We start from the raw sequence: 144,179 nt of genomic DNA on the forward strand, positions 1-144,179 counted from the left end.
CCTGCCTCTATGCAGCTGTCATGTCTTTCAGAGGATATTTATTTAGCTCTGCGTACGAAGCGTGTTGCTTGACGGCTGCAAGTGTTCTGGTTGAGTGAGTCGCTCTGCGGCTCTGCTTAATTGAGGATACCGAATACGGTCGCTCGAGTCTCGGCGCCCGAAACGGGAGAAGGGGAGAACGGGAGAACGGGAGAAACGGGAGAACCGCCAAGGCTGCAGCCTTGGCGGTTGGTACGTTCACACTGAGGAATCCGGCGTCTACAGCGAATGGAATTCTCCTGCCGCCGAAAATCGCGTAGTTCACACTGCTTGCGGACCGTGCCGCCGGAAAGACATACAGCGCCATCTGCCCCATAAAGTGCTAACCTCCAATCAAGCGCGGGATATCCCGGATGTTCGCGCGGCTCGAAATTGCGCTGTTGTCTCCGCTCGCGTCGAGTTTGTGTGTTTATGTTGCGCGTCTCCACCATTACTTGGAAAGACAATGATGAACCCCGAGCAAGAAGAGGCAGTACTGCTCGGCCTGTTGGCAAGCACCTTTCTGGCGATGCATGACGCGCAGAAGCATTCGCCGAAGCTCGCGACCGATCTTGTGCCACAAGTCGTCCTTCAGCACGTTGTCTTTGTGCTTCAAGTGGCGCTTATCGTAGAGGACTGGGTGGTTGCGCACCAGTTCGATGAGCATTTCGGATGTGGATGCCGCGGCGGACTTTGATGACTGCGACGACTGCGACATGACGTGAGACTCGGCCGCCATCTTTGTAAGTTCTGTTTCGCGCTCCCCGATTGGTCAGCGCCGCGCGGCGGCGAGGCAATCCGGCGGCAGCTGCCGCAAAAATCGGTACGGGAGCGATCGGCGCGGAAGGGGCTATTCCGGCGGATATCGCCGCCGCCGAACTGGGTTCCGCCGAACTGGGCGCCGCTCCAGACGCCGAATGTCTCAGTGTGAACGGGGCAAAAAGGCGAGACGCGGCTCGCAGTGGCAGGACAGTGCATTCGCTCTCGGTGAACGACATAAATGACGTCACTTATGCGAGCTACCACGGAGCACAACAGGTAGCTCCACTCCGACTTTACATTTTGCATATTTTCTTACTCACGAAACCCCAGCTTTCTTAATGATGACGAATTCGTTAATACAAAAGGCTAATCGTTCGGTATAGCTTGACCTAACATTTTTTAGTATCCCTTTAACAATTGCATGCATTCCCTGAACGTGCATGTGAACAAACTGCCTCTTTGCAGATACTTTTATTAAAAATTGTGATGTTTTACTGTTTTACTATGTTATGTGAGCGTTGATTTAAGAAAATCAAGCGTAACCTTTCAACTAATTCACTTTCCTGACGTGGCGGTGGACACAAGGATATAGGTAGTTATATGCGCTCAATTAATTAAGCTTTCATACCATGTAAATCTCATGTTAAAGATGGTGGTCACTTGAATAATGAATGCGTTCAGTTTATAGTACGTTCTACAAAAAGAAGAGGTCCCACTACAAGCCGCACGTAATAACAACCAAAAAATCGCGCTAAGCCACGCTCACTGCACTTCAGGAAGTATGCACGTAAAATCCATTAGTGAGCATTGGCGTAAAAATGAAGGCAAGTTGTTCTCTTTTAGTTTATATGTACCCCGACTAATTGCACTTGCCGGTTGGTATGGCACCATTTGCAGCTCTGCCGCCCTGGTAGAGGTTTGATATGAATACGCAGAGGAGGACCGTCAGCATTCTTATAGTACTTGAAGGGCCCTGACAAGTGGTTATTGAAAAAAGAAGGTTTGGTTAATGCAAAATTACATTCAATACAGAAAAAAGTGTTTGCCACTTCTTCGAAGTATGGCTCTCTAGCAACGCATAATTCGGCACGGAAACATTAAGCTTCCAGGCGTAATGAGACTTTTCTCAAGATGGTTGGAGAGCCATTGTATCACATGAAATGTCACAAAGCACCATTTTCTGTCAATGCCCTTTGTGACCGCCACCGCCTGTGGCGTAACTACAGGTCAGACCAGCAGCGGGCATTGCCGAGAGTTTAAAAGTTCAGAAAGTGGGCTTAGTCTGGTGCTCCCTACCAGCAGGCGAGAAAGAAACAGCGTAGTCCGCTTTCTATGTCCATCACACAAGACGATGCGAGCGCTGAGTGCCGGTGTTTGAGCCATGTTTATCAGCTACACTGCAGTGGCCATTTCATAAACCTTTTTTCTATGATGTAAACAAAATTACGGTTGTTTTCAAGCGGGATTTGAGTCATAAAAGCCAGAGTGCACAAGTATGTTTGAGGCTGCGCAAGCTTTAAATACATTATTTATGCATACGCGAAAAGCCAGGTAATTTGGTGGGTGCCTGCGGTAGAAAAAACGCGAAAGAAGGTCGCACGAAATAGACCGTCTCAGATCATTAAAAAATGCAATTTAAGACGAAACGGCAACCTTTAGTGACCTCGGTTCATATGTAGGATTGCGTGACACCGGAATATGCCCGATTACCGTCGAAACAATTTTGAACAATCTCTTTCATTTAATACTTCATGACATACGGGTTAGGTTAAAATACATAATGCAATTAGCCACTGCTCGAAGCAGAACGTTTTGCTAGAAACTTTGGGCCCCCTCGCACAAGTCTTGATATGTACTCAAAATCTGCTGGTAAATACAAGGCTGCTCTAGTTAATGTGTTCCTGTACTGTCGAAGAATGCAATACGGAATGATCTTGAATATAGAACAGAAATACATTTCGCAGAACGTTCTGAATCCGTATTCCTTGAAACTGAAGCGAGCCACAAAGATTCCAACAAAAAATTAAGGTCAGTGTACTGCCTGAATTACATTCTTCAAATACAAAATAGCCGTAATGTCAATAATAAAAAGTGCATTTGTAAAAGTTTGTTCAATATTAGTTGTAACGGAGGTTATCGCGCCAATATTGATATCTACCTGTGCCACAAGAAGCTTGCTCAGCGAAAATTAATCATTTTATCTGAAATCGTCTACATTTAGCGATTGTAGCAAAGGAGAGAGATGTTGGGGCTGCTCTATTTCTCCCATTCTTCAGAGATGAGGTGTAGTGATACTAGTGAGCCTTGTGCATGAGTGGGGTAGCAGGTTAACGTAGAACGGATGCCCGCGCAGCCTGTTGCACCCCGTGTTCAAATTCGTCCTCTCCACTACTATTCTTTTGTGGTACCAGATGCCTCACATTGCCTGATCCGCTATGTCTGGCTTCGTACACTACCGCATTTGATAAGCAACGCTCGCAGAGCAATTACCCGTAACATTTGATATGCTGCGTCCACCTGCATGCAGTTAGCAACACTCTTCCTTGCCCTCCTGCTCGTTCTCCTTATCTTCCTCCTCACACTCGTTGAAAAACCACGTGATATTTAGAGCATCGCGGCATCAGAAGTAATGGTCCCCATTGTAAAAACACAACGCAAGGGCAAAGGTCCCACACCACACGCGACCGCTTTAGGCAACTGTCACGTGGTCTCGTACATGCGGTATATGTCGATTAGCTCTTCTGTCCATTCGCGTTTGCGCTAAGACGCGCATGGGTGTGTACACACCGTCTACAGACAGCAAATATTTGTCTTGCGTCGGCGTGTTCGTCAGTATTCGCCAGTGCGGTCTTTTGAAGATTTTTCACCATTCCCGCTTCTTGTGGGTTCACACGTCAGTGAGACGTTGTTGCTTGTCTATGCCACCGCGCGAAGCATTCTTTACCTACTGTTCATTTTTTTTAAAATTTTTTTGCTACCTGCTATCCATCACGTACCATCTGTGCCTACCTCATCGCCTGAGCGGGCGTTGTCTTCCTCTCACATATGGAGGTAAGGGCGTGCGGACGTTCATGCTTTACGGTCGGCGCCGCCGCAACCGATGAACTTCAATTTGAGATTGATCGCAAGTAACATGTTATACGAGCACAACCAGCACAACCGGCATACGACCACCATAATCTACCGTTATTTAAGGTATCTAATGTTCACTGTTCACTTTTCCGCGTCAAGAGAATTCACCGTAAGCTTGCAAAAAAATAAAAACCTGCTGATGCCATCACATAGGATTTCTGTTTCTTCTGCAATCTACGTAGCGTACACTTTCAAAAACTTGCGAGCGATGTGCCGCGTGAACGAAAAAAGCTATAGTAAACCACGTACATATGTAGACATTCATTGTGTTGCGAGAGGCATCTTTGGGTAGACGGCGTGAGGACCAAAAACGTTGCCGTGAACGGAACAGATCTATACGCGTGCAACGTTCACAGATATGTTTTGAAAGAAGTGTCCTTGGTAACAAACCTAACGCAACAACAACAAAAAAAGGTGAGTGGTGCCTGCCGAAGGTGAGTCGCATTTTCAGTTATCTGGGCAACACCACTCACATAAGAAATTATTTGCGCGAGTTTAATAGCACTGGTAGCGCCGACTGCCCTTTACCTTTCTCAGTGACTGAGAGCAACGTCGCTAGGTTGTACTGATTTATAGTATGCAACGCACTCACCAAACTAATCGTTACGGCAACGAAAGAAATAAAGTTCTACAGAAAATTCAGTTGCATAGTCAATTTTTTCAGCACCGCTCTAAGCTTTATTCTGAAAACACTCCCTCTTGTTAAAGCCGCAGCATGGGTCACTGTAAGTGGCATCTTTTCCCGAAGAACATTTGCGTTCGACAGTCCTGCTCGTCTAGTTTTTCATACAACTTGCCACGTCCAAACCGCTTCGTTGATGTTCAACGCCTTGTACGAATATAAGGATCCTGCTCGACAATGCAGATCTTCTAAACACGCCAATGTGAGAAGTTCGTGAACCTTACATGGCTCAGAAGCTTGCCTCTGCTCGCCGCAAGAGCTTCTCCTGAATAACAGGTGTTTTTGCAGCAGCTGCGGTTCCCACTAGCGCCCATGGAGAGCGAAAGTCGCATCTAAAACGTAGCTAAAATAACGTATAAGTGAAGTCGAGCAGTCTTAAAAACTACATTGAGCATCTACATATTCTCTTTAAAGAAAAAAAAAAGGGAAAACGAAGAGAGCAAAACAAGATTGCCAGGGAAAAAAGCTCTGAGAGATCAGTAATATCAAAGTCATTATTAGTTGTCCTTGATAGCGAGAGATGGCATCAGCAGTACCGAAACAGACACTTCTAGTGAGAAGATTTTTCTGAGAAACAAACAAGCTGTTGTAACATCCGCATGGAACAGCGTAAATGGGGCATTCCGTCTTCAGAAGCACCATTCCTGCGGAACCATTTCTTCGATTCTGTCAACACATCCGATCGACATTATATAATGGTGTCGTTAACGCTATTTAAAGACATTGTCACACGTCCTATTTTGTGGGGATGTTTGTACCAGTTTACGCTACCCTCTTACTTCACTCATAAAAAAAGTTTGCACCCTTTGGGGCCTATCTTGTCTCCCAACAATAATTGCCATCTGCCTTGCTTGCGTTTCCTTTTTCGAAAACTCAACGCTCGCTACTTTCCAGAATGCTAAATAATGCTGATAGCCCGCAAGCTGTTCGTGACTTGCAAGTACCAGCTCGCAGCGGTAGAGAAAGGAAATACGGGAAAAACAGATGGCGATTATCGTTGTGGGGCAAGATAAGCACCAAACGGTGTAAATTTTTAAAAGAGTCTTCCTTTACAAAAATATTCAATGGACATCGGCATGAGCACTGTTCTTACTTTACCAAAGCTAAGGAGAAAATAGTTTGCAGTGAGTATTCCTTGACAGATAAGTCGAAATTGCGGAGAAAGATCTTGGCAAACATCAGTATTACTGGAATAGTTCACTCATCGCGAAGGAATAAAAACATTGGTTATATTTTTTTCTATCGGTGTTCATGTTTTACTTCATCTATTTTTTGCCACTTCATTTTGCACCTGCACTGCACTGAACACAATGTTTTGAAGAGGAAGTGAAGAGCGCTCGTACAAACACCATCTATCAGTGTCATTTTACTTAAAATTTTGACAAATTTTTCAGAAGTCATTTTCTGCAGGGTTACATTTTATCTCAGCGCAATGTACAAGACATGTCGCAGAAAACCATCTGGCCATTAGAAGTGTGGGGAGATTTGTCCGAGGAAATATTTTGACGCCATCTACATGGACAGTATTCTACAACTGGCTAAAGTTGTTTTTGTATACATTAAGGAGTCGTCGTTACAACGATAAGGTCGAAACCGGTGCGCTTAAGCCTTCTCTTGCAGCCCCATCTTCGTTCACATACAAGCCGCTCTCATAATGATAGGCTAAAGAAACGAACATGTTGTAATATAACATTAAAAAAGTACAGGTGTTTACGAGGAGGAGGAGGAGACAAAGGAGAGGAAAGACAGGGAGGTTAGCCAGTGTAAGTACCGGCTGGCTACCCTGTGCTGGGGAAAGGGGTAAAGGGAATAAAAGGAGAAAGAAGAAGAGGGAAAAAAATGGAAAAAAAAGAGAAAATTCACACAGTAACGCGAAACTACGCGATACAACGTTCAAAGGCGGTCGCACAATTCGCAGTTCCTTAAAAACTTCAACAGAGCCCTTAAGGCCTTCAGTGCCGAAGCCCGTCTGGACCAATGTCCTAGAGCTTTTTCCTCTGTAAAGGGGCGATTGTCCAGTTTTGCGAGAGCGGTCACGAGCACTTTTCTTCGCACTGCGTAACGGGGACAGTCACATAGGAGGTGTTGAATCGTCTCCTCGCAGCCGCAGGTGTCACAAGTAGGGCTGTCGGCCATGCCAATGCGGAATGAATATGAGTTCGTGAATGCCACGCCGAGCCACAGGCGGCACAGAAGTGTTGCTTCCGCTCGTGGCAACCCTGGTGGTAGGCGGAGTTGCAGACGTGGATCCAATTTGTGGAGACGTGCGTTCGTGAAATCACTGGTGTTCCACAGATTCTGCGTAAGCTCGCGGGCGAGGGAGCGAAGACTTGTGGCTGCGTCTGTTCTTGACAGCGGTATGGGTATAATCTGGGCACCATCATGAGCCGACCGGGCAGCGTCATCCGCACTGTCATTTCCTGAAATTCCACAGTGTCCCGGTATCCACTGGTAGATGATGTTGTGTCCCTTGTTGATTGCGTGATGGTGGAGCAGTCGGATGTCTGCGACTAGGTGCTCATTTGGTCCATGGTTGAAAGGAGACATCAGACACTGAAGAGCTGCCTTTGAGTCACATAAGATGGACCATGAATGTGATGATTTGTGAACTATAAACTCCAGAGCAGCACGGATAGCTGCGAGTTCTGCAGCCGTCGATGACGTAATGTGAGATGTCTTGAACTTGAGGGTGACGCACTCTGCGGGAATCACCACTGCTCCAGCAGAACTATTAGAGGATACAGAACCGTCTGTGTAAACATGGATGCGTCCTCTGTGCTGTTCATGTAGCACTGAAAGCACGGTTTGTTTGAGGGCGAAAGTGGACATCTCCGTTTTCCTTTTGATACCGGGAATAGCAAGAAGAGCCTGGAGTGGATGGAGGCACCACAGCGGTTGAGGTGGTCGTGCTGCAGGCGTGAAGTTTGATGGTAAAATTCCATGGTTGGCGGCAATAATCTTGCTAAACGCTGAACGAGGTCGAGCGGCAGGAAGGGAGGCGAGATGATGCGATGGAAGGCGGGCGAAGTGCCTGATATGCATCCTTAAAGTGTCGACTTGAAGATACGTGTTGATGGGGTGGTCATGCGCGATGGCTATTGTTGCAGCCGTGGACGCACATCTGGGAAGACCAAGGCAAATTCGCAGAGCTTGCGCTTGTACAGATTGGAGGGCACGGAGGTTGGTCTTGCCGGTCCCACCCAGTACAGGTAAGCTATAGCGCAGGAGACCGAGGAACAGTGCGTTATAGAGTTGGAGCATCGCTCTCACAGACGCACCCCATGACTTGCCCGCAAGAAATCTGAGCACGTGGGTTATCATGACTAATTTCCTTTTTAGGTAGGATATTTGAGGACTCCAGGAAAGGTCGCGATCTATTATCACTCCTAGAAACCGGTGCGTCTTCTCGTAGGCAATTGGCTGTCCATTAATTCTTATAACGTACGGTTTCATTGCTTTACGCGTGAAAGCGACTATAGAGCACTTCTCGCAGGACAGCTCCAGACCTCGTGCTCGAAGATAACCTGATGTTAGTGTGGTCGCTTTTTGAAGTCTGGCGCGCACCTGAGGACGCGTCGCTCCTGATGACCAAATGCATATATCGTCTGCATAGATCGACACATGGACGGATTCCGGAAGGGTATGGACCAGGTCGATGAGCACCAGGTTAAATAGAGTGGGGCTCAAAACTCCGCCTTGTGGTACGCCTCGGTACGTGTTGCGTTGTGATGACGCACCGTCCTCTGTTTGCACAAAGAATGACCTGTCCTTCAAGAAGCTGGATATCCACCGAAAAACAAGGCCGCCTAGGCCGACCTCACCCAAGGCGTCCAGGATGGCTTGATGGGTTACGTTGTCATATGCGCCTTTGACATCCAGGAACATCGCCGCTGACAGTCTCCTGAGGCTTTTTTCGTGCTGAACAGACGAGACAAGATCTATAACGTTGTCTATAGAAGAGCGTCCGCGTCGAAAGCCTGCCATAGCGTCAGGATATAACCGGTAGTGTTCTAGATACCACTCTAGACGCGTCAGCACCATCCTCTCCATCACCTTCCCTAGACAACTGGCCAGAGCAATGGGACGATAAGACGCCACATCTAGGGGTGATTTACCTGGCTTGAGCAAAGGCACAAGGCGGCTGGACTTCCATGCAGCCGGAACTTCTCCATCACGCCATGAATTATTGTACACGTCTAGAAGTGCATGCCGGGCTGTGTGACCGAGGTTTCCAAGAGCTGCGTATGTCACCCCGTCAGGCCCAGGCGATGAGGAACGTCTGCACGCTGCCAACGCCGCCTGCAACTCCTCGATGGAAAACAGATTGTCCATACGAGAATCCCGCGAAATTGGAACATCACGGGGATCACGTATAGCAAACGATGGCGGTAAACCAGCAACTTTGAAACAGAAGTCCTCCGCTACGTCGATCTCTCTGCGACCTTGGTAGAGAGCCAGGCATTTGAAGGGGTGGCGTTGTTGCGGTGATGTTCGAAGACCACGCACTGTTCTCCATATATGTGACAGGGGTTTACGTGGATCAAGGGTATCACAGAAGGTCTTCCATCTTAGAGACTGCAGGGAGTTAATCCGACGCTGGATCTTCTTCTGTATGCGTCTCGCCTCCCGTAGGTCGTAGATGGACTTGGTGCGCCTGTACCTTCTTTCCGCGCGACGGCGGATTGCTCGAAGCCGCTCCAATTCAGCTTCGAATTCAGAAAATTTAGGAATAGGCCTGAAAGATCTTGTTGCTTCTTGAGCAGCAGCGTTAATTAGCTTCTCGATGTTGCCAGGCAGACAGTCCTGGATCTCTTGGCAATTCTTCTCCATGAGCAATGTGTATTTAGGCCAGTCGATGTGATGAAGAACTGTAGTAGAGTGTGACTTGCGCATGCCGTCGATTTTGACATATGTTGGAACGTGGTCACTACCATGCGTTTCGTTGTCCGTGAACCATTTCACACTGGCACTGAGGCATCTTGAAACAAATGTCAAGTCCAGGCAGCTGCTGTATGTCAATCCCCGCAGAAAAGTGGGACTGCCATCATTTAGGCAGCAGAGCTCATGGTCCGACGCGAAGGATAGTACACGTCTGCCTCGACAGTCCATCTTTAAGCTTCCCCATAGCGGATGATGCGCATTGAAGTCGCCGGTAATAACCCATGGTCCAGGTGTCGCTGTTAAAATTGCACCCAGTCGTGCGTTGTCAAATCGACTATTAGGTGAAATGTAGGCACCTATGAGCGTGAGTGCGACGTTCTTGCATTTTATAGTCAAACACACATACTGATTGTCGTCATCAGGTGCCACTGGGTGTAAAACATATGTGAAATCGCATCTGATATAAACAATGACTTTGCTGCGGTCGGTACAGGTGGCAGACATGAAAGCTTCATATCCTGATAGGCGGATGGCGCTCTCAACGTTGGGTTCACAAATGACGATGATTGGAAATTTGTTCTTAAAAACAAACGGACGAAAGTCCGAAATACGCGATTTAATGCCTCTGACATTCCATTGGAAGATAGACGCTTCCTTGACCTCTTTAAGGAACGAATGTAGAGGAGCAGCCATGGTGCTTCTCAAGACCGGACAGTACCGGATACAGGGCATCCAGTATTTGAAGTGCGCCTCGAGCCGCCGGAGTGTGTATGGCGGTCAGCAGTGCTCGTAGCGTGTTCATAAGGGCCCTTATCATGGTGACAACTTGTTTGTCGTTGTCTTGGTTGCTGCCAGAAGGTGAAGCATGATTCGGCGAGCGTGCTACATCTTGTCGCTCCGCTGGTGGATCTAGCCGTGGCAATGGCGGCCACTCTTCGCTTGAGGCAATGATATGGGAGACATTCTGCTGAGTAATCTCATTGCTGCTATTGCTAGTTGTATGCAGAAGTTGCTGGACTGTCAGTGGACACGGTGCATCCTTAGCAATAGCAGTGGGTTTCCTAGATCTCCGGCGACGTGAACGTCGACGTCGCACCTTAGCGGCAGCCTCCCTGTGCGAGGAACCATCCCTGACCATTTGCCTCAAGACTTTCGCCTCATTTTTCACATGTGGGCAATTCTTCGATGTTGCATCGTGAGAGCCCTGACAATTTGCGCACTTTTGGTTTTCTGCACGACAGGCGTCGGAGCTGTGCGAGCCAGAGCACCGTGAGCATACGGCAGCGTTTGTGCAAACCGCACTAACGTGCCCTATCCTTTGACACTTCCTGCACTGAAGCGGCTTTGGCACAAAAGGCCGTACAATGTGTCGGAAGTGACCGACCTTGACGTGGGACGGTAGGCTGTCTCCTTTGAAAGTTAACTTGACACACTGCGAGTTTCCCAGGCGGCGGGCTTGCAATATGGCAATTCCCTCTGTCGCCGGCTTGATGAGTATATGCAGGTCAGCATCGCTTATGGAATTATCTACGTCATACACAACGCCGGCCGTAGAGTCATGATGGTCTTGTTTATAGCAGCGTACATTGATGCTATCCAGCACCTTAACGTTGCTCAGAATGTCTAGCGCGCTGCGGTTTGTGACATCTATAGCGAGGATGTTCTTACGGCCGTTGATCCTTATATCTTTGATCTGACCCGGAACAAGTGCCTCGAGCGATACAGATGTGGCTTGGCGGTTGATCCGGTTCAGATTGTCGCTAGCAGCCACAGGCACATATAAAATGGTGAGGTCTGATGGCTTTCGCGTCGGGATCACAGTTGCCTTACTTGTGGAAGGAGACGTCCTGACGAGCCTTCTCTTTGCTTTGTGCTTCGCTACGGGCACGAAGTCGCTGTCATCCGAGGTTTCATCACTGGTCCCTGAGTAGATCACAGTGTCCTCGCTGTAGGTGTCACTCGGGCGACTAGACCGCTTTCTCGGTGCGGTCGCTGTTGACGTAGAGGGACCAGGAACCTCTCCAGGCGACTCCACGTCCATCGCCGTAGTTAAGGGAGTGGCGTCTCCCACAAAGTAGCTTTAAATTCTCAGAGACAAAAAGGCAGCGTTCCACACAGGACACTTCGTCGTCGTCCAGGTAAGCCGATGTACAGCAAAAGGTGTTTACGAGGTGTTTAGAAGGGCATAAGGCTGCTTCGTGGATACTAAATGACGCCTCCTACGAGACGTTATTAGGTATTTCGGAATTTACGTCCTGTTCAATGCTTCCTTTTAAACTGCGCCAAACTTTTCTAAATACGTCAGAAAGATTTCGGCTACGTCGTGGAAACACTTGCCACACCTCCTTGGAATTTAAAATATTCTGCTTCCCGTGCATTTGGCTGTAAAACCTTTACGTAACCAATTTACTAAAGTTTTGCATCGCATAGATTCAAACATGTGCTTTGGATGGGCCGATGTCGTTTGTCAACGGATTATCACTACTATCAAGTTATCAATCTGGCAAGACCTACCTATACGGTATGCATAATTTCTTGAATTTTGCCGTAGTTTCCCGTAATGATAGCGTTTTGTCAAATCATTTTTCGCGTGCGACGCCACTAGTGTCGTGCACTCTCAATTGTACGCGAGTGCCAATGTATGCATTGCAATACGTACGCTCATGCATTGTGGGGTCTCTCACACCCGTACTCTTGGGACAAAGGAACGACAACACAGTAGTGCAAACAATCACAAGGGCATTTATTGCACCTTTCATAGATCAGTGCCTGCTAGCCGAGTTGCTATCCACAAAACATGCCGATGGGCGCGCGACAAATCTACAAGTCTGACTCACCACGACCGGAAGCGAGCGAATATGTTCGCCCCATGCTGGATCCCAACGCCTGGTCCTTCGCGTGTATGGTCACGCGAATCGTGGCGCGTTCGAAGGCGGCCACGCGAGGCGGTCTCGCAGAAGCATCCCTCGGCGGCGCGCGGGATGTCCAAGCCGTTCGCCGACGCGCCGGGGAAGCGCCAGCCCGTCCTCCCCTGCGCCCCCAAGTAACCCTCGCCTGTCGGCGGCGTTAGCAGCGCAACACTCGCGCCATCTCTCGCACTGCGCTTCAACTACATCGACCGCCGCTGACGTCACGCAGGCCACGCGGCGAAGCCGCATTACAGGAGACGCGCCATGCGGGAAAAACATATCAGGGGACGCGCGAGAGTCGCGCATCCCCACAGCATACATAAATAAGCCAGTGGACTTGACGATTTCGACGACAGACGACTGTAGATGCCGCTATTACTGTGTTGGTTTCGGTGTTGCTTCTCTTTCTGGGCACTACTTCAATTAATGTAGAGTTAAATTGTTAAATCACGGTTTTGGCAGCGTTTGCCTCTTGCTGTCATTACCATGTGGCTGTATTGTGAATGACTGATATATATATATACTCCCACTTTTGCCTTGTTCTCCTTTCGCTCGTCATCTTGAATTTCTATCTCCCGTCTGCCCCGTGTTTTCCATAAATGGCCTAGTGACACCACCCCATCCATAGCGCATCACTGGGAAACAACCGAAGGTGTCTATCTCTAATGCACAGAGAGTAGCGAATAATCATAGAGATAATCATGTGTTTGGTCACCTAGACGTCTACAGCTACGAGTAAAAGGAAACAACAACAACAACAACAAAGGCAGGATATGCGCAAGTCACACATATTTTACAGGAGCAAAAGCACTGTGATTTGAGGGATTCATTCATATATGGTCAAGTTAATTTTGACAAATGTGAGGGTTAATTTAAGGTTTATTTCATTTATCAGAAATAGGTGCCCGTAAAGGTGCTCGACCCAACTTCAGTCAACATCCATCGTTCGGTAATTTCTCTTCCGGAACCAAGTTACACGTGTCGTTGAGAGTTCCGTTGCAACTGAAGGTTTCGTTGAACTTGTGGTAGATGGACACAACTTCGTTCAAGCTGTAAAACAAAATAAATATAAGTGCCACACACGCACGTCAAGTCAATGTTATTTTTCATTCCGTATTTTCTGAGAGTGTCTATACCAGCTGTGCTAAAAATAATTTGCCTAACCATCAAAGCCACTCTTATAGTGAGAGGAGGCTTCGTAAGACAGGAAAGTTGCCAAAAACAAAAGACGGAGGGTGGGGGGGGGGGGGGCGACGCCACCGTTACGTTCTCGCACCAGCCCATCGTATTGTCCTGTGTTTTAAAGTCGTGTACTCAGGCGTAGTTAACTTTCTTTATCGGTAAAAATGAACTCCAATTCATTTTTGAAGTGCCAAAGACCTTATATGGCAAGTTTGTAGAAATTTTGCTCAGCCTTAAACGTCAATAAAAGTACACAAAAAAAAAAATCCGTGACGTTCCGCTGACATACCGGCGCTGGGCTGCGACACCAAATTAAAAATAAATGATATATTGACTTTACGGGGCTGTTTTTCTAATAAGCAACCTAATACAGCAAAGTTAACAGCGCTCTGAAGGAATACTTCATGAATATGAACTGATTTAGTGTCCCCTTAATGCAGCGGTAAAAATGAAGGCTACGGCATAACACGAAAGAATACCGGTAATTTTTTTTCCTGAACGCGCTCATGATACCATTGTTTCGACTATCTGCAAGAACCGCTAATAACTACGTCTTGAACGACAGCAAAAAAACACTCAGTGAAGTACCTTTTTGGGAAGGAGATTCCTTCATCATCCGCTCTTGCTTGGACAGGCTTCACCGTTTTCTTGACTTCACTTAAATCGTTTTCATTTACGCTGTACGGACAGTATAGCTGTGAAGTAACGACATTCATAAGTTAAAATAATTTCACTAAACAGCATACGCTTGATCCGCTTGAAGGAACATGCGAAGATAAAGAGCCACGCTGCAAACGTTCGAAGAATAATCGATTCATTGCCAATTGTCTTTGCTATTCGACAGCTAATTCTTGGCATGCAGTTGATTTCGCAGAATAAAGATTTACCAATATATACGGCCCTCAAGTGATTGATTTTATCGTATATTCGTTTGTCGAGCTTCAAGCCTGCCTCAAAGGCGTGACGTCGGTCCGCGCCTTCTTGTGATTTGCAGGTGCCTCGACAGGCATCATTCGTTGCTGTTATGTGTCGTAGTAGCAAAGCAGTGGTTTATACGAAGAAAACAAAAGTCAAAAAGCAAGAATAGTAAAAGTTTATGCAAGGGCATGCATATTTTACTCACACTTCCAAAGAAAGTAAAGAATATCTTGTCCTCGGTGTTCAGCGTCTCGTTATCTAGTAAAAACGGTCCGCTGTAGCTGTTTTTGCTTCGTTCTAGTGCCTGCAACATGAGCGGCGTGAAATAAATTACCTTATTTTATCCACACCCCGTATTTATTGTTGTTGTTACTGAATATAGTCACATACCCAATTCATTTCACTTTACCACAATGAGAATATTATTGATGAATAATAGTGAGCAACCACTGCTGCAGAATTATTAACTGCCTTCACGCTTGTTAGCAACCCTTCTCAATTGAGGGGGAGGTTCTCAAGACAAATTTACCCAACTTCACGTCACTTTTGCGATATGCCACTGTGACTGAATGGTTACGACTTTCTCCTGATAAGCACGAGGTCCGGATTTGCTGATTGGCTGCGACTTGTGCATTCTTCTGGAAATTTCTTTCAAACTATTTCGTTTATTGAGATTTTTCTGCTCGTTAAACAATCCTGGGCTGTCATAAATTATATTGTCTATGACAGCCAAGCTGATCCTTCAAGACGTAATTGACACTATCAGGTAATTACTAACTGATGGGACTACGAACTGCGCGAGTAATCATTCTAAAGGTTTTGAATTCGTGCTTCTTCAAATGTACTTTCTTAATAAATCCATAATTAGCAATTGATCATAAATGATTTCATCGCAGTTTACTTCCAAAATATCGGAATGTACCGGAGAAGCTTGTTTTGACTATCTACCACAGAAATCCAGAAGTGCGATCTTAAATGTTGAATGATACTCATTACGTAACATTGGCTTTCTTCCCTATTTCCCCACATTCCCCATTTCTTGAACTTTTCTTTGAGAGGTATTCATTGACCCAGGACTCAAGCGCTCGGAACGCACATACTAACCGTGTACGATACCCGTACTCCAACGTAATCGTGTAGCTTCTGATGGCTCGCACTGTAACACTCCTGTGAAATGAAGACGAAAGAAGGAAATACATTCGTTATCTGTGCCTGCCGCTACTAAAACAACATGCTGCATGCACGCGTTACGTGACCGTGAACGTGGCTTCATGTTATCAGTGACAGTAATAATCACCATGAAAATGTGTCTTTCCTTTGTTTGATGCTTTTTATTAAGCTTCACGCTTTACATAAACAGTCGCGCAACAGTCACTTCCTTAGCGACGTGTTTCCCATAATATCGTCGAGCAGCGACTTCAATCTATATCAGTTCATGCACACAGGGGTGGTTTATCTCGATGCCATCATGCCTGTATTTTGAGGAAGCAACGACGCCTGACACTGAGAAATAATAATTGTATGGCTCGTTACGCGCTTGTTTCAGAAAAAAAAAAGGTGGGTGGTCCGTGACACTTGGCGTCCACACATCCCCGCAAGAAAATGAAATATCTGCCTTCCTTCAACGAAACGTACCCGGCAGGAGTGGATCTAATTCGTGATCAGATTATCTCTGTCGCAAAGTGCCCGATTGTCGGAAAGTGGCGATTCCCTCCCAAATTTTAAATATTCTTATAATTCGACCAACATAGTCGTCACAATCTAGGAACGGATAATGTTTCCTTCATCGGTATTTTCAAACATAATTTTAAATGAACTGCCAGATTAAGCTACGAAAACCGCCAATACTGCGCCTCTGTTGCGTCGTGATACCGCTCCTAAAATCTCGAGAGAGAAAGGCAGTTCAGTGTTTGTTAAAAGCTAAGTACCTCAGCCCTATTATATGCTGTCCTTGCTGTTTCAGATAGGCTGATCAAAATGATAAAAAGTGGACAAGGATATAACTAAAAAAACCTAGGAATAAGCAAACAAGGCAAGCTTTGGGACAGACGTATATAGGGACAACATCGGAGCCACGAAAGCGTTGCTGTTATGCTTACGTCCTACAGGACTTATAATTCTTTTAATCAACATCACTAACTGTTCTTTTGCCAAGATCCCTAACTGATCTCTAAATAGGGCAATTCTCAAACAAAATGCCCATATTAAATTTTATACCACGACTAAAAGAGACTAATTACTTGACAAGCATGTTTCGCATTATAATGCAATGAACGAAACCCATAATAATGTCTACCCAAGGACCAATAAGTGAGCGTCCTCATAACATCAACCTTATATGAGTAGTTACTCAAACTTTATGTATAATAATGCTATATAAAAGATTAAACATTCACTTACTCCTTTGTCACTGCATTGTTCGGAATTGTTCAAGCATTGAGAGTTCTTGCAGAATTCCGTCGTTGTCTGATCATCCCAGAATTCTGTTTTGACTACGCTCCCGTTTACGCGCTTTTCTGCGTAATATGAAAATATACGTTAATAATTTGCAGAATGCTTCAAGTTCATACATAGAGTTTGAGACGCCTGGATTTGGTATTAAAGCATTAGTGGGACCATCTACAGAATAGTATACCACGGACCACAACCATGTTACTATGAATTCTTTATAGAAACTATAGAAGCGATGAATGCGAAAGAACACATAGAAGCACTAATTTATAAGTTGTTAAGTCAAACAACAACATTAAGTATATACATGATGATGGAACAAGTAGCGCACTGCCAAGCCATTTCTTTTCAATTTCAGCGATGACATTCTGTGATCTCCTCCCTGCTTTAAGTATGCTCATCTCCGTTCTGGCTAGTTTTTGCAGAAGGCATATAATAACTTTACACTGCACAATGCCATTCTGCTGGCCACAATGACTTGGCAAGTGAATTTTTTCTGCGTACTCTGTTTTCACAGGCCTGACTCTCAACTTTGCAGGTAGAGCCATCCCTTAACGAAGTCGGTATTTTAGGCTTACGTATTTCAAGCCACAGTTCATTGGGTTCGGTCCTCTTCGCAAATCATCTAATTACGGAATGACCAATTGACTATTGCAGAATTTGCTTTATTAAACACGCGCGAGGTCGTTACTTTAACTAATAAATGCCTGTAATGGGAGCACAGTAGAAGACAATACGTGACGAGTAATCAAATGTGGTGGCGCCGACGTCACTCGAACACGCTGCAGCATCTTAAGCACTCAGCGGTCTTCTTAAAAGACAGCGGTCTTCTATCAAGGATGCGCAGTTAACAACTTCCCGCGGCGTGCTTTGATATTTCTCTGAGGAGAAGTAAAAGTGTTCTACATTTCTGTGGGATTCTTCACAGTGGCAGATTAGATTACTAGCTGCCCGGAGTGCGAGTCGGTTGGTGGCTTAGAACACATGCTCTGGCGGTGCCCCTCATTACGAACACTCAATCAAGTCACGTAGGAGGAGCGGAGATCTACCATCATGTGTTCCAAGCTTCTCCCACAATTATGGGCTGTCCAGAGAGCTCGCGATGCGGCGGTGCGGCTAGGCCTCCCCGAACCGACGTGGGAGCGGCCCGCAGTGCTGCACTAATGGCGGCGCTTCTCAGGACCTCAACAAAGTTCTTTGTCTGTATGTGTGTTCGGATAGGCAGTGCCACTCTGTGTACTGTTTATGTACCTTGAATAACCTTGATCGGTATGTTTGCCTGATAATGTGATCTATCCCAAATAATGGCTAACACCGAGGCGCGTGTTAAAATATGCGAAATGCAAGGAGGGCATTGTTTACCACAAATTCATTTCCCGTGGTGAAACAAACGCTCACCAAAGCAGGTAATGCGTCCATGTAAGGCTCAGCTAGCACAAGCATTCACTGCTTGACAAAAAACTTGTAGCGACCGTTGATCTCTTCTTTCTCCACGCTTCTCAGATAGCCGGTGTCCCTCGCCTTAGGGGCCATTACTCCCTGCTCTTCCTTCGAACCGAGGCAGCTGCCCGGACTAAGACGCCACCAGTGCCGTTCTACAAACCTGCTTTAATTTTGAATAAAATCCAATTGAGTCACCATTCCCAAGCTGTCAAAACGTCTATTCTTTGGCGCCGCGAAATCGAGCTCCCAACAAATGGTGACCTATGCCATTTGCGTTTTTTTTTTTAACACTAGCCATGAACGACGCTGCTCCTACTCCCGCTGACAGAGACGACGCTACGATTGCGTCCCCTGTCATCGCCGCAGAGCTTCAGCTTCCCAGCTTTTGGTCCAGGAATCCCCGAGTTTAGTTTATGGAGGTAGAGGCACGTTTTTAACTCCGGCGCGTCACTTCTCAGACAGCAAAGTACCTGCACCTTGTCGCCGCGTTACCCTCCGATATCGCCGATACTATAGACGACTTGCTTGGCGATGCGCCTTCGGCCAGAGCGTGCGATGACCTATAACGCACGGTCCTGCAGCACCTCGAGCCATCACAACAGAGTAGGATCCAGTAGCTCCTCTTCGAGGAACTCGGTGATCATGACCGTCACAACTCCTGCACCAGTTGCGTCGTTTACTTGGTGCTCCCAACAATCTCACTCAGTTTGGGGCTCGTTGCCGTCCATTTTGTTATTTCGTTCTTTTTGGAGGCACAATCGGACGTTTCGTGCCAGTCAGCAATTTTAAAGCGTATAGACTTCTTTGAGAACTGACCACTATTTTCTTGTCACTCTTTGTTATCACGCTGTCGACGCGATGATAGGGCAGTCTAACACAGCGACTGAAACCACATGGTGGTACCGGTGGTACTATTGGGCATTTCACGGCCGTTCCGCTCAGTGGAATGGAGGCAAGGGAAGCGTTTTCGCAGTCTGCCCTCATGACAGCTATAGCGTTCTGAGGCGCTGTCGTTGAGACCCCGTGCCTCTGGTCGAAGATGCTGCCTGGTGTTCCGAGCTGGTCCTTGAGGAAGCCATGCTCAAACTACTGATTGGCTCCTACGTATGGGAAACTCATGGCAGTAAGGGGAGTGCCACCGCTAACAGATAGTGCAACAGAGTGCCACAAATAACTACCTCTCATATATGCTAAGCGCTTTCATGGATAGCAAGCGAAATTATCTGTTCATATCTTTTTCTCTCGAGATGATTGATGTATAATCAATGTTTTTCATGTAACAAGAAAATGAAAGGGTAAAATTGTGTGAGACAGCCATCGTTCAACTTAGTGAAAATGAGTAAGTGTTTTGCCAGCACGTGTACGGAATCGGAATGCAAGTGTTGATATGATTGTTTAAACAGTGATCTGGACCGCTTATTACTTCCTAACATTTATGCGCATTCTTCCTATCAAATTTAGAGTTATACGCAGCCGGTTATCCTATGATTGCTTTACTATTTCGTTCTCGTTTCCGGTGAGTGCTGCGCAAATCTCAATTTCTGCGGCAGCAGTACTGATCGATTCACCGCACCGCAGTGAACACACGCACATCCCCGTCACCGTCCACATTGCACTTTTGTTTCACATATCGCTAGATGTATGTTTATGCGTCGCAGTGTTGATGCCGACAGTACATCAAGGGAAAATCGGTAGCTTTGGCCTAGTCCGTCATCAGTGGCGTTAATCGGGGATCTTGTTTCGTCCCCATTACTAAAGATGACTAAACGTTCAATAATTATTGAAAGGAATATTGATACATGCAATATCGGTCGTAAAGAAGTTATAATACATGAAAAAGCGACACATACTGTCGTATCTGTCCATCGCTGTAGCTAATAGTTGCGCAAGAGCTGTTCCTATGGTTCCAAAGTTAACGGACCTGAAATTAGAAATAATTAATGGGCTTTTGCTTTATTTCTGCATCATTTACTTGTTTTATACTGAATCAGTAAAGCTTACCTGGGTATAGGAGGCTTTCTAAAATGTGTCACAAGCGCAGCAGCTGGATAGGCTGTAAGAGAAAACGTTTTATAAAAAAAATCTCTACGTAAAAAGAATGTCCAGTAATAAATGTAATATGCTCGGCGGATGAAGGAACTTGGCAGTTTTATATGCCAAGAGACTTGCTTTTGACTTGCTGCCAAGAGACTTTTTTCAGACTTGCTTAATGCATGGCAACAAAATGACGTGTACTTGGAAGCGTACATGTAGAGTGGCGGTATTAATAGAACAGTGACCTTTTGAGAGACAGTTACGGCGGAAATTATTATAAAAGAACTTACATGTAAAAATAGCCAGAACCACCGATATCAAAATTCACTTTTGTTTACTGCACACAATTTTGCTATCCAGGGCACAAATGCGATTGCCGTACAAGACGACGTCTGTATTTTTCCCAGTTTGTACAGTAGATTCTCTTGTCCCGCGTGTAAAACTAACATCTGGAGTCAGTCACAAAATGCAACGCACAATAGTTTGTAAGCACGTGATGGTCCCTGTGTTTGTCGGAACCTAACTTTATGAAAGAGTGAACCTTAAGTCTATATCGTGGTCATTTACACCAGGTAACTTGGATCGGAAAATTAACTTTAAAGTTCAACTTCACACTCTAACGCGTGTCTTGGATATTTTCGCATTAAGAAAATCATAACGCTATATTATTGTTATTCGTGAACTTGTTCATACCGATAGTCTCTGTAACTCCATCATAAAATCCGTGCGATCTCAGGACAACTTCTTCGTATCTGAAGAAACAAGAGGCAGAAAGAGCAAAGAAGCATTCTTGAGCATTCTAATAAGTTCACTCTGGCACAATCATCAAGCGACGAAGAAAAAAATTAAATGCTGCACTAGTTCAGTATATGAACACATTTAGCTGCATTACACAGATCATCACGAAAGAAGCAGTAAGTAACGCGTGCCTGGTCACTAAATATCAGAACACATGCCCTGCCTCAAGACGTCATATCAATTTATTGAAGCGATTTGTTCTATGGTATGTCTTTATGACATTCAAAATAAGCTGTTGACATAAGCTAGTACTCCTTTTCTATGGAACATAACCACTGAAAAAGAATTTTCCTTTGGAACGAAGTAATAATACTCACGATTTCTTAAAGTATTTTGAGTTAAGCTTAAGAAGCTTTTGGAAGTGGTCATTCTCTTGAAGATAGAAAAAGTGCTTGATGAACGATTCTTCTTTTTGAATTTTTGGAACCTGTTACACAAGCATACAATGGAATCACTGAACATTAGTCGTCAAGTTAGTAATCACTGCATTCATATATTTCGATATTTCAAGGCCTCCATGCAATTACTTTATGTTCATTATCACCGCTCGTGTGCACTTGATTCCCACCGTTTTTTCTGTGCCTTCAATATCCAACATTGTTTTTAGTTTTCTCTTTATATCATGACGGTGATGACACATACGTTACCAGAACGGTTAACGACGTACACTCAAAGTTAAAGCCAAGGAGTGTAACCTAAAAGTAGCTACCACAGCGTTCCACGAAACCTCGTTGTCTTCGCGTAGTCTCGTCGTATCGTTAACGAGCAGGCACACCATAATAATATAAGCGTATCCATGTGTATGGTTTTATTGCGATTAGCATTCCGTGCCTACTTAAGGCGCTTTCTATCTATCTATCTATCTATCTATCTATCTATCTATCTATCTATCTATCTATCTATCTATCTATCTATCTATCTATCTATCTATCTATCTATCTATCTATCTATCTATCTATCTATCTATCTATCTATCTGTCTGTCTGTCTGTCTGTCTGTCTGTCTGTCTGTCTGTCTGTCTGTCTGTCTGTCTGTCTGTCTGTCTATCTATCTATCTATCTATCTATCTATCTATCTATCTATCTATCTATCTATCTATCTATCTATCTATCTACCTGTCTGTCTGTCTGTCTAGACGTCTGTCTGTCTGTCTGTCTGTCTGTCTGTCTGTCTGTCTGTCTGTCTGTCTGTCTGTCTGTCTGTCTGTCTGTCTGTCTGTCTGTCTGTCTGTCTGTCTGTCTGTCTGTCTGTCTTCTGCTAACCCAGTGGCCCAAGTTGCTTACGAACTTGGGCCACTAGGTATGTGCGCGCGGCCGTGATGCCATCGCGGTCGTCCCATCATCTTCATACCAGTTTTCTCATTTGGCTTCTGTCGTACAGTCATCGTCATGCCATTCTCGTCATGCAGTCATAATGCATAGGAGGTCCCGATACAGTCTTTGACTATGGGACCTCCTCCTGCATACTAAATACATGTAATTTGACCCAAATTCTAACAATAAATTCTGATTCTGATTCTGATTCGCTGTAATACTGTCGTCGTGATGCTGCAGTGGCCGTTCTATTGTCGTCACGCCATCGTTGTCCCACAGTCGTCGATACCGTTGTCCTCTTACCGTCGTGAGCCATTGTCGTCACTGAGCCATCATCATGCTATCGTTGTCATCCTGTCGTCGTGCCGTCATCGTGCCCATCCGATCGCTGTCATTCTTAGTTATCCCACTCTCGTCACGCCATCCTCGTCGTTCCATTGGCATCATTTCTCTTCCGTCATTATATCGTAACCACACTGTGATCATACTATCGTAAGCGTGTGCCGTTTTCAGGCCGTCGTCGTCACTGCGTCCTCGTCAGAGAGTAGCTGCCACGTATCCGTTGTCGTACATACCATCCTCAATCCGTCGTAGTCCTGCCATGGTAGTAATTCTAGCTTCGTCGTCATATCATTCTTCCCACGCCGTCGTTGTCACGCTGTCGGGGTTATACCACGATCATAATTTCAGAATCGTCATCTTATTGTCGTGAGGCTGCCTTGATACCGCCGTGATCGTTCCGTCTATGTCACTTCATCGGCGGCACTGCGTCGTCATCATACGTGTGTGGTCACGCCACCATTCTCAAGGGGTGACCTTGGCAAGCGAGTGCCATAACAAGTGGGCCGATACCAAAGACAGTATGTAGCATACAGCCGAAGTAACGGAAGTCTCAGAATGACCACTACAGGCTTTAAAAAATTATTTCGCCGTTTCTCCTGAAAGGGGCATCTATTGCGATACCAAATTAGTAGACAGTTCTACAAAGTAAGGATGGTAGAGTTATCGGCCGCAAAAAGTTGTAAACATTCTCTTACTAACTAAATTAACAAGCACGGTGTCACGCGCGCACAGGTAAACATGAACGTTTCTCCCTAGAAGACCACGGAAAGTCGCTGTCAAAACGCTGGAGCGAGGAAACGCGGCAGCGTCAGCAAGCGAATGGACCGTCTCTCGCCTCAACGCGAACTAATCACCGAAAGCACAGCGCATACGAAGCTATCTGCACTCGTCACATGCACTTTGTCCACATGCGTCAGTAATGCGTCGGCAGTGATGGCCATGGACCCAGCAACCCGTGCACAGAACTCTTCAGCCACTTGAAATTCCGAACGGAGTTGGTAGAGAGCCAGAGCAGCAAAGGGCTTCCTTTCATGTGGAAATGAGCGAAGACCCCTAACCATTCTCCATATGTGCGAGAGTGATTTTCTCTGAGGTCAAGCGACTGACAGAAAGTTTTCCATCGCTTGTCCTCACATGTATCTATAAGACGCTGGACTTGCTTTTGTATGCGTCGTGAAGCCCTCATATCCAAGTCGGACTTCGTGCGCAGATACCTCCTCTCCGTCTGTCGGCGTGCCGCACGCAGCCTCTGCAGTTCCGTGTCCAAGTCTGTTCGCCTTGCTGATTTTGTAAGCGAGCTGATTGATGTTTTCAATGCCTCTGCGATTGCATCTGTGATAGTGTGTGAGAGGCCTTTCCGACAAGCGTCATTCATATCCTTTCTAAACTTTGACGAATCAACTGTACGCAAGACAGTAGAAGAGCGTTGCTCAACTCCTGTAATCTTTATATATGTTGGAATATGGTCGCTTCCATGTCTTTCTATGTCCGTAAACCACTGGACGCTCGAGGCAATGCGCCGTGACACCAAAGTTAAGTCCAAGCAGCTACTGGATGCCTCGCAGAAATGTAGGGCTGCCGTCATTCACACAGCACAAATCATGGTCGGCAGCAAAGGGGGCAAGACTCCTGCCTTTGGAGTCAGTTTTAGTGCTTCCCCATAGCTGGTGTTGCGCGTTGAAGTCACCTCTGATAACCGAGGGGCTTGTTCACCTGTGATAACCGAGGGGCATTGTTCATTAGCAATATTTTCTGAAGTCGTTCGCCGTCGAAGTGACCCCCTGAGGATATTTAGGCTCCAATTACAGTAAATGACACATCCTTCTTTTGGCCATTCAAGCAGACATATTGGTTGTCGTCATGAGGCTCTACCGCGTTAGCGACATATGTAAAGTCCGTGCGGATGTAGATGATTACTTTCGTGCTCGCAGCGCATGTGGACGAGACGAAATATTCGTAACCGGACAGTCTGAGTGGAGTTGATGTATTTGGTTCGCAAATGACCAGTATGAAGAAGCGATTTTCAAAAATGAATTGACGAAAGTCTGCTATACGGGTCCGGAGACCCCTGGTATTCCACTGAAAGATCGACGCACCTTTACCTTAAGTGCCGAAGGGGACCATCGGTCGAGCTATGATGCTTAAAAGATGCTAGCAAGCACTGGATTTAGTGCATCCAGTATTTGCAGAGCACTTCGAGCTGCTGGTGTTTGCAGCTTGTTCAGTATAATGCGCATTGTATTAATTAGCGATTGATGCCCACATATCAAGAAGGAAATGGCCATCTTGAAAGAGATGGCGAGAGATCGTTCATCGCATCGCGAAGCAGCCGATAAAGTCAGGAAGCGACGTTCCCGTCGCCGGCGCTCCTCAAGGAAGGCTGCTGCCTCTGCGAGGCGCATGTCACTTCCTACAACACCACCTCTTCCTCTGTCGCCCAGGCCAGACACTGTGAATAGGACCGCGAAGAACAAGGCCACTGAGAAGACCACATCTGCAGAATCTTGGCCGGCTCTACCGAAACAACAGCATCCACCAACAGACTCACAAGAAACTTTTGCTGGTCAACCCCCGCCGTCTACTGTCGGTGATTTGTGCGACCAAGACAGCCACCTGCCTGTCTTGGTCGCACAAATCACCGACAGTAGACGGCGGGGGTTGACCAGCAAAAGTTTCTTGTGAGTCTGTTGGTGGATGCTGTTGTTTCGGTAGAGCCGGCCAAGATTCTGCAGATGTGGTCTTCTCAGTGGCCTTGTTCTTCGCGGTCCTATTCACAGTGTCTGGCCTGGGCGACAGAGGAAGAGGTGGTGTTGTAGGAAGTGACATGCGCCTCGCAGAGGCAGCAGCCTTCCTTGAGGAGCGCCGGCGACGGGAACGTCGCTTCCTGACTTTATCGGCTGCTTCGCGATGCGATGAACGATCTCTCGCCATCTCTTTCAAGATGGCCATTTCCTTCTTGATATGTGGGCATTTTTTTTGACGAAGCTTCATGTCACCCTCCGCAGTATGAAGATTTCATTACAGTCGCGCCACGTTTATCTGCAGCGTGGGGCTCCGCGCCGCGGGGGCATTTTCGCAGACGCTGCTCACGTGTCCCAATTTCATGCATGTGCGGCACTTAAGCGGCTTCACAATGAAAGGCCGCACTGCATGTCTGAAGTGTCCCACCTTAACATGCGAGGGTATATATTTACCCGTGAATGCAATTTTCATGCAGCGTGGCTTGCTTAGCCGCTTAACATCAACGATGACCTCATCATTAGCTGGCTTGATAAGAATCGGCAAGTCGTTATTAAGGATGGCGTCGTTTACGTCGTAGATAACGCCGGTGACTACGTCAGATCCCAGAGGGATGTAACAGCGCACCTGAATGCCATCGAGGTCCGTTACGCTGCGTAGAGTGGTCGTAGCAGCCGCATGCTGGACATCAACCGCCAGAAGATTTTTTCGGGTGTTCACTCGAATGTCCGATATTTCGTTTGGCACCAGGCCTTCCAGTGACATCGACACAGATTGCATGTTAAGCAGCTTCATGTTGACGGTGGTAAGCACAGGCGCAAATATGATGGTATTGGCGTCCGGCCTCTGCGTGTGTCTTACTGTTTGCGTGCTTGACGATGAGGACGTCCTGGTGTTCCTTCGCTTCGCTCTGCGGCTCTGCACAAGCTGGAAGCCGTCATCGGAAATGTCCTCACTGCTGAGAGAGTGAATATGGGTGTCCTCGCTGTCGCTGTCGCTCTGCTGACCGATCCGCTTCCTGTAGGTGGCCGCCGCTGACGCCGCCGTCGCCGGCAGACGTGCGGGGTCGTCCACTTCCATCACGACCGAGCAGGGAGCGAGGACCAGCGGATGAACTTAGATTTGCACAGAAATAAACCGGAGCTAGAAAGAACAGCGCTATATCAAAAACTCTTCGTCGTGCTTTCCAGATTTCAGACGTGAGCAGGAAAGACGTGAGCACGTCTAATATGAGACGTGCTCCCTAAAGGGTTGCAGAAGAAAGCACCTCTTCTTGTCTAGAATCACTATCTCTCCCTTCTAGTGGCGTTCGACAGGTTCAGACGTGTCTTGTGAAGGTGCTTGTGACGACAGTTCAAAATGGAGGCAGTGCTGTCAACGAGTGGTATGGAAAGTTATGCTGAGGAACGTCGCCGAAGGACAAAATCAAGAAGATGTACGAAACTGAACGTACGCGATTGACGCTGAACACAACGCGAAGCATTAGGCGAAAACGTGACATGCGTATGAGCCGTTAAGGAGCCTCGTGGCGTTCTTCAGGCGCCCTGCTGGCTACATAAAGCTGGCGAATGGTTAATGCTAACGGATTTTCGTCGGATCAACCAATTTATCAATAATTTGTTTGCGATAGCAAATATATAGACATTTAATGCCCATTTTCGCAGTGCCCGGCGACTCCGCCATGCTCTCTCGACTGAATTCCAAGGGCGACGATAGTAAGCTGGCCGGGTACCGCACGTTGGTTGTCATGCGATCTGTTGGTGCGAGGGCAGGCATGCTCAGGGCGAGCCGAGAGAAATGCATAGTTGACAAGTCTCCCCATTTGTCCGGGAGATTTTCGAATTCGGAGCAATCCTCATGTTTGTACGGGCCTCATCATAAATCTCCCTTAAAACTGCTCCAACCACATCACGAGAAAAAACAAAACCAAAAGCGCGTCATGCAGCACATCTGTATATCGTAATTGCCATTGTGCGATAGGTAGCTAGCCGAAGTCACATTTAAATCCAAGCGATTTGTGTGTAGGCAGTGCAGGCCTATAGCTCAGTTCGCTTCAGATCGAGACATGCGTTAAGGAGCACTTTCGGCAAGAGAGAGAGAGAGAGAGAAAGAGAGAGGGGAATATAGGAAGACAGGGATGATAACCAGTCAACAGCCTGGTTGGCTACTCTACGCTGGGGGAAGGGAGAAGAGGAAGAGAGAGAAGGGCGAAAGAAGGTGTAGAGACGTGCACGGACAGCACTTGAGTTAAAGCCGCTCGCGGAAATCAGACGTTCTGAGAAAGCACAAAAATGCCTTCACTGCCTTCTGAGCCGACGATCGGTGGGGACGGTGCTCTAGTACTGTCTGTTCACTCAGAGGACGATCATCTAATTTCATCAATGTGTTGGACAAGTATTCTGTTTGTGCTGGAAATTGAGGACAATGGCACAATAAGTGGTCAATGTTCTCCTCGCATCCGCAAACTTCACATGTAGGGCTATGAGCCATTCAAATAGTGCTGAGTAAGCAAGCTTTCGTGAAGGCAACTCCCAGCCACAACTGACACAGAAGGGACGCTTCGCATGCTTGTCCTCACACCAACAGATCGTGTGTCAACCAACGTGCGGCAAAAAGCCTAATAAATAGGGCTGCTGCTTGGAAGTTGAGCGGAAGCAGCGTAAAAATAACGGGACATGCGAAAAGGACAGACAGCAGCTCTATCCTTTTCTCAGGCTGTTTCCGCTCAAGTCATGAAACGACCAGCCCAAATGCGCTTAGAACGACAGAAAGCTGGGCTAGTTGGTAAGGATTCATTATGCAAAAAAGAGGTGAGGCGTGCAGATAGGACACGAGAGTAGGGAAGTGGACAACACGAACGCCGACTATCAACTGAAGTAAGCACTGAGGCGAAAAAAGAAAGAAGGCACAAAACTCATCTGCGCAAGCTCAGGAATGGTATCACCACGTGTCAGTAGGGTACATATGTCGGTCTACGTGAGAGATAACTGTTAAGCCACTTAATCTCTTCCTTATGTAAGGTAATCGAAGGCTGACTCACGCACGCACTTCCACCGTTATAGATATGCTATGCCTGTACCATAAGACACGTATCTTCATTCTTATGCCTGTACAATATCACGCGTTCATCTAACTCTGGCGTGCAGTTACAATCTTGGCAATGTAGGGAAAGATTAGAAGGCGATCCACCGGTTAACGACTTTTTATGCTCCATTAGCCTTTGATTGATACACCGCCCCGTTTGCCCTACGTAGAACTGGTCACAGCTAAGGGGAATTTTATAAACTACACCCAAACGACAGTCAGTAAACCTTTTCTTCTTATTGTGCTTCACTGGACAAATATCTGTTCTTTTTTTGCCTTTTACCTGCTCCTTTTTCCTCTGCATGGCAGCGCATATCTTACCTAGCTTATTGGGAGCAGTGAATTCAACATTAACATATCTAGTTGCAACTTTTTTAAGCCTGTGCGACACTGAATGAATGCACGGAATAGCCACTCCTCTTTTTTTGCTATTACTGCTTTCTGTAATCACGTCCGTCCCCCTTGAAACCAACTTCTTTAGGCGTTCAGCCACAGTGGCCACTGCTACACTAAGATAACCTGCTTCTAATAGGCGCCGGACCTGCGCATTAAAACTGGTGCTCATTTTGTGCAGGCAGGATCTTGTGAGAGAAGACTTAAGGCACAACATGGCAATTCCGTTTTTTACTATTTTGGAATGTTTGGATTGAAAGTTTAGCCACGGCTTCGAAGATCTTGGTGAGTACTGCCAACAAAAGTGATTTTGTTCGATGGCCAAGAAAATGTCAAGAAACTGAAATACGCGTCGCTGAGGAAATTCCTTGGTAAACCTTAATCCTCTTCCATAAAGTTTATATTGCTCACTTACTGAGGTAGCAGCGGAATCGAATTCTTCCCTATTGCAGAAGATTCCGTACATTCATTCAAAAAGTTGCAAGTAGATATGTTAACGTTGCTTTCACTGCGCGCAATAAGCTAGGTAAGATATGTGCTGCTGTGCAGAAGAAAAAGGAGCAGTTAAACGACAAAAAAAGAACAGATATGAACAGATACATGAAGAACAGCCAACCATTAAGGTAAGAACAGATACATGAACGGGAGGAGGTTGGCAATATGTGTGAGCGGATCAACCTTGCAATGACGTGCCAGTAATTACTCCGCCCAGGCACATCGTGTTAATCTCTTTGGATGAGCGGGCCACAGAGTTAATTAACCCAGCGTGAGCAGGTTTTGCACCAAAACGCAACTAAGACAAATGAAGGCAGGGTGTCCGAGAAGTAACTGCGCAGTGAGAAAAAAAAAGTAAGCGCGATGATAATTCTGATTGAAATCGCAGTTTCACGTGCGATGTGGTAGTGCAAGACCTGCAGTTCGTCTGATAAAGTCTGCGGGGTGCACTCAAAGAACGGGTGTACGGCAACAATCTTAACACACTGCAGTAGTCACAGACAACCATTACTCAGCACGTCACAGAGATAACTTTCAGCAAGTCTCCAACGAGTCTTAATTAAGAAGCAACATCGTGTGCAGCGATGTATTCGAGCTGGTGGCGAACATTTTCAGTATCTCCTGTGGTGATCACTGCTTTGCCGTAAGTAGAGCTTTAAATTTTAAGGCCACCATTCCCACGGCAGAGTTACTTTTTGCACACCCAGTACACAATTACATCAGCTCCCTGGACAACCGATAATGCACCTATGACTTCACCGAAGAGCCGCAAGATGTACAGAGAGGTCCACATGTGAAATTCGGCGCATTTACACTTCTCTACGACGCCATCGCCACTGTATAACAGCGGATGGAGAACAAAGCTGGTAACACGCTGAGTTTACCGCGTAGTTCACTCATGTACCTATATGCACATATCGATATACTGTCGCAACTAACACAATGCCAAACCTAATTCCTGAGAGCTAAAACAATTACTGTGGTAGTTATTAGCAGATTAGGCTGATCCTTACGTTTGTGCCGGTTATGTGTTTAGGAAATATGTAAACTTCACACAACTTACAAATTGGTACAGGTCATTAATGGTGGTCTCATTCAGCAGCCAGTCAGGATATCCAATCACAAGATTGCTTTCATTCAGCTGCAAGCAAAGTATAAATAATTAAGCTGGACATCAACGGACAATGTTGTCGCCGTTTATGGCGGAAGACATTCCTAAGCGAGCCAAAAAATAATGCGAGTCTTATTCATTAGAAAAGCCCAACTGCATACACCGTCCAACCGTCCCGAATTTAGTGGGGCAGTCCCGACTTTTGAGTAAATGGCGCTTGTACCGATTTGATCTAGTCGGGACGGCCAAATGTTCCGACTCTTTTAAAATTATAATTAAGGTTAAGTAGACCAGATTTTCTTATTGTAATGTCTGAAAGCTTATTTGCGCATTCTTTATTATTTTTTTGCGTGCTATTGCTCTCTGATAAACGTAAAGGTGGTTTCGTTTCTGTCATAGTTCCAGTTCTGCTGTAGAACCTGGCCATTCGCAGTACCGTTGTCCGTTGTGGTAGCCATAGTAAGTCAGCAACTTTCTTGATTATTTGTTCGTCTTTGCTGCACGTGCAGACTGGCGGCTCGTGGCACTGACAGGGTGCCCGAATCAGTGCCTACCAAGGCACTGACCCGAGCAAGTTGGTCTCTCATACTGGGAATCTCAATAGCGTTAAAAAGAAGGCGACAGGCATAGAGACGACGATGCGGAGTGTGTTGTCGTTTCTGCCTGCCCCTGGATTTTCGGCGCTGTTGAGGATCCCGGTACAACGCTTCATAACCTTCGTCCCGACTTCGTGCGTTCGCGAGTTGGCCACGCTACTCATCAATGAAGCGTTTTGGAGGTGTCAGTGCGGTATGCGACTACATTTATTCAATGCTATTTACGTCAGCGTTGACACTGATGATAAGATGGGTGCCGCGTGTATGTTGTTGTTGTTCTTGTTGTCCTTAATTAGCGCTGCTGCTTTCTAGCGGTGCACTGATCTACGAGAGGCGTTCATAAAGTTCGTGTTATCGGTGCCATAAATCTCAGCATTTGACTATGAATCAACGCAATGCTGCCGTTATCTATGCCTAGCTGATGGCAATATACGGCGACCATCACCGTACACTTCCAACAGCTCGACTTAAATCTCTTTGTCGCTGTGTCTTTCGTAGTATTAAAAGCCAACAATGAAATCAAGATGACTAGTCGGAATGAAGTGTTCACCACTGAAGATATCAATTTTCTTTGTAATGTTTTCTTTTTTCCGCTTTCCTCTAAAGCCTGTTCGTTTTCTCTATCCCTCCCTTGTTGTGCAGTGTGTGGGTGACAACTTTAACGGCAAAAAAGCCTTTTCTGCCTTTTAGGGCCCTTAAGACACTCCGAGCTCGAAGGCCAACAAGCAATTTGTTTTTCAGGTTCACTACCTAAACGCGGACTCTATATCTCCTCTTTCCCTTATGAAAATTTATGTTTGTCTGATGGCATGTTGGTGGTATCGCCATTAGAGTACCCAGATATCTCTCGAAAAATATTTATTTTCAGTACCTATTGTGTATCAAGGGACTACTTGATGGAAACTTGATGTTCAATTCGCTTTTCAGCTTCTACCGTGTGCTTATCAGGCGTAGGCGTATCAATTGCGTATAAAAGCCTCGCTGAACTGGGTCAACGTATAAACCATAGTTGTTTTAAACAAGAATACAAATTTTGGTGAAGTTACCACGAGCAATTACACCTTACCAGTGTACTCACAAGGTACTACGATAAAATAGTATAGTCTGGCCACCAAGAAAACGTTCTGTATATTCTGAAGTAAAGTGCTGCTGTCAAGCTAATACAGGAAAACGTTACATATTTACTTATAAGGCACCATGCATAAGATCTGTTTAGTCTCCCCAAGAAAAGCCTTATGTGATTTCTCAAATGAGCGCCACTTCTAGACCCAAAGATGAAATACATCAGCACATCCTATCGTATTGGCGACTCACAAATAAAGAACTATTTCACGGGAAACTAAAGAAAAAATGCACCTTCGTAAGGAATCGCCGCGTACTTGTCTAAGGGGCACGTGGACTCGACGTCAGTACGTATTTCACGTTGGCGCTCTTTTCTTCTTAGAAAACACCATCAACTTTCCATAATCGGGACTCTCCACTTTTAGGCAAGACGCTTTTGAGTTCGCGCGTGCAGTGCACTTGCACACAAGACTAGACGCCTAACCAGACTATAGAACTATAGAACGTGCGAGCGCGTGCGCTCCACAGAAAGCCAACTACTACGGACAATGGCCGGCAATTGTATATCAAGCGTTGATATATGGGCGCGCCGTTCATCGTTCAAGATATCATGCGATTTCATTGAAGTTCCTATCGGACGGACTCAGCATATTTTAGTAGGGCAATCAAATTGTCGTAGTGCCACCTGGCCAGCCCTGGTTTCCTATGCGTACTAGTTTCCTACATTGTATCCCACGTACACAACGGCCACTATTGCTTATAACTTGTGCTTGAAAACGTTTACGCAGAAAATTTAAACAGCGCATCTGTAACATTCGCCCTGCACATATATCCTTCTCAGCGCCCGCCATTTAAAGCGTTTTGCCTGAACATTGCCAAAGCACGTTGTTTTTTTTTTCTGTCAAAATTGTTACGGCTGATAAACCTGTTCGAACAAAGTGATCAGCAGAGCTGCGCCAATAAGTTCTTCAGAGTCCGCAAGGTTGGCAAAAGCCATATGTCTTAGAATATAGTACACGGAAAGATTGTGGTGACACGTGATGACGACAAGTTCATCGTACCGTGAAACAGCAGGTGTCACGAAATCTACATGTACGTAAGGCTTTTAAATGACCATACATGGCTCTTACCCGTTTGAGCATGTACGGAATCTACATGTACGTGCGGATTTTAAATGACCATACATGACTCTTACCCGTTTGAGCATTGCCGTTTTGGTTGTTTCCGACATCCAGGTGTTATTTTTAATTATGTACTGAAACGTGATATTCACATAGTTCATTATCTTCATTACCTGTCAAGAATGAGAGGATTATGAGGTTATAATGACAGTGTTTGAAGGCTTCGTCAGCTCTCATACTCACTTCTGCCTTTGAGTCGTTGTCAAACTTATTCTTACTGTAAAAATGTGCTGCTGCCGTGTACATGACATTACGCTGGAGCAGCTGACGCATGCAAAGCGTCTTATTGTCCTCCTTTTCTACAAGCATCGGAGATATAGCTGTCTTGTTTCTGTATTCTAACAAGTATGCGTGAAGACGAGTTGCTTGCGCTTCAGCCATGCCTCTGACTTTTACCCAGCCTATGTAATTTTTCAGTACAGTTCTGTAAAAGCAAAATAAACAGATGTGTTGTATAAGTATAGTTTCATATCACACTTATATACTGTAGGCTATACATCAGAAGAATTCATCAAAGCACGCGTGAGAGGCTATTTCTACACTGTAATGGATTGTTCATGCTTAGTCACCCTACGTAAATAGCAATCCTGTGGGTAACAAGCGTGACACAAGAGCATTTAGGAGGTTTATTGCTCCTCGTGTAGTCCTTCGTAATGCGCCATCTTCGACACGTTTCCCAGCAGTAGCTGCGGTCGAGTCTTTCTTGCCTGGCTTGCAGGCGCCCACAAACGTCATCACCTGCCACATTGGTCTTTGAAATTATGTGCTTCCAACTCCACCATCTCTAAAATGACTTTATCTAACGTCAAGCTCAAACATATAGGTTCTTATGTGATTGGCTGTACAAAAAAAAAATAAAGACATGCACAAGGGTGAGCGAGAGCTGCGCACAAAGGCAGGCGGTGCAGTCGACAGCTGTCTATATATGATTAGATGGGGTGTTTCTTTTATAGTGTATAATTAACAAAAAGTAGACGATACGCGGGCAAAGGTTGTTGAAGTATTGGGCCAGCAGGGCGAATGTACGACTGCATGCGGCAACGTCGCAAGTGCGCAGGCAGCGCGACAGATCACGCATGGTGTGGTTGGATTGAAGGATACAATTTCGTGGAATATTACCTCGAGAAATATCAGGCATCTATGTCAGTTTCCTAATCGGTGCTTTGCCCACCACGCGATTGCAGTTTCGAATTTGGCTTGGCCTAAAGCATAGCCAAAGCCGTGTAATCCTAGGTGGTGTCTAAGGTATGCCGACCATGAAGTATCTCGGGCTTTCGAAATCTGTCGCTTGCAGCACGCAGAAGGCTGGCCTCCGCGATCTGTTTCTGCACTCCTCGGGAAGCTGAGGAGGTGTGCGATGCGGACACCACTTTAGTCTCAAAATTATACACGTTCCAGAAAAAAAGAACTAAACTATTACAATTGGAATTACGGTTTTCAAAAGTGTAATTGAATACCGTAACCAATTGCGGCCCCACGAATATAACTGAGCAATTACTAAAAGTAACGGATTGATTGCCTGATGAACCTTTCCTCTCAAACCTTAACTGACATAAAAAGAAGAAACAACTCCTACTAAAACTTATTTTAAGACCCGACACTTCGGAGCCCCATCGGCTCCTTTTTCAGAGGTGAGATGGCGTGATGCGTAGCAGTACCTATATGCGTTTTTGGCGCTTTGACAGGCGCGCAGACGTCTCATCACTGAAGAAGGAAGCGGTCCGGCAAAGGGACGTCGGGTCTCTAAAATAAATTCTCGTTGGAGTCTTTACTTCTCTTTTATAAAGTTATCTCCTACCAGGCACGAATCTGTCGGATGTTTACTTTTGATTCATTAACTTTTCACAAATGCAGTAAATTGAACAATCTGGCCTGGCCATTTCAGTAGGTTCTCTGCATCTTTTCAACGTTGTTTATCTTGCTTAAAAATTGCTTTTCGGAATTTTTCGCAAGTCATTTTCCCTCGTTTCTTGTGAAGACACCATCAACGACGCTGATAACTCGCTCGATGTGTGCGCAGAAAGAAAGGGTGGTGTTGCAACGTACGATCAGCTTGAGGTGCACGGGATTGCGGTTTCTCAATGCCTCAAAAGCTCGTGTTTGTGTTTCGTGCGGAGTGCAGCACTTCTGTTTTGCTTGCAGACGGAGAAGGCGCTCTGTAGGGCAAATAAAGAAGTGAAAAAGATCGTCTGTAGCTACTTTCCTAGCATTATAACGCCCAAGTGGCCATCTATATCCAGCTATAGCAGTGCCGGTTCTATCTATACGTCATCTGATGCAGCTCTTGCTGGAGCGCTCTTCCCTCTATAGTTATTTACACTTAAACCGACGAATTGTAATTGACGCCAGCAGCGGCCGTTCTACTGTAGCTGCCGCAAAATTAGAGTGTTCAAAGCTGCGTCGCCTATTACAGCTTGCTTCGTCAATAAAGTAACTGGTTACAGACAACTGATTACATAAATATAATTAAATAACCGTGAGCTTTACCGAGTAAAAAGAATTATCCATCAGTTACAAGACTACCAAAAATGTAGGTGATTACAAGTAATGTAATTACGGGCAAGTCTGATCAATCTACATAAAATGATGTCCTTTTTCTCACAGCATACATCTTTCATCACCACTGTTTGGATCGGACTGCTGGTACGATCTGTTGGGAACTCGGCGCTGACGCCCGTGGTTGTACCTGGGTCGCAAGCCCCAAGGGTAGCGTTGGCCTGGCGGCCTGGGGTACAACTGGAAGCATCCGAAGGTCCCGGCAAAGCATGAGTCGGCTGGTAACAACGAAACAACTTGTTTATTTTAACATCGCAAAGAGTTGGCGGTCAGGTTGACCGAAGTAGAGAGACGGGAGAGCACTTCACTCAACAGAAGAAATCGGAGCCCTTCTTTTGGCGTCCGGGGGCAGCTGTTTTTATACTCTCGCAGTTGAGGGCAAGAAGGAACCCCTCAAAAGACGAGCACGTGAATGTACAATGGGCTAATGGTGACGCACACTGTCGTAGCGATGCCGTAGCACCATGTCGAGCACGATCTCGTAGCACCCTGTCGTGGCGCTGCCGGTCGGACACAATGACTGTAATGAGAGGATGGTCCCTGCTTTGGCATCGCCTGTTTCGGGCATAATGACTGGAACGAGATCCCTGCTTTGGCATCGCCTGTTTCGGGCCCAATAACTGGAATGAGATCCCTGCTTTGGCATCGCCTGTTTCGGGCACAATGACTGGAACGAGATCCCTGCTTTGGCATCGCCTGTTTCGGGCCCAATAACTGGAATGAGATCCCTGCTTTGGCATCGCCTGTTTCGGGCACAATGACTGGAATGCGAGGATGATCCCTAGGCGGTCGCATCGCCGCAGTCGCGCCTGGAAACACCTGGCGATGAGTGTTGCGGCGACGACGATCGGGCCAAAATGTCCGCCGCCCCGCCGCAGTTGCGCCGGCAAAACCACGTGTCGCAGGCGAAACGCAACAGACCGCCCCGCCGGGGGAAGGAGATCCCGATGGACAGGGGACTGCATCCGCTGTCCGGAGGGATGTCGCTCGATGATGCTCATAATCGAAGTCGGGCGTCGACGTTTCTTGAGCGCAGCGCACAGAGAAGGCCTCGTTCTCTTGTTCAGGTTCGCACGGGACACTGCAAAGTGACTTCGGGAGAGTTCACATTTTTGTTCTCGTTCCCGGCAAGCGTTAGAACTACGCTGAAACTCAACCGCTCAGTCAGCAAGCACGGCACAACCCTCACTAAGCCCTGCCAGGCTCTTTCCCCTTTTTATACCACTGCCTAGTTCCTTACAGTAGTCTAGCATCACTCAGAACGCGTCCACAAATTGAAAAATTGCACTAGAAAGCATATCATCACTTTGAAACACTAAACAAAAGCAATATGTTAAAAAAAAATCCTGCCTCAGGAAGAAAAACATCAGTAACAAACAATTTTGAGGCTGATTCCTACGTTAGGGGCTTCGACTTAAGCCATCGGCGTTGCCGTTGAGACTCCCCTTTTTGTAACGCACCTCAAAGGAATATTGTTGTAAAGCGAGGCTCCAGCGCAGGAGGCGGCCATTTTTGGGAGAGATGGTCTGCAGCCATTGGAGAGGGCAGTGATCCGTCTCAATGATAAACCTCGAGCCGGCTAGATAGCATGACAATTTCTGAACGGCCCACACGAGACACGCACACTCTTTCTCGGTGGCGCTATACGCCTGCTCACGACTGGACAGCTTACGACTAGCATACAGGACGGGGTGTTCTACTTCTCCATTTTCCCGTTGGCACAGTACAACGCCCATGCCTCGCTCACTAGCATCGCACTGAACAATGAACCCTTTTGTATAGTCTGGCGATCGTAGCACAGGCTGGCTTGTTAGGGCACTCTTTAGGGCGCTAAAAGCTCTTTCCTTGGTCTCGTCCCAGACGACTGTTTGAGGCTCTGTCTTTCTTAGAGCATCCGTCAGGGGAGCCGCGATATCAGAGTACCTAGGGATGTACCTCTGATAGTAGCCGGCGACACCCAAGAACGACCGAATATCGGTCTTGGTGCGCGGTTGCGGAAAGTCTCGCACAGCGGCCACTTTTATTTCAGAGGGGCGGCGACGACCCTGACCAATCACGTGACCGAGGTAGACAACCTCGGCCTGTGCTAACTGGCACTTAGGAGCCTTTACTGTCAAGCCTGCTTCGCGCAGGCGGGTTAGCACTGCCCGCAAGTGTGTCATATGCTCAGACCAGGATGCGGAGAATATCGCTACGTCGTCTAGATACGGTAAAGCGAATTCTTGCTGTCCCCGCAACACTTTATCCATGAGACTTGAAAAACAGTATGGCGCGTTCTTCAAACCAAAACTCAACACTTTAGGACGGAATGTTCCCATTGGTGAAATGAACGCCGCATACCTACTAGCCTCTTCTGTAAGTGGAACCTGCCAATAACCCCTGACAAGATCTAGGGTGGAAATAAACTGAGCGCTACTAACTTTCTCAAGGCGCTCCTCGATGTTAGGGATCGGATAAATTTGATCCTTAGTGATGGAATTAAGCCTGCGGTAGTCGACGCAAGGACGAGGTTCCTTGCCCGGTACCTCAACTAAAATCAAAGGGGAGGTATAATCACTCTCACCTGCCTCAATAACACCGAGCTGTAGCATTTTCTTTACCTCAGCCTCCATAATATCGCTCTGGCGGGGTGACACCCGATACGCCTTGGATCGTACTGGCTCTGTGGAGGTAAGTTCTATATCATGAGTAAGTACAGAAGTCCTACCAGGCCTCTCAGAGAACAGACCTTGAAACTCTTGTAATAGCTGGTGTAGTTCGGTTTTCTGCTCGGGCGACAGCGGTGCTTTACTGATAAGGTCACTAATGACTTGACCGGTGTCTTCCCTGTTCGTCACTGAGCCTAGTCCCGGAAGCTCGACTGGAAGCTCTTCAGGAACGTTTATCATCATGCACACCACTGCTTCCCGTTGTCTATAAGGTTTGAGCAGATTACAGTGGTAAACTTGCTGTGCTTTCCGCTTTCCTGGCAGACTTACCACGTAGTTAACGTCCGACAGTTTCTGAACAATTCGTGCTGGGCCCTCCCACTGCACGTCTAGTTTGTTGTTTAGCGATGTGCGCAATATCATGACCTCATCGCCAACCTCAAAACGACGGGCCCTGGCTGTCCGATCATAATAAACCTTGGCCCTCTGCTGGGCCTTTGTCATTGCTTCACCTGACAACTCCTGTGCCCTTCTTAAGCGTTCGAGGAGCTTAAGTACGTACTCCACCACGACTGGGTCGTCGCCCCTACCTTCCCACGATTCTCGAAGCATGCGAAGCGGAGATCGAAGCGAGCGACCGTACACCAGTTCAGCTGGCGAAAACCCCGTAGCCGCATGCGGCGCGGTCCTTAAAGCAAACATCACCCCAGGCAGACACAGCTCCCAGTCAGTTTGATGTTCAAAACACAAGGCTCTCAACACGCGCTTCATGACGGAGTGGAGCTTCTCAACGGAATTCGACTGTGGGTGGTACACTGAGCTGTGTAACAGCTTTACCCCACACCTTTCGAGAAAAGTTGTCGTCAAAGCGCTAGTAAACACTGTGCCCTGATCTGATTGGATTTCTGCAGGAAAACCAACTCGCGCAAATATGGACAGTAGTGCATTGACTATCTCAACTGAGCTGAGTTCTTTAAGCGGCACTGCTTCAGGGAACTTTGTCGCTGGGCAGATCACAGTCAAAATGTGTCTGTACCCCGTGGCTGTTACCGGCAGAGGTCCCACAGTATCAATAACGAGCCGTCTAAAAGGCTCCGTTATGATAGGTACCAATTTCAACGGCGCCCTCGATTTGTCCCCTGGTTTGCCCACCCGCTGACAAGTGTCACATGTCCTCACGAAATGGTCTGCGTCCCGAAAACACCCTGGCCAATAGTACTCTTGCAAGAGACGGTCCTTAGTTTTCTTAACTCCTAGGTGTCCGGACCACGAACCCCCATGTGACAAGCGCAACAGATCCTGACGATAGCATTGAGGCACGACCAGCTGATCGAACTCCACTCCTCGGCGGTCTAGATACTTCCGGTACAGGACTCCACCCCTTTCCACAAAACGCACAGTTTTCCTGGCGATACCTTCTTTGACATTGCAGCGCACGTTTTCCAGGCTGCCATCCTTTTTTTGCTCGGCTATCAAAGCCGACCGGCTGACTTTTAGCAACCTATCAAGTCCGTCTGACGTAGGCGCGATGAGCAAATCAGTAGATAGCTCTTCTAACTTTCCCGAATCGGGATTTTCCTCTCCAGTATCTGGCGCCTTCAACGCTACAGACTCAATTTTATTCTGTTCGGGCGTGCTCTGAATATCAGCTTGCTGCGCCTCTGACCCTTTTTCGTTGTTTGATAACGTCGGCCCCGCAACTACCGCCTTTGCAGCGAGCTCCCGAACCTTCGACCTGGTTAAGGCCTGAACACTAGCTTCACCAAACAAAAGCCCCTTCTCGCGCAGGAGGTGATCGGACCTGTTTGAAAATAGGTACGGGTACTGGGGTGGCAGCATAGATGACACTGCCGCCTCTGTCTCAAGCGCTCCGAAAGGTCCTTCAATAAGCACCTTTGCTACTGGCAGACACACGCTATGAGCTTCCACGGCTTGCTTGATCCACGCGCACTCGCCCGTGAACATATGGGGTTCTACATAAGACGGGTGAACTACATCCATCGTAGCTGCGGAATCGCGAAGCACTCGGCACTCTTTCCCGTTCACGAGGAGGTCTCGCATGTAAGGCTCGAGAAGCTTCATGTTCACGTCAGTGCTGCCTATTGAAAAAAACACAACTTTTGGTGTTGTTTCCGGACACTGCGCCGAAAAGTGACCCGGCTTCTGGCACGTATAACACAAGCGCGCTCGCCTCATCTCGAACCGCTTTCTGCGTTTGGCTGCCGCCGTCTCTTTACGTTTGGTCGGACTGCTTTCGCTCGCATCCGCACTACGCGTGTCCCCCTTTGCTCTTATGGGTGTGAACTTCGGCCTCTCAAACTTCGAGCCAAATTCACCCTTTTGACCGTCCTTAGCTCCGCGAGCTCGACGCGTCACAAACTCCTCGGCTAGCTCAGCGGCTCTAGCCACCGTACTCACGTCTGGCCTATCCAAGACCCAGTATCGCACGTTCTCCGGTAACCGACTATAAAACTGTTCTAGCCCGAAGCACTGCAGAACTTTATCGTGGTCACCAAACGCTTTCTCTTCTTTGAGCCACTCCTGCATGTTCGACATAAGCCTATACGCAAACTCTGTATATGACTCACTTCTGCCTTTCTCATTTTCCCGAAACTTCCGACGGAACGCCTCCGCAGACAGCCGGTACTTTTTTAGCAGACTCGATTTTACTTTGTCGAAATCCTCTGCCTCCTCTCTATCCAAGCGAGCGACTACGTCGGCCGCCTCGCCGGGTAACAAAGTGAGCAAGCGCTGTGGCCACGTTTCCCGAGAGAACCCCTGCTTCTCGCACGTTCGCTCAAAGTTAACCAGGAACAAACCAATGTCCTCTCCAAGCTTAAACGGCCGCATTAGGTCAGTCATTTTGAACAATACGCGTTCTCCTGCACCGTGTGCCTGACTTCCATTACGAGCGCGTTCCATCTCTATCTCGAGACGCTTCATTTCCAAAGCGTGTTGATGGTCACGCTCTTCTTTTTCTTTCTCTTTTTGTTCTTTAAGTTCGCGCTCCTGTCTTTTTGCAGTCTCCCTCTCTTCAATAGTCTCAAGGCATTCCGACAGCTCGTCATCCTCAGCCTCTAACTCAAGAATAGCCTTTAGCAGTTCAGGTTTTCTTAGTTTGTCTGAGACATCCAGACCCAACTCTCTTGCAAGCTCCAATAATTTCGGTTTGCGCAACGACTTCAAATCCATGGCTGCTCTGAATGCTGCTTTCTCTACTGCTTACTATTGTCTTGCCGCAAACTAACCCGGCAGCAACGACAACCACAATTACCAGCTCTGTTTCTGACACTAACAAAAAGCCTGGCAAAGCTCAGAAGAAGAAAGTCCCGCACTCACCAAACCTCGCAGGCAGGAATTCCGCGCAGTCGTTCCGCTGCAGGCAACCAGTCGTCACACAGGGCTCGTTGCACTGCTCCCGGATCGTCGTTGAGCTGCTCAGCATACCGTCAACTGCATCTCTTCGCTGCTGGCCTCCGTTGTGGCGATCTCACCGCAGGCAGACAGTTGTTTGAAGTCGGAGGCGATCTCACCGCTGGCAACCAGATGTTTGAAGTCGTAGGCGATCTCACCGCTGCCAACCAGATGTTTGGATCGGACTGCTGGTACGATCTGTTGGGAACTCGGCGCTGACGCCCGTGGTTGTACCTGGGTCGCAAGCCCCAAGGGTAGCGTTGGCCTGGCGGCCTGGGGTACAACTGGAAGCATCCGAAGGTCCCGGCAAAGCATGAGTCGGCTGGTAACAACGAAACAACTTGTTTATTTTAACATCGCAAAGAGTTGGCGGTCAGGTTGACCGAAGTAGAGAGACGGGAGAGCACTTCACTCAACAGAAGAAATCGGAGCCCTTCTTTTGGCGTCCGGGGGCAGCTGTTTTTATACTCTCGCAGTTGAGGGCAAGAAGGAACCCCTCAAAAGACGAGCACGTGAATGTACAATGGGCTAATGGTGACGCACACTGTCGTAGCGATGCCGTAGCACCATGTCGAGCACGATCTCGTAGCACCCTGTCGTGGCGCTGCCGGTCGGACACAATGACTGTAATGAGAGGATGGTCCCTGCTTTGGCATCGCCTGTTTCGGGCATAATGACTGGAACGAGATCCCTGCTTTGGCATCGCCTGTGTCGGGCCCATTAACTGGAATGAGATCCCTGCTTTGGCATCGCCTGTTTCGGGCACAATGACTGGAACGAGATCCCTGCTTTGGCATCGCCTGTTTCGGGCCCAATAACTGGAATGAGATCCCTGCTTTGGCATCGCCTGTTTCGGGCACAATGACTGGAATGCGAGGATGATCCCTAGGCGGTCGCATCGCCGCAGTCGCGCCTGGAAACACCTGGCGATGAGTGTTGCGGCGACGACGATCGGGCCAAAATGTCCGCCGCCCCGCCGCAGTTGCGCCGGCAAAACCACGTGTCGCAGGCGAAACGCAACACCACTTACTCGATCACTAAAAGGTATAAGCGAAGAAAACGGAAACATGCGATTGAGAGCTGCAGTGACCGCAGAGCTTGTCGTCTTTCCCGAAACTTAAGCGACCCACTCGTACTGTTTCTGTATTACTATACCCCTACGTATTACCACAGCCTTTTCCTTTTGCACGCTATTTTAGAAGACACTGAACCAACGTGATTAGCTGAATACGGCAAATCGGCGATAATAGGGCTCCAATACGATGCGGCTTTGGTGCGAATCTCCGACACTTTCAAATTACGTCCGCCTCACACCAAACGCACTACAGCAGAAGGTATGCGAATGTCAGGATAATAACACCCATGGTTTATCATGCAATGGCGCCCACACGTCATTGACTGTATGGAGCCCGCACCTCTCAGTTGGCGTGCCTTGACTCGTTAAGGGCTTGGCGATTATCAGACTCTCCTTGACTTGGCTAGCACTGCTTGCAGCAGCTGTATTATCTCCCCGTTTTAGGGGACGCAGTGCAATAAAGGACGCTGAAGACAGCCTTTTCTAAATTTAACGTATTAATTGCGTAGCACGAATGGTACTTAGGGTTTGTAGCATTCAAAGTGGAGACTGGTGAAAGTATTACTTCCTTTTGCCTTCATTTCGTAAATTTGTCTTTGAGCAAATGTTAAGCAATTGGACTGTATACTATCAACTGCCACAGCGACACACTTAAGAAAGTTCCAAGCAGCGCGAAGAGATGCAGAGAAAGGGCAGAGAAAACAGGCCGGGAAAGGTCTGTTTTCTCTGCCCTGTGTCTGCATCTTCTCGCGTTTTTTTTTTAAATTTTCGAAATAATAATGCCTACCAAATCGGCACTTCTGATCGCAGTATCTTCACAGACTTGTCAAAATTAATGCAAGAAAAAGAAGAATTACAAGAAGACCAAGGGACTGTAGGTGAAGAAGCAAGTCTAGGTGGTAGGACCGTTGTTTGGCTGAAGGTCTGTTTTCTCTGCCCTTTGCCTGCGTCTTTTCAAGGTGCTTGTAACTTTTCTCAACATAAATGCGCGCCAACTCGCCCAAATTTTGGCACTTCGGATAAGAGTACCTTCAAGGACATGACGAAAAGAACCCGCCGTGGTTGCTCAATGGCTATTGTGTTGGGCTGCTCAGCACGAGGTCGCGGGATCGAATCCCGGCCACGGCGGCCGCATTTCGATGGGGGCGAAATGCGAAAACACCCGTGTGCTTAGATTTAGGTGCAAGTTAAAGAGCCCCAGGTGGTCGAAATTTCCGGAGTCCTCCACTACGGCGTGCCTCATAATCAGAAAGTGGTTTTGGCACATAACACCCCATAATTTTAATCACGAAAAGGATGCAAAAAAGCAAAAGAACAGGAACACAAAGGGATGTAGAAGAAGAAGCAAGTCTAGGGGGCAGCACCGTCTCTTGGCATAAAGTTCTGTGTTGAACCAAGTACTTGTATACATTTAAGAAGATGGTAAAGACAATTCTTTTGCACTTAGGACTCACTGCGAACCATAGGCAAGCGACATCTTGAAACAGTATGACCGAATGACGCTATCATCATAACACGGTCCCTGTGAATTCTTAGCAATGCGGGGGCGGAAAGGCAAGATATATTTCATCGCTGTTACGTCCCCAACACGCGCCCGACGGAATCAGGGGCTATGACACTCTGCTGCTCAGCACGAGGTCGAGGGGTCGATTCCCAGCCGTAGTGGCCACATTTTCGTGTGGGCGGAATGCAAGTACGCTCGTGCAATAAGCTTGAAGCTTATACGTAAAAGAACTCATGTGGTCAAAATTCATCGGTAGGTCTCCACTGTGGTGTCTATCATAGCGGCTGTGTGGCTTTGGTAAGTAGAAGGCCGCTAATAATCATGAAGATGTCAATGGCAGTGTTTTATATGAAAGGCTTGAGGCACCGAAAACGATTTTTTTTCATACTTACGTATTTGCGGATTCTTTCAAATATGTGGTCACGTTTTTGTAATAATCTTCATACTGCACTTTTACATTTGTGCTCCCATTTATCGTAAAGTTTACTGCGTCGAAATCCTTTTTCAAAATTTGATCCATAGAAATCTATGCAAGAGAGACAGAAAATCCACAGATATGACTTCTCTGTCACCGTTCGCCATTCGCGACTTTATGCGGTAAAATGATCCTTCAAGTCCGTGACCTTCGAAAAAGGTCCAGAACGAATGCTTTCCTTACGAAGCCGAAGACGCGCGTTGAAGCTATTCCAACAGAAGTTGCCAAAAAACAATTCGATCGCATAGGTAAAAGCCAACGATAACCAGCCCCCTAAGCCACATATTTAAAGAAGAATATATATCTCACTGTAAACCTAGGACCTGACGCTTACGGCCGTGAATGCATGCAAGATATTAGGTGAGTGATTACTTCGCGGAAAGCGCCCATATGCGTATTTCATTTATGTATTTCAAATCGCTGACCGCTATCGCAATGCGGACATCTTTTTTTGCAGGTAATGTCTGCGTCAGGAAAATTTCGATATCTGAGGAAAGTCACAGCCAAATGAGAAGGCGGGGGAGCTGTTTGTGTCCGGTCGAGTTGGACTTGCCCGTTCACATATTAAAGGAAGCTTTTTGATTGCTTCTGGCACTTGTGAGCTATCTAACCGCTGTGTACTGCGCAGACACACACTGACGTCAAAACACCGCGCTTCCACTTTTCATAGAAATTCTGCTGCTTTACACACACGCACACGCACACACACACTTCTTTCTAGGTGGCTGGTCTGGAAGCCCGTACCCCCAGCACAGGAGCCCGACGCTCTAACCATCCCTTCACGAACGCATACCTAAATAGGCGGAATAAGGTGCATTTCGCTCGTGCCAGCAAGCGCTTCGACATGCTCGTCGCGTTAGCCGCGTCGCATATGGCAAGACTTATGAAAACTGAACGCGAACATCTCGCTCGCGGTGAAGCGAAACGTTCCAGGACGCGTTCGTCTCCGAAATTCCCTGCACGTCCCTCATCGTACTGTGGCGCTGTGGCGCATTTCCACAACGTCGAGTACGTCGTGTCTTATGATTCAACACGTTTGAATGCTCACTAAAAGTTACGCTTGCTAAATCATGGCCGCGATGGAAGCGTTCCAAAGCGTTCTGCTTGTTTGAGTACTAGCACCACCAGCTGGTGCTAGTACTCAAACGCGGAAAAGGTCCTGTGAACCTGGCATCGCATCGACCGGTGTGGCTAACATCGTGCGTGCCGAAGTTAATGGAAGGATTACAAGCACAACCAGGGACCTAGCCTGGCACGTTGAGCAAGGAAGACAACTCCTCCACGTATGGCCAGATTTCGTCAAAAGTTTAGCGCTCAGGACTAACTGGTCATGTCGAGCACAACGGAGTCGATGGCCTCTCGACATGTGCCGTCTTCAATGACGTTGCCAAAACGCAGCGTGGCATTGCTTTGTTCAAGAGTCATCAACGAACTGAAAGCGACAGGCTTCTCGGGAAACACTTTACTAATCGTGCCTGAATTTCTCGGAGGACGCTGTGTCCGGGTTAAGTTCGGAAAAATGGTGAGACGAGCGACACGATTCTGCCGGCTTTCCACAAGAAAGCGTTCTATATCCCTTCGGTTTTAACTTCGTCGTTGTCAGCGCTGCTCAGGCGAAAAATGTGGTCGAGTGATAGTTCAAGCGCTCATTTACACAGGCGCTATCTGCATTTATATCTCTGGGCACGAGCACAAACATTTGCCTGCTTCATCTCTCGTACAGATCTAAGGCGCAGTTGAGAAAGAGACGGCTTTATTCTGAAGAGTACAGCACAACACGCTACATCGCCACATACGGAAGGTAACGCCACACAGGCGAGCTAACAGCCACGTTCGGGGAACGTCTTTCTCGCTACGAAACGTCAGACAACTTTCTACGTGTTTCCCAGGCTCCACCAAGACTTGCTGGCACACAACGTTAGGAGTGCACCTTCATCGGGAGCTACGGGTTTGCTAATACGTTTCGCACCAGCTCAGGAAGGACCCCGAGGCCGAGGCATGTAAGACTGAACATTACAGGCCATCTGATTAGACGGGCGACTACAGGAGTCTTCTAGACGCGTGATTTCATAACGTAGTGTTTTCTTTAGGCACAGGAACAAAAAGGAAAAGAGTTCAATGCGTGTTAATTGCCTTCCAAAGAGGCACCCAATTGAGGAATGTTTAGGGAAACACCCATGCTAACAGTGTAAGAGATGCTCAGATAGAACAATTGCCAGCCATGTACACCAGGCTAACCACGTCTGCCGCAACATCAACGCCACCAGCAATATGATATTATTACTCGTCAAAATAAATATTGACAGTAAATGTACGAAGGTTTTTGCAGAGAGCCAAGCAGTAAAGTCAACTTACACTGTCGCCTAAAGTCTGGCTGAATACCGAAAGGTTCGTCCGTATTGTTTGACTTTTGGCTTCAGAAGCGTACTGAAAAATAAAGGAAAAAAAGGGGCAACTCAGGTTTGTATATTATTCTGGCACACCTCATTATGGTGTATATTATAATGAACTGGTATCCTTCGTCAAAGAAGCTTTAGTAACTTAAATTTGGATCTTAGCATAAGGAATGCAGTCGTTGGAGGGCTACCAAGTATAGACTTCCTGGAAAACACTGTATTTTTGCTATTCCATTCAGTTTAAATTTTGAAGACGATTGTTATCACTCGGCGAACACATTTATTTATTTATTTATTTATTTATTTATTTATTTATTTATTTATTTATTTATTTTGGCAGAAAATAATCAGATGGCAAAGTTTGGACGTATTAGTCCCAACACGACTGCCGGAAAAGTTTCGGGGGCATAAACGGATAACTGTCACCGCCAAGAGAACGCTTATTCGTAACCATGGTCGTGTCGACAGCGGAGCTCGCAGATGCAACTCGGCCGTTTAGGCGGCGAAGAATATGGTCCAGCAAAAGACCATATGAGAATTATTAGCCCTTGTATATTACGTTCTATACTGTTTTGTATTCTGTGTATTCTCGTCTGTTTACATTCTCATCACAATCTACATCACGGCCACTTGTGTGTGTTTGTGACTTTGTTTACAAACTCATTGTGGCTTGACTTGCATTTGCCTTTTACATGTGCATGTTCGTGGGTGTACAGGATTGCATACTGTGGTTTCCTCGCCCTATGACGGGGTTTCTTTTCATTTACTTACTGTATATATCTCTATATTGTTGTTTCTCTTATGCGAAAAGGGGTAGCCGTCACCATTATTAGGTGAGTACATCTGTTTTTCTTTTATTTTCATTTCAATAAAAAAGACAGTTGAGATAACTCATGCCTGAGTGTGCAACTTCTTGGCTGCTGAAGCGTCCAAAAAAAAAAAAAAAGTTTTGCTCGTTTTCCTTTTTTTTGTTGGGTTACTGGGGCGGGGGGATTGGGGGGGGGGTTGGAAGCGCTCCTGGGAATAGAAGTATGGACGGCAGCCCGCCGGCACCGCCTTGGGAAAGCCACCTCACCAGCCTGTGCCTCCTGCGGTGAACCAGAGACTCTGGAGCACCTTCTGCTGGCCTGCCCTGCTCCCCTGCAGCACCAGGGCCGACTTCTGCAGGAGTTTCACCGCCTGGGGCTCCCATGTTCCCACCCGCCGTGGTTGCTCAGTGGCTATGGTGTTAGGCTGCTGAGCACGAGGTCGCGGGATCGAATCCCGGCCACGGCGGCCGCATTTCGATGGGGGCAAAATGCGAAAACACCTGTGTACTTAGATTTAGGTGCACGTTAAAGAACCCCAGGTGGTCGAAATTTCCGGAGTCCTCCACTACGGCGTGCCTCATAATCAGAAAGTGGTTTTGGCACGTAAAACCCCATAATTTAATTTTAATTTTCCCATGTTCACGACAGGAAGATATCCTCTCCCCCTGTCGTAATCAGCTACCAGCGTTCCTAGGTGTCGTCGAGTACCTCGACTCCTCGGGGCTCTCGGCGAGACTATAGGAAATTTCTACAAAGACGGATAGCCTAACGGCCATCCCACCACCTCGAGCTTCCTGATCCGTCACAACTTCGCTTCTGCTGGGCCACCTCCTATACGGTCTATCACCAGCCTACTCTTCCGGTCGAGCCCACTGGGCCCTCCCGGCAGGGCTGCTCTGATGCTGCTAGTACTACCCTCTTCCTTTCTCCCCCCTGCCCTCTCTCTCCTTTACTCCCATCTCCGCCACCCTGCCGGCGTCGAGCCGTGCTCCCACAAGGGTTGCAGAAGATAGTGCCAGCCCTTCCTCCTTTCCCCACAAAAACCACTTCTCTCTAGAAGTATTGTGGTTGTCAGCTGAACCCATGTCTCTTTGCGCTGTTCACAGGCCCCCATCTGCGGGAATCAATTTCCGCGGATTTTTAAACAGCGTTTGCGGTTTAGGTGTCCCGTTGCTTTTTAGGAGAATGGTGCAATTTTTACGTGCTCGTCTTTGCACGTGCCCCACTTTTGTTGCATCACTAACGGTATTCTGCAGCATGTTTTCTTGTGCGCATGCGCTCGACATCGTTCAGGTATACAGACAAGCGACCCAGAAAATATGAAATTTTATAAAGCCAGAATTGTGGCAGATGCATTTACTTCTTACACATCGCACTAACAGGCATTTTTATTCTACTTGATATTCTTTCCTTTTTTCCTACATCTAAAACGTAGCTTTCTGTCGCTTGTTGAAATAAGTGCTACATAAAGCGCAATATGGTTTCGCTACGCCTATGAAAATGGCTGTTCCTCGTCGAGCCAATTTTGTGCTTAGCACCAATTTCATTGCTTGAGTTTGTAAGCTCCACGCCAACCGGACAATTAATCTGGTTAACCTATCTGCCTTCTTGCACCTCTTCTTTTCTTTCCTCCTTTACGTAAATCTAGATACCCCGATGATCGGCGTCTTGATATGATAACGCGTGTGATTTGAATTGCAGTCTACTTAGGCAATACCTGATCCGTTCTGTTTTTTTTTTTGTATTCTGTCACATCGTCGACTCGATCGAAAGGGAATCGTTCCAAAGCGTCGCTCACATGCGATGTTTTCTTGGCTGTTCATTAATCTTGCATATAACTTGTAACTGAGTTTGCCTCTGAAAACACTTCCGGCGCGTTTAGGTAAAGACACGTGAGCTTTGTTTATCAAGGAGACTGGTGCAAGCAGTAGCTGAAGAAGCTATCAGAACTTAACTAACTTGGAATAGCATTTATGGGATATACCTAACATACAGCGAATGCGTGATACATACGGTCCAAATATATCTGCCTCATACTGACAAACCGATGTCAGACCTTTCGCATTACCGCTCTGCAAATAAAAATCTTGCAAGCGGTGGGCTGTGTGTGTTAGATTTAGTGTTTGATTATAAAATTAGTTATGCGACTAAGACATGTATTAGAGAAGTGCAGAACGCAAGGCAATGACACTTTTCTCTGCAAACCCCATAGCAATGCTATGCTCCAACAAAATTGACATGATTATTTTTTTTATTTCGTACTAACAGACGTTTTAGAAGGCCATTACACGAAGCGGGTACAGGTACGGTACCGTTAGGACCAATCGAGAAAGCAAAACTTGACCGCGCGCTCACACGTAAATTCCTATTTTGCACAACCAACAAAAAGTGAGTTTTTCTACACTGTGTTTCGAAACTTTCGCGGTTGGAATACGTCCTACATAAAGTCCTGCGTAGTTGACCTCCTGAAGTAGACCGCTCTTTCTAGCTGTCTTTCAATGCAGCCCATTTACTGAATATAAAAGCGCGTCGGCATTTCTTTTCGGGCAAAATTGCAGACGTAAGAGCTCGTTTTGGTTACAGCCCGATCAAACAATATTATGTAGCCAAGGGTTCGGTTATACCAGGACTTCAAAACTGCATTGTCGCACTGATTACTATGCTGAATCATAGCTACTGCTGACCAAGGGAATCAACATTAAGTATATTGTTCTTCGGAATTATGTATATAGACGCAATTACATTGAAACCATAGATAAGAAAATTATGAACAGAATTGACAGATTTGACCCATTACGTTCTAATAGATATACGTATTGTCAATTTGAGCGCTGCCCTTCTACGTATTTATCTAAGCTACTGGACTGGCTATCGCTATGGATCACGACGACAAGAAAATGATTAGCAAAATTGTGTAATATAGCGTTTGTCCGAAGTCAGGATTTAATGATGTGGGTATATTACGCATCCTTTCTTAAGGGTTGGTATTCGTGCCTATCACGCCGCATCTCGCCACAATTATGACAGTGGCTCATGAGTCAGCCGGTGTATTCTTTCGACTTGACGATGCAGCCTAGTTCAGTCGAACGTGCGACAAACTTAAGTCACAACAAAAGCAACTCATTCTCGACATGTTCAAAGACATTTGCGCAAACGCATTTTCTGAAGTAATCGATAAGAGCATGGACTTATCGCAGAAATACGTCTCGCATCATAGCAGGGTGTCGTTACTCAAATATAATTTTATATATTCTATGCTCGCCACGCACCGCTTGACGTAGGCACTTACTTTAGAGAGTTCTTTCTCAAATTGGATGATGCTCTTTGCTGTTTCAGATATGTTTGCCTCCGGGAAAGTGTCGTTCAGCAGTTTTATTGCTTTCGATACGAAGGATAGATACGCTTCCTCTTCTTTCTTCTCATAATCCTCGTAGTTATAGTCATACGTTTTAGTCGTGCTTTCATCTTTTCGTGAGGAAAGCAAGGTCGCATAGTTGACGTCGTATACGAAAAAGTCTTTCGGTTTTGTCATCTGTGAAAAATAGAGCGGAGAAAGTTATTTCTCGAAATAGTGAAGAGTGTTACTTTTACTGAGAATAAACTTCGCTCGAAACATTAAAGGAGACGTCTTCTTACGGTTATGATCGGTCCTGAAGCTTCTTGAGATACGATATAGGTAAACAAGGGACGCGGCCCTGTTTCTTCGAGTATCTTTTTGTAGTCTTTGCCTTCCGGGGCGTGGGGCTCGTTCAGGAGTGGCCAACCTTCCAAACCGTATTTACCAAGGACACTCTTCACCGCTTCAGCAAGCTTTTCTTCTCCTAAAAATTATTTCATTGCAATAGAAAAATGCACAACTCATAAGTAGCTCTCTTACCACGTACGTATTACACATTTATCATTTTCAGTTCTGATCACTGCCTTTTATTAACTTCGAGTATTTTTCTTGTAACTCCTTCGGGGGGCAATGGATTGCACAACGCATTAGAATAAAATCGAGAAATTAATTATGCCTGTCATGCTATCTGAAACGAAGTTCGTTTCGACAATTTGGAAACTCCTCTTGCGTGACCTTCAAATCGCTTACACACAATGACATTAACATGCCCCGTTGACATTATTCCACTTTTGCATAATGTACGCCCCATTATGTGTTGGTGTCGAGAGAGACAGTATGGGAAAACCTTTTTCCTAAGCAGATCGCCCTCACCTGGTGTCGTACACGATTTGTAGGCATTAATCAATTTGCCCGTTGCATTCAGTTGCTCTTCGGTTGGTTCAGAGGCGGAATCCAAGAGCACTGTAATGTAGACAAAAAAGTTTCAGCACAAGGTTGTAATAGATAATGATGTCTGCAAAAGGAAGAGTCGTGAAACATCTACCTGCTGAGTAAGATTGCACATTTAATGTAGCGTTTATGTGCGAAACAAACAGCTATTGTTTTCTGTTCAACACATTGATAGAAACATTGCTTTCACATAGCTGAATATGCTTTTTAATTTCATAGAAGGTTAGAGAGATTTGTGAAATTTGCGTGGCCAATGGCGCCGCGATTACTTACGAAAGTCCTACTAATTAAAGGGACACTAAAGGTTACTATTAAGTCAACGTGGACTGTTGAAATACCATCACAGAAACCTCGAAACGCTTGTTTCGTGCCAAGGAGAGACTTATTTTAAGAGAAAATGCGTTCTGAAGCGTCCGCGTACCTCTAGCGCAGTTCAAATCGCCCGCCCTCCGATCGAGGAGTACTGACATCATGGTCTCATAGTGACGTTGCGCCATCGGTGAGTAGAACGGCGTCCGCAGACGGCGCTACGGCTTTTCTGCGCAAAACGCGAACGCGCGGACAGAAACAGAGCCAAGACAGAGCCGACAGCAGAGCCAAAGCGGGAGTATGGTGGCTAGCGGAAGGAGAAACGAATTACGTCCCACGGCACACGGAGAGTCCGTTTTCGTTAAACTATAGGCTGCGGCGAGCTCGCAGCGTGGTCGGCGTGGTCTATGAGAAGCGACGAGCCTTTTCGCACTCGCAACAGGGCATAAAAATGTGCGAATCGACGCAAAACTCGGCCTAGAAACGTGCTTCGCCACAGCCAGGGCTCAATACGACCCAAGCTGGCACGACCCAGATGTCGTTTCCCGCACCGCCACCAGGCGCCGCTACTAGCAAGAACAAGAGCTCGCCATGCAATAGGCTACATAGACATGCAGGGCGGTAGAAGAATGGAAAAGTGGGCAGAGATTGAGGAGCAGTTACATAGAGAACAAATAGGGGTGTATGCGGTTACAGAAACGCACCTTAGAGACTCAGAAGAGCCGCCAGTTATTGAGAATTATGTATGGGAAGGGTGCAACAGAACTAAGTCGGAAAGAAAGGGAGGGGGAGTCGGAATGCTCATCCATCAGGGAGCCAAATGGAAAAGAGTAAATTCACAATGTCAAGAGCATCTTTGGTTATCAGGTACAATGAGTGGGAAAGAAACTTGGCTTGGAGTTACGTATTTGTGGACCGGAATAAATTGCACAGAGAAGAATAAAGAGTTAGTGGAATGCATAAGCGCTGATATTAGGGGTTTCGGGAATGGTGCTGAGATAGTCCTATTAGGTGACATGAATGCCCACATACAGGATTTAGATGGCTATACCGACAATAACGGGAAGTCAATGCTAGATCTTTGCGAGCAACATAACCTCGTGATCGTGAATACAGGGCCTAAGTGTGAAGGACAGATCACGTGGGAAGTGGGAAACCGGCAATCGACCATTGATTACTGTCTGATGACAGAAGGAAATCATGATAAGTTGAGAGAAATGGTCATCGATGAGGAAGGGTTTAGCAGCATATGGAGTGACCATAAACGCATCATTTTGAAAATGGGATATGTAGTTGGGAAAGAGAGCAACGAAAGCAAAATGGCCAGTCCAAATTTGAACGCTGAACAAATAGCAAATATAGTCACTAGAGTGGAGGAAGAAATTGGCAAGTTGCCAAGTAAGGGGTGGGAATATGGTGAGCTTCTAAGTGTAGTAACGACAGAAATACGGAAAGAGAAACAACATGTTCATTGGAAAGGAAAAAAGAAACCGAAAAGCTGGTGGAACAAGGAGATACGAGAAGCGATCGCCGAAAGACAGAAGGCATCTCGAGAGCATAGGCAGGCAAAGAAGGCGCAGTTGCCACAGGATGAAGTAACCAGTAAATGGGAAATATACCGGGAGAAAAAGTCTATGGTTCAAATACTGGTGCAAGCAAAATTAAAAGGTGAAAGTGAAAGTTGGTTGGCAGAAATACGTGAGAAAAAGAAGGCCGCACCTAGAATATTTTGGAATCACATAAAATTATTAGGCAGGAAGTCAACAACAATACAACAACATATCCTAGACGAAGATGAAAACATACTGGAAGGAGAAGCAGCAATAAATTACATCCAAAAAGTAACAGCCGAATCTTTCAAAGACAAGGACGAGGTTGTATTTGAAGAAAAAAAGAGCATGAAAGAGACCCAAGGGGGAAAGGAGCTAGTGCTTACAAATTTAAACTGGAAGAAAGCGGAAGAGAAAATTCCTAAGCGCACAGCCACAGGGCTAGACGAGGTTCCCGTTAGGCTGATAAATGAACTGGGACCAAAAAGTAAGGAAGCTCTCATGAAAGCAGTTGAAAAAACTTTAAAAGATAGACGAATACCAGACAGTTGGCGACAAAGTAGAATGAATTTAATTTATAAAGGTAAGGGGGAGAAAGACAGAATTCACTCGTATAGACCGTTGACCATTACATCGGTAATATACAGGCTAGCAATGCAGGCAATCAAATTAAAGCTTCAAGCATGGGCAGAAAATAATGGCATTTTGGGAGAGCTTCAGAATGGCTTTAGAATAGGTAGGCGTTTGGATGATAACTTGTTTATTCTTACTCAGTGTATTGAAATATCAAAAGCAGAAAGCAGACCGTTGTATGTGGCCTTTTTGGACATTACAGGAGCATACGACAACGTAGACCGCAGCATTTTGTGGGATATTCTGGAAGGGGAAGGCTTAGGTAACGATTGTATACAGCTTTTGAGAGAGATTTACCTAGAAAATACCGTTTGCGTTGAATGGGAAGGGATGAGGAGCGCGGAGAAAGTTCATATCAACAAGGGACTGAGGCAGGGGTGCCCTTTATCCCCGCTGCTGTTTATGATGTACATGGTGAGGATGGAGAGGGCGCTAGAAGGAAGTAATATCGGGTTTAATCTATCATACAAACAGGCAGGTACAGTAATAGAGCAGCAACTCCCAGGTTTATTTTATGCGGACGACATTGTGTTGCTCGCAAACAAGCAAAGTGATTTGCAACGTCTGGCTAATATCTGTGGACAGGAAGGCAACAATTTAGGTTTGAAATTTAGTGTTAGAAAATCAGGTGTTATTGTATTCAATGAAAACAGTGAACAGACAGTGGAGATACAGGGCCAAGAAATACCTCGGGTAACAGAATATAAATACCTTGGTATATGGATAAACGAAGGCAACGGATATATGGAAACACAGGAAAAAACCATAACAGTCAAGGGGAAGAGAAATGCAGCCATAATGAAGCACAGAGCGCTATGGGGATACAATAGGTACGAGGTCCTCCGAGGTATGTGGAAAGGGGTAATGGTTCCAGGACTTACTTTTGGAAATGCGGTTGTTTGCTTTAAATCAGGGGTACAATCAGGACTCGACGGGAACCAAAGGTCAGTGGGTCGCCTCGCATTGGGCGCTCACGGGAAGACTACAAATGAAGCTGTGCAAGGGGATATGGGCTGGACTAGTTTTGAAGTGAGGGAAGCTCGCAGTAAAATTGAGTATGAAGAACGGCTGAGGAATATGGAGGAAAGTAAATGGGCTGGTAGAGTGTTCAGGTATCTGTACAGGCAAAACATTGATTCACAGTGGAGGAAAAGAACTAGGAAGCTTACCAGCAAGTATGCGGCCTGTGGGGTGGGCAACACAGCAACAAAGAAGGTCAAGCGGAAAGTCAGAGAGGCTGAATTAATCTCATGGGTGGCGGCAATGGAAAAGAAACCTGCCATGAGTTACTACTTAAGGGGAAAAAACGAAATTAGGAAAGAAACCATTTATGATAACTCAAAGGGAAGCTCATTACTTTTCGAAGCGAGATCGGGATGCCTTAGAACACGCACCTATAAAGCGAGATATAAGAAGGAAGAAGAAGCATGTGCTTGCTGCGGTAAAGCTAGGGAAACGACGGAGCATATTTTATTAGAATGTGAAGACGTCTATCCAGCGGTCGATTTAGGCACCACTGGCCTCCTTGAAGCCCTTGGGTTCAGCGGGAGCAATGGTAAAGCAAACAGGTCCGCAATAGACATCAGTAAGAGGCGATTGGAGGATTGGTGGAAGAAAAGTAGGGAAACGACAAAAGACGGAGACGTACAAAAGCACAGTTCGCAATAGGGTATCAGAAAATTTGGACGTGGTAGTTCATAGTGTCCTTTTTTTTTGTTTCTCATTGGTTAACCTAGGTAGGATATTAGGCAGCATAGTAGCAAGAGCTTGGTGGCGCAAGCCACCGCCCCGTTCCAAAGGGGACGCTCATAACATCCATCCATCCATCCATCCAGCGCAAGACGCCCATAAGCTGGTACTTCATTCTATGACGCTAACTTCGACGCTCGTCGCAATGGACCCTGACACCGACAGATTGGCTCGCGATGGTGGGCTCAACTTCAGCGATTTGAGCACCGACGAGCGCGACCTGCTGCTGAGGGCTCGCACTGCCGGCGTCGTTGCGTACTACGACGGCGGCCTCGACACCGGCTCTCCGGAGCGGGAAAGCAACGAGGGCTTCCCACGACATCACATGGACGTGGCATTCTCGCTGCTTGTTCCAAATGAAAGTTTCGCGAGCTAGCAGAACCCTCACAGCACGACGCGATAACGAAACTGCTGAAACTCCAAAGCGTGCGCGGCGCAGAGTCGAGCGCGCAGAGTCGAGCGAAAACGAAACCTTTCGAATACCCATATTACTGAAGGGTAACGTCAAAATGTTATTTTTTCTTAGAATCGAATAGGCGTAGACAAGTAGCATTTTTTTCCGTCTTATAATCGAATGAAATGATATTTTTAATACGAGTAGTTGAGTATTAGTAACACAAATTATGAGGAGTCCTTTCGTCATCGGGCTAGTACCGGAATGTCGCTGGGGGGTCTCAAATCGTGTCATGCATTTACCTCAATTTCTCGGTTACTAAAGCTCTGTTCGCGATTATATTGACGCCTTAGACGTTCTAGAACATTGCTCTACCACTTTAACTTGAGTTTCTGGTAACCTTTAGTGTCCCTTTAAATCTTAGTAAGCAGCCAAACGCACTTTTTGCTCATGTAATTCTACAATACCTTTGTTGAAACCTTTGTGCACATGTGTATTGATGTGTACGACATGCTATCCGTCTGCCGTATGCTGGCGCATTTATATAAGAGTTCATTTTTTCTAATCATTTAAATATTAAACTTTAATAGGACAAATATAAACGTTATAAATCTTCAACCAATATTTAAAAAGTCCGCTAAACAACGCACCCGTGAAGAAGAGATCAGCATCTATACGTAGACTATTGTACTCGCTAAAAGACGGATAATAGGATTTAGGTTAGGCATACCATGCCTGTGCAAAATTCAGTTGGATTCGACGAGACCTGATGAGAGAAAGATTTTGGTAAGAGAGGGGTAATTTTTACTTTCACCGGAAACTTTCAGCAGCTTAGAGTAAAGGAAGCTATTAATATGCATCGTCTTGGCAACGCGTTGTAAATTCACACTGGCTGATGTGTTTTATTGTCCTTTTTAATTTTCTATTTGGAATCTGCGCTTTGGAATCCATGTTCAATGCTTAATGAGGTGCTTTTTTTGTCACGTTCTCTAACGCAGTTTACTGCTTGGTTCGTTTGTTAATATCATTTATTGTTATTATTGTTATTCCTTTATTCCTCGACATATACTTAGATTATTACGCATATCATTCATGTATTGTGGGTGGATGTTATATATATGACAAATTGTGTATTAAGTGTCGTGTGACACCCATTTTAATGAGTGTTCGTCATCGAATTTCGTAATCTATTCGAAATAAGTTAGCCAATGAGGTGCTTAAAATTGGGAATCGTGGAAATTAAAACATTACTACAATTCACTAAAGTGTACTTGAAGGTGTGAAATTGAACAGTGTGGTGCTGGCTAACACTCCTAGGGTTAGTTCTGGTAGTAAAGCATAAATGCACAAGAAAGTGAATGGGAAAACAGAGCCGCGATATCTCAATTGGTAGAGCATCGCCCGCGTAATGCGATGACGTGTGATCGTTCCCCGCCTGCGGCAAGTTCTATTTTCCTCCACATTCACTTTCATTCATTTTTCGTTTCTTTAATTCAATTAGTCAGTGCAAGTAATTTCCCCCATGTTGTCCTTAGTCTCATTGTTTGCTGGCTTCTTACGATGTTATCTTGTCATTGCCACTTGAAAACGCTATTAATAATGACCACACGGTGAAGATAATAGAATTCGGGATTATTAATATAAAGCTCCATAGAAATACTTACCTATAAGGTCTGCTACTGCTTTGACCTTTAAGTCCTTTGGTTTCAGTTCTCTACTGCCATTCCATTTGCCGCATACGTACTCGTAAAAGTCATCGCAAGGCGTCGAATTTCCCATTTGTGCTTTTATCTGCAAAACTGTTTGATAATAGCGTATTTTTCATGTGTTTATTTCTTGCTTTAATGCTTAGTATTCTTATTTAATTATGCAGCTGCAAAACGCACAATGTAACATGAATAAATTCAGACAAAAAGTTACATTGTATTTGGGGCATTAAGGGCCAAAACCACAAGCTCATCATGAGCCACGCCTCAGTGGCTCACTCCGGATTAATTTCCACCACCTGGGATTCTTTAACATGTACCCGATGAACGGTACACAAACGATTTCTGAATTTGCCCACATTGGAATTCCTGCCATTTAGATGGGGGTGGAATTGAGTAAGCTGAGGAAGATGAATTGAGTAAGATGAACTCGGAAATTGAGTAGGATGAACTCCTCAACATTCGCTTCTAATTTGCCATGACACACAGAGGTCTTGTTGAGCTGGTGTAGCTTTTGTTGAGCTTCAAACTGTAGAGCAGCTGATTACGCACGAAACGGGGAAGCGGAGGAGAGTCACACTAAGAAGGCTCAAGTGAATCTTGAAACGAAAAAGTAATTCTTCCTGCTCAGTATCAGATTGCCGCAAGGAGCACATACCCAAAAGGGAGCATGTTGCGAGACGAGCACATTTTGGTACTCTGTCGTTGGAGCCTGTAGCGTCTCACAATTTCATTTCTTAGCTCGTTCGCTTCTGCACTGTGGCGCCAATAGTGACGCCTTCTGGATAGCGACGCTATCTTGTTTAACGGAGATGGACAGACGTCAGACAGATGACACAAAATTAACTTCGAGGGGAAGACAATGAGACCTCAACAACATACATGACAAAGCGTTATAGCCTGTCTGTTGAGCGCACTTTCCTTTATCTCCTCCTCTCTTGACCTCTCGGGCTCGTAACTTTGCCTCTATATCAGACAGCCAGCTTAACCCATCACTGTTTCCTCCCATCAATGTCTTATTTACTACTAGCACGTTTTGCCAACGGGCCCGCACGCTGCTCTCTCCACTAATTTGAACAAGCAGGTACAAAACTTCAGTGATTGGACCCCGCCGCGGTTATGATGCCGTTATCACGAAGACTGCTATCGTAAGTGATGGGTTGCCCGGAGCTAGTAAATCAGGAAACGCCTTTACCTAGAAAATTTTTGGGAGCATGATGCCGGATTTATCTCTGTATTTGCGTTTGGGGAACGCGATCGACTACTTGTGGTGTCATTCTGGTTGTCTTGTGGGTTGTTTGCTCGTTTGCTAGCTTGCTCGCTTGCTTAATTTTTTGAAGGCTGAAACTTTCACGTAGTTATTTGGCTGCCGTATGGTCTGCTTTGTTAGACGGTGGACGCCGCCAGAAGGAGCTATTCTTGCGCAAACATTCGTCGCATACTTGTTTTTGTTCGGTATTGTTACAGGATCAAGGCTGTATTTCAGTACGGCAGTTTAGTTAGGTGCGATCATGCTAGATACGATGTGATTGTGGACTTTCTTTTTTCACTTCCACCCCTTTGAGCTCCGATATATGTGCATATGAAAATGAATGAAAGTTTAGACGCCCTCCTAATGTAAATATTGAACGTGTGGTTAATGCAGCTCATTGCCCATGACCGAACGCGGTCTATTTAATCTGTCTGTCTCTATCATCAATTCCTAGGTAGGCGGTTGTTAAAATTTTTACTTATGTTGCCGTGGTTCTTGACGAGAGCCACAACATATGAGTACCCGCCGTGGTTGCTCAGTGGCTATGGTGTTGGGCTGCTGAGCACAAGGTCGCGGGATCGAATCCCGGCCACGGCGGCCGCATTTCGACGGGGGCGAAACGCAAAAACACCCGTGTACTTAGATTTAGGTGCACGTTAAGGATCCCCAGGTGCTCAAAATTTCCAGAGTCCTCCACTACGGCGTGCCTCGTTATCAGAAACTGGTTTTGGCACGTAAAACCCCGTAATTTTATGTAATATATGTGTGAACGTTCACTGTGGATTCAGTAACGGAAAATCGTGGGGCCTTAAGATGATAGAGGTCCTATGTAACAAATTGATCTTAGAAATGGGGATCATCGGTTAATTGCTATTTCATGAGACTCCAGGTGTCATAAAAAAGTTAAAAAGTCTCGCCTATAGATTCCGTGTTAATAGAGCCCTATTTTCTTCCCCGTCGAGCTCGCCGCAATTCTTACTTAGCACAACATTCTCTCCTTTAGGTTGGAAATGAGCTTTATGTTAATATAACCCTGTTTTGCACTTACGCTACCTCAGTGCCTTCTTATTCGTGTAATGGAGAGCCGAGCCACTCTGCACCAGCCTTGTCTCTGACTGGAACATTCGTTATCTTAGCCGCAACCAGTCTTGAAGAACTTTACTGAATAATTAAACTGGACTTTCGAAGAAACGCTGAGGGGAGCACTTGCGAATGACAACATTGTTTAATTAGTATGAAAGAGGTCGTTACATTCATTGTGATCAGCACTAAAGGTAATGATGCGCAGCGTTGCGGCTACCCCTGACTGAAATGTCTGTTATTGTGAGCAATGGGTGTGGACACGTCTACTAATAAAACAAGGAAATGCACTTTACCAAGTTTCTTGCATTCTTCCTCATTGCACACGTCACTCTTGGGTTTCGTTGTTCCTTCGCCTAAAAAAATTATAGCACATTATTCTTTATTACAGTCGACAGCGTACGTGCACACATTAGATCACGGCGACGACATGTTATAATGCCGAGAACAGGAGTATAGATTCTAATGGCAGATCCAATGCGAGCAAGCTTTCCCAAAGAGCGTTAAGCTTCTAATGTACGTTCGAAAAACTCGCTTTCCAGTCGAAGCACGCAGATATGCGTTTTCAGAAACGCATACAGAGGTACCGGTACTCTTTGTCTGTTTTCTGAGACGACAACTGTTTGGGATGTCCGCAATCCTGACTTATTAGCTGGTAGGCTGCGCCAGCTACTGGCCACACCCTCGTGACATTATGAATCATGACTCGCGGGGCATTAGTTGCTTCAGTTATTGAAAACTCGAATGCAAACTCCCAGAAAGCCTGAGCTAATGAATAAACTTCATCTTTTTCGCCTGAGCCAGGCTGGAATACCTTTCCTCGGAGGCTCACTGTATTGAGTATCTTGGTTCGACGAACACAAGATATCGTAAAGGCTCACTCACCCGACACCGATTTCGGTCTGCCGACTGTCGGCGACAGCGTTTGTTCCTTCGTGTCGGCACATGTGTCGCACTCTACCGACGCCGAGCTCTCCGCCGACCATCGGCAGGTTGTCGGCGTCGGAACAGTGCGACAGAGGCGCCGACACGAAGGAACAAACGCTGTCGCCGACAGTCGGCAGACCGAAATCGGTGTCGTGTTGGCCTAGTGTGCATGAGCTTAAAGAGCACGTTTGTAAGCGTAAGAATCGCTGTCGCCCAAGTTAGATTTCTTGCTCTTAGAACTAGAGGGGTTTCTTTTGCAGTCGTCACTTTGTCACTTTCTAGGATAATTGTGCTCAGTTATTATCTATCGCTGCATAGAACAAAGAAGCACAGGCTTCTAGTGTCTGATGCCGTTCTGCTACATGAACGATCCCAGTCAACGACCGCTGGAGGAACTACGTCACACGGACTTCCGGCGGGTTTGGCCGAATCCAGCGGAGTGGTTCTGATTGCTCTGTGGGGTGATGTCGTCTCTTGATCTCTTTTTCTGCCATTGGCATGAATTGCTCCACAATGGGCAGCGGATTTCGCTCCGCATGGGCTCCAAATCGGCCAATGGAATTCTTATTGCACGATGCTGCAGGAGTCACAGCGCTTTTGGAACGAAAGATGAGCATGCGCAAAATCAGTTTTCAGTTTGTTGCACTCGAGACACTTACCTAAGAATGAACGGAGCACACCGAGAGCTGAAAAGTGTGCTGTTTTGTGCGTCACATCGTGTTGCATTTCATCACAATAAATACTTGAGTGTATGTTGTAATCTGAACGCGACACAAGTTCACAGGAAAGGGGAAATGTGAAGTGACCCACAGTGATTGAGCAAGGAATTCTGTTGGTGCCAACGTTTCAACGCAGGAATTTGTCTTCGTCATGGCAGCAGCAACGAGCGGCATTGGTTTTCATGCGGATAGAAAAAGTAGCGGCACAGCTGTTGGTTCTTCCAATAAGAAGGGGTAAAAAAACGGAAAATATGTGTACGTGAAAGAGGCGTTATTAACCCAATGGGCCTCTTTCCCAAAAACCAGGAACTACAAAGATATATGGTTTGGAAGTTTTTGAAACGAGGACTGTAGAAAAATACCCATGTGCAAGAAATTGTGTGAGGACATGTTCGGTTAAAGTAAAAAAAAAATGGGAAGTGAAAAAGAAAATAGAGCAGAAACCACCAATGATAATTGTCAATGCCAGTGAATAGGCGAACGTTTCAAGAAATCTACTCGCTTCGTTAAAGTATTGGTGCGCCAGGCGGCGTTTCTTTGTTGTAGTGAGTATGTATATAGGCAACATTTGTTGTTGCATGGCGTTGTTCCGTGAGAACGCAGCCGCGAACCAACATATCTGTGCCGGTAGCATGAGTGGTCAACAAAAGTATTTCAGAGTGTACTAAAGGTTCGCGTTCGGCAATGAATACTCCTCGCAAGTCTGTCTGTACCTTCTGCTTTGTTTGTATCGAGTGCGTTGCATCGCATGCACGATGCGTTGTAGTCATTACATGTGCTTGTATAGACACATACCGCTGTCGCACGTGTGCCTATGATGAATAATGTTTCTTTCGGGAGGAGGAAGAGGAAGAAACACATTTATTGAAGGACAAGCAGGTGCTTTTCTGCTTGTGTAGGGAGGCGCCCTCAGCCCAGGGTCCCTGTGGCTCTTGCTGTCTCCCGGGCATTCAACTCGGGTGTGCGAGCGCACGCACCCTATGCTTCGTCGCTTTTGAATCGACGGTGAAAGTCTTACCTCGGACGGCGAAAACTTGCGAAAAAGCCAAGAAATCTTGGGCTTTAAAACAAGCACGCATTCACAACTTGCAGAAAGCTTTCCAGAAGACGTATGCATTGTTACTTTATTTGTTTACGTTTTAACTTGAAACACTCTTTTTTAATCCCACCGAAGTTACTCAAATCGCGTCACCAGAGATTGACTATCTGCCCTGGTAGACACCATTTCCAAGAAAAAGCAAACAGAGAAGAGAAGAAGAAAATATACCGCGGCGAGGAGCCCGCAATCCTGCCATATACAGAGCCACTCAGAGCTGTCTAACCGTAGATTAGATGGCTGCATGGATGTGCGCCGTTCTACATAACAAAAGACCACAACTTCTTTCACATTTCCCGCACATGAGACGCATTATATAATATTGCGACGACCATCACGCTTTGTACACAACTGTGTACATGCCAGTAAAAAAACGAGCAATGACAGTTTGGTGTTTCCCACTGACGTAATTAGTTTCGCTGAGGCCTACTTAGGTTGCTTAACGTGAATTTTTTTTTCTCTGCAAATACCAGACGGCGTCTGAAAGGGTTAACCGGAGGAGTAACCTGCTTTTCCATCCCACCAGTGGGGAGGGAGCTGAGGTAGTGAAGACGAAAGAACGGGAGAGTAGTAAAATTATTCACGTTCACTGGAAAAGACGCAGCGCCAAAAGGTTAAAAGAGCACTACCGCAAATGAGCGAAATAGTAGAACGAGACTCAGGAGCGCTAACAGCACAGTGACTTACAGTTTCAGTAGAGCAATCCACCTCGCTGGACCGCAGTGCACGCGTAAAGTCAGCCACAATCACTCTGAGCCTCATGAAAGTACGAGGCGATGAAACACTACACTTAAAGCCTAAAATGGCCTTAAACAGTAAGAAAAAAAGAAGAAAGAATGAAAGGTCACTGGAAATATGCGAGAAAAACAATTTGCGAGAGAGTGCCTGCAAGGCGCACGCCTGAGGAGCCCTCCGTGTGTCTAAGACGAACGTTGTATTTTTTTTTTTGCCAGTAAAACAGATGACACACATACAGACGTACAGCCACAACCCAATTAAGCATGTCCGCCGATTCAAGAACCTCCCTATGCCTCCCTTGCTTATCGAGCTCAAGGATAACTGTGTCATTTAATTAAGAGGTTTTGAATTCAGGCAGTTTTGAACGCGTACAACGAAAAGAAAGGACAAAGGGGAGAAGGAAGAGAAAACGCTTACCAAGTGCCAGGCAGATTACAATCGACAGAATTCCAATGGTGACTGGATTAACCATCGTGCTCTGCGACAGATATACATCACTCGTTAGTACCTTGCACTTTACCGTTTTTACAGAACCACCTTGAGTCGTGAGCGCAAACGACTACCTGAATAGCAGCTTGGGCTTGTTGGTTTTCCATCCTGGTGTTAACAGCGCAAAATGTGGAAGGGACACGAGCAGAGAAGGCGGCACCGCGAGTGCTCCAGTGTCGTCTTCTCGTCTCGTGTCCCTTTTACGTTTAGCGCTGTTAACGCTAGGACCACCTGAATACGGCTAACTTGCACGACTCAGTATTACGCGCATTTTTAACATTTATTTCATTTCATTTCATTTTCATTCCTTAAAGACCCCATAACGGGGTATTACATAAGGGGTGTAACAACTCGCTAACGCTCGCTAACAACATATTACAACTCGCCAACTATAAATACCTCTAAAACAGTAGTGATTTAACTTAGAGCTAAAAACAAGGCAGTCACCCTTTATTTGGCGCTTTTTCTTAGTACATCTAATGTGTAATGTGTTGCTGTCGGCAAATGTTTTGGTATGCCTTTTAATGAAAACACGTTGTGGTATTCGTAGTCTGAATTTTCTTGTTTCAGCTTTTCTCGTTATTGCGTACGCGTATTTGTTTCTTTTTTTTAAATGCATAAGCATTCTTTGGCGAGTACACCAGCTCCATGACGCGAAGAGTGTAATGGCTTGTATCTGCACTAAAAGCCGTAATTTGCAAAGACACTTAATCGTTGTAATAGTTTAAATGTAGACGATCGACATCTTTATAAAGGATAAGGAACAATTTTAACAAAACAAAATAGAGAGTACCTATAGAGATACATAAGGGTCCTTAGAAAATTCATGGGGAAACTTATGGTAGGGGTGGGCCAACTGAAGTTTGAGGGTTGGTGAGCTCGAACTTCGGGGTTAAGTCAACTTGAAACTTAGAGGTAGGCCAAGTAAACTTTGGGGGGGGGGGGGTGCCAACTTAAAATCGGTGATGGGCCAACTTCAAATTACAAGTGGGACAACTTGAACGTTGTGGGTGCGCCAACTGAAATTTGGGGGTAGACTAACTTAAATTAGGGGGTGCAACAACTGTGGTCGGCCAACTGAAATTTACTGGTGGGCCAACCTGAAATTTCGGGTCAACTTAAATTTGGGGATGGGCAAAGTTGAAATCTAGAATGGGACATCTGAAATTTGGACGTGGGGCAACCTAACTTTGGGGATGGGACAATATAAATTTCGGCATTCGCCAACTTGAAATTCTAGAGGTGAGCGAATTGAATTTTAGGGGGATGGACAAATTAAATTTGGTGGTGGGCACACTTGAAATTTGAGGGTGGGCCAAGTTAAATTTGAGGGTAGAATAACTTGAAATTCGGGGGTGGGTCAACTGAAGTTTGAGAGTATGCTTACGCATACTTAGACAACTTCAGTGGAGTTTCTGCATTCTTTGGTTGTTTTTCTTTTGCCCGATATTGTGAAACTGTTCTTGTGTAATTCGTTTCATCTCTTATAACTGTGCTATTGCCACCTTGTCTGCCGAACCTCAAGTAGTTGTAAGATTCCGAGGTTTCCTACATTACATAAATGGGCTCTCCGTTTGATTGTCAACGCACCGTACAACGCACGCACCAGGACCATCTGTAAAAACCTAAACGTGATCCCTGTTGTCGGCCTGTACGGTTCTTTAATCATGACACGGCACAAACAAGGCATTAAAACAAACAACCTGTACTTGAAGAAACTGACTAACTTGAGAGAAAGAGTAAACGTGTATGGACACCGCGCGCAAGCAGTTTTTGGTTTTCGCCACGGGCACACACTAACTAGGGCCGACATATCATCCCATTTACACTGCCTAATCTTTTCAACCATCAGCATTGTTTTCTGTATATAGTACTGTGATTGTGTTTCCTTTGTTTTCAAATTTTGATGTTGTGTAAAAAAGTATGTCTTTTTGCCGTAGTTTCTAGACGGTTAGTATTGTATTTTAGATGTACAGTTTCGTCATTGTATGTCTATCGTATACGAACATTTCATTTTGCCTCTGTCACAGTGCACTTGCCAGGTACCAACCCTGTTAAGCCTTCTGGGGCTTCCAGTTTGGACCACCTGCATTTTGTGGAACAAACGCACCCGAATGCCGAAATAAAAATTAATGTTAATGCGAGTGGAATGTAAATGTTCCTATTTCACTTGGAACACTACTTTGTTTACGTTCACCTGCGACAAATTGTGTTATTGGGCCTCTTTAGGTGGTTTTTTGGAAGGGTAGGACATTTACTACGCAAAAAGTAAGAATATTCACTAAGTAGGTTAACGAAGTATTGCACATTTTTAATTAATCGACGCAGAGTGCATGTTCTGAGCGAATAAGTGACAACCGTTAGCAACAAGGTCATGTTCACTTAGCAGCAATCCGGAGACTACCCCTAGTTTCACGATACCCATTCCCAAAATCCATTGCATTGACAGCTTCATGCTAGTTACAAAGAAAAAGGCAAACAAGCAGAGCCCATGGATTATCCGAGAGGTCATACACCTTAACCGGAGGATCGCTCGCGAAAGGCAGAAAAGGAAAAGCGATAATCACAAAATATCAAGTATTTCAGCGCTACTACGAACATGGCAATAGAAGCCAAAGATAAATATCACGCAGAAACCCTCACAAACTTTATGAAATCATCCCCGCAACGCTTTTGGCGCCACTTATCGGGAAGTCATAGCCTATCATACAACATAGTCGTATACGATGCGCTTGTGACTGACCCCGCTGCGATATCGTCGTGCTTTAATTCATATTTTAGGTCAGCTGTTACTGGCTTCGGATCAAGTTGGTCCATTCCCGCTTCTTCTATATAAGTGCCATTGCGCTCCAATGTCTGACATAACACTAACGTAAGAAGGAATTCTGTCTCCTATTTTAGACATGGATGAAGATATCTGTTGGCCCGGACGAAATACCTAACACATTTTTACAAAGACATGCGGAATGGGTAGCCGTCCAATGGGTAGCGCTTTGTCCTGTCTGTATTTCTTCTTGTGTGCCGTCCCTATTGGCGCTTCACCTATTGAAAGCTATGCACCAACTTGCCCCACAACGTGTTTTACTGCAGAATGGGTAGCCCACTACTTGGAAATAATATTTACTGCATAAATCACCCAAAAGACAATTTCCGGACGATTGGCTAGGGGCAAAGGTAATGCCTATACATAAAACAGGTGACAAGCAGCAAATTGAATATTATCTTCCCATTTCTTTGGCCGGTATTTGCTGCAAGCTGTTCGAACGTATTATATCAAAATGCATATACACTTATTCTGAACATAACAAGAACCTTTTTTTTTTCCAAATCAGCATGGGTTTAGGCAACGCCTTTCTACCACCACGCACCTAATAGAAACCATCAATGACTTTTCTAGCACTTTCAGCAACAACAACAACAACAACAACAAAACTTGACGTGATTTAGTTAAGCTTCTCTAAAGCATTTGACAGAGTCGTTCGCTCTCTGTTAATCAGCAAATTGGCATAAATGAAAATTAATCGTAATTTAGCAGAATGTATATATATCCAGCACATATCTGCCCGGCAGAACGCAGTATGTGTATATAAATGACATAATATCGACCACCTTAACAATCAGCTCAGGCGTACCGCAGAGGGTCTGTTTTTAGGTCGTGTTTTATTTTTGGCATACATTATTGACATCAGTTGGGTATTATTGAAGACATCACCATGCGTCTGTACGCAGATGATCGTTTACATTACCGGGAAATTGATGAAGTCAATGATCAAAAAGTCGCTGAGTGACGTTCTTCGTACCATTGAAATGTGGTGCGAAAACTGGACAATGAAGATAAACTAACAGGAAACAGTTGTCTACAGGGTATCGAACGAGATAAAGAGTGCCCTGGATCACAAATGCTTTGAGAACTCCCGAATACTTGCTACATTTGATACACTCAAATACTAAAACATAACTACCACCAAGAACCTAAGCTGGAGAACGCATATCTAAAATATCACGAGCACTGCAAAAAAACAAGGTTGGTTTCTGCGCAGAAAGTTGAACCTCGCACCTCAATCTGTCAAACTAACTGCGTTTCTAACCTATGTGAGGCCAACGTTAGAATACGCAAGCATTATATGGGTCTCGTTTCAAGTGGGTCTAACAAGCGAACTGGAAAAGATACAAAGAAGGGCTGCACGCTTTATTTTGTCCAAATCTTGCTCCGCCGACTCGGTAACAGAGATGTTAAACCTGCTTCAACTACCACCTCTATCGCAGCGGCCCCCAGTAGCAAGACTAAAATTCCTATTTTTGCGTTCTAAACACCATTTCAACATCGACATTGCAGCATACTTGGCTCCCACAAAAACAAAAAGCGAACTCTAAGGAAAAAGCATGACTCATTGTTCGTTGTGTCACAGCTACGTATCGAGGCATATGCAAATTCCAGCCTACCTCGAACTCTTTGAGACTTTAAATGCCCTGCCATCATCGGTTGTGCAATGCACCGCAGCTGAACGCCTGAAGAAATGCATAATGAAGTCATTACGAACCTGAATGTTCTTGTTTGCTTGCATTCTCGTACTCACTATATATACATGTTTTCTTTTTTTGTATACTATATGCCACGTAAGGTCTGTTTTACGAATTGGCGTGTTTCTTAAGAATTAGAAGTTAGGAAATTGATTGCCGAAGTGTTATACTAATGTACGAAGAATTAGTCTGCCTGTTTTCTATGACTGACACTTTTTTGGTGTAATTTGCTGTAGTGACACCTGGTTTTTATTTTGATAACTACTGTTCAAATTATGAGTTTACCCCTTTTCTATGACGGATACATCATTTACGAAATTTACTGCTGTAACACTCAATTTGCATTTCTCATAACCTATTATTGCTGTAACACCCACTTGGTACTTGTGATGCCTTAAAACCCACTTTGTAGCGGCCTTATGGCCAACAGTATCGTGAAATAAAAAGATTGTACAATCAAGTGCATTAGCCTTCCATTACAAGAGGCTCCTTCGTGTCATTCTCGAAGAAAGTATCATCAACGACAATATGAATCACCAGTAATGCGATGTAGCTCTTGCGCTTTGCCGGAAGCCTCGCTCACATAGTTCGTCTGCAACGACACGCGCCCTTCCATTCTTTGGTGTTTATCTCCTTCATATGTGCTCACAAATTTTGCTTTTGTAAGTATTTTACTCTTGCTGGACATGCTAGGGCGTGTTTAATCATAGGCTGACGTGTTCAGTGCGTCGTTCAGTGACGTGTTCAGTGTTCAGTGCGCCCACGTGATGCGCCCACGTGATGCGCCCACGTGACACTGCTACCAGCGCTGCACACCAAAAACTGCATGTGAGACAGAGCGCATTCGACTAGGCTTTAAACCTTCAGAACGGAGCACAACTTCAGGCACTCATCGAGTGCACTTTGCCATTACCATTGTCTTGTCACAAGCGAACTTGTGTTGAGTTCCAGGGCAATGAGAAATACCGTCGTAAACGCAAGCCCGCCATAAACAAGTGTCGCGAAAACACCAACAAGTACAACGTCATCCCTTTTGATGAGTAAGCATTATTTTGCAAGTACTCTAGCAAAATCTATTTTTAAAACGCGATTAAACGCGAGAAGGATAAGGTCTTGTATCTGCAAATAAATGCGTAATTTGCAAATTCAAGACATTTAGTCGTTAAACTAGTGTAAATGTAGATGATTGCTAGCTTAAGGCATAATTGTCATAAGACATAATAATAATAATAATTGCTCAAGACATAATGAGACATAATTGAAACGAAAGAGAAACAAAATTGATCTGACAGGATATCCATGTTATCAGATTTATGCATACCCATAGGGGTACATGGGGCTCCATAGAAAATCCATGGGGAAGCCTATAGTAGGGGTGGGCCAACTAAAATTTGGGGATGGGCCAGCCTAAATTTAGGGGTGGGCCACCTTACATTTGGGGGTGAGCCAATCTAAATTACGGGTTGGGCAAAGTTAAACTTGGGGGCGGTCCAACTAAAAATTTGAGAGTTGTCTAAATTAAATTTAGGGGTGGGCCAACTTGAAATTTGGGACCAACCCAAATTCGAGGTCGCGGGATCCAATCCTGGCCATGGCGGCCGCACCTCAAAGGGAACAAAATGCGAAAGCACCCATGTACGTAGATTTAGGTGCACGTTAAACAACCCCACGTAGTCCAAATTATTCTGGCGTCCGCCAGTACGGCGTGCCTCATAATCAGATCGTGATATTAGCACTAAAACCCCATTATTCACATTGATATTTGGGGGTGAGCTAACTTAAATTTAGTGGTGGCCCAACTGAAATTTGAGGGTGGAGCAACCTAAATTTGGTGTGGGAGAACTTGAAATATGGGAATGAACCAACTTGAAATTTAGGAAACTCCTTGGTTGCTTAGTGACCATGGCGTTGGACGGCTAAGCGCAAGGACGCGGGATCCAATCCCGGCCACGGTGGCTGCATTTTGATCGGGATGACAAAAGCACCCGTATACTTAGGTTTGGGTGCACGTTAAGGAACCCCAGATAGTCCAAATTACTCCGGAGACCCCCACAACTGTGTGCCTCATAATTAGATCATGGTTTTGACACGTAGAACTCCATATTTAATTTTGAAATTTGGGATGGGCGAAATTGAAATCTGGGGGTGGTCCAACCTAAATGTAGGGGTGGCCCAACTGAAATTGGGGGGTGGTCAATCTTAATTGGCGGGTGGGACAACTTAAATTTGGCGGTGCGCCAACTTGGAGTTGATGGGTGGCCCAAGCGAAATTTGTCGGTGGGCCAGCCTTAAATTGGGGTGTGGGGCAACTTTAAATATGGGGATGCGCCAACTTTAACTTTGAGAGTGGGCCAACTTGAAATTTGGGGGTGGGCCAACATGAAATTGGGGGGTATGCTTACGCATACTTATACATCTGCAATGGAGTTGCTGCATATTTTATTTACTATGTCAGATATGACATCACTTGCACTTAATTTTTTGTTACCCAGGAAGTGATCTCGACGCAACGAGGCCGCTGAGCGATGATGCTCAGCGTGCAATACATACCGCCGCGCCACAGAACAATGCTAAACCTTTGCTCGCAAAGCGGCTAAACGGCCACAGGAGCATTTTATCGCGATAGCAATTATATAGATACTCCAGGCAAATTTCTGCCGTCGCCATCGCCGCGGTGTTCCGTATGAAGTTCAACGGCGTAACACCGCTGCCGCGCGCCGAAGATCGCAGGCAAACTGGCGCGTGCGAGGGAGGAAAGCGGATAGCAAACAAGCTGCCTTCCGTCGCGTTAGAGGCCTTGTTGATGTTGAAGCAGAAGGCCGTGAGACGCCTTCTGCTTCGCCAGCAACTGCGTACATTGCGCGGCGGTGCTAGGTTACGCGCGCGCCATATCTTGCCAGCAATCTGCGCATTGGCTCATGCCTTCGTGCGTGCTATTTTCTCGCCGCTGTTTGCGTTGAAGCGATAGACAGCTAGAAGGTCACTTCGCTCGTTGCTGCTGCCGCGCTTCTGTAACCGCAGCGTTTTGACAGTGAGTGTCCGCGGTCGTTGAGTGTGACCTGTTCATGCTTGCCGGTGCGCACGGGCACCATGCATGTTAATACTGTTAATAAACGAATGTTTCCAAGTTTACGCGGCCAATAAATGTACTATCCTTACTTCGTATAGCTGTCTGCACATTCGCTATCGCAATCGATGTTTCGCCTTTCGGGCGAAACTGCGACTTTCTCCCCAGTGATTTTGCCATTTTGTAGCCGCGACCAGTTCATCCCTGTGATGAACAATTATCACAAATGCACGATCTGCATTGTCATGTGCTATGACTGAACGTTTTGATTGCGAGCGTAGCCGTTCTGTAGCGCCGTGCTGATAAGATCAAGTAAAGTCTCCTGTTTCCCGCCGCTGCCCAAGGCAAAAACTGCCCTCTTCCAGTCAGCTTCCTGGGGGAGTACGGTAGCGCGATTAAAAGACTGGACAAAAGAAGACACATAGGGACACACACAGATCTAACTTCCATTGTTGGAAGTTAGCGCTGTGTGTGTCCCTATGTGTCTTCTTTTGTGCCGTCTTTTAATCGCGCTACCGTACTCCCCTTGAAGATGCATTACCAACAAGCCCAAATTGCAACCCTCGTGAGCTTTCTGGGATGGAGTTCTGTTCCGTGCTGGCCTAAATGGCAAAAATTTGAAGCTAGAGGAACTCCAGTGATCAGTTTGCCGTCGCTTCACTGTTCGATCACAATTCACCACTGCACCACTCGTGTGTAATTTCATGCTGAATTTCACGCTAAAACGCCATGCGTCGGCGATTAGTTCAGATATTGGTTGAATATTTCGTATGTTAAGCGCGATTGGTAAAAACAGGCGCTCCGAATGGTATCTACTTGTGCAAAGTTTTCAATACTGCCGTAGCGCGTAACCTTTCACGTCATGAAACTGATTTCAGTAAACGCAGTTGGGCCTATGTGTAATACCGAAAGCTTCTACATATTCACTTACAAAACCTCGACTCCTTGCTGTGACGTTCATATCAAGGCCCATCGCTAACAACGCAGACCCTTACGAAGACCCTTATTGATGACAAAGTTAAACAATGTACCTGCCATACCCTGCCAGCCTGCTTTCGGTAACGTGCGCGCCAAAGAGGGCCTTATTACCCGTTCTCGCCGTCGACAAGCAACCATTTGCAACAAGTGCCCAGCAATGATCCGGAAGTTGTGCCTTGTAGAAGCGTCGCACTTTGTTTTCGTAGAAGACGATCGGGAGAAACAGAGCTCGATTAGTTGATCATCATCATCACCATCATCCTCATTGCTATCATTATCAGCAGCAGCAGCAGCAGTAGCAGCATCCTATTAAGGCGATAACGTTAAGAGCCGCGCATCGCAGAAAATCCGGAGACGGCGTACCGCGTACGGCGTCCCGCGTCCAGCGCCGACCGCCTCTACGGTAAAAATCATTCCGAACCAATTTTCTATCCCCGAAGTTGCTCGTGCCTTGTCTTTCATACAATGTTGTTACTCGGAACTTTGAGAACGGCAGTCCACAAACAAATGTAATGAGAAAAAAAACACCGACAGCGCATATCTTTTGTGTTAGATCTTCGACTAATATTAAAGGTGCGAAACAATAACAGGAGATGGGCACACGCAAGAGGCCGCGTTTCTACCAGAAAGCTTGCCTTCGCGCATAGCATAGCGTTGGTTGCCAGCGTTTCCCGGTAAACATTGCGGTTACAGAAGCTGCAGTTGCAGGGGAGCAGTCGGGGATCATTGAATGCTATCGTGTTCCACTCTTAAACGCGAAGCTTAAGCGTCCTCCACATTTTTTTCACGCTTGCAAAAACACTTTTTTGAAGCAAGTATCGAGCAATACAAAGCGGTATCGGGAGTTCTTCATGTTGCCCTACAAGGTTGTCATTCACACTTTTCATCTACTTATAATAATTGAGAAGTTGATGAATAAATTATTAAGACTAATTAATTAGGGCGGGATGCAAGAAATAGTCTGAGTATCTCCAAGTGACGGCAAACAACATTACCTTGGTTCGGTCCAGCTACGTAGCCTTTGCATATTTTTGAAGTTTGACTCAATTTGAGTGAAGCACCCTATATGTTTTATGAGTTTCACTGGAATCACAAAAGCATCTGCTGAGGTGGTAGTAGGACTCAAGCCATTGGTATACGGTAAATATACGCCTGCTCTCGATATCACTGGTCCAGTAATAGCAGCGCCAGCTGTTTGATAGACAAGAGCAAATGATCGGTATTCTTTTGTAATTCCATGAATAGCTACAGCTTGAGGCTACTCTTGGCACGACAGGAGAGATGGAGGTTGTGCCATCGGTGCATTGTTTAGGGTATCTACGATTCAATGTGTGACTTACGCGGGGGATTACCCGCCCACTTAGACATGACTCTGGGTGAACGTGTTGGTAACAACGTTTCGGATGATAACTGAAGAAATATACAGCATAGTTTCATATAACGGTGGCTATACTGTAACGAAGTTCGACATACTTATGTGTACTTTAAAAGGTACAAACTGCAGTATTATATACGCCATACTATAAATTTTGCTATTTTATGTGGGCTGTAATTCCATTTGTGATAAGAAAATGTTTCTAAACGTTTCCCGCTTATTTCCGGCAAGCCTACGTACAACGATATTAAGTGTGTAGATTATCGCTCTGCTGCGCGAACCGCAAATGGCGGGACAATATGTGCGTATGCAGGTAGTCTCAGAAAAGCCGATGTATTTCGTTCCCAGTTCATTTCTAGGAGGAAGCGATTTGTAAAAACGAGTTGAGGGAACTCAGATACACCGGCCTTCATACCTCTGGCATTCAAGTGGTAGATCTCTTTCTCTCTGACTTCAGTCGAAAATATGGCCGTAGGCGAGTCCTGGTGCTTACTCGCGACCTGCAGGAAGAGCAGTTACAAGAGCGTCCAGCACTTGCAGGACACTTAGCCTTGATGTAGTCTGCAGTTTACTCACGAGTACGCGAATCAATTATTTCTGAAACACTGAAGCAGAGTAAACACACGCCAGTCCTCAATGGACAATTTGTAGCCACTCCAATTATTGCAATTCCAGTGGAAAGGAGCGACACCACTTGAAAATTTCGCTTGCTTGCAACGACACAAGTTTTCTCGAGCTCTCCGAGCGTATCTAATTGCCGGCTACGTAGCCTGGACCCTTTGTTATGTTTACAATAAATGCCATCTAACCTCGCCCGCGGCGATACAACATTGCTGTTCTAAAGTAGCCGGCAACACGCGCTATCCCTCCTTGAACGGCTGCTATCTGCAGCTGCCGGAAAGCGGCAACGCAAGCTTATGTTTGCGCCTTCACGGCAGCAGTTTGTATCCCCATAAACTAAGGCGACTTCGCCCTTCTTTCTTAAAAACCAGGTCCGTAACTGTGCCAAGTTTTATGCTGAACGGCATAAACTGCAAGATGTGATCTTTCACTGACATTTGAGTAAGAACAGAGCTGCGGTAAGCTCCAAATCTTTTGTCGAACATTTTAAGCGAAGTAAGCACGTCCCTATGCCCCAAACAGCTACTTACTATTTGACTTTCGTATCACAGGACAAAGGAAAATAACAAGATTCCGTTAGTTTAGGCTAATGAAACACTGGAAACCTAGATGCTCGCCTTGAGATATACTTTGAAAAATAATCCTGATTATGGAGTGAATATAAACAAAACATTGCTTAGTTGAGATAATCAATGCTTGGACTAAGTGATGTTACGTTTCTTTTACAGGATCCCACGTGCGCTTTGATAGACTGGAGAAGATGTATGAACACGTATGCTTTACACCCCTTCCAGTTGGGTTTTCTGCATAAATATTAACAATATGCTCCCCTCTCAACGAACGAAAATGTATCTGTACGCTTACTTTTAAACTAAGTATACGTATTAATAATACGGAAAGTGTACCTAGTATTAGGGTTACACCGATCCGGCGCGTTGCCCCCTGAAGAAGTGCAGATGCAATATCCGGGTAGCACTCTGGCGATTTAGAGAGAAATGAATTTACTTTATTAGGGTTGTCAGAGCGGTGAACTCTTTGAGACCTTCAAACATATAAAAAAAACGCAGCATAAACGACGTTGATTGGTTTCTTTTTCATCCATCTAGTGGCAGTCATAGGTTTCGAGGCTACGTGACCTTATTCTTTCGGTTGACATTATTATAAGGCAAACGTGGCCGCACACAGCGCCTTCTTGTTTCTTGGCAAAGCTTGTGACGTTTATTTGGCTTTAAAGGAGGGACCTTTCACTGTGCGTTTAGTATCTTGTGCTTGCGAGGAAGAGCTAAGTACCTAAAGGCATCATTTCCACAGAAACTGAATGCTTCGGAATATTTTCCGTTTAGCGCGCCTTTATCTCAGGGGAGACAGTCCTTTCTTTGTCTCCTAGAAGTTACGTTCGAACAGCAACTATATGCACACTTTGTTGCGCAATGGAAAACAAGACGAATATTATTTTGAAGTACTCTTCATTGTGATTCTCGTTTTTCCGACACTTTCATCTATACATCTAACGCACCCACAGCCTCACTAAAATAACTTCTAGTTCAAGAGAAGATTCGATTGTTCTTCGTACTTTATATACAGTGCAAGAAACGTTTGACATCGGCCTAGCTCGTTCATCCTCCATTGTGATTTTCTACTCTTTATGCAAGTAACCACACCCTTTACCCTCGATCACTCCCGATCGCTCACAGAGCCAGACCTCAGAGCCTAAAGTGGCACTTGCCTGGCTCTTGGGCACACGCTCAAGTATACGCTAAAGAGAAAGATCGGGTGAAATTCATTAGTCAATTAGCCCTTGCAATAGCAACAAAAATGTCACCTTTAGTGTTGGAGGAGACTTGATAAGCCAGAAAACGCGCGAGCACGATACACTGGTGGCGACGCTGTCTTGAAATGCTCCCATAATGTCGCAATGGCGTCATCGAGTTTCACGTCGCCTTTTCAGGCATGTTGAATTTTTTACTGCTAAATACAAACCTACACTGAACTCTAAAGAGGCCTAAGAAGCCTAAGCCTTCGGAAGGTTAAACGACTATTGCTGCGGCCCAACGGCTCAACAACAATCGGTGACGTCACACTGAAGTACGATGGCGAAGATTCTCGCGAAGTTTTTTTCCCCTTTTAACTGTGATATTTCACCGAAAGAACTAACGAAAATGATGTCATGAAATGTACTTTATCAGTCTGGACTTATTTAGGGTGCCACTTTAGTGGTACCTTCAACGAAAGGCACTTCCCTTAGAAAATTCGCTAAAAAGGGTTCAGTTGCGTTTCTGTTGAGCTTTATTGCAATAGAAATTGTACGCTGGTTCAAGGCGCATTCAAGCGTCGTGGCCGTCGTGTTGTTCCACTATCGATGGCGCATGTGCCGGTCGCACGCCGACGGTTAGATGCTCTCTCCGGAGGCGCGAAGTGCGTTTGGCTGCAAAAAACGACAAAGCGAAGTGGACGCACCGCCACCACGTCGCTCAATCGGCTCAGTAGTGGAGCCATGCCAGCATTCTGCTATCCACTGCTGGCATATGGCCCCTGTGCGGAGGCATAGTGTATGGACACTGTAGCGTCACTGTTTATCTGCTGCGCGTAAGCGCTGGTCTGAAGAGAACAGACAGTAAACGTCGAGCCAACGTTAGCTAAATTTTCACTGGTTACTGACACGGCCGCTAAATCGAAACGCTCACCGGCGCGCTTTTTGATCGAGCGGCTGGGGTACTGACTAATGCCGACGGCTTCTTGTCGGTTTCATTTCATTTCATTTCATTTCATTTATTTTCACCTTAAAGGCCCGGAGGCATTACATAAGGGAGGGCTTTAATCCTTGTAACAATGTTAGAAGAAATGTGCAGAACGGTAAAGAACAAACAATAAACAAATACAACTCAGGAACAATTGTGAAAAGAAGGGAACATCGTGTTAGAGTAAGGGTTGGTGGAATCGGCAATTAAGCAGTGCGGTTATTTAACCTTTCTCGGAACGTTTTACGGTCAGTGCATGTCACGATATCTTCTGGAAGATGGTTCCAAAGGGTTATAGCGTCGGGAAAGAATGAAGTGTTCATGGCAGATGATCGGGTGTCAGATGATCGGGTGGCAGATGATCTCGCGCATCGTTGAGATACGATGCGTGCAACGCCACTGTCAGCGCTCCTCGTCCCGCCATGCGCTGTCAGAGACGGCAGACGGCACTCGGCTCGCGTGCAACGTCGCGCCAACGCGTCACGTCTGCGTGTCGTCTGGACGCTGTCCGACGAGTTCGAGCGCAGCGCGATACGTTGCTATCGCTGTCAATGTCTCATCTTTCTGGCGAAGCTGCCAAATGTTTCTGTCGCATTCATGAATCTTTCTGCTGAGGTGCAATGGGACGTCACACGTAAATTTTTCGCAGATGTTCCTCGTCACCCGCCGAGGTGACTCAGTAGCTGTGCGCATGGCGTACTGCTGTTGAGCACGATGCACAGTGTTCAGTTCCAGACAGTAAGGCCTAGGACGATGTAGGGTAGCAAACCGGATGCTCTTCTGGTTGACCTCCCTGCCTTTCCTTTCCTTGTTTTATCTCTCTGATGGCTTGTTCATTACCAGCCTCAAAAAAAGAAAGGAGAAGAAAAGGGCCCGTTACGCGAGAAAGAAAGGCATGCTGATTTTCTCAGTTAACTAAAGAGACGAAGGAGTTAGTGCTGTCCAACACACCACCTATATGGCAACAGGCTCGCTCCAGAAGCACTGCTACGTTTATTCGTCGAATGTCAAGGTTTTGAGTGGCTACAGATCTTTGATTTCTTTCATGCGTCAAACTGTCTCAGGCTCAGTTCCATGTACTCCTTGGTTATATGTGAGAAGTGACGTGCATTAGAAATGTCTGTGCCTTTACATGTCAACATGTGTGCTCCGCTATAGGTCACATTGAACTGCGGAAAGTAAGCAAGCGTTGCTTCTTATTCAAGTTAAGCTGCTATTTCACGATACAGGAGGAGGAGAAAAGAAGGAAGGGAAGGAAGAGAAATCAACCAGATGCACGTCTGCTTTGCTACACTACAAGGGGAAGGGGTTTAAGGCACGAAAGGAAAGAAAGGAGAGGGAGGGAAGAAGGTACTATCAATGCGAATACGCTGTGGTTGGTTGTCTATTCCCTCGCGCCTATGATCGGTCACCGAGGCCAGTCGATTTCATGAATCGCAGCTGTGCCCGCATCTCTTTGCAAGCCTGCGGCGCCTGGGACCATGGTCCGAGAATCTTAGTCTCTGACAATGGTCTGCTGTCTAATCGATTTAACCCTCTCCGAAGAACGTCGCGTTCGATATGATAGAGATTAGAGAAACACAACACGTGCTCGATCGTCTCTTGACAGTTGCGCGACTCACAGATCGGTGCGTCGGGCATTCTAATAAGAAATGAGTCGGTTTTCGTAAAAAAACACCCCTAACCAGCCGCGGCAAAGTAATGTTCCATCACGGCGGGAGAAGTTCGATGGACTCCGCAGCTTCTATGTAGGATCCAGCCAGTGGAGGCGGCAGTTGGTGAAAATTGGGGTGTTTCACAAAGTTTTAGTCTTGGCTTGAGCAAGTAAGTGAAGACCCCTCGCAGCGTCTGTCCTTGAAGAGGGTATAGGAACTGTCAAGGCTTCTTTATCACCTCACCGGGAGGCATCATCAGCGAGGTCATTTCCGACGATGTCACACTGCCCCGGAAGCCACTGGAAGATGATGTCGTGTCCACATATGAGGGCTTGATGGAAAACCTCTCTGGTCTCAAACACCAGTTGTTCATGGGCCTTGGATCGTCAGGCTGACGGCAGCCGAGCCTGGAAGGTTGCTCTGGAGTCACAAAAAACTACCCACGTTCGAGGCTTTGCTGGTGCGATCAAATTAACAGCGGCAGGTAGAGCTACAAATTCTGTTGCCGTAGGGGTCGTTATATGGGACACCTTGAACGTGACTGTGGCTTGTAAGGCCGGGGTGATAACAGCGCCTGTGGATCCGGTGGCCGAAACAGATCCATCGGTGTAAATGTGCGCTCTCTGCTCATACGCCTCGTTCAATAACGACAGTGTCAACTGACGTAGAGCCACTGTTGAACGACGGGGCTTCTTCGTAATTCCCGGAATCGTGAAGCGTACTTGTTGCTGTCGTAGGCACCAGAGGGGTAGCAGTTGTCTTGCTGCTGGTGTAAAGCCCGACGGAAGGTTGCCTTGATGTTTTGTGATGCGGGATCCGGGACCTCTGTGAGGCGCTCACTGCCTTTTTCCAGTTGCCATAAACAAATGCAAATTCGAATAATTTGTAGGGCCTTCAAGGGTCACCACGTGTAATCGGTAATTAGATCTCTGTTAACTATAACTATAACAGGTGGAAGCATTTCCACACTCTTCCACTTATTCTAATAATAATTCGCAACACGCACACACACACACACACACACACACACACACACACACACACACACACACACATATGTGTATATATATATATATATATATATATATATATATATATATATATATATATATATATATATATATATATAGATATATATATATATATATATACACAGGAGAAAGAGAGAGATAGAGAGAGAGATGAGCGTTCGCGGTCCCCACACCCCCTCCCTCCGCTCGAGCAGTAGTCCTTCAACTGACCTGTACTTAGAAATGCCGAACACGCGGCATCCCTCCTTGAGCGGCTGCTTTCTACAGCTGCCGGCAGGCGTCGACAAAAGTTTATGCTTGTACCGTAGAAGCAGCAGTATGCCTCCCCATAAATGAAGGCAATTTTGCATTCATTTCTTAAGAAACAAGCAGTGAACTGTGCCAAGTGTAGCAGTCAACGACGTAGACTCCTAAATGGGACGTTTCTGCGAAATTTGAGCAAGAACAGTGCAGCGGTAAGTTCAAGATCCTTTTTCGAATAGTTTAAACGAAATAGGCACGTCCCTTAATACTAAACAGCCACTTCTTATTTGGTCTTCATATGACAGCACAAACCAATATAACAGGATTCAGTAAGCTTTATGCTAATGAAGCACTGGAAACGTAGGTGCTCATCTTGCGATAAAACTTCGAAAAGTTATCCTAATTCAGGAAAAAATATAATTTAACCGTTGCCTAGTTGAGATAACGGAAGCTTGTCCCGAGTGATGGTACGGTTTTTGACACGATTCCACGTGCGTTTTCAGAAAGAGAGAGAGAGTGAGATACAAGCATTAGAGAACATGCTGTAGGTGCTAGCGTGGCTGTTCACCTGATATGCTACTCCAGGGGCTGGGCGATGATCATGAAGTACAAAGTGATAAATACTAAACACTACGTACTGTGACAAACACACAAGCGCACATATACGCTATATAGATATTTATAAAGTTTCGTTGAGGCTCTCAGCCCGAAAATACGTCAGCAGCGCGTGCGTTTTTGAGAGACTGCAGCAGACGTAGGAACATATACGGGGTGTCCCAGCTAACTTTAGTCAGAGTTTAAAGATATGCAAATGCCGCGTAACTGAACAGAACAGAGGTAATGTTGTTTGCCATCGCTTGGAGACACTCAAACCTTTTTTTTCATTCCGCCTCATTAGATAATTAGTCTTATTTATTCAACTTCTCAAACATTATAAATAGATGTAAATTTTCAATGAGAAAATTGTAGAGCGACATAAAGAACTCCCGATGCAGCTTTCGGTCGCGCAGTACGTGCTACGTAAAAGTGTTTTTCCGAGCGTGAAAGAAGCCCGCGAATACACGCAAAGTACATCGAGTGGCCAGCCGTGCGACAACTTCGCTTACACTTGCGGGTTTCTTTCACGCTCGGTTGATGTTATTATATGCCAACGGTGACTGTTCACAGTGTCGTTTTGTTTTTCAGCAAAGTTTGTGACATTAGTTCATTATCTGCCTCTTCCAGGAGTGACCTTCAATTCCGCGTTTAGCATCCTGTATTTGCGGGAAAGCGTTAAATACCGAAAGGCATCGCTCCCACAGGAACTCAAAGTTTGAGCAAGTCTCGAGTAAGCCCCATGGCTCACCCGCAGCATTCTATTCGCGCAACGAGCACTGGCCCTTTTGGTCGTACCAGATGTCAACTACGCAGATAACCAGCTGTGGAGCTTTTCTGTCCCGGCGCTTCACTGCACACACTGTGGTCACTTCTTTCCCCTTTTCTTCTTTATAATGCCCTTTCTCCTACCCCCAGTGTACGGTAAAAAACCGAAGCCTCGTCTAGCTGACCTCCCTGCCGTTCCTCTCTCTGCTATCTCTCTCTTCCTCTCTTTCAGGTGGCATGTTTGCACTATTTTCAAAAGCGTTCTTTCGGAAAAATTTGCAGTTTCGTACGATTGCGATAGCAAATCATTAAAAAAGCCACACAAAGTAAGAATGGTAGTGTTATCGGCCGCTAAAATTGTAAACATTCGCTTACTAACTAAATCAACAAGCTTAGTGTCGCGCGTGCACAGGCAACCGTAAAGACACCTCACTCGATGAGCGCGGACACTTGCTGACAAAAACGCTGGCATGAGCAAGAGCGCCAGCAGCAGGGAGCGAATTGAGCTTCGGGCTGCTTCTCACTTCAACGCGAAGTAAGCGGCTGGAACACAACACAAACACGAAGTTATCAACCCGCGCCACACGTCAACTACGTCCTCAATGGCGACCCGCTCGGCCGCGCCGTACGCAGCCGCCGCTGACGCACAACAATGACGCACAATGACGCACAACGACGCCTCAAGCAAACAAGTCTTCCGGTGTGCTCGTTGGGCTATGCAGAAGAACAGCACGGCAGCACGCAAGGTAACGTTTAACATCGACGCACCACTCTCGTATGGGACAAAACCCTGAAGAAATTGCACATTCGTTGCCAACGTCATGGCTAATTATCGTCAATCAAAGCAAACTGGATACATAGCTTCGCTGACATCGATTGCCACAGTGCATGGGATCCACATGTTTATCTTTTTTTTATGCTCTTACGCGAACTCCGTGAAATCATTGAATGTTTTTTTATCACTTCAGGTTTGCTTAGCTCACAAAATATGCTTCCTTTATTCTGTCACCCTTTGACATTGCAGCTAGAAGGCGCAACTGCTTCCTTAATCAAACATTGCTGATACCATGATACTGCAATTATTAGTATCCCGGATACCATATCAAGAGTTGCGAATAACGTATTGACGCCAGTGAATAACATTTTTTTAATACAATTATGGCGCACTTCTGTTATTTTGAATCGCATTCGTCTACCCGTGCGTGATGGAATGCCGTGCATATATAATGTCCACTCCAGCGTCATTCCTTGGGAAATAATGATGATTATAACGCGAAGCAATCCCAGTAGGAAACCGAAAGCGGCACACTAACGCGGATGCCCGCGCAGCTTTGTTCATCGCTTCTGCGTCGCAAAGATAAAGTCAAAGAACGACCGCTGACGTCTTTGTCACTGTCGACGAAAACGGCGTAGCCCTCCATAACACCCACCAAGATTATCGTACAGGCAGCGCTTCAGGAATGCCCGCGACCCAATCGAACACGACAAAGTCTTTCACTGATTGTGCGTTGGTCCACCACGCTACTTCGAATACTACTCGTTTAATGTACCCGTGGTCTTCGAAGTAGCGTGGTGGATCAACGCACAATGCGTGAAAGACTTTGTCGTGTTCGATTGGGTCGCGTTTAATGTACCTGGTTCCGTGATTGTAGTTTGCCCCTGTGGGACTCGAATGTTTTCACCATGTGTCGTCTGCGTTCGTTGTCTCCGGACATACGGATGCACCTCCCGCCTGGGTTACCACGACGTGAACAGACCATGCTGTAGCGTCTGTATAGCTAGGCGTTGCCTTTACGAACTCATATGCTTTCCTTATTGGAATGGCCAACAGCCCCACGTGCGACACATGCAACAGCGAAGAGACGCTCACACACATTATATGTGTCTGCCCGCGATATAGTGCCCAGAGACAAAGGATGTGCAGAGAACTGGTCCAGTTGGACAGTCGTCCACTATAAGAACTGAAAGCTTTAGGTCAGTGCTCTGAAAGAACATCCGCGTTGAAGGCCTTACTCGCATTATTAAGGTTCCTGCGGTCTACAGGGCTTAACGATAGGCTTTAATAACGCGGCCCCTTACCGCTCTATAGAGTACGCGTTTTGTTAGTGCTCGTCTCGCTTTCTCTCTATTCCCCCTTCCACTCTCTTTTATCCCTCTTAACCCTTTCCCCCGTGCAGGGTAGCCAACCGGAAATACCTCTGGTTAACCTCCCTGCCTTTCTCTGTACTCTCTCTCTCTCTCTCTAATGTACCTGCTAAGCAGCGCCAAAAATCTTGTTGAAAATGATTATAATCCTGAAAATGGCGAATAATCTTCCGTAACCACTTTGATGATGCAGTGACAGCGTTTTAAATAAAGCGAGAGAGAGAAGGACAACAAGAAGTGCACCATGGCCCCTCCCAGCTCGCAGCTATTGCGCTAAGCGACTCTTAGGAAGGCACGCTGGCGAAAATAAAATAAAAAGACAAAAAAGGGGTTACACTCATGTCATGAAAGCAAAGATAACGCGAGTCGCGTTCTATAAGGTCGGAAGTTTCGAGAAAAAAATGAAGCAAGAACGCCTTGTATTTATTCGAGTACGGTATTTTCATTAACATGTACATTTATCCTAAAGTACCGATTAGCCTGGTACCCACAACCCTACGTCAGCAATGTATTGTGGTACATAGCGTTTAGAAAATAAATATTTGCATACCTGATGGGAAGAACAGAAACAGCTAGCCCTAATAATTTTCATGGTTTCGTACACGCTTGTCGTGGTGCGGCGGCATCTTGAAGGCTTCATGGTTGTGTAATCGACGCAATCAAGGCACACCACAAAACTAAATTAGCTTTTAGTGGTTGATCACTCTATTCCACAAAGTCTGCCACCACGGCTCATAAGGCCCGCGTATCACTAAAATATTTTCGTGGAGCATTTAATTTCCCATATTGACGTTTTTCTTCACCACGTCCAAGTAGCACTGGAAAAAAGAAAATTCGTGTAGCGGTCATGATGTCTGATAACTGGAGAGATAAATGGATACACGATAGGCAGGCAGGTTAGACAGGAGCGAACCCGTTTGGCTACGCTGCATTGGAAAACAAGTCGAAACGGGGAAAGGAGTAAAGTGGTAGAAAAGATCAAGAAGCGAAAGTCAATACCACTTGAGCGCTGCAGTCGCCGAGCTAATGAAAGCCTGCAGTGACGCAGAAGGTCACTCAGTCCGATTCCCAACGGGAATCGCAGCTGCGCTTTTATGCCTGATGACTATCTAGACAATGGGATGTAGCGAATCTCTGGAGACTGCGGCAGCGGACGTCGTGGCACTAGGCGTGTCGGCTCGACCATGCTTCAGAATTGGGTCACGGCACCCCAAACGCCACACCCAAAAAATCTACCTTTTCCAATTTATTATTTTTTATTGTTCTCGTTAACTGAGCCTCAATAAATGCATTCCAAAAATATGTTGTTTCAAAAAGATATTCGTTTCTGTGTAAGCGCAATTCGAATTGTACCATAACATAGGGAAAACAAATCACACACGAAGAAATAATAAAAATGAATCGTGATTAAGTTAATGCGGATATTTCGTCTCAGTACCTCAGAAACCGTGCCCTTTACCATACATCTCCCTTTGTTGGCCCTGACTTTACTTTTCATACATTAATAATGGGGGCAAAAAGCACATTTTGGGTATTTTCGCAGATTTTTTATAATATTTTAAGATTTATCCCCAGTTTTGTATCACGCATCGCAACGTATACAACGTACTGCCACCGTCGAAACGAGCTATGTATGATGCCCGTACTGCAGCGCAGCTCCTGCGCATGGCCTCCGAAATGCGTGGCGCCTCGGTGCGCGCGAACGCTGAAAAACGCGTCATGTGGAAATTGGGCTCCACGGTCGCGCTTCTTCCTGAACACGCTGCGTCATATAGTGGCGCTGCCGGCAACTCCATGCGTGGCCTCCGAGACTAGAAGTGTGGCACGCCGGTGCCTGAGAACGCTGAGAATTGTTCCATCCCTTACCGAACACTCAGTGGCACATACTCAGTGACCCACATTGGGGAAATGTCTATTGAAGAGAGGCGCATACCGAGTGTATTTGTGGCGCCGCTGCTAAAGCACCGGGTAGTGGTCCTCGATGAGCCCTCGTGACTTGGGTTCGGTTGCGCTCAGCATCGATGAAATTTGAGGCACCTTTTTCATCCTCGTAGAGCGGCTAACTTCCAGTGGCACATATCTATAGTTACCCATGTTGGCGCCAAAGACGTTCATTGAACATCGGCACCCACCTACTGGCACACACCTAGCGGCCCATGTTGGCATCAAAGCGGTTCGTTGAATACTAGCACAGATCGAGTGGCACATACCCAATGCTCCAAGTGGGTGCGAAGGAGCTTCTTCGAAATGCTTCGCCTACCCAGTCCCGCATCCACCTTGACCCATAAGGGCGCGAAAGGGGTTCGTTAAACCGCGGCAATATGCACACACTGCGACATACTAAGTGACTCAAGCTGGACAGATGATTGGTGTGGAACCCTGTTGCGCTACCTATTCGACCAAGGACCAGGTAGGCAGGAAGATAGTAGGCCGCCGGAAAATGGCTGAAGTACCCTAACAATGCTAACGAATTCAGAATTTTGGCGATTTTAATGCGATTAGCATTCTTTAGGAAGTTCCATCTATTTACGGTTTGTATGTATGTATGTATGTATGTATGTATGTATGTATGTATGTATGTATGTATGTATGTATGTATGTATGTATGTATGTATGTATGTATGTATGTATGTATGTATGTATGTATGTATGTATGTATGTATGTATGTATGTATGTCCCCGCCTGATCTCTCTCCCGCCAACTTGGACCGCTGGGTCTGCGGATATGTGCCGCTCTTAAATGAACCACTTTCTCGCCAATTTGTGTCGTTTGGTATGCGTCGCTTTTCAGAATGATCTTTATATAAAACTGCCATCAGCAATTATGCATTTCTCATAAGATAGTTTGCTAATCGCATTAAGGTCGCCAATCATTTCTAAAGGATGAAAGCACCAACATGTTCTTTTCTTCTTGTCTCGGCACGATACTCCATTAAAAAGGTAGCGTAGTTTTTAAAGTACGAGGAACAGCTGTTTAAAAATATAGCGAAATTCCTTTTGGAACACTCACACAGATTCCATGACGTGTTCGGTGCCGTCTGTAAAAGATGACATATGAATTAACACAGATGTGACCACTGCTTTCATCCGACCTGAAGTAGACGACTATTGTATGTATTGTGTAGTATTCTATGAAAGGTGGCCACTTTGTTCATACAATTAATGAAACTGGGGAGCATCCCGAACATGGAAGTTTCAGTGTTCAGCATAATCTATAGCGACGGTGGTCTCACCTTGCTAGATAATAACGTTTTGCTCCCTCAGAAATTGGAGGAGGCTAAATAAACGGAGCAACAGCAGATTCAAGCACTTTTGCTCATGAGAGCTTGTTGGGCTAGTTGGTACATGGTTATACATGCTTACATGGTTATGCAATGTGCTTCCCAGGAAAACCCTGTCAGTGCATAATATTTCCTGCCACTCTGAGGTGTGCATTGCAGTAAAGACGCACTGCTTTTCAGCGGCGCCGTATAGAGTATATATAGGGAACAAACTTGAAAAAAAATGTTTGTGCCTAAAAGGAACATTACTTCAATTAAACTTTCAGAAACAACTTCTTAGGTGTCCTTTCATGAAACACGTAACCTTTCATATATTTAGGTGGACCACCACAACGCAGAATTTAGAGCTGAACACATTATAGAAATAAAATTTCCGAAGCTATGTATTCATTCTTCTTCAATGTTAAATGGTTATTGCATGCCAAGACATTTTATATAACTGATCGTTTAGGAATAACTGATTATTTAGGCACAAGACTGCCAGAAGTGGTGAGCAAGGCAACTATGGATATTGATTGTTATAAAAATTTGAAGCCTGCCCCATATCTTGTTGCGGCCACATTCTCAATATGCCTCAACTATAGCCCAAGCTCTGGTTGCCATGGAGTTTCCACTGGGGTGCTGTGATTACAAGATATACTGCGTCGCAGCATCATCTTATGTGATAACGTTTCCTGCTTCGCAGACGGCATTGTGACATGCAGCAGGTTACACGAGAAAGCTGTCGCTGCAGTGTTACAGACGAGCTGTATAGTTTCTGCCAGAATATTTTTTCTTTCTTCTCTTTTCTTTAATTTCCCACTATATATTTGTTTTATACAGGTTATATGGGAAAATGAATTTGAAATTTCTTGCGCTGAACCACCCATACGTGACGTACCTGTTTACGATTCACTGTCGAAAGAGACTGGGGCGACCGAGATCGCTGCTTGATAAGTTCACGCGCTTCATGTTCACTCGACGGTGAGCCGTAAACAACCACTTCACATATGGGCGTCTGCTAAGGGCATGATACTTGTGCTCTTCGGCAGTTCAGGTTTGTTTTTCTGAGTGAAAATGGCCGGGAATTCATTAGGCTATGAAGGCTATGAACACCTTGTTTGAGGGTCTTCAAATCTGCCATCGGGATCAAACATCTGGCTCTCCCGGTTTAAAAGCCAGCATAATTACAAGCATATTTGCTACCTCGAGTTACTTCATTGCGATAGGTTTTACATGGATACTCCAGGCGCATTTTTTGCCATCGTCGTCGCCGTCGTCGTGGGATTCAGCAGAATGCCCAATGGCGATAACACCGCCACCGCGTGCCGTATGCTGCGTGGGCGAGTGAAAAGTGCGAGGTTGAGCCGACGATGGCGGCTCAATCTCGCGCGCGCAAAGGAAGAAAGCGGGGGAAAAGCGCGCCGTCTTCAGTCGCGCGCAAGGCTCTGAGGGTTGGGGGAGAGGAGGGGGGCGTTCTACTTCGTCGGCTGCTGCGGCCGCGCGGTAGAGCAGGGGCCACTCTATGTTGAAAGCGATCTGCGACGGGGACAGGGACCACAGTGCGCTGTGCTTTCGCGACGTATTCCGCGTTCGTGCAAGAGGCCGCACGAAGGTCAATTCGCCCGCTGCAGCTGCCGCGCTTCCTCACTCCAACGTTTTGACAGCGCGTTTCCGCGGTCATCGAGTGAGACATGTCCATGTTTGCTTAGGCGCGTGTGACACCATTCTTGCTAATTTAGTTAGTACTGGAATGTTTACGAGTTTATACGGCCAATAGTACAACTATCCTTAATTGGTATAGCTGTCTACTAATTTTCTATCGCAATCGATGCTTCGCTTTTCGGGAGAAACTGCGACGTTTATTATTGTATGTTTCCATGGAAAAATTAATTCATAAAGAATTGTTTAAGTGTTCCATCTGACCTATATTTAAGGAATTTCGAAAGCAATTTCTGAAACGTCCTGGATGTATGTTCTCGCTAGAAAAGGCTGACATCAAACTGGCGTCAAGGCTGACGTCAAGCTCAGCTTCTCCTGGTGGCGGGCAATAGTGAGCGCTTTCCTTTTTCATCTGCGCTGTATTTTTCTGCTTACATTATTAACATCATTAACACCACAGTAATAATAATAATAATAATAATAATAATAAACAGAAAAAAGAAGAACACTACACGAAGTTTTCAATTCAAAGCTGCAGGTCTCAGATTGTACTGTTGGGCCCAGCGATACCACGCCGAGTTCTGGCGAGCAGAGATCACATGCGCGTTCTGCATGAAGCAGGGCAGATCAAGCGATGGCTTCAAGCTAGCCGAGTAATAATGGCAATATTGCCAGACATAGAAAGACTCCTCCCTTTCTCACCCCGCTTTACCGAGTGCAAAGAAATAAAATTATTAATTAATTATACTCGGAGAATGAACCGTTTATTTGGTCGACATGGCTAATTCCTTTAAGCACAGCAATATTGTAGACGGCCTTTTAAAGCGAGGCTTTCTTTGCAATTTATCGAGGACCTTGCCGATCGCGTATCGCCAAACACCAGCGAATAAATTTATTTAAACCTATAGGGTCTGAAGCATGCATGAGTCCAAATACAAGTGAAGAGTGTGAACAAGGAGAAACGTTACATCACGAACTTTCTTGATAAAAGGACAAAAACGACTATTTCATAATGCCTCACGCGATAACACTGCACTTGAGAACCTGTATATGACTGAATACATAAAACGTAGTTCTTGCTATGGACACGTAACATTGCTTACAGTTAACGAAAACTCAGTGGCTAAATGCAAATGAAGATAACGGACATGCCATCATATATATAGTAAGCAATATATATTAGGTGCATCAATTCAATATTCCATAATTTTGTTGAGCGGCCGCGTAAGAAGCGTTCTTCACTTGCCCTGTGACGCGCGGGTTTGAATTCTAATGCGTTTGAGGATAGTATAGGACTGCACGTTGTCTCCTACCGCTGACTGCAGCGAAGGAAAGGCGCCGTCGCCAAGCAAGCACTGACCGTGGCGGCTGGCTTGCTGGTTGCGCCTGCATGCTGTCTCACCGAACGCAACACCGCATTGCCGTCTTTGCGACCCTTAGGAATTTCCCAAGCCGCTAGCTTCGTGTTCTACGAAATTACTCGGTGATAAAACAAATGACGCGTAAGTATATTCTCAATGCAGCAAATATACGTCCTGAAGAGAACAATGCTTTCAATAAAACAAACCCTTCTAACCTTTCTATGCTTACTTTCTTGACAATTAGGCAAAAGTCGCACGTGTACTTATATCGTGCCAGTTCAAACTACCTCTTTGAGATGGTCGCCGCGAGTTGAAAATGATGATGATCTTTCTACCGTGACACCCACCCACAACACGCGATCGGCTGAGAAGCTTCCTGTGCATTTAAAATTCAACTTTTTTATTTTATGTTTTAAAATTTATGATTCTATAATAGCTTAACAAGCAAAATTGGTAGCAGATTGTTACGTCGCTGCATTTAAGCAAGACTAACACGGCCGATTTGCGGTGAGCAGCCTCTCTAGGATCATTATTTTACGTAGCTCACGCGAACAAGCCTTAATGACGGTTGTTGGCTCGAAAGGGTCATGGGCACCTCTAAGTAATACCCTTTGAGCTGAACGAAGTGTGCTGAGCGGCATTTCGAAGCAAAAAATGTCGACTGGGAACGTTTGTTTTGATTTATGGCAACTGTCGTTAAGTTCATGTTTTGCCATTCTCTGACTCGATATGCTCCGCCTGGCACAGTAATAAAGCCCTCCGAGCAGTTGTCACTACTTTGGACGTAATGGTTCTAGGGAAATGAGATGCGGACGTATCGAAATCCATTTAATAGCTAATAACAATTGCTGCTGAATAAACTCATTTCTTTGACTGAATAGGGGCGGGGTAGATGAAAAATTGAAATAAAATCTTGCCTATCTATCAAAGCGACGCCTTACGTTTCTAGTGTAATAGAAACAATACGTTTCAGTATGCCCTTTTATGGCTGCTTAATTACGGCGCCAGTGCAAGAGCAGCACGTTTGCGGTTTTCGAAATCCTCTGTTAATGTTCATATGATTGGCTATTCGCTTTGGATCTACTCAACGAAATTAACTTGGCGATCGAAATGTTACCTATCCTGGTTTCCCCGCAGCTTAACCTTGGGACAGCCACATTTTTATGACGATCATGCTCGACATTCATTCTTTTTTGTCTTTGAAGAAGTGAAATAAAATACCATGTGATAAAAATGTAAACAAATCTCTCGAAATCTGTTGATTTCTTAGTACAACTTTGACGTAGCATCTGTTGCTGGTTAGAAAAGCCCATGACATTTTATCGGAGTCTGACCCTTCACGTCGACTTTTCATTAAAGATAAGAGCTTTAAACAACGAGAAAAGTGTTGACCTCCCTTGAGTTACAACGTAGCAGATGTTTTCTCGGCGCAAAAAAAAAAAAACACAATCGATAAAGATGAAGTTTGTGTGTATGTTTGTTCTTTTTTCGTTTGTTTCGTCTCTTCATGGGATGCTAAGAGCCGCATAAGTTTGGCCTTTTACCTTAGTAGCGTTTTAAGAAAAGAAATAAAAATAAGTGGCAATACAAATTTAGTTTATTGACATTTTCTTTTTCATTACTTTCATTTCGACTTTGCTTAACCTTGTTGTGCCGTTGCAACCGTCACAACTTCCCCCGCCAATGTAGATCATAATACACGCGAATGATGTTTGCATGTGGGTATCCGGAACAGATCTACGTTGCTTATGGAGCAGCAGCTGCAGTGTGGCATCGACGTGGATTGGTTTCTGCGTTCTCAGGCTATAAATTTGTCGCCAGAAAGTCAGTCTATCTGCCACTTACTTGCAAACGTTTAAGAAATTTTAACTCTCTTTCAGTTGTGAGGCCATTGTGCGAGTGAATCATCAAAAGTTTCTTGGTCTGGTCCTTGACGCGTCCCGGTGCAGGAAAAGACATTTAGACAAGGTCGAGGAAAAAAAGCGAATAAGGTCGTTCAACCTTTGCGATGTCTGTGTGTTCTTCGGTGGGGCGCCCAAAATGATGTTCTCCTTCAGGCTCACCAGTACTCAACCACTTGTGCTCTACTCAAGAAACATGAATTAAGTCAATTTTAGCTCGCAGCCTCAAGGTTTGCTTGGGAATCCCAACTTTGGCATCCAGCAGCCTTGTGCTGCCAGAAGCACACGGATCTCCAGCAGCTGCAATTAAAACAAAGAAAGCATAAAGTAGCTTGCGATTTCTACTTTTATGGATGCGCAGGCTGACACATTTACAAGACACGACAGCTGCTGCTGTCGGTTACTTGGCAGCCTTTCGTTCTCAGTTTCATATCATACGCAGTGGGCCGTTGATTCACGTTGACCACCTTGGCTTCTTCCACCAGTGCGGATAAGTGTCGACATTGCCGCACGGGATAAGAAGAAAAAAATGGTGTCTGCACCCTTTTTGCTAAAATGTTGATTTTGTGGCATGTACAATGTTATCACAATGAAAGTGTGCGCATTTACACTCATAATTCAACAACTTCGTCAGAACGAACATCTGTATTTGTGATTCACTCACTCTGAATACGTCATAGTTGTCGTCTTTCACACAACCTGCTGTCTGGTCTGTTCCTACAAGACTCAAACTTGGCTCTTCAATGCTTCCGGCGCTTTCGCTCGCGAGATCGAAACGCAACGATGACTTATTAAATTTCCCTCAAATAACTACAGCTGTGTCATGAGGCTGTCAAGCGAAGTTGTAATGGATTCCTCGACATGTCGCTAAATCAGAAAGCACCGTCACACTAACTCTATTCACGAGGGCTGATGGTAACATTGCAACAAAACAATTATGCAAGTAAATAACGCAAGTTCACCAATCTGACGCCATACCTATGAAGAGTCTTCTGTTTAGATTTGACCCCAATCTACAGTTTCCGATATCTGCTGGTGCTGACCATGATATAGAATCTCATCCATCGTACAAGGTTAGAAGTGGCGCATACAGGTAGCTTTTTGTATCGTATACGTCGTTCAGTGAGGCCTTGTCGCACGTGTGGTCATTAAAGGAAGAACGAGATAGAACACGTTGTATTAACCTGTCCGAAGCAAAAACAGAAAAATGTGCTTTGAAGAACACATCGATGACCCTTCACAATCGCCTTTTCAGCATAGAAAAGTTGCTTGGGACATGGGAAAACGCATAATTGCAGCGATCTGCACTGAAACCTGTAATAACATTCTTTAGTGAAAGTGACCGCGTGTCTATGTATTAACACTTTGTGCGACCGTATGTGTTGGTCTTCTGTTGCAGTATTCTGTGTGGGTTACAGATTTACTTGCTGTTTTTCTATTCAATATTGACTGTTGTTGTTTAAGCATGTTTACGAACTTTGCTTTATTGCCGGACCGTTTATTTGTTTTTTTTTTCAGATTGTCTCATGTTTGTGTTTTCATATCAGATTTCAAGCCACACTCACAAACTAGAGGTGTATTTCGGAGCACTGTATAATACACCAATTTTGTCCACTTCAGATGTATTACTAGGTGCAATTTACAGCATTGTTATATCGTGTACTTTTTTTTCGATTCTCAATTAACTCTTTGTGTACAAGCAATATACAGCGTGAAAATGAAATTTATTCCCTCCAATCTGTATATTTTCACTTTTAATTGACTGGCGACAAACTTCTTCAAAATGGCTTGGTAGATGTTGAGCAAAAATTTGTCACTTCCAGAGGATTTATAAAGGAGCTTTTGAGGAAAAGCTTCATCTTAGGCAATTCGGGCTGATATCGGCTGCGACCAGAGTATCCCATAAGATTCGTGAGGGGCTCGTTCATTTAAATGAACTCGTACGCTTGTAGTTTGTGGCGTAACTTCACCTCATGATGTCCAGATTCAGATATGAGTGGAACCAGAAGCGCTGTTATTTCACTACAGCTGCAACAATCGGAATTACGCTTAATTCAGATGCAAGATAACCGTGCTCCATGTTCTCGAACATAACCTTTATATACGTATCCAATTGGCAGTAATAATTTATGAAAAATAACACTTAAAAAATCAAGCTTCGATTTGCAGCTCCGTAACACCGTTATAAACGCAGATAGACCATCAGCATTTGCAACGCGCAATGTAAAAATTACCCAAATTCAATTCACAGGTTTTACGTGCCAGACCACAGCCTGATAATGAGGCATCCCGCATTACGAGGGGCTTCGGTTATATTTGACCACCTGGCGTTCCTTAACGAGCGCCTAAATTTAAGTATGCACGAATGTTCTTGTAATTCGCCTCTATCAGAATGCGATGAAGTATGAATAAGATTTTTGTGGATATGAAGCAAAAATTATGGCAAATGAAATTAGCGGTAAGTTGAGGTATATATATATATATATATATATATATATATATATATATATATATATATATATATATATATATATATATATATATATATATATATATATAATAGTTTGCTTTAGACAATTAAAAGATTGCGCATTTTCTATACACTTTAATCAGTCGGGCGTTAGGCAATTGTAGACTTCGTGCTTCAATTTCTTTCCTCGTCATTGGAAATTTTTGCCAACAAGAATTGAGGTCATAAAACAAAGTTCCACTTGAACATTCCATTCAATTCAACTTTCTTGAATTCAGCAACTTCGAATATCGACCAGTACGATTTCTCCGCTTCCGTTTACGTTGGTAGAAACTACCCGTGTAAAGCCTCCTATTATGAACATTCCCTCTGACTACATTCTGTGATATAGTCTAAGCACTTTAGCTTTAGAACTGAGCGTGACACTAGATGCGGAGTGGCCGCACTGCGTCGCGTGAAATGGTGAACACATGAATGTTCCACACATGTCACGGCTCATTCTGTTTCTGCAAGTCACGTGCCGCGTTGATAGAGGCGTCGAAGTTTATTCTAGGCACCGTAATTTCTTTTTCTGCAAGACAAATTGAAATCTTAAAGTGTTGATTATCGAAAGCCATCCTCCACAGTGATACCAGTGTAAATACAGAATACGCAGCAGTCTTACAAATCCCTGTGTCCCACTCGGTTTTGTTTCTTGGAAAACATTGCCCGCTGCCATAACTGACCCGTTCATTGAACAAGCTCACTATTTATTTTATTTTTTATACTGCTGTTACAAACCTTCAGATAGCAGATTCCGGTTATCAAAGGATCTGTCTGTCTGTCTGTCTATCTATCTATCTATCTATCTATCTATCTATCTATCTATCTATCTATCTATCTATCTATCTATCTATCTATCTATCTATCTATCTATCTATCTATCTATCTATCTATCTATCTATCTATCTATCTATATACGTATTCATCATTTACAGCATTAGTGGTTTTCCTCACGACGCTTCTTTCGGAGAATTGAGGTTAAAGTCGACACGTCGCTGGAGAGACCTCGTTCCCGTGAAGTGCCAACAGCAGCTAACATCAACAGCAAGTGTTCGCCTACTCTCGTCACCGAAAGCCCGCTAGCGAAAAAAAAAAAAACTTCCAGCTTCCCGTGCTACATCTGAGCATCGATATTTTGATAGCATTATGGTTTCCTGTTATTCAAACATTATCCACAGGTATCGCTTGAGAACCACCTTTATCTACAGAGCCCTCTGGCGCAGAGCATTGCGCAGTCCATAACGCCCACCGGCGCAGACACCGCCATTCCACTTGTCACGTGCCCCTATACACGTCACACCGCTGAGCTGGTTCCTTCTTACCCGCTCCGTCGTTCTCAGCCCGCCAGCTGCTCCACCAAAAGACGCACTTCCTTACATCATTACTGAAAACAGTTTGTGCAGCGTAACTAGATAAGTCAAAAGGGAACAACCGATGGAGACGGGTACTTTTGTTTCTTTGTGTTTATTTAGTTAACATCCTCTCAGTGCTAAAGGCGAGTAGATGAGAGTAGTTACAGCAAATAAAAAAATAGTGAGTTAGAAAAGACGTTTTCTTGGCGAATACCTTTAAACACTTTGCTGACCGTGGCTGCTTTGTGTGTGCTGCCGTTATACCTAATAGCTTGCACACAGGACAGCACTGTGATAACGAAACGACTTACGTGTAGCCGCATCTGATGCTCGGGTTATGTGAAACTCGAAGAAGTTCTAGAGAAAAAACGGTAAACGAGACTGCTCTTCCGTAGCTCTGCACACAATGCCACTTCGATGAGATAAGTTACTGGACGAGATCACATATTCCCTACGCCTTGCTGCGCAATTCCGCGAGCGCTCTTAGAGAGCGCATTAAAATATAACGAGCTTTGTACACGCTTGAAACCGCCTGAAGCTAGGCCTTCCCGCCTAAGTCCCTGCAATGTTTTTACCGCCTGATTGGGATCGAAGTGGATCCTATTACACTTACTTTCTCGGGATTCATCAAAGCTGAGAAAATTTTTAATGATTATGAAAGTCCGCCCAATATCTAGTATCAGCTTGATTCTTCATTCCCTGAAGAAGCACAGAAGGAAAATTCGAGTATCTTTTTGTTTTTAGCTTTTGGAGACAACTGAGTCATCTGACCGTGTGTCAGCCATATATGAGTGTCCGGAGACCTTTATCCGAAAGGGCCAGAAAGCATCAACAACGTCAATGAAAGACTTCATGACCCATTCGGTGGAAGCCACATTTGACGACTGTTTCTGACCTTATTACTCATGTTAATATTTTTATATGACATCCGCTGCTGTAGGCAATGTGCGTTTGTTTGCTGGCCAGGGCTCTGACGTTATGTTTTCATGAGCGACATTTAAGTTTTTGGTTTAGCAGGTGTAATGAGTGAGTAGGAGTTAAAAAAATATCACAGTTACGCCATAAGGGCGAAGCAATGAATGCGATAGCAACATGTTAGAGTATTACACGAAGTTTAAAACTCGTAACTGTGGTGGCACTATAAAATGAAGCAAAGATAACCGGACTAAGTAAATATTAGACAGAAATTCTGAGAATTGCCTACTAATGCACAAGCATTCTTTGGTACGGTTGTTATAAAGATTTTGCTCTTCTTTCACAAATTGCATTTGGCCCGCCCCCAAATTTATGTTGTAGCCACACGCCAGTTTCAAGTTGGCCCGCCTCCAAATTAAAGTTGGCCCACCTCAAATTTTCAAGTTGAACACCTCAAATTTCAAAGTTGGCCCACCCCCAAATTTCATTTGGCCCACCCCTACTATAAGCTTCCCCGTGCATTTTCTATGGCGCCCTATGTCTTCTTATGGGTAACGTGCCACACGGTATGCGTTACAGACGCGATTTTGCTACCCGAATTGCCGACGTATTCGCAAAGAAATTAGCAGGTTTCATTTTTTTCTCATCGCGAGTAATGTTACCAATCATCTACATTTAGCTATTATAACGATGAAATGTCCTAACATCGCAAATTTAACATTTTTGTACAGATACAAGGCATTACACTCTTTGCCTTGCAGACAGATGTGCTATGGTACTCGCCAAAAAATTATTAAGCATTATAACGAACTCCTGTGCTAAGGGCCCTCTGTTTCAGTCCTGCCATCGGACAATTTCATTTATGTTTATAAATCGAAGCCAACGTGTTTTTTAGCAGCTTTACCAGAACTTCTTCGTATTGGGTATGTTTTAAACCTCTTGGCCGATCACAGAGGTAATGCACAGCCGCGCCAATGAAGTTACATAACTTTCAGGTTCGAGCTCTGTTTTGCTTGGCAGTTTTCATATTTAAGTATGAAAAGATTTAATATAAAAGGCATGCGGGGTCGGTGTTTTCTTTGATGACATTCCTTTGTCTGCTGCCGCCCTCAAGATTCTGAGGAATAATTTCGCAATGAGCAGCTTTAGTGATAGAACAGTAGGGCAACGTAACCGAGAGTTCGAAGGAAGCCCGTCTGGTCGGGATGTAACATGACAAAGGAAGACGTACTCCGACGAAAAAAGAAAAAAAAACTTCAAAAACAAGACGGTTCGGCTTTCATACGGAAACCTTGTTAACGATGGAGCTAGAAGGTACGGTGATATCACCCGCACATACTGCATGTCACATAGCATGGCATGGCATATAGCATGCATATACCTAAATATATGCAGCGCCGCCGACGGCGAAAATTCGTTTGAAACGTCTATACAAATGTTTTCGCAATAAAACAAGATGAAAATTTATTAGTGTCAAAGCATCGAATATGTATGCCGAAGTACGCGAAAATCCGTCGTAGTCGGCGACGTGACGGAACGATGGGACCAAAAATGGCCGACGGCGCACAGAGTAAAAACACGTGAGAAAATGCTCAAATTGACGTCAAATTTCTCAGGGAGGTTCCTGTAAACAAAGTAAGTTAGCGGCTTTGAAAACAAAGATTTGGTCGGTTTAGGTGGGAATAAGCCCGCGCCTCCGGGGTGCGAGGCGAGCACGTTTCCCCAACGCCGCGGCTGCTACACGTTTCTGGTTGAGTAAAGGTGTGCCTAGTGCATGCATCATTGCACGTGTCACGTCGCAGCGATCATGCTGATCAAAGGTGTGGCCTACTGCGTGCGTCATTGTACACGTGACGGAGCAGTCATTGTGGAGGAGTTGGCGGCACGTTATGCGTCTATAAAATGACTGAACAAATTTAAAAATTACAGTGACGTCTCACTTCGTGAACGCGGGTTGTGCGCAAGCGGATGGGTGCTAGCTTCTCTTCTTGCATGGTGCGTAGAATGTTTACATTGTGGCAAACCGCCTAGCACGTTCCACGGGAGTCACCTGGGCGCGCCAAGCCCATGCCTTTTGCCGCACTTGTTCAGCTCGTTCCTGGCTCTTGGCGACGACTTCGGGGTCGGACGAATTGCGCTCGCCCTGTTGCCGCTTGCGTCAACGACTCGACCACGAGACCAAACTGGTACGTTCATAGCGCACACAGAACCCTTAGCAACTGAAGGTCATTCGAGCGCGCCTCCGCCTAGCCTCCTCCTCCATAATGCTTCGTCTCCTTTTTCCTTCCCCGCCTCTCTCAATGCCACCTAGAGGAAAGCGTAGGTGGCGTTGCCTTACCAAGAGTATGCATAAAGGCCGCCCCACATTCAGCGTTTCTACCGGCGTTTTCTGGCGTTGCGTCTCCCGGCGTGGTCGCATGAACGGCGCCAGAGAGGGCGTCCAGCCACACGAGCGGCACGCGGACCAGCGCCAGCGCAGCGTCGCACAATGTGGCCAGATTTGTTTTACCAGATACCTCCTAATCTAATTGTGTAATATCAATGAAAAGAGCTGTCATAAGTATTCTTCAATGCAATACTTATGCCCTTTGCATAGTTTTACGCTAAATAAAATATTCAGGGCTGTGTAGAAAAATTACACAAGGCTAAGCTTCAGAAAACTGGCAGCAATATCGGCGTGAACATCACGAGCGGTCGGCGCGTCGGCGTGCGAAGCTGAGCATCGACGGTTCTTTATTCTATGATAGAGGGGGAAGTAGGTGCTTTTTATTGCTAGACGCCATACGCCACATCATGGAAAGAAGGCAGCAGCTTTTGCTGCTAAAAAAGAAGCTCCTGCTTCTCATTTGGTACACCCGGCAGGACGATGGCGGCGACTTCAAACCACAAAACGTTTTTTTTAACACGATTCTTGTGTTCCTTGTGTTTGGTCTGCCACAATATCGGCCTTGCTTCTACAATGGCTATAAGAAGCTCGTTATCGATGTTCCCCAGTAGCATGATTGAAGCAACCAAACAGCAATGGCGGCGCGAACTGCGAATCTGCGGAAGTTTCTTGCAAGAGTTGCCAGCAGCGCGGCCACGCCCTACCACGCGCTGATTGGTCGGCGCTGTCGAGCCGCTTCCGACGGCGGCGGCGAGATCTGGTGTCCCTTGAGCACGACGTTTTGGCTTGGCGCCAGCCTCAGCGTCGACGCCGAGCGACGCCGGGTGACAAAACGCCAGAAAACGCCGGGAAAACGCTGAATGTGGGGCGGCCTTAATAGAGACGCCGCGAACATTCACAACGCGCCCCGCGGCATCAACGCTCAAATGGAAAAGGGGCGACGCGGTTGCGGACGCTACATTAATCTTGACGGTGCGATGCCTGGCGTGGCACAGAAAAATCGCATATTGCTGCACATGCAAAGAAGACATGGCGCGAACATGCCCAGCGAGCTCCGCGACGTCGAATCTCAAACTAAAAGCCCGCGAACGAGGTCGCGGACGCTGCATCGCATTAATAGGCAGTTTTAGTTGGGCGTCCGCAACCAGCCACGTGCGCAGGGTCCGATGTTGTGCGTGCGTAGCCTACCGCGTGGGCACGATACGGCAATAGTTGGCCGGAAGCAAAAGCTGACAAGGGGAGTGCTGACTTACACGCGTAGGAACCAGTAGTGTGCTACTCAGCGCCGCCATATGCCGCCTTCTGAAACTGTGTAGCCAATATCAGCCGCCACGAAATCAAACCACAAGCCAGCGTTATATATCATCGGCAGGATCGATATCGAAAAATGCTCTCTCGTGGACACGCGAGAACACGCGAGAACGTCCTGCAAAGGCCGCTGAGCCCGCAACGGACGCTACGCAGCTTTTGAAAAGCTGCAGGCGCACGCAAGATACCGTGCGTGCTCCTGCGTACTGCGCATGCGCACTGACGCCTCCGCGGGTTTGCTGCGTACTCAGAGCTGCAGCGGACGTGCAACTAAAAATTGACAGTGGTTTAACTCGGCTATGCCAGGATATACGTAGCGAAAGCTAAGGCATAGTATGGTTAGCCTTGGTTAATCTTGATTGCAAGTCCAGGTTAGTCTGGTTCTCTAGCCATATAGCGGCGTTTAGTCAGTCGTTCGGCGCGCTGTTCGTCTGTTTCCTGGGCGATTCGTTTCCTCTTCATCTCGTTCCGATGCCGATTCCCGGCCTCCTCCTGGTTATCAGAATTTTCGCCGTCCATACCACCGCCTCAACTGTGGCTGCGGCGCAAGTGAGCTGTCCTTTTCTATTCTCCGACATGTTATCAGGCATGCGACGCAGATGGCGAAGTGAGCGAAGGTGAGTGCAACGATAAAGAACACGGTGTGACGTCATACCAAACGACGGCGGCGGAAAGGCACGGCGCTGCACAGCATCGGAACAGCTGTGGCTCGGTGGCGTGCGTCTAAATGTCGTACAAAAATCCCTCCCGTGACCTGATCTTACGTGCGTAGAGACAGGATTATTTAGGTACTTTTGAGACGGCGCGATGGTGGCGCCAAGTGATGCCGTGGCGCCATGTGGCGCGTTGAATCTCCGGCCCATGCCGACCGCTGGTCGTATGATCCGTATGATGCCTCCAGAGTGGGTTCAGTATTTGTTGGCGAAACGTCGTGCTCTAGTAGTGGTGTGGCATGTCGGCTTTTGATCTCGGTGAACTCTGGTGGTCTGAGACCCGTATTTCTGAAAAATTCAGTGATACTGACGATCGAAATATTCAAGAGGCGTACCGCCTCGGCAATGCAATCGGCGAACCGGCGTTGTGCACCCGCCGTGGTTGCTCAGTGGCTATGGTGTTAGGCTGCTGAGCACGAGGTCGCGAGATCGAATCCCGGCCACGGCGGCCGCATTTCGATGGGGGGCGAAATGCGAAAACACCCGTGTACTTAGATTTAGGTGCACGTTAAGGAAGCCCAGGTGGTCGAAATTTCCGGAGTCCTCCACTACGGCGTGCCTCATAATCAGAAAGCGGTTTTGGCACGTAAAACCCCATAATTAATTAATTAGCCGGCGTTGTGCAGCAGAGTCGCCATGTTCGCCCTTTTCGGCAGCGTCATCACATCGCAGATGCACCTTTACTTGACGGGCGTTGTAGGCGGAGGTATTGTACGTGTTCTTCACCACGACTTAAGCAAGTAATATAATGCTTAAGGTAGTGCTCGCTCACAACTGTTCACGCGTCCTTTAAATGGGGCAGCGCATTCTTTCAATCGTGTTCAGCGCTAGTGTGCTATCCGTGACTTCATGTGATTTACTTTTATCGTGGGCTTTACGGCAATTATCTCGTAGTGCTGTGGACATAATGGAGCTTTAGTGACATCAAATGGTCTGCCAGAATTCCACGAAATAAAATGCAGAATAGATGTTTAATATTATTGGTACTAAGGGCGCGATAAACACGGTGAGGCGGAGCTTAATACTGCTCCCTGTGATGTCCAGCTGCATCTCTGTCTGTTTTTCGCGCTCTTAGATTTAGCAATGGCACGCAGGGTTCTGTGCAAAGTTGGGACGAATGAATGTGTATATGCGTCTGCAATAACTTCACCGCAACACACTTGTGTAATGCGATGAAGCAAGCAGTGTATTGTGGTGACGGGAGGTACGGCAGCCCTAGTTCCAGCTTTAATGTCCCTGTTACCCTGAATATAGTGCCCCGCCCGCTTTACTAAATCTCAGGTGCTCTCGAACTCTCTATTTGCCGTTAGTTTTATTTTCACACGCTGAATGGTCCCACCGCAATGCGTATATGTAGTGAGGTGAAGCTCATTTAAGTTGCCAAATGCTTTGACAGTGTCAGACCAAACAATTTTAGAATGATATGTCCAATACAACAGCCCTGACATTAACTTGAACAATTTTATTAGGACTGTCAAACTAGTCTTACAGCACAGAAAAACAATGTAAACACCTCATGAGTTGACTAGCAAGTAATACTGGAAAGCACAAGTCTAGTGGCCAAGGGTGTGGTGAAGTGCTTTAAACACTCAAATGACACGCCTTACGTGCTTAAAATTTTCGAGCATATTGATGCAGATTGATCAGACTTGCTGCACAATTGATTGCTTAACTATGAAAATAATAGTATTGGATAAGAGGATGCAAGCGACTCATGTGCTGCTTGGTTATGCAAACCACATCGGTCCCAGAAATAGCCAAACAGGGTTCGTGTTTACGCATGCTGCTTGCGTCCACTGATCTAAATCTCTCTATTGTTAGCAGTATAAAGAGGCTACTAGTAGTAGCTAAAATCGGCAGTCTTCTCAAATCAACTTGATTAGCAGCTCCTAAAATGGGCTGTTATCGAATGAGGGCAGGGAAACAACAGCTTGAATAAAGATATGTCTGATTAGAAAGTTGTGGGGGTGTGCTGCAGGCTAAGGCAGTGAAAGCAAGCCGTTTTGGCATTGGTCTACCTCTGTCCCAAAACCGGACACCGCAGCCGAGGCGACTACACTTGGTTTTGACATATTCAAATCTGCTTTCCTGAGCACAGAATACTCAGTCGAGGTGAGCTGAATGCACATCACCCACATTGGGGATGCGAAAACGTACGGCCAAAGAGGATGCCAACTTGACGAAGCAGACACCACAGACCTCAAATTAACAAATGACACTATCTGTCCCAACTGCCACACCCTCCATTAAAACAAGAAGGGCAATATACTTGCCTAGCATCTGCCTAGCAACTGGGGCCTTCATCTAGAGTGTCAGTGGGACTCTGCCCTTAGAGGCAGCGACCATTATCCGATATAGCACTTGATGTAGGGGTAAAAATGTGCCAAATTCACAAAATCAGGGTTTCAGGCTGGGACCATTTCCGTGATGCACTTCAATCTGCAGAATGTGAAGGTGTTGTGGAATCGCTAGAAGCTCTAATCTTTTACACTCTGCAAAGAGCGACATGCGAACTAGAGCTTACTGGGGCAACATCCAGTCCTGACAAGCACCTGCTGCAACTTTGGGGCGAGCAAGCCAAGCTGCATACTGCATACTGCCACTGCATGTTGTTTGAACGTACAGGTCTCAGTAAGCTGTGACACATTCTCGGCTATAATAGGATGAATGAAGTACTGTAATACTATTGAAAACACGCTGCTCGATCTTAAGTGCACATCCGAGAAACTTGAGGAACAAGCTGCAGATCCTTTCCCCGACCACCCCACAGTGATTGACCGCCACCAGAGTTGTACGCACCTTAATGACCACTTGCCAAAGAAGGAATGGAAAGCCTCTTTATGGTTGCAAGACCTGTTGTTGCTCTCGAGCATGCCAACACTTAAAGCGCACGTGGCAAAGATCGGAGTCATTTTGCAGATGTTGAGGAATCTCGCCGAAACCAGGAAGCAAGCACTATTGCTTGTAAACAATGAAATCTGGAATATTGGAATTCCCAACAGAGTGGAAACACTTGGTCATGATGCCACTACCGAACCCTGCCAAGAAACCTGACACCATAGCCAACCTTTGATCAGTCTCACTCACACTGATAGTGCGCAAATTGACTGAATGAATGTGCTTCGCGAGGCTGAGCTAGCATCTGGGAAAGACAACGACTATTTCTACCTGTGCCAGATTGGCTTCTGGCCTAAGGCTGACATGTGCGACAATAGCCTCTTTCTGCATCAAAGCATCGCCAATACCAGCCGCTTCGGAGGAAAGATAACCTTCGGGAGAAAGAGGAAAGTCGAACCAAGAAAGATATGTTGAGCACAGTGTGCAACGAGGAGGTACTGGTGGCCTTTCTTGAAGCCTGCCCAGGCATTAGGGTTGCCAGTGCTGGCAAAGCCTCTTAGCAACCAAATGTTTGAAATATGAAGTTGCAGTAAACAGCCAAAGACTTTTACCAACTGCACAGGTGGAAATGCAGGTAAAACCCGGACCAACACACTTGGTTGCAGGAGTGATTCGCTGCCCAGGTAGCACAAAAGAGATACGTAACGTTTTCGTAGCGTTTATCCAAGACGATAAAAACGGGTTAAAGAAGACACGAATGAGAGAACTTCGGCGGGAAAACGTCGTATATCTCTGCTAATGTCCGGCTTAATTACTTTCTTGAGACGATCTAGAACAGGTCTGCAAGACGTATTCGAAAAGCTGGTCTAGAAATAGGATTGGGAAAGACACAAGTAATCCCTTTGCCAAAACTATTCGTAACCAATTTCTAAACGTTTTTAGGACGTTATCAAAAAGCTGGTCTAGAAGCGGTCTTGAAAGGTTTACGATCATCTGAAGCTAACTTTCGCGGGTGACGGGCGCGATCAGACGTCGTTGTTCAAAACACGCGTTTAGTTTCGCCTCACTCAAAACAAACCTCATTGGCCTAAGCCGTTGGCACGGCCTAGGCTAATCACGTGAGGTGAAACTGATCGGGCGTTTCGAACAACGATCTCCAATCGCGCCCCAGATGAGTAGAAGCGTCGGTGTTGACTGTAAGAGCATTGCCGCAGTGCCAAGCACTGCTCCCCGCATGGCCGGCGCATCCTCTACCAAGTCGCACGAAAATGAGCCTGTTAGGAATAATAAATCCTTAATATCGCCTTTAGTAAGCTACGATGCTTACAACCACAATGGGAATGACATCCTGCAAAGAACAAATGGCGACGTCTTGGCAGGTGGCCAGACCAAGCCTTTCATGGCAAGAGTGCATGAAATGAGAACATTGTGACAACGCAAAAACACTTTATTAAAATGTAATGCTTATGCAAGGTTCGAACAAACGGTGTGAGAAATGCAAATAGAAGTAAAAGTACATCAACAATGACAAAAGTCGCAGAAAGGATTCGTAATGAACTCGAAAGTGAACATTCACTAGCACATAAACAAAATTCCAAGTACACTTAAAAAAATGAACAGAAAAACCTGGAGTGTGCTAAAGTGTCTAATTTATCATAGTAAAGTGCACGTGCTATTAGATGGACTAGAGTTATGCAGAAGTGACATCGGAGCGAATGGAAGAAGTAGACTGAAAAATGCAAGAGTATGAATCGGATGGTAACTGCCTCCAAGCAATGTTACCAATCAGCTAGATGCTTGAAAAGAGCACAAAAAGAAATACCACCGCATACCATCATAAAACAATCCTGTGACAGAAATAAAAAATATGGGAACAATGCAAAATTGGAAATATTGCCTTTAGGATATATCAAAGAAGGTAATGGCGAGAAAAAATAACCATACAACAAAAAAGCAATAAAGTGAAATTAGTACAGAATACTTAAACGGGGGATTCAGTGTAACAAGTGAACACTACTGTAGCACAGCGAACGATGAGACAGTAATGCTGCATCTTGCCACTCCAGAACGTGAGAAATGAATATGCAAGCCTCATATTAGAAACTTACATAAACATGGAAATAAACTGGAATGCACCGGAAGCTGCATTTGTGTAACAAAGGAAGCAATGGTCATAATAAATAGTAAGTGTTTTATCTAAAAAGCCCTTTACAAGTGGCAAAGTTGAACCTCTCTGGGAAAAACAAAGTTGCAACGAATAATTTGCAAACCAGCAAATACATTAATTAGCACACTGACATGTCACACTTTGCGCACATCTCCAGTCTCCTAAAGTAAAAAAAAAAGCACTCCGAATGAGAAAAACGTTTAACACATGTAGCCCAGAGCAAATTCTTTGCCAGTTCACCCCCGCTTTCACGTCCAAAAACATTTGCCACAAAGTCCAGGCAGAGCTTCATAGATAAACAGCTTGAGAGCACCCTACTGATTATTGTGCAGTCCCGCTGCTGGAAATAGAACTGCCGCACATGCTGGTAGTGGTTTCAAGGTAGACACACTTGCCGCCTTGGACAGGTATGCTCAGATATCTGCACTGGTGCTCCATTTTGTCGAAGTAGACACATTGATGCACAACGCTGGTAATTGAAATGTTTTGAATGCACAAGTATTGGCTTCACCAGAAAGACTTGCCCACATACCACCACTGGCATATATATGCACTTGCTCCTCACTCAGTAGCATTGAACTTAAAGTGTTCCCTATGTGGGAGTCATGTGTAAAACCGGTGTCACACGACCACTCTCGATTGCGATCAAGCCCGATCCGGATCGAAATTATCGATGGGACTGGCTCACTCTCGTAGCTTGCGCAGAGGAGCCGATCACGACCGAGAAATTCGATTTGTAACGGACTGGATAGCCGCTAAAAGAGCCCCGTGTGAAACCGGTATCAAATAATGCACAGACGTACGCTAGGAAAATGTGCTGCACAAGGCAAAGAACTGCGACATGCCCTGTTGTGCGAAGCGCGCGAACAGAACACATGTGTGTGTGTATATATATATATATATATATATATATATATATATATATATATATATATATATATATATATATATATATATATATATATATATATATATATATAAACTCCGAGAGCGCTTCGCGAACTCCATGCGCACACATGGCACCCGCACGAACTCGTCAGGCCGCCGTAAAGCGCGAAGGGCGCACAGCGTACATTCCGACACATGTCCCAAACTGCAAACAATCGTATTACCTAAAGCATACAAGTTATTTTATACCAAGCGCATACTCGACTCACGTATGCAGTGTCCACAAGCGAGTTATGCAGCGTACATGCTGTATCCATTCGCCAAATTGTAAAATTTATAACAAGGACAATGCTACAAGGGACTCAATACATTACTACCATTTGAGGCGTCAAATAAAATCGAATTTGGCCGTTTCATATATTGGACACAATATATGGACACACGTGGTACCCGGTAAGACCATGAAATACCCATCACGTGGGTAAAGGGGGCGAAAACATAATCGAGAACCTGAAGCGCAAACGATAAAAGCATGGTATGGTGCACGCAAAATTCTGTCAGTGCGCTGTAGCGCGAGGGAAGAAAATAGGGCGAGCACTTGACCTCACCTTTTGGGATACCGCATTAGTACTGAATCATTAAAAAAAAGCCTGTTTGAAGCAGTTCTCTTGTCTGCAACATTCTTGCTAAACGGGAGACTAAAATACCACGATGACGGCTCTATTGCGGAGATCGGCAAGGTGCGCACAGAAAGAAATTTTGCCGCCTTTCTTCGCATTCTGCAAAATGCTTTCTTGTTAGGATCACGCATAGCGGCCGATCCCGACGCTAGGGACATACAGGCACGATTTCGTCCCTCTAACTTTCTTCCTTATACTGCCCTTAACGCCTTAATTACAGCGTCAGTGAAAAGGCGCCTCACATAACATGACAATGAACTTGAAGAGCTGATTAGTGCCCTCCACTCTGCGCCCTCCAATTGAAAACGCTACTGATTTCCAAATTAAACTACACAAACAGATCGCACAACCCAAACTAATCACAGAACGTCGTTTTCTTGACGGCAAAACCCTGCAACACTTACATGACAATGGGCAGCGGCAGCACATTCAGAACAGCCGCTATCATACCACAGCGCAATGCAAGTGCGATAACGCTATTATGCCCGGCTCAAACAGATCGCACAACCCAAACTAATCACAGAATGTCGTTTTCTTGACAGCAAAGCACTGCAACACTTACATGACAAAGGGCAGCGGCAGCACATTCAGAACAGTCGCAAACAGAACATAGTGCCATGCGAGTGCGATAACGCAACTATGCCCGGCTTCACGAATAACGTGGCCGCCTTGGTCACAGAACAATTGAAAACACTACTGATTTCCAAATTAAAACCACACAAACATATCGCACAACCCAAACTGATCACACAATATCGTTTTCTTGACAGCAACACTTACATAGCAAAGGGCAGCGGCAGCACATTCAGAACAGCCGCAAACACACCACAGCGCAATGCGAGTGCGGTGACGCGACGACGCCATGACGACGAGACTACGCCCGGCTCGCCCGACTGCCCGGCATCACGGATCACGTGGCCACCTTGGTCACATGATTTGACGACGGTATCGCCACCTTGCGCAAGGTTGGATCGCGTGGATGGGTTGTTGAATATTGTAGAAGCCTCTAAAGAGGCTGACGCGCCGTGGCATGGCGGTGGCGTCTTGAGTCGTTTTCAAAACCTATTCACCCCTCGTTTTTAAGCTGCCTGGCTTTCAACGTTATCAAAACGTATTCACCCCTCGTTTTTAAGCTATCTTGTTTGGAACGTCTTTGATGCGTCCATTTTGGTCAAAAATCCGTTTCAGACGTTGAATCCCTTAATACGACGTTTTCAAGACTTTGTGTGCTACCTGGGTGATGAGGTAAGAAGGTGACTTACAGTTGGTGATATGGTATACCGAATGCAATTATGTGCGCTATGTATGTATACTGATAGGCTGAAAAAATGAATGTTCTCCAAAGCAGTATCAAAAGCTCTTTCTTTCTGGATGCCACTCATGTTCTTTAGGTAAGTGTGGACAGGGTTGTATAAAGCTGCATAGGCAAAATGATACAACTAGATACAGCTGTTCAGCGTAATATTTCTGGTGGGCCAAATTCTTGTTCCTTGAACTCATTCGAGATCATTAACTGTAGCACCAAAGTAGTGGACCACTACCAGAACAAAGGCAGGTAGTGTACCCACCTGAATTCTTGTGCTTATGCTAGTCTTCTTTTTTACAACAATAGCTGCTATGGGCCAACTACCTTGCTTGTTCTGATGTCTACTGGTGTTGTCGCTGGAATTCCCAAATTTCTTACTAGAATATTACAAATAAAGTTCTCATTGTGCTGCAATTATTCAAACATACAATCAAAAGATTGGCAGTCCACAATTTTACATTTCACCCACTCTGCTGAAGGCAGAGTCGTGGTGAATACTGATCCTAGAGAGCGCGATCTAGCCAACAGGTGCCATGATTGGCTAACACCTGCTCAATATCTGCGTACTGTATATAGAGCTGGCGTCCACGCCTTCAAGTTCACCTTCCCACTTGTGAAGCAGTTATATGTTAAATTTTCTTCTTACATGTAATGACAGTGATTGGGTGCATCTCCTTCATTAATCTTCTTCTAGTGCTTGGCTTCTCAGGTGTCTTGTTTTCCTCAAGCACAGCGTGAGACCTAGCAATGGGCAGCCCAAATATAGATTTGATAGAAGCAAAATCAATTCAGCAGTGAGAAGCTAAAGGGTTGTTTTGGTGGAGACCAGTGGCCAAGTCCGGATATGAAATAGGAGGAAGAAAAGTCGAGTCTTTCCACTTCAGCACTGGGAAGTACAACTACCACAAATAAATACGACTCACACTTATTTTACTCCTTTAAAGGAGATTACTGATTTGCATTGGCAAGTGTTCACTTCAACAAACACCGCTTGAAGCAAGCTTCCTGCGCACATTTCACCAGCTGCTGCATCATAGTTTCGCATATGAGTGAAACTATAATTTTGTTTATGCCACAACTTGCCCAATGTTGTGTTTTGCAGTAGGATGTTAGCAATGCTATTAAGGCACTTAAATGCTCGTGAATAGTAGAAGAAAAAAAATAAGAAAGCAAAGGCTTTTTGTGAGTAGAATATGCATACACCTGGTGCTCTTATGGTAATTTTTCCCCTATCTGCTAAATAATTCTAAACAAGAACATCTTGTACACGATTATTGTGCGAAATCGGACCCCAACTAAACCAGAGGTATCCTTGGTAAGCAAAGTGTATTAATTTGGTGACATTTTCTGCTGCCCTGCCATTGGGCTTTCTTTCCTTTTGAGCTGTGCAGGTTCATTAAGAAGTGACGAGATATTTTAACAAATTTAATAATTGAGAGATTTCGCAAAACCCTTGTTGGGTTGTTTTTTCTTGGTTTCAGACTCTGCACATTGCATATTAAGGTGCGTTTGCCGTGTTCGATTGCAACAAACCTCCCTTCCTTTTTGGTCTGGAGGCTCACGATGCTCATGAAGCGACACCATGAGACAAGCAATGCGACTGGTTGCCTCCAAACCCTTGTTCGTTTACTACACTGTTCTTTTAGTAACAACCATGAGACCTGAAACCAACGAGCTAAAGTTCGGCATTCGCGTGGTTTCTGCGGAGGATCCATAATAAAAAAGCACAAAAGCAGAAAACTCAAGGGAAAGGATAAAGCACCATTTAACACTTAGTGTTGCTGCAGCCCCCTTTCTTTTTGTCTGGTCGTGCTACATTTTTTTACTGTAGATAGGCATGAACTTCTCCTGTGCACAGGTTACTGCATAGAGCATTAGGTGATGTTCCCAATCAGTGTCCGTTCTTTATATACACTATGTGCTGACTCACAGAGGCTTGAAAAACTGCAATGGAAACTTCTACTAGAAAAGGTTCCTAGAAGAAAGAAAAAAAGAAGCTGTGCTGCGACCATCTTGGCAACATCTTGTGCCCTTAATAAAAATTCTGCTTCCATATCAACTTCAGCCCTCCAGAATAAAGTACCAGTGCACTTATGAACAATGAATCAATTCTCAAAGAGCATGTGAAGTTCAGCCAAAAGTATGGGCACGACTCCGTATTGTGCTCCTGCATTGAAGGTGAATAATGCGTTCCATAATGGCAAATGTGTTTTAGTAAGCTTCCCTGCAATATAAATGGGCAATGTACAAATTGTCAGTGAAGCTTACCACGAGCAGCTGCACTTGCAATTTACATCACAATTTGAAATAATGAGCACAGTGTAAATCTATATGCCCTTTCCACTCTTAGTATGCTCTACTGCACGATGCTTATTTCCACCCCTGTATTGCAGTGTAGCAAAATAGCGCTAGCCTTTTCTTCCCCACAAGAACCACTTCTCTCTACGTAAGAAATGTTGCATAACTGGGCTTCTAAGATTACCTTTCTTGCAATACACCAACGTTTCGCGGTGAAGTCTAAGCATACGAAAATTGGATAGGGGCCACTGTCACTGATCATAATAAGAGTTGTTTAATTATACACTCTCGCACCCGCCACCTCTCATGTCGCCTAATTGGACATACTGTGCTGGGTGATAGCCGCCCCATCCCGCTTTTAGTATGCTTCACCGCGTAACTAAAATGTATCGCGGCAAAGTAGTACATTTGTATTGAGAAAATAAACAAATGGTTTTTACAACAGTACATAAATAAACGCGCACCATGCATCAGTCTACCACACGGAATAGCGTCGAAACAAAAGGTAGCTGATTCACACAGGCCGTGTATCCCACTTATCAGTTGTAAAGGGTATTATGGGCAACTCAAAATTTCAGACAGACAGAAATGTGTTTATATGTTTACGTTCGTACGCACTGCTCAATAAGACTGCCAGAACTTCTACAATAGAAAGTAATTTAGAACACACAAACACAATGAGCACAGACATATACCTCGTTTCCAACTCGGTCGTCTTGCAAATGACATATAGCACGCAAGAAACGTGAACATGCTGTTTGTTAGCATCGTAAACTTCATACTAGGCAAGGAGCACACCACAATCCCGCGACAGCCGCTAATGAGACCAAAACGGGAGCACGTGTCTATGAAAACGCAAATGGAGCCCCTAAGCCACTCTGCTCCTCCTCCACCCCCGCTGCACGGCTGCACCACTCGTTTCAAGAACAGCACACCAAACACACATTCAGCGCTGAACAGTGGGCGGTCGACGCAGTCGCGTTTACGTGACTTGTAGCGAGTTGTATATACCTCGATGTCCGTTGAGCAAAGTTGGACACGGCGACGCCACTTCGCGGTTTCGCAGAACTTCGCTGCCGAGGCACTAAGCCACTTCCACATTTCCATTGTCACCACCGCTGCGTTCTAAAGGAAGTATACGGGTCACACAACGCAGATTCTGTACTGCCAGAGCTCATCGAGGCTAAAGCCGCATTGCCGCACCACCACTACCCACGGATTTCCGCCAAGTAACACAGAACCTACAAAGAACACACAACCACTGCAAGCACAATCACGTAAGCAACGTTGAACAATGCGCGGTTCGCGCGGGCCAGAGAAAGATTACGACGAGGGTGAACACGCCACGGCGTCGTTCGGCGCCACCACCGCGCCTTCTCAAAAATCCCTAAACGATCCTGTACCTAGGCACCTAGGATAAGGTCACGTGAGGGATTCTTGTACGACATTTAGACGCACGCGGCTCAGTACTACTACTTGCGCATGCGCAGAAGTGACTAGGGAGTGAACGAGAGAGAAATATCCGCGGCGGGGAGCGCGTTTTGACGTCATGTGCCTCCTCGGGGCACCGCCACGGCGAAATGGCAAGGTCGCGGCCAGTAAAGCTATCGGGCTAAAAAATTGACTGTGGTTTAGCACTGCTTAAACCTGGTTGAATTGCGAAAGCAATATCTGCATGGCGACGCTTGTAGTTCTGCCTGTGGTGTAACTTGAAGTTGGACTTGGTTTAGCTTGGACTTGCTTCGGCTTCTCGTCGTTTTTGCAGTCGTTCTTCTCGTTGTTCCTCTGTTTCCTCGGCACGTTACAACCTCTTTGTATCATTCTTCTTAGCTTGCTTAGCTTTCGACTTAGAATTTAACTATTCCGAAGCAGTAGAGCAACTAGATTCTCATCAGTAACTCTTCATCGGTAACTTCCATGGCGAGGCTGATCAACCAACGCGTAGCGCACCGCTATAAATCACAGTGAAGCCGCCGCGGAGCGAGCGCAAGGCGAGGAGGTCGTCATATCAACGGGGTGTTGCGTTTCGCCTGCGACACGCGGTTTTGCCGGCGCGACTGCGGCGGGGCGGCAGACATTTTGGCCCGTTCGTCGTCGCCGCAACGCTCCCCGCCAGGTGTTTCCAGGCGTTTCCAGGCATGTTCCGATGCCACGTGTCTTCATGTGCGTGTGTGAGTGTATGTGCCATTGTGCCCAAACCGGGCGATGCGAAAGCAGGGATCACCCTCTCATTCCAGTCATTGTGCCCGAACCAGGCGGTGCGACAGCAGGGATCATCCTCTCATTCCAGTCATTGTGCCCGACCGGCAGCGCTACGACAGTGTGCGTCACCATTAGCCCATTGTACATTCACGTGCTCGTCTATTGAGGGGTTCCTTCTTGCCCTCAACTGCGAGAGTATAAAAACAGCTGCCCCCGGACGCCAAAAGGAAGGGCTCCGATTTCTTCTGTTGAGTAAAGTGCTCTCCCGTCTCTCTACTTCGGTCAACCTGACCGCCAACTCTTTGCGATGTTAAAATAAACAAGTTGTTTTGTTGTTACCAGTCGACTCATGCTTTGCCGGGACCTTCGGATGCTTCCAGTTGTACCCCAGGCCGCCAGGCCAACGCTACCCTTGGGGCTTGCGACCCAGGTACAACCACGGGCGTCAGCGCCGAGTTCCCAACAACCGATCGCACCAGCGGTGCGATCCAAACATCTGGTGGCAGCGGTGGGATCGCCTCCGACTCCAAATAACTGTCTGCCAGCGGTGAGATCGCGACAACGGAGGCCAGCAGCGAAGAGATGCAGTTGACTGTATGCTGAGCAGCTCAACGACGATCCGGGAGCAGTGCAACGAGCCCTGTGTGACGACTGGTTGCCTGCAGCGGAACGACTGCGCGGAATTCCTGCCTGCGAGGTTTGGTGAGTGCGGGACTTTCTTCTTCTGAGCTTTGCCAGGCTTTTGTTAGTGTCAGAAACAGAGCTGGTAATTGTGGTTGTCGTTGCTGCCGGGTTAGTTTGCGGCGAGACAATAATAGGCAGTAGAGAAAGCAGCATTCAGAGCAGCCATGGATTTGAAGTCGTTGCGCAAACCGAAATTGTTGGAGCTTGCAAGAGAGTTCGGTCTGGATGTCTCGGACAAACTCAGAAAACCAGAACTGCTAAAGGCTATTCTTGAGTTAGAGGCTGAGGATGACGAGCTGTCGGAATGCCTTGAGACTATTGAGGAGAGGTCAAAAAGACAGGAGCGCGAACTTAAAGAGCAAAAAGAGAAACAGGAGCGCGAACTTAAAGAGCAAAAAGAGAAACAGGAGCGCGAACTTAAAGAGCAGAAAGAAAAAGAAGAGCGTGACCGTCAACACGCTTTGGAAATGAAGCGTCTTGAGGTAGAGATGGAACGCGCTCGTAATGGAAGTCAGGCACACGGTGCAGGAGAACGCGTATTATTCAATATGACTTACCTGATGCGGCCGTTTAAGCTTGGAGAGGACATTGGTTTGTTCCTGGTTAACTTTGAGCGAACGTGCGAGAAGCAGGGGTTCTCTCGGGAAACGTGGCCACAGCGCTTGCTCACTTTGTTACCCGGCGAGGCGGCCGACGTAGTCGCTCGCTTGGATAGAGAGGAGGCAGAGGATTTCGACACAGTGAAATCGAGTCTTCTAAAAAAGTACCGGCTGTCTGCGGAGGCGTTCCGTCGGAAGTTTCGGGAAAATGAGAAAGGCAGAAGTGAGTCATATACAGAGTTTGCGTATAGGCTTATGTCAAACATGCAGGAGTGGCTCAAAGAAGAGAAAGCGTTCGGTGACCACGATAAAGTTCTGCAGTGTTTCGGGCTAGAACAGTTTTATAGTCGGTTACCGGAGAACGTGCGATACTGGGTCTTGGATAGGCCAGACGTTTGTACGGTGGCTAAAGCCGCTGAGCTAGCCGAGGAGTTTGTGACGCGTCGGGCTCGCGGAGCTAAGGACGGTCAAAAGGGTGAATTTGGCTCGAAGTTTGAGAGGCCAAGGTTCACGCCCATGAGATTAAAGGGGGACACGCGTAGTGAGGATGCGAGTGAAAGCAGTCCGACCAAACGTAAAGAGACGGCGGCAGCCAAACGCAGAAAGCGGTTCGAGATGAGGCGAGCGCGCGTGTGTTATACGTGCCAGAAGCCGGGTCACTTTTCGGCGCAGTGTCCGGAAACAACACCAAAAGTTGTGTTTTTTTCAATAGGCAGCACTGACGAGAACATGAAGCTTCTCGAGCCTTACATGCGAGACCTCCTCGTGAACGGGAAAGAGTGCCGAGTGCTTCGCGATTCCGCAGCTACGATGGATGTAGTTCACCCGTCTTATGTAGAACCCCATATGTTCACGGGCGAGTGCGCATGGATCAAGCAAGCCGTGGAAGCTCATAGCGTGTGTCTGCCAGTAGCAAAGGTGCTTATTGAAGGACCTTTCGGAGCGCTTGAGACGGAGGCGGCAGTGTCATCTATGCTGCCACCCCAGTACCCGTACCTATTTTCAAACAGGTCCGATCACCTCCTGCGCGAGAAGGGGCTTTTGTTTGGTGAAGCTAGTGTTCAGGCCTTAACCAGATCGAAGGTTCGGGAGCTCGCTGCAAAGGCGGTAGTTGCGGGGCCGACGTTATCAAACAACGAAAAAGGGTCAGAGGCGCAGCAAGCTGATATTCAGAGCACGCCCGAACTGAATAAACTTGAGTCTGTAACGTTAAAGGCGCCAGATACTGGAGAGGAAACGCCCGACACGGGAAAGTTAGAAGAGCTATCTACTGATTTGCTCATCGCGCCTACGTCAGACGGACTTGATAGGTTGCTAAAAGTCAGCCGGTCGGCTTTGATAGCCGAGCAAAAGAAGGATGGTAGCCTAGAAAACATACGCTGCAATGTCAAAGAAGGTATCGCCAGGAAAACTGCGCGTTTTGTGGAAAGAGGTGGAGTCCTGTACCGGAAGCATCTAGACCGCCGAGGAGTGGAGTTCGATCAGCTGGTCGTGCCTCAATGCTATCGTCAGGATCTGTTGCGCTTGTCACACGGGGGTTCGTGGTCCGGACACCTAGGAGTTAAGAAAACTAAGGACCGTCTCTTGCAAGAGTACTATTGGCCAGGGTGTTTTCGGGACGCAGACCATTTCGTGAGGACATGTGACACTTGTCAGCGGGTGGGCAAACCAGGGGACAAATCAAGGGCGCCGTTGAAATTGGTACCTATCATAACGGAGCCTTTTAGACGGCTCGTTATTGATACAGTGGGACCTCTGCCGGTAACAGCCACGGGGTACAGACACATTTTGACTGTGATCTGCCCAGCGACAAAGTTCCCTGAAGCAGTGCCGCTTAAAGAACTCAGCTCAGTTGAGATAGTTAATGCACTACTGTCCATATTTGCGCGAGTTGGTTTCCCTGCGGAAATCCAATCAGATCAGGGCACAGTGTTTACTAGCGCTTTGACGGCAACTTTTCTCGAAAGGTGTGGGGTAAAGCTGTTACACAGCTCAGTGTACCACCCACAGTCGAATTCCGTTGAGAAGCTCCACTCCGTCATGAAGCGCGTGTTGAGAGCGTTGTGTTTTGAACATCGAACTGACTGGGAGCTGTGTCTGCCTGGGGTGATGTTTGCTTTAAGGACCGCGCCGCATGCGGCTACGGGGTTTTCGCCAGCTGAACTGGTGTACGGTCGCTCGCTTCGATCTCCGCCTCGCATGCTTCGAGAATCGTGGGAAGGTAGGGGCGACGACCCAGTCGTGGTGGAGTACGTACTTAAGCTCCTCGAACGCTTAAGAAGGGCACAGGAGTTGTCAGGTGAAGCAATGACAAAGGCCCAGCAGAGGGCCAAGGTTTATTATGATCGGACAGCCAGGGCCCGTCGTTTTGAGGTGGGCGATGAGGTCATGATATTGCGCACATCGCTAAACAACAAACTAGACGTGCAATGGGAGGGCCCAGCACGAATTGTTCAGAAACTGTCGGACGTTAACTACGTGGTAAGTCTGCCAGGAAAGCGGAAAGCACAGCAAGTTTACCACTGTACTCTGCTCAAACCTTATAGACAAAGGGAAGCAGTGGTGTGCGTGATGGTAAACGTTCCTGAAGAGCTTCCGGTCGAGCTTCCGGGACTAGGCTCAGTGACGAACAGGGAAGACACCGGTCAAGTCATTAGTGACCTTATCAGTAAAGCACCGCTGTCGCCCGAGCAGAAAACCGAACTACACCAGCTATTACAAGAGTTTCAAGGTCTGTTCTCTGAGAGGCCTGGTAGGACTTCTGTACTTACTCATGATATAGAACTTACCTCCCCAGAGCCAGTACGATCCAAGGCGTATCGGGTGTCACCCCGCCAGAGCGATATTATGGAGGCTGAGGTAAAGAAAATGCTACAGCTCGGTGTTATTGAGGCAGGTGAGAGTGATTATACCTCCCCTTTGATTTTAGTTGAGGTACCGGGCAAGGAACCTCGTCCTTGCGTCGACTACCGCAGGCTTAATTCCATCACTAAGGATCAAATTTATCCGATCCCTAACATCGAGGAGCGCCTTGAGAAAGTTAGTAGCGCTCAGTTTATTTCCACCCTAGATCTTGTCAGGGGTTATTGGCAGGTTCCACTTACAGAAGAGGCTAGTAGGTATGCGGCGTTCATTTCACCAATGGGAACATTCCGTCCTAAAGTGTTGAGTTTTGGTTTGAAGAACGCGCCATACTGTTTTTCAAGCCTCATGGATAAAGTGTTGCGGGGACAGCAAGAATTCGCTTTACCGTATCTAGACGACGTAGCGATATTCTCCGCATCCTGGTCTGAGCATATGACACACTTGCGGGCAGTGCTAACCCGCCTGCGCGAAGCGGGCTTGACAGTCAAGGCTCCTAAGTGCCAGTTAGCACAGGCCGAGGTTGTCTACCTCGGTCACGTGATTGGTCAGGGTCGTCGCCGCCCCTCTGAAATAAAAGTGGCCGCTGTGCGAGACTTTCCGCAACCGCGCACCAAGACCGATATTCGGTCGTTCTTGGGTGTCGCCGGCTACTATCAGAGGTACATCCCTAGGTACTCTGATATCGCGGCTCCCCTGACGGATGCTCTAAGAAAGACAGAGCCTCAAACAGTCGTCTGGGACGAGACGAAGGAAAGAGCTTTTAGCGCCCTAAAGAGTGCCCTAACAAACCAGCCTGTGCTACGATCGCCAGACTATACAAAAGGGTTCATTGTTCAGTGCGATGCTAGTGAGCGAGGCATGGGCGTAGTACTGTGCCAACGGGAAAAGGGAGAAGTAGAACACCCCGTCCTGTATGCTAGTCGTAAGCTGACCAGTCGTGAGCAGGCGTATAGCGCCACCGAGAAAGAGTGTGCATGTCTCGTGTGGGCCGTTCAGAAATTGTCATGCTATCTAGCCGGCTCGAGGTTTATCATTGAGACGGATCACTGCCCTCTCCAATGGCTGCAGACCATCTCTCCCAAAAATGGCCGCCTCCTGCGCTGGAGCCTCGCTTTACAACAATATTCCTTTGAGGTGCGTTACAAAAAGGGGAGTCTCAACGGTAACGCCGATGACTTAAGTCGAAGCCCCTAACGTAGGAATCAGCCTCAAAATTGTTGGTTACTGATGTTTTTCTTCCTGAGGCAGGATTTTTTTTAACATATTGCTTTTGTTTAGTGTTTCAAAGTGATGATATGCTTTCTAGTGCAATTTTTCAATTTGTGGACGCGTTCTGAGTGATGCTAGACTACTGTAAGGAACTAGGCAGTGGTATAAAAAGGGGAAAGAGCCTGGCAGGGCTTAGTGAGGGTTGTGCCGTGCTTGCTGACTGAGCGGTTGAGTTTCAGCGTAGTTCTAACGCTTGCCGGGAACGAGAACAAAAATGTGAACTCTCCCGAAGTCACTTTGCAGTGTCCCGTGCGAACCTGAACGAGAGAACGAGGCCTTCTCTGTGCGCTGCGCTCAAGAAACGTCGAGGGACGCCCGACTTCGGTTATGAGCATCATCGAGCGACATCCCTCCGGACAGCGGATGCAGTCCCCTGTCCATCGGGATCTCCTTCCCCCGGCGGGGCGGTCTGTTGCGTTTCGCCTGCGACACGCGGTTTTGCCGGCGCGACTGCGGCGGGGCGGCAGACATTTTGGCCCGTTCGTCGTCGCCGCAACGCTCCCCGCCAGGTGTTTCCAGGCGTTTCCAGGCATGTTCCGATGCCACGTGTCTTCATGTGCGTGTGTGAGTGTATGTGCCATTGTGCCCAAACCGGGCGATGCGAAAGCAGGGATCACCCTCTCATTCCAGTCATTGTGCCCGACCGGCAGCGCTACGACAGTGTGCGTCACCATTAGCCCATTGTACATTCACGTGCTCGTCTATTGAGGGGTTCCTTCTTGCCCTCAACTGCGAGAGTATAAAAACAGCTGCCCCCGGACGCCAAAAGGAAGGGCTCCGATTTCTTCTGTTGAGTAAAGTGCTCTCCCGTCTCTCTACTTCGGTCAACCTGACCGCCAACTCTTTGCGATGTTAAAATAAACAAGTTGTTTTGTTGTTACCAGTCGACTCATGCTTTGCCGGGACCTTCGGATGCTTCCAGTTGTACCCCAGGCCGCCAGGCCAACGCTACCCTTGGGGCTTGCGACCCAGGTACAACCACGGGCGTCAGCGCCGAGTTCCCAACAACCGATCGCACCAGCGGTGCGATCCAAACAGGGGAGACCACCTGTTAGGCGCGGCGCCAGCTCGCGGGCCACGGCACACGCGACGAGCGGCTCCCTTCTAGCTGCGGCAGGGAGGAAGCTGACGTCAGGCGTCGTCATAGCAACGGAGAGAGCTGACGTCACACAACCTGCTAACCGCAGCGCCGGCTCTGGGGCGGCACAGCATACGCGGCGCAGTATTGCTTTCGCCATGAAACTGTCCAATGTCCAGTGGAACGCTGCTGCCCGGCCCATCGCGTTACGATCTCCTCGCGGGCAAGCAAGCGCGTCGAGTATGCCTGGCACGTTTTGATTTGGCCTTATCGAGGCGCAGCTAGAACGCAGGCGTGAAACGGCAGATTCTCTGAACACACCGTGTTTGGAGCCAGCAGTTATTGCAGGGCTGTGTGATACCGCTTCGTATAACGAACATAGTTTCTCAAGGTGCCTACGTAGAATATTTTAGATTTTCTTTCTAAATTTTAAGATTTTACAAAAGAAGATTAGGTGGCGCAACGCAGTTGTATACAGAGTATAAACGTTTTATCTAATTTAGGCATGAAAAAAGAAATGCCGTTTATCGCTAATTCAAAAAACTGTATTGGCGGCGAGGAGTTACGGAGTCGCCATCTATCGGAAGCGCCTCGCCGGCGTAGTATGAGGGATCACGTGGCGCACTCCTCATAGGTTTTGCTGTCAGCGCTCACTGTAAACACCACGCGCGAGCTCTCCCGGACATTTCTGTAAGTACTTTCGAAACGAGAGAAGTTTCTTACTGCCTAAATAATAATCTTGGGCGAACTGAGAGCACACAATCGTTTACAGACGCTATCTCTTTACCGAATACGTACAGTGAACGCCACTGCGCGCGGTCGCCGCGATGGAGTCTCCCCAACCCGCTTCTTGCGTGAAAGGTAGGTAAACGCTGGGAGCAAACTATGTGAAATATGTTCTTATAGTGTTTGTATAACTAAATGGAGTGTAATAGAACGAAGCCTCAATGCAGCGATCGCGCAGATTCGCAGCGACCGACTGCGCGTCTGCATGCTTGTCCGCGCACTGTGTCGCTTTCTCTGCGCGCGCGTTTTCGCACCGTGCCATGAGCTTTAGGCCGCAGAATATGGGCATTTGACAGTATACAAGCAACCATTGTTGCGTGGGCGCTATCAGAGCTGTTCAAAAATAATTTCATTGTAGAGACTTCGACGCCTACGGGGACTGTGATGTGCCGTGGCGACGATTCAATCTTTTTTTTTCTTCTAAATTCTTTGACCTTTCAATACTATTTCTCTAGTTGCGTCGCACTGTATGTTTATCGGTGTTCTCAGCGTGCAATTTCCCGCTGCTGCTTTTTTGTAATCCAGTGCATTAATTCATAACACAAACATGACCATATCCCATGCTTTTTTTTAATGTGCTTCTTACCGCTGCCTTTCCACACCACTGAACTTGCCAGTATCTATAGCATCGACAAGTTCACAGACCAAACCGTCATAACATTAGTCGGGTAGCGGACTCGGGCGAGCGTCTCAGTGCGCGTTTTCAGAACATCGCAGACCGGATGCCGTAGCAGAAATCTTCCTTGCGTTTGTGCTTGCTGCATACCCGAGTTGTAGCCGATGACTGTTTGCCGGTTTTATGTTTCGCGAGCCAAGCTTCACGCAGCTTCTTGTCATGCGGCTACGTGTGAATAAGGCTGACACCGGCCTCCGTTACGTGCGTCCGGCCCTGCGGCACCGAGCAGTAGCCTACCATGTTGCGCGCCTTCAAAGGCAACCACTACCTATTGTAGTGCTTTCAAGCGTTGTAAAGAAGACACTCGAAGCGGGAAAATTTCGCCACTAAATGAGGACCGCAGCGTACGAGGGAAGTTAAACTCGTTTTCAGCTCGCTTCGGCGCGCCCGAAGCAGCCGACGCGGCCGCTATGTCCACGTGATCCCTCCTAGCACGTCACGCCGACGGTGGCGCCAGCTTTTCCAGTGGTGGAGCTCGAGGCCAATATCATAGTAAATGTCAGGCAGCCACTACCAGCAACCACCGTCGAATCACTACGTTTTATTTTTATAAATTATATAGACACTCCAGGCGCATTCCTCCCGTCGCCGTCGGCCTCGCCGTGAGGTTCCGTACGAGTGAAAGCGTGTGAGCGTGAACCGGCGAATGCGGTCCAATCACGCGTGCGCGGGCGAGGAACGCGGCCCGGCTGCGTGCCCTCCTGTCGCGCAAGGCAGTGGGGGGGGGGGGGGTCAGGCGAGGGAAGAGAGTTGTTCTTTTCCGGCAACTGATAGGGGGCCTCAATGTGCTCCTCACCCGCTGTTTTGTACAGAGTGGAGACAACCGCGGCATCTACTACGGAGTTGCCCACGCGAATCGCGGACGCCATCAAAGACGCCTTTGGCGGACTCCGTATGGACACGTTGCCGGCGCTCGTGTGTCTTGAAAGCGATCTGCGACGTGCCCAAAGTGCCCGCCTGCACGGGCCTCCTCTTCAAAGCCATCAGCGATTTTCGCAGTGTGCGCGTAATGACTGTGGCTTCATATGCGCTGTTCTTTCGATGTTTCGTTCGCGTTGAAGCAAGAGAGGCATGAAGGTCAATTCGCTTGCTGCTGCCACGATTCCTCACTCCAGAATTTTAACAGCAAGTTTCCGCGCTCATCGAGCGAAATGTGTTCGTGTTTACCTGTGCAAGCGTGACACAGTGCTGCTTGAGTAAGTTAAAACACGTTGGCGGGCTAGTTGGTTTGAGTCCATAATAGAATGTGTGCGCACAACTGAACAAGGACGTAGAGAGATGCAGACACACAAAGACACCGCTGTCTATGTGTGTTTGTTTCTTCCTACGTCCTCGTTCAGTTGCGCTTACACATTCTATCGTAGTTAATTTAGCTAGTAAGGGAATGTTTATCAGGTAATAGGGCCACTAAACCTACTATCCTTACTTCGTACACCTATCCGCTAACTTGCTATACTTAAGTACTTAACGCCGCATACGTTACGCGGAGCGCGCACTTGCCCAAAATATTTCGACGCCACACAGAGTGACTGAGTACATGCCACGCGGAATGAGAACCGCGCATATATTTCCAGATGTACGTCCATAACCCTTGAAAGCGTGCTTCAGACCATAAGCATTTTCCTCCTGCCGCGCGTACGGCTTAACTCTGACCATTAATTCTTCGGGGGATATGATTTTCTTATACCGGCTATGCAGTGAAAGCGCGCCGCCAATACGTTATTGTCTCGTCTCTTATTGGAATAAAGCGCAGACCAAGGGCGAAACTCTACCAAAGCACCGAGCTTGCTACGACTCTTCAGTTATCAAAAAAAAAGAAAACTAATTTGTGATAAATTTCGCACGGTATTCGTGCAATGCGACGAAGCATTCAGTGTATTGCACTGAAGCGAGTGAAAATTTTCGCGCGCACGCAGTGCGAGCAACGCGTTATTATAGAAACTGTACACCTCACTCGGCCACGCTTCTAGACATTATTATTATTATCTCAGCAGCATATATTATGGGAATGCCGAGGGATAAATAACAATAAAGAAAACGCGGCCTCTAGCAGCAGCCTTCGCACGCGCTGGGAAGCCGCGCTGCTCAGCCCCGCCCTCGAGGACCAACTATGTGCCGTCCAGCGGGCCTAGGATGCCGCCGGGACCCACGAACTCCTGGCCGTCACCTAGGCAGGGCCTTTGGCCCTCCCCACCAACTCGCAGGGCACACAATAAAGTTCTTTCCTCCTCCTCAGCTGCTCATTTGAGGCCTTCGTACTGAAGCAATTGGACATTAATGCTTTCGTATTCACAACTCAAAAGTGCTTAGGTGTGCTCGGATTTCTTCCTTTTTTACTTCAGGGCTGTGTTGTGGCGCAACAACGATTGCACAATCTCGGCTATAATATATGCAGTTTGAAAACCAAGTCCAATCAGCCGGCGGGAGCGCCATGTGGCGGAGAGGATTTGGTTTTTATTTACGTCAGTTTTGTGCAAACGGATGCAAAACCTGGAATGAGCATGTACAGTACAAGAATGGTTTTCAGTCTGATGTTGGGAGGCGTCAGTCGACAATTGTCCAGCCTTTCATTCATTCTGCAGTTGAAAGTTTTGTTGAAGTACTTGTAAAGTACTTGTACTTGTATCTTCAGCCTAGATGAAGTAGAAAATGCGTGAATAGCTTATCTGTCAGGAGCTCATCATCATCACGTCTACACTTAAACATAGAAGGCTTCCTTCTGTACACTTTGTGACTAGGTTTATTAAACATGAACGAATGAATGAAATGCTTCTTGTGATGCTGTGGGGTACAGTTAGGAAGATGATACGTGGGCTGACGGGAACTGTGCTGAACACATTTGACAGTCGCAGTAGAATTTTAGGTTAACAATCTGTAATGAATGTAAAGCATGAAAGGTAACAGGGATCTTTAAAAAATGTAAATCTATCTCTAATTTTTATATATACAGTTATCTCTGGAAGTATAGAAAGGCGACGCATAAATAGTTTTTAAGTAAGTATTATTTTACAAATGACGCAACAATTCAACAACGTCGAAACACACAAGTGTGGCATATAAGCAAGCACGAGTAGCTTCCCTTATACTCAGCGTTCCCACGTAAGCACACACGAAGAGCAGGACCTAAATTATTGATACACTGCGGATGCGAATCAAATTTGCAAGAACCCGACCACCGATCAAACGATTTACACACTGACCGCCCGACCGTGGCCAAACCAGCGTGGAATGGTAAGCAAAGAAAGCTTCGCGTTAAAGGGACCCTGAACCACTTCTTATTAAAGAGTAGAGATTCATTTGACGTTAAAGGCTATTTCAGAAATACTTTGCCGCAAGAAGTACTTTAGTGCGGCAAGCAGAAGCGGAATTATTGGCAATCAAACACGGCCTTCGTGCTGCTTCCGCTCCTTCTTCAATGGCTTGCACGGTATTTGGATCCCACCGATGGCATCGGTTGTTGGGAACTCGGCGCTGACGCCCGTGGTTGTACCTGGGTCGCAAGCCCCAAGGGTAGCGTTGGCCTGGCGGCCTGGGGTACAACTGGAAGCATCCGAAGGTCCCGGCAAAGCATGAGTCGACTGGTAACAACAAAACAACTTGTTTATTTTAACATCGCAAAGAGTTGGCGGTCAGGTTGACCGAAGTAGAGAGACGGGAGAGCACTTTACTCAACAGAAGAAATCGGAGCCCTCCTTTTGGCGTCCGGGGGCAGCTGTTTTTATACTCTCGCAGTTGAGGGCAAGAAGGAACCCCTCAATAGACGAGCACGTGATTGTACAATGGGCTAATGGTGACGCACACTGTCGTAGCGCCTCTGGTCGGGCACAATGACTGGAAGGAGAGGGTGACCCCTGCTGTCGCATCGCCTGGTTCGGGCACAATGACTGGAAGGAGAGGGTGACCCCTGCTGTCGCATCGCCTGGTTCGGGCACAATGACTGGAAGGAGAGGGTGACCCCTGCTGTCGCATCGCCTGGTTCGGGCACAATGGCACATACACTCACACACGCACATGAAGACACGTGGCATCGGAACATGCCTGGAAACGCCTGGAAACGCCTGGCGGGGAGCGTTGCGGCGACGCCGAACGGGCCAAAATGTCTGCCGCCCCGCCGCAGTCGCGCCGGCAAAACCGCGTGTCGCAGGCGAAACGCAACAACGGCGAAGGCTACGGTGGAGCGTGGAATGCCCACAGGCATGTGTCTTCTGTTACCGTGGCACGCAGTTCAAATTTGCTTCTGCGTGTTAACACAGACGCCACTAATTCCGATTTCCGCGCCCACGACGCAACAAACGTTGCCAAACGCGGTTGTGCTCAGCGAGCCGCAGTGCGCGTAGCCAATTGACTCGGGGTGGCACACCGCCACGGCCGTTGATCTGCGCTACGCAGCAGACCACATCTACATGCAACTGCAGTGCGTATGCCTAAGATTGCCTGTGTGCACGACATGGCTTGAGTACGTGCTCGCGCTCGTACCCTACATTTTGACCAACCTACGTGGTATGGACCGCCTTTGTCCTTCACCAGCTTGACCGACGGATGGTAGCCACATTTAACTTGCGCATTTTTGAAGTGCTATATCAATTAGTCTGCCAAGTCGTCTAACCAGAACCGACGCTGGCAAGTGGAGTGAGCGTGCGCTGGCAAGCGTGCGTGTGGGCTAACCTTAAGTCTCGCGTGGTGCAAAGCCACGCGAAACACAATGCCTACACCGGCGGCAACGGCCGAGCGTGAGCAGATGATAGTCGGCCTATTCCAGAAGTACGTAATTATTATCGAAATTCGAAAGCAGGTGTTCACTTACTTAAAGATTAAATTAAATTATTGGGGTTTCACGTGCCAAAACCACTTTCTGATTATGAAGCACACCGTAGTGGAGGACTCCGGAAATTTAGACCACCTGGGGTTCTTTGACGTGTACCTACATCTAAGTACACGGGTGTTTTCGCATTTCGCCCCCATCGAATTGCGGCCGCCGTGGCCGGGGTTCGATCCCGTGACCTCGTGTTCAGCAGCCCAACACCATAGCCACTGATCATCCACGGCGCGTTGTTCACTTACTTCAGCCGGTTCATTAAACTGAGTCTATAAATACACACAGTAACACTAATAAGAAGTGCACTGATCCAAACAATCTTCCTTAGTGATGTCAACTATTGGCCAATAGCAGCCGCTTTTGGTAGTCTGCTCTATTACGAAATAAAAGCGCCCCAAAAAGAGTGCACAGACTCCTGTTGAAACGAGAGAGTTTAAAAAGAAAAAAAATGCGCCTCCATTCCAGACTGTGAAAGTGGATATACAGCGAAGCTGTTGCAAACGCGGGCACGGACTTTCCTGACCAGTCCTCCTGCGACTCAGCGCTCAGAAGCACCGATCTCATCGGGCAGCTAAAAGCTGTCCAGAGGGCCCGGGCCGGATTGATTTAATTATTTCTCGTCAGGACCCACATAAAGTTCGCACTCGCTCACTCACTGTTGCCGTTATTACACATGCACCACCAGCACAAGTGACGTACGTTACGCGCGCACGCACTTCCGCGGAACTGCATACATCATCCTCATTAGGCCCTCCGCCAAGCGCAAGGGCCTCATTGAACTAAGTGATTTTTTTTTCTAAGTGCATTGCGTCCGACTTACATTAGCTGCAGTCTTAGTGGCTGGGGCTACTAGGTGGCGGTACTGTTTCTTGGACAGTGTTCCAGAAAGTTTGATGCAGGGAATTCTTTGTTGATTTTTTTCTAGAAATACGTAGGACATTACGCAATATAAATAACAAGACCTTGGTAGCGCGACGAACCGCCCCGTTTCAAACGGGATGCTCATAGCACAGATCCAGTACTTGCTATCATGTTGATCACGGTCGCAGCACATGCTGTGCGCAGTAACGCCAACTCTAGGGAATTGTCCCTAGAACCAGGGATTTTCGGGTCTGCTCAGAGATTTCGCGCCTTTCTCGAAGTGTCTAGAATTTGTTGAAGATGCAGTTACCTCGCCATGAACGCCACTATGCATATTCATAAGCACCTAAGCAGACTTATTCAAGGTTACTGGAACAAGCTGCTTCTTAACTCTCTACCACTACCAGTGGAGGTTTTAAGTGAAGGTGGAGCAGCGCGCCCGGAGTAGCGGTTGCTAGTACGAGCGGTGCTGTAGTCAGTCACGACTTCTATCGATTCTGGCATCGTGATAGGAGTCGGTAAAGCAGGGGTCGTTGTGCTCTTCAAGGCCGTATGGGACGTGTTTCAGGCAGTAATTGAGGCCGTTCTAGTAAAATAATAGTGTTTTCTCTTTTTTTTTTGACCAGAAAGGGCGTTCAGGGCCCTGGTACCTATACTTCGTTTCGGAAACCCTTCGGAAACATATCGTTTCGAAAAAGTAAATGGCAATTTGTGCCATTTACTTTTAAGCGCTCGACCTACCTCGTCTTGCTTTCTTGAGTCCTGGTGTTTTGTGGCCTCTAAGTCAAATGTAAATTCTCACAAACTCGTCCAGATTTCGGTTCTTGCGGGCAACTTCTGGAACCGGCGGCGACAAAGAAGGTGAACCGAGTAAAAAGAAACCAGTTTATTTTATCATTCATCAAGACATATAAAGATCTGAAGAGAAGCGCGCACAATGCTCTATGGCCCCGTGAAACACAACGTGGTCAATGTTAAACAGCTTTGGGGATTGTTTTCACTATCTAGGTATTTATGGGTATCAATCTAGGGATAATATGGCCCACTGCGTGGGCAACAGAGACTGTGCGAGAGATGCAGCATACATCCTCATTCTTCTAGCCCTCCCCCCCCCCCCCCCCCCGAAGCGCAAAGGCCTTATTGAAGTAATTGGACTTTTTCAAATTATATTGCGTCAGAAAATTTGTCAAGTAGGACTTACACACAAGCTTCAGACTTCATGTGTTCGGATTGTATTCTTAAGGCACGAGAAAACACAATTCTGTTGCACGAAAACTCAAAAACAAAGCCGTTTTGCAGCTGTGGTTTGAGGTACGTCTGAGTAGCCGCAGCCGTTAGGCGGTGCTACTGTTGTTGGGCGACCACAAACCAACGAAAAAATTTACAGGGTTTCTTAAGACCTCTCTTAAGAGGTGAACGGCGAAAGCGTACTCTTATTCTTCTTATCATTCGCGTCTTTCTCGACATTATTGTTCAATACTAGCATATTTAGTCATATCTAATTGATTGTAGTCGTTACAAGTTGTCGTTAGACGTATTAACCATCCCGCAGTCACATTTAGTCATTACAAGTCATTATATAATATAATATATAATATAATATTTATATTTTAATATAATATATTATAATAAATTATATAATTAATATATAATATAATATAATACATTATAAACTATAATAGCACTGCTAGGCTCGCCTCACTAGATAACGTTCTAGCGTTAAACGTTGCCAGGTTCAATTTCATTCTTCATTCTGTCTTTAATCTGTCTTCATATGCCGCGATGACGCTTCGGCGGACACTCCAGCGGTCAGTTCTGCTGACACGAAGTTCACCATGAGCCTAGAAAGGCTTTCATCTTTAAAAAAAAAAGATTCTTTAGATCCAACACACACTGGGAAAACTTTGCAGGTAGCTGGTTACCCAGTTCGATTTTCGTTTCTTCGAAGAGCAAGCATGCTTCATCGGATTCGACTGGGCGTCGCCTTCCCTCGACGCTATGCACCGGCGTCGGCCATGCAGACAGCCCGAACTGTGAACGCTGCCAAGTGCCTGAGACTCTCCAACATGCATTTTGCGACTGCGCTCTGTGCGCATCACAGCTTAGGACGTTAGCTTCTGCGTTAGCATGGCACTGGAATGTAAACATTGCCGAAAATATTATTGTGTCTGTAATGTGTGACCGTAAAATGGCGTCAATAGGTACAAGGGCTGCTCCGCACTAACTGAAGATCACCGGACTTGACACAAGGCTTTAAAAAAAACGGCTGTGTTAGTGTGCATATGCATCCCTTCTTCCTGTCCTCATCATCACCCTTCATCCCTCTTTTTAGTCGACTTTTCTTTGTTCCCTGTACAGAGTAGTAGGCCAGAGCATGCTAGCTCAAGCCGACCTGTCGGTCTTCCTAATAAATTATCTTTCTTTTCAGAAAGTTACCAGCTGGGCCAAGGGGCTTGTGTAAAACAAGCAGTTATGTTTGACGGGAGCCTGTGCTAACGACAGAAGTTATTTTTTTTTAATCCTCGAAGAACCGTACAACCTGCACCGAGTCTGAAGGCGGTACGATGTCTCGTCGCCTCTTAGTTGCGTTCTGCTACTAGTAAAGGACTCGAGAACGTGGGCCGATCCCGAAGGCGGGGGTGCAGTTTAACACAACGGCCCAAACCGTTGGTGGCCACGAGACGAGAATGCGACACACTGACGCGTTCGCTGCTGGTGACGCAAGGAGTAAAATTATTAATTCTATTGATTGAATGGTAGCAAGCGGGCACACAAGTGCTCTAGGTCGTGCTATGTGGGACAGGACGTATACTTGGCAGTCACGTCGAAGAAGTGTAATGCAGTTGAATGACTTTACAAAGGACGTGTTTGGGGCTTCCGAAATCATTCCGCACAGCTCACAAAAGAGCCGGGACAGAGTTATTCCTTCGTTATACAGGTCATTCTGTTCCACAGGCGTTCGCTGTAGGGGTGCTCGACTGCAGGTGGCGTGGGCATGGGAGAAGCATGCGTGCCGTTTGAACATCGGGCTGCTTTGCCTGCGGCCTGAGGGTTTCGATCCCACCACGAATAGATGACAAGTTCGTTCAGTCATAGGTACGCGTGTAACTGTGGTATGAACGTAGAGTACAACACAACGTATCGCACCTGCAATGCATCGTACATAACATAAACAAAATGGGTGAGTAAACAAAACAGTAAATTGTGTCTGCTTCGCAGCGCCTTTGCCACTCTAAAAGCACTATTAGATCTACATGCAAACGCATATCACGACATCCGAAGAATTCCCTTGTGTGTATCGCTATTGGAGCCGAACAATACACGCACAATCCTACATGTTATCGCTCGTGACCGTTTTAGTCACTCTGGTAATCTTACTACGCCTCTGACAAATAGTTCATCATAGCATGATTAACGAGAAAATCAGAGAACTCTTCTGGAACAACTTCTATGGCAACGGAAGCCGCTTAAGTCAATATCTCCCATGCAAAGGCCTTCAAGAGCACAAGTGAGATGATTAAGGTCCTATTGGCGAGAACGCGTTTTTTTGAGAGCCGAACAAAATCAGTGCCATTCCAGTCTGTGAAGGTTGATCACCAGCGAAGCTGCTGTGTACAGTGATGACTATACTGATTTAATATATGGTGATTATCATATTGAGTGAATAAAGACACATGCAGGCGTGACTTCGTGATTCTACCGTCTTTTATCTTATTTTGTCACCATAGTGACCACCGCTTTATGCTCACTGTGGTAGACGGCGATGGACTTAGCGACGATTCTGGAAAGGTTTTCGGCAAAACGTCGTCAATATCTGGCCGGTGACGCGTGTTTGGTGCATTGAAATGTGCATAGCATTGAATGCCTAGCCGGTCCTTCTTGCGGTATTCGGTGTCCCGACGGACATCGCGCATACGCTTGGCGTTGGGCGGCCCGCTCGTTTTCGGCGTTCTCCTTCCGCAGCCGCTGTGTCCATTCTTGTTTCTGTTTGCGAAGGTCACCTTCACGGGCAACGCTGCTGTTCTTCGTTGGACGGAAGGCGGCTACGGGACGGTCCAGGCCCGTGGACGCGTGCGCGGTCGCAATTAACGGCTTCCCGCCGCATTCGCGCCCATTCCCGATTCTGCTCGCGCCGTCGCTGCTCTTGGAGGGCACGCTGTACTTCCTCGGCACGTACGAAAATTGGGGGACGCTTAAGCTTCGCCTTCGAGAGTGGAGAGGAACGCGAGGTGGCGTCGCCGCGTGTGGACGTGTCTCATGGGATGCGTGAGTGTTTGGGTGTAGCGCCCGTTCTTTTTGTTATATCCTAGTGGCTCTTTCACGCGACATGTGTGAAGGTTTCCGCGACGTTATGAGACTAATTTTGAAGAGGTCTGTGCATTAGAACGCTTGTTATTGTGACTTTTGTGGTTCCTCGCCTACAAGAGCTTGGTGGCTCTCCGACGCCGTAGGCATTGACACGACTCGTGCGGGCGTCATGAACCCGGTTGAGGTAGTAGAAGGGGAAGATCTTTCCCCGGAGGAGATGCTCAAGTGGCGACAAACGCACATATACGACGCTGCATATCAAGACTCACTCCGCAAGGACACCATCGCTGCCACGGCCAAGGCTGCTGTATGGAAACAGATGATCTCCAGGAATAGCAAAGTGAGGCCTCCCAAGTTACCCGAAAGCTCATACAAGGCCACTATTCGCATTCGCGTAGGCTTCGACGCCTCCCGCTTCAGCCACTTCCAACTCACCAAGATTCTCTCTACGGCAGCCGGCTTTCCAGCCACTGCGGAGCTGCGCCAAGGCATCGTTACCATCAACCCCACCACCAACAGCACGGAAAGCTGCGATCGAGTGAAGAAATATCTCGCCATCAAGTCGCTCGCGGCCGACGGCCAAGAGCACGAAGTCACCTCCTAGAGCGTTCCAAACTCCGAGACGTGCAAAGGCATTATCTACATCGACAGAGTATGCCTGGGAGAAGTTATCTATGAAAAAGACATTCTACCCATGCTTCGTGAGTGCAACCCACAAATGCACTTTTTAGAAGCCAGACGGATGGGAAAAACTTCCGACGCAGTCCTCGTGACTTTCTTGGGAACGAAAGTTCCTTTTTGGGTCAAATATGAAAAGTTCGACATCGACCGGACGTGTGCCCTACGCATACTGAGGATACTTGCCATAAACGCGGAACTGTGAATCCTCCGACTGATCATGTGCATTCCCAAGTGTGTACTATGTAGTGGAAGTCATGAGACTGAATCCATTCAGTGTGCACTACGATATAAGCCCAAAATCTCACTCCTCAAGGCTGACAAGACTCCTCCTCAGTCCAAGACCAAGTCTTCTCCTTCGCCCAAGAAGCAGGCACCTTTCCTAAGAAAAAACAAGACGAAGATAGGCCTCTTCTATCCGCTGCTCCCTCTAACAACAAATCAAGCTTTCCTCAGGTAAACTAGCCATCGGTAGCTTCCCACAGCTTACCTAAACCTAAGCAACCTGATGCTCCAATCTATGCCCTCCTGCAGCAGTTTCAGGAAAAAAATCGTCTTCTGCGTAAACAAATTCTCGACCTCCAAACCCCTTCTCCATGTGCGACTACTACCACTCGATCTCAACCCTCCACTGATGAACAAACCACTGTAACTCCTCCCCCTGTCAGTGAGAATGGCGATCAAACTCTAACCATGGACACTTCTCCTCCTCCCACTACCATAACCGCCAGAAAGCGCAAATCCATTGATGATGGGAGAGATACTTGGGAGGAGCACGATAAGCTAAGCCGTAAACTCACCGCACACATTAGAAACTCTAACAATCGCTTTGAGGCCCTTGAAAAACACATGGATGCCGTAGAAGCCAAGCTTGAGTCCCTCACTACTAACGTTCATAGCCTCAGTGCCCATATAAATGCTAAATTAAACCAGTATGACGCGCGACTTAGCCAAATTGATGAGCGATTCAATCAAATTATCGAAAGACTCGATCGACTGCATGGCCGCATCCCCTAAGCGCTCCAACCTAGTTGTGTGGCAGTGGAATTGTAGGGGCTTTTTGAAAAAGAAGGCCAGTCTGCAACAATACATTGCCAATCTCACACAAACGCCCGCAGTCATTGCTTTACAAGAAACGAATGGTTACGTTAAATTCCCCGGGTACAACACATTCCAATGCAAAAGATGCGAACGTCCCAATACCGCGATCCTAGCACAAAACATTTGACTGTTACTTGCTCCCATTTTGAGAGTATCGACATTGATCACGACTTCGTAGAAATACTTCCTAAAAAGACCAGGTCAGCTCCTATTTACATCCTTAACGTTTACAGCAGTGCCAGCTCTAAACGCCACCGTTTTACTACCGTTTTTGCTCGTGCTAAACAGGAAGCTCGGAGAAACCCGTTCCTCATTGCTGGCGATTTTAACTTTCTAAATCAACTATCGGATCACACTACTTCCACACCTAAAGGACGTGCTTTCGGACCCACAAGCAGGATCACCAACTCACCCTCCACAATGACTTCGACACACACACTCGCTTAGGAAATAGTGTCTCCATAGATACATCCTCACTTCTCAGGTTAACGTAACTAAATGGAAAAACCTTCAAACAAATTTTGGTAGCAATCACTAAGTCATACAGATTTCTGTTACTTTCTTTCACAAGCCCTTTCACACTCTGCCTCCCAAACTTACGGATTGGGACAAATTTCGGAAAACTCGCGCAAATAATGCTCCCAATTCCATTCTTCATCTACAGCAATGGATTAGTCAACCCCAAACGGACGTTGACAATCATACTACAACTATGCCACCTGATGGTCCTTTTCAAACAGCTGATGGAAGCGGTGGAAAAGACGCCGCCATAACCGCAGGCTTCGCATCCGTGTAGCTAGACTTGACGATGACATACAAGCATATGCGGCCCAACTGGTTAATCAACAATGGGGCCAAGTATGTGAAAGCATGCATGGTAATCTCAGTAGTAAGAAGACTGGGCAACTGCTGAGACATTTGCTTGATCCCTCTACCTCGCGCGCGCAACACAGTCACTACATCACTCAATTATTGCACAAACACAAGGATAATATTCCCCATCTTTTTCAGGAGCTTGCACGATTACGCCTCCCTCCTACGATAACTCATGAGAATTCAGATTATACAGGCGAGGTTAATGAACTTCTCGACGCCCCAATAACGGAGGCAGAAGTTCGACATGCCTTAGCTTCTCTTAAAACTACACGTGCTCCCGGTATAGATAATGTACATAATAAATTACTCCGAAATCTGGACGAAAAATCAATCTCTGCCCTCACAGAATACTATAACCATTGCTTCGATAACAGCTCTCTTCCGCGCTCATGGAAAACTGCTAAAGTAATCTTTATTCCCAAACCCAATAAACCCTCTGACATAGCTAATCTTAGACCTATTTCCCTCACGTCATGCTTGGGCAAAACGCTCGAACATGTCATGCTTAATCGCGTCAATAAATACGCGGAAGACAATCAGTTATTCCCGTCGGAGACGATTGGCTTTCGCCAGTCGCTTTCTTGCCAGGACGCCATGCTAAGGCTCAAGCATGACCTTCTCACTCCTACGTTTAGTAAAGACACCCAAGCCATCTTAGGACTCGACCTTCGCGGTGCATTCAACAACATAGATCATGGATCTATCTTACGTGAATTGAATTTTATTAACTGTGGTAGAAAAATGGATGAATACATCCGCGAATTTCTTACCAATCGCACAGCTGTCATAAGTCTCAATGGTCAAACTTCGCCCCCAATCACCCTAAGTAGCTTTGGCACTCCTCAGGGATCTGTGCTCTCGCCGTTTCTATTTAACCTAGCTATGAGGTCTGTTGCCGGGAAGCTAGCGCAAATACCGGATCTCCAATATTCTTTATATGCAGACGACATTACCCTATGGATTAAGGGTGGCTCGGATGGCTACGTTCAAGATATCTTACAAGACGCTGCAGATGCAGTGGCTACGAGAGCCGGGTTCATGAACCTCGAGTGCTCGCCCACCAAATTTGAGCTGTTACTTCTATCCGCAAATAAACGCGTCACGCCGAACATTCAGATTAACATTAACGGGAAGCAAGTTCCCGTAGTAGACAAAATCCGTGTACTTGGCAAGCACATTCAATCTAACCGACTCAATACGTATATACTTCAAACGGTTACTGCAAGCGTAGGTCATACCACACGGCTAATAGGAAGGGTGTACAATAAGCGAGGCAAAACTGGTAAGGCGTTTTCTGTCAGTAAAATCACGTTCTCCCTTCCCTATCTCCACTTAACTAGAGCCGAGGAAGATAAAGTTAATTCACTGATACGCAGACTCTACAAATTTGCCCTGCAAAGTGCCAAGTAGAGCTTCTACTGAGAGACTTTTGGCTACAGGTACCTTGAATACTTTTAGTGAGCTCGCAAAAGCCCACCTGACCGCTCAATACCAGCGCTTATCGAAGACCCACACTGATAGGCACATCCTAAACTCCCTAAGTATTGTTCCAGCACCCATGACCAATGATAAATTCAATATTCCCCACTCGATACAAGAGCACTTTCATATCCCTTCTCTGCCTAAGAATATGCACCCTGTTCATCACGAACATAGAAGGCAATAACGAGCTAAAGCCCTGCAGAAAAAGTTATTTAACTACAAAGTCGTGATCTATGTCGATGCCGCAGAGTATCCGTGTGGACACAAATTCGCCATGTCAGTTGATGACTTCACTGGCAGTATTGCGACGGGAGCATTCATTATAGCCTCTTCTTCAGAGGAGGCAGAGGAGGCGCCGGTCGCACTCGCCGCAACAATACCCAATTACTCTGTCATAGTAAGTGACTCCAAAACTGCCATACACAACTTCGGAGCGGGTAGGGTTTGCAGGACAGCCCTAGCCATTCTATCTCACAATCCGCCAGCCCAACTTCTGAGTTTAATCTTGACACCTGCTCACTCAGGCCTAATCGGCAATGAAGCGGCCCACCTAAATGCTCGAGCTTTCACGAACCGAGCACAGGCTAGACTAGGGGACGGTTCAGACGCCAATAATCTCCCTCCAGCATTCACCTCCAAAGACAGATTACTTACATACGACGACATTAGCGAGCATTACCACCTAAGTCGCCTAACCCTCCCTCCTTTAATGATTCGGTCGTCACGCATACACGAGGTACTATGGCGTAAACTACAGACTCGCACTTTTCTATCTCCTGTCTTACGTCACAAAATTCACCCGGGAATATACCCTACTTCAGCCTGCAAGTTTTGTTCTGGTAGCAGAGCGGACCTTAACCACATTATGTGGCAATGCAAGAACCACTCCCCTCCCCCTACACCTATGTAGAGTCTTAAGTTGTAGGGAGCTGTGGGAGGCTGCTAAGTGCAGCTACAACCCCGAACTTCAAGAAGCTATCCTGATGTGGGCTGAGGTGGCAGAGGAGGCCTACCGCGAGTAGGATAACCTCCCTCGCCTTCTTCCTGCACCTCATTTCCCTTTAAGATGAGATAAATAAAGTTGTCTCTCTATCTCTCAAGAGTGTAACGCGACTCCGAGGCGCCCCGCATTGGACTTTGCACCCACCAATCACGCCTTGAGCGTCGAGCAACGCAGCGTTTGGCGCAGCAACGAAACTTGCGCCTGAGCAAGCGGAACGAACCAAAGAACTCGGTGTCTCGGAGCGAGAAACGATCTACGCGAGCCAAACGTCGTGATCGGCATATACAGCCGGGCCGCGACGCGCCATGAAGGCGGACGCGATCATGGGGCTGACGCCTCGATGGGATCGTACTCTATCTCGCTTGGGGGCATCACGCAGACGCATGACTCCTCGCCAGCTTCACTGCACACATCGCAGGGGACGCTTTCCCACCACACACGCTACGGCGCAACGATCACGTCAGAGGCGACCCACATCGGACGCTGCACCGAGGAATCGCGCTGTGAGCGAAAAGAGGAGCCGCGTCGCCTAAACCAAAGCCACTAGGCGGCTTTGCCTAAACACGAGGGTTCGAGTGACGCATGCTGGAAGTTGAAAGGGGAAAGAGCGAGAACACTTATTAAACGCAGGGTATTGGGGCATCCTCGCACCGGTCCCCGCACGGCCCCAATGCGCTCAAACGAGACGAAGGGAGTCTTCTGTGTTTGCCGCAAGATGGCTCTGCGTGTGCGCCAAGCGCAGAAGAAATGTAGCGGAAACGTACTTCGCTACTCGTGTAATTGCGACTTCTGTAATTTCCATACTCATAATTACCGATATACACCGCAGTATAACTTTCTACGGCTGGTTTCTAAGGCAATACCGCATTCACTAGAGGCGCTTTCGTCACGCTTCGAACCATCGAACGCATGGCTGAATGGTAGCGTCTCCTTCTCACACTCCGGAGACCCTGGTTCGTATCCCACCCAGCCCATCTTGCAAGTTGTTTTTATTTATGAATTGCCTTCCGCCATTTTTCACTCAAGGCCAACGCCGCCGACGCCGACGACACCGGCTTTTCTGCGACACGAGCTCCTTAACGCTGTCGCGTGAATACGCGTCCTACCACCCATAGCACGGCCAGCAAGGAACTGACGATAATGGTGCCAGCTAATGTTATTTAATTATGGGGTTTTACGTGCCAAAACCACTTTCTGATTACGAGGCACGCCGTAGTGGAGGACTCCGGAAATTTCGACCACCTGGGCTTCTTTAACGTGCACCTAAATCTAAGTACACGGATGTTTTCAGCATTTCGGCCCCATCGAAATGCGGCCGCCGTGGCCGGGATTCGATCCCGCGACCTCGTGCTCAGCAGCCTAACACCACAGCCACCGAGCAACCACGGCGGGTGCCAGGTAATGTTGACTTCACTATAAAGAGGCCACACATAATGTCGGACTATAAAGGCACCTTTATCGTTTATCGGAGCGCAGGCGAGCATCGCTCGAGGCCGGGTGCGTCGGAGTACTGTCGATTTCTTGGTACACGCGAACCTCTTCTACGCACGCAGAAAAAAAAGGACACATAGCGATATACAGAATCGCCGTAACACGTCAAAGCCCACACTTATTTGAAAGAAGAAAATTCCAAGGTGTCCTTAGCTACTGCCTAAAAGACGCGAAGACCAAAGCCTTGTAAAGCCCACTCTAATAATCGTTAATCCGTCCTAATCTACCTCAATATCCTCAAATTCACCTTATTCCTTCATCGACCTTAAGGCACCATAATCCACCCTAATCCGCTTTCATCTTCATTCATCTATTTAATCCACCTTAATCTTCCTTCATCCGCGTTAATCGACCTTAATCCACCCTAATCTACCTTATTCCTCCTCAATGCAGATTAATCGACTTTATTCTATCTTAGTGCACCCTAATTCACTTTAATCCAATTACTAATCAGTGGTTAATTTGCCAATCATTTTTCATCTGTTATACACGACTGGACATGCTTTGGTAAGCTTCTGGCTTTCTTTGGGTCACGTGACATTTTCTGTAGCTCACAACACGACCTTAAAACATATGGTATCTTCGACTGGTCGCTTTCATCCCCCCGAAACAGAGACAGGCAGATCCGGCGTTACCCGAACTCAAAAGTAAATGTGCAGCGCGCAAGCCAAACCTGTGTCTCGCTCTCGGAGTAACAAATGGCAGATGCGAAACCACGTGACTACTGCCAACGTCCGACGATCACAAAGCTCCCAGCGCGGTCGGTAAAAGCGGCGGACGCGCCGCTGGGACGAGCGTTCGTCGAGACACCCCAAGCAATGGCCAAGGTTGCCTAGGTTACGGTGGACCGTCGCCGATAGCGGTGACGCTATGCTGCTATGACGTTGAGGGAAACGCTCTCAATATTGGACGACTGCTCGGAGAACAAGGCTCGGAGCACTCTCCGATCACCATCGACGCGGAGTCACTGAGACCCTCCTGAGCGCAAAAATCTCGGCCCTCTCTGCAGTGGGGGTAGCCATCTCCTTCCACTGGCTGCCTTCCCACGTAGGGATCGCTGGAAACGAGGAGGCGGATGTCCTTGCTAAGGCCGCCCACCACCCGACCGTTCCACTCACCAGAGCAGTCGCAGCATCGGACTTCTCCAGGCAGAGACTCAAACAGCTGCTCACATCCAGCCATCCGGATAGCAGGGTAGCTACCAACCGCGCCCCAAAACTCCTCCCTGAGAACGGCCTCTCGCGACGGGACCGTTCCACACTCCTTCGTCTACGCACGGGCTCCGTGTGGACGGCAGCTAGGCTCCATGCCAAGGGACGCATCGCCTCGCCGGCCTGCAGAAGGTGCGGTGACGCCGAGACCCTCGAGCACCTACTCTGCACCTGTCCTGCATTAGCCCAGGAGCGCGCTCCTGTCACTGCCACCTACCGACGGTATGGACTCCCGGCTACCTCAGAGACACACCTGCTCTTCCCGGCCCGCTACCACCTCCCAGCACTGGCAAGCCTGCTTGAATATGTGTACTCAAACGGGCTCCTAGATCGCCAATAGACTTCGGCCTCGCACGGCCTCTGCCCGAGCGCCGGCCATCGCCCCTGGATGATGCTGACGTCTGCTGCCTGAAACCTACTCTCCCTTTCCCCCTCTATCCTCTCATTTTTCTTTCCCCGCCCCCTTCCCCATTACGCTGCGCCGTGCTCCCATATGGGCTGCAGAACTGAGCGTATTTTCCCTCTCCCAAATCACGAAGAATAAGAAGACTCAAAGCGTTCAAAGCTAAAAGGGAGCGAACTAGAAGAACCAGCCGAACGCAGGGCGCGCAAGCTCTATCAACCAGCCGAAGACCACGCATAGCTTAAACGGATCGTGTCCTTCTAAACGACGATATGGAGCACATACGCCTTCGTTAAAAGAAAAAAAACACTGCTTATGTGATCAGTGATCGAGCCTCACCTCGAAACTGCAACAGCAGACGTGTTAATTCTGACAGTGGCACCAAAGGATGTGTTGCTCCAGGGAACACGCCTATTGCAACACGTGCCGAAAGCTCATGTGTGTAATGAATTGAGTGAATCATCGTCGCTTATTAGAATGCGTTTGTGACGCCGAGCTCCGACAACCTCGTGCCCCAGTTGTAAGTTGTATCTTTCAAAGCTCCAATTAATGAATGTCAGAGTATTTCATTGAGGCCGGGAGTTCTAGCATATCGGTACGCGTGCGACAGTTGGCAGAATACCTGTATACCGGAGACGCACACGCGTGCAGCAGCGCCCAGGCAGTAATATGGTGACGCTGAGCTCAGTCAAGTGGCCAAAACAAAAAATTGCAATGACGGGCTCCGCGCTGCGTATTTACTTGCGAAAAAAGCATCGGGAGCCGCATAATCATGACTTCTAGTGATCTTTCTTTACTTTCCTTTGGCGACAATAACATACCATAAATTTCATTTCTCACGCTTTCTCGTTGAACAGACCGCGAAAAGCCATCCCTGTAGAAGTGCGGCTGCCGTCAACAATGACTCCTCCGGTGTCGCGGTACTCCGTAAACTTCACTACAATGTACGGACAGACTAAAATTTTATTGCACGTTATGGGACCAGACGGGTCACTATTTAGACGGGTCACATCCTGCTTTTATCGCCTTGGTTCTGCTGTCCGACAGTTTACGTATGGGACGGTGTTTTGTGTCCGCCTAGTCCTCACCGCACCCATAGTTGTCCTGAAGTGCCTGCCCTGTTGGTGCTGAATGGGCTGTCCACTTTCTCGGGTGCGGTGGCGACCCCTTCAACAAGCCTCGAGAAGCAGACGGCAAAGCGAATCGCTGCCGCTTTAGTAAGGCCTGAAGCACCTAGGGTGCGATCTTGTGAGGGTTGGAAAGCGAACTGTTGGCTTGTCCTCACGTGATTGATCACAATGTCGATTTCGTCAGCAGAAGTGCCATTTTGACCAATCGCGCGAAGCCAAGCGAACGGCTCGCTTTCCGAATCCTCATAAGATCGCACGCACAACCACTCAACGGCTCCTCACTTTTCTCCGGCCAGCTTCGATGGGCTTCTCAATACGTTGGCTAACCAGCCGCAGTCAAGCCAATGCGCTCTGACCACGCCGTCTTCGTGCCGTTTTGCGCGTCGCACGTGGTCATGGTCGAAACACATCGATGTCCCTGTAACAAGGCCCTTAAAAACTAGGTTACTTACATTGTACGCTGCGTCTTCCTCCTCAAGAAACTAAACTTCTCACATACAAAACCCTCGTTCGCCCCATCCTCGAATATCGCTGCGTTGCATGGTATCCATACACTGTGACGTCACAAAAACTAGAATCAGTGCAAAAAAAAAAAGCAGTGCGTTCTGTTTGTAGGGGATATGACAAAATTGACCTTATTGAAGTAATTGAATTTTTCGAAATTATATTGCGTCAGAAAATTCGTCAAGCACGACTTACACACAAGCAGCAGACACGATGGGTTCCGAATGTAATTTTAATGCACGAGAAAACACAATATTGTTGCACGGAAACTCAAAAACAAAACCGTTTTGCAGTGGTCGTTTCAGCTGTGCCTGAGTAGCCACAGCCGCTAGACGGTGCTACTTTTTTTGGGTAACCACGAACCAATTAAAAAAATTACAGGGTCTCTTAAGACCTCTCTTAAGAGGTGAACGGAGAAAGCCTACGCTTCTTTCTCTTATCGCTTGCATCTTTCTCGTCATTACTGCTCAATACTAGCATATTTAGTCATTTGTAAGCAATTGGGGTCATTACAAGCCGTCTTTAGACATCCTGGTGATATCATAGTCATTGGTAGTCATTACAAGTCATTTCAGTCACTATTAGTCATTTCTGTTAATTACTAAGTATACTTAGTCATATCTAATTGATTTTAGTTGTTACAAGATGTCGTTAGACGTGTCGACCATCTCGTAGTCACTTTCAGTCATTACAAGTCGTATTTAGTTATTATTAGTCAATACTGCTCAATAATAAGCATCTTTAGTCATTTGTAATCAATTGTGGTCATTACAAGCCGTCGTTAGACATATTGGTCATTTCGGAGTTATTAGGAATCATTACAAATAATAAACAGTCGGTATAAACCCTACAGCTAGAACCCTACAGCTAGAATAGAACTGGCAGAACTTTCTAAGTTAATCAACAAGCGTAAGACAGCGGACATCAGGAACTATAATATGGATAGAATTGAACAGGCTCTCAGGAACGGAGGAAGCCTAAAAACAGTGAAGAAGAAACTAGGAATAGGCAAGAATCAGATGTGTGCGTTAAGAGACAAAGCCGGCAATATCGTTACTAATATGGATGAGATAGTTCAAGTGGCTGAGGAGTTCTATAGAGATTTATACAGTACCAGTGGCACCCACGACGATAGTGGAAGAGAGAATAGCCTAGAGGAATTCGAAATCCCACAGGTAACGCCAGAAGAAGTAAAGAAAGCCTTAGGAGCTATGCAAAGGGGGAAGGCAGCCGGGGAGGATCAGGTAACAGCAGATTTGTTGAAGGATGGTGGTCAGATTGTTCTAGAGAAACTGGCCACCCTGTATACGCAATGCCTCATAACCTCGAGCGTACCGGAATCTTGGAAGAACGCTAACATAATCCTAATCCATAAGAAAGGGGACGCCAAAGACTTGAAAAATTATAGACCGATCAGCTTACTGTCCGTTGCCTACAAAGTATTTACTAAGGTAATCGCAAATAGAATCAGGAACACCTTAGACTTCTGTTAACCAAAGGACCAGGCAGGATTCCGTAAAGGCTACTCAACAATAGACCA

General features: G+C 46.5%; 1 protein-coding gene across 2 annotated transcripts; it reads right to left on the minus strand.

Annotated features, from left to right (window-relative positions):
* Window positions 1-13,251: 13,251 nt before the first annotated feature.
* On the minus strand, window positions 13,252-76,894 carry LOC142575619 (neprilysin-2-like). Of its 2 annotated transcripts, XM_075685125.1 has the most exons (22): window positions 76,801-76,881; window positions 75,690-75,774; window positions 65,262-65,322; window positions 61,661-61,720; window positions 58,991-59,125; window positions 52,614-52,703; window positions 52,040-52,224; window positions 51,693-51,935; window positions 47,554-47,625; window positions 45,116-45,249; window positions 33,710-33,950; window positions 33,541-33,639; window positions 30,640-30,717; window positions 21,528-21,637; window positions 21,106-21,164; window positions 20,380-20,431; window positions 20,229-20,299; window positions 16,885-17,000; window positions 15,589-15,651; window positions 14,690-14,788; window positions 14,155-14,261; window positions 13,252-13,434 (listed from the first exon to the last, which is right to left on the minus strand). In XM_075685125.1, the coding sequence occupies exons 2-22, from the start codon at window positions 75,696-75,698 to the stop codon at window positions 13,317-13,319; spliced, it is 2,202 nt and encodes a 733-aa protein (XP_075541240.1). In that variant the 5' UTR covers window positions 75,699-75,774; window positions 76,801-76,881; the 3' UTR covers window positions 13,252-13,316. The 2 variants fall into 2 exon arrangements, with proteins under 2 accessions (XP_075541240.1, XP_075541241.1); XM_075685126.1 differs by lacking the exon at window positions 75,690-75,774 and having other exon boundaries at window positions 76,801-76,894.
* Window positions 76,895-144,179: the final 67,285 nt, after the last annotated feature.

This window comes from Dermacentor variabilis, chromosome 3 (genome assembly GCF_050947875.1).
Source record: "Dermacentor variabilis isolate Ectoservices chromosome 3, ASM5094787v1, whole genome shotgun sequence".
Classification (NCBI taxonomy): domain Eukaryota; kingdom Metazoa; phylum Arthropoda; class Arachnida; order Ixodida; family Ixodidae; genus Dermacentor; species Dermacentor variabilis.

Excerpts from the sequence above, each read along its gene's own strand:
- LOC142575619 (XM_075685125.1), bottom strand. Across the intron at positions 51,936-52,039 it reads CTTCAGGACCGATCATAACC|ATGACAAAACCGAAAGACTT; the intron begins GTAAGAAGACGT and ends TATTTTTCACAG. Across the intron at positions 30,718-33,540 it reads AAACGGCAATGCTCAAACGG|CTGAATGAAAGCAATCTTGT; the intron begins GTAAGAGTCATG and ends CTTTGCTTGCAG.